Consider the following 144,179-nt stretch of genomic DNA (forward strand, 5'->3'; position numbering starts at 1 on the left):
GATGTGGGAGGGTAATATTTGAGTAATTGAAAGAAGAAAACACGCCGCTGTTGACTTACAAGATTCTAGCAGAATCCTCTATGAAGAAAGGGAGAATAGAGTCCGTCTCAGACAAGCTGATGGGGGAACCGATGCTCAGCACGTTTTCCTTGCAGGAAATGGTGAGCTTCTTCAGAAATAAGAAAATGACTAGATCAGATATAAACCCTAATTAACATGAAGAACAGATTCCCAGTGGTGGGATATCCAAGAAGAAATGAGGGACGGTGGGATACAGCACTGTTCGCTTCCTAATTGATTTTTTTTAAAAAGTTAACCTTTCAACTACTAAGCGACAACACAGCAGCCTTACCGTGTCGAGCTTTATCCTTTATAGTCTCTGCTACCTGTGGTCTACCACAGTCTAAAAGTGTGAAACAAAAACAAAATTCTCCGATAAATAATTGAATTAAAAAAAACTACACGCCCTTCTGAGGGATGCCATAAAATTTCATAGGCTCCTATTCTAACCCCCCTGGAATGTGGATTTTCCCTCTGTCTGGTGTGTCCACACCGTATACTCCTCCTGCCTGTTAGCATGAAGCATCCAGACCCTGTAGGTGTCCTGCCTACATGCCCCGCCGTATGCGTGATAGACCCACTAGTGTTCGGCATCTGTGTTCCATACGCTTCCTGCCCACTAGTCTTGCACCCACACTGTATATGTCACCTACTTGTCGCTCTGCCACACCCATGGTATATAGACTTACTCCTGCTAGTCACTCAACAGCCTTGATCACGAGATCAACAGCGACTGGTTGAAAGAATGCTTATCTAGGAAGCTAATGCTCTGTTAGGATGCCCAGGTTGTCAACAGGCTTCATCGGGTCTCACGGGCATTGTGTCACCTCACAGCCCTCCCAGGAAGAAAACATAAACAGGGAGCAATAAGAGACACATCACAGTCACACCTCTCCTGACACTGTTATAGCTGTTTGATCATTACTAATGCCATTACTCTTATACTATGGCTGTAACTTACAGCCCGTTGACTAATGAGTGACTACAGTTCAGCAGGCAGGGCCTACAGTCAAGCAAGGCTGGTAGAATCAAACATCCGATAGGCTACACATCACCCAAACCTTCAGTTATTAACCCAAACACCACTTTTCACCAAGGGCTAATTTTAGCGGACTAAAGAAGCAACATCCCGCTGCCAGTGAGGAAATGCATTTGGAAGGACTGCCTATTGCGCAAACAGCCGAAGAGGACCCAAGCCAGGCAGTTGTCCCTTTCCTTCCCAAGCCTGCTGATTGCCCCGAGTGCTCACACCCACCCCTGCCATACAGACCCCTGGGCTGGAATATACTATGTATACAGTAGGCGCTGAAACTTTTGTGACGCCGTCCTGTTCGGGTGCCACCGACCACAGATTGCGAAGCCCGACACTCTAGTTAAGGACATCACGGGTTTATTTCATCAAAATCACAACATGTCTTCACGATAGCAGCAACCCATCATGTTCCCTCCGCTGTAAACTACTCACACACAACCATTCTTCCTAATTTATGTGGGGTCCAAATTACACACAGATAATAAACGATGGCGGAAGCCAAAGTAGGTAGCCTATAAATAAACCGCGCGCTTTCACTCGCTGGAGATGGGAAGCCGAGACAGGTTTTCCTCTTGACTTTTTCTTGATATATCAGCTACATAAGAGCGAGTGTTACAAAAAGCCAGAAACTGAGACTCCCGTTGGGAATGAAGACAGTCCTGGCCTGCCTTTGCCTTAGTGGAAGCCCAGCCATGCGTGGGAGCGATACAGTGTTCTCACTATTGGGAGGAGCTCAGGAGGGCAGGTCGGACCCTAGGTCACTGGTGTCTGCTTTGAGGGATGGTGAGATGCTGAACAGTGACTACACACACACACACATTCTGTAGATGGGACTTGTCACCGAACACAGAGCCTCAACACGGCCTCAAGCCTGCATTGGCCAAAGGGGCTGCAGGAGGGTAAGTCATAGGGGCCCCTTGGGGTGGTTGATTTAAGTCCTGGCTTGGACGGAGCAAAGTCTGGTCCTATAGCCTTACAGCTTCTGGAAGAGATGGGTGCAGGGGGCTGTCACTTAGGGGCTGGGGTGTGTGGCTCAGTGTGGAGTGCTTGCCTAGCTGTGCCAGGCCCTGGCTCTATTTCATTAAAGTGGAGAAAAGAGAAGAAGAAAAAAATAAGCCAAAAAGACCAATAGAACTGAGTGGGAACGTATTCTCAAGCCAAGTAAATGTGGATAAGAAAGGATACTCAGGGGTATCTTGGGAAGTGAGGGTTTTCCAGTATCATGGCCTGACTGGCCATCTCAGCTGTACATGTCACAGATGCTTAGGTTCCTGTCACACTAGCTGGCCCTTCAAAGCCTGCTCCATAAATCTCTGTGGTCCCCACAAACATGAGGACCTTGCCCACATGCAGTTGTCACAGTGACTGCACTTCCTGGGGCTGAGTCTGATTCCGGTCATTCATGCTGCAGTGGCCACGCTGCCCATCAGTGGGGACTTGGTGTGGTCACTAATGGGAAGAAATCAGCCTCCTCAGTGTGGCTGCTCTGGTGTGTGAGGGACACGAGGCACATCTGACTGTCTGGGGCCTCATTGGCTCTTACACAGAGGTGGCGTGTCTAAGGGATGAAAAAGCAGACCCTAGGGGTAGCTATGGCCCAGAAAAACCAGGAGATGCAGGTGCAGGGGGATACCCATCATGGACGCTCAGCCCTGGAGGAGGCAGTGGACAGTAGAGAGATTCATGTTTTAAAAAGGCATTCTAAGGCTGATTTTAGGTCCAGCTTGCAGGGAATTGACGACCCAGTCAGTTCCTAGGCAGTGGCTCCTTTAGGCTGTCTTTGCAGAGCTCCACACACAAGTGAGTGGGTGAGTCCAGACAGGCAACGGCATGGACCCCAGAACTGACCGTCCAGCTAGAGTATGTGGTGGCTCAATTAGTGTCCCCTTACATGAAGATGTGCATTCCAATTGGTGCTGGCCTCATTCCCCGCCCCCATTAATTCGGCTACCTCTGTTGACCCTCTGGTCAGCCATAGGACCTTGAGGACCACCCAGGACTCGGGGTCTTCATCAAGACTGAGGCTATGACCTCCCATAGCTGCATCCTTACATCTCATTTATCACAGGCTTGCCAGTATGGCACACAGTAATGGGGGAGGTTCACACTTAGTGTCACTATGGGCTACATTGAGCTCTGATGTCCACAGATAACAGAAGTGCCTACCACACCAGGGACGGAGGGCCACACCATCAGTGACCACACCACCCTGAGTCAACTTGCAGTGCTAGGCAGGGCATTTTGCACAGTCTTAGGTAGGGGCCATTATCCCAGGCCGAGGCCGCAAAGAGGAGAGGGGCCCATGATGGAGGCAGGGTGTACACTTTTTTTTTTCTCTGCTTCAAGGAAGGCACTTGTTTTGAATGGCAGCCTCTCTGTTCACACAGCAGATAGGTCCACACGGTGGGTAGAATGGCTGCTCTTGTCCCACGGGCTTAACTTTGTAGATGTCGTGCCTGGCCGGGTCCCGTTGACCTACAAAACACAAAGTGAGGTGTGAGGACAGCTCCGTGAGGTAGAACTCATTCCATGTGAGTGTTGAAGATCTTGGACCTGGGGCCATGTGAGGACCCGGGGCCCCACTGCTGAGATACAAGGCTCTGAACACCCAACGAGTCCAGACCAGAGAGCCCTGTGCAGTTCCCTACCTCATGAAGCCCAGGGTCTTTGCTCATCACCAATCAGGCTTCGTCTTTGCTCTCACGGGCTGTTAATTCCCATGAAGAGGACAGACAATGGTCATTAGGCAAATGGCTGAGGTGGGAGTTTGACCATGAGTCAATGACACTTAGTGTCATCCAGGAAAGAAGTACTAGAGCAGTGGTTCTCAACCTGTGGGCCGCGACCCTTTTGAGGGTCTCCAATTAGATATCTTGTATATCAGATATTTACAAAATTACAGTTATGAAGTAACAATGAAAATTATTTTATGGTTGGGGAGGTTGCCACAACATGGGGAAGTGTATTAAAAGTTCCCTGCAATAGGGATGTTGTGAACCCCTGCTCTAGAGAAAATGGTTAATAGATGGGGGATAAATGGGCCACATTGCGAGCTCGGCCCTTCCAGGAGCCTGAAGAAGAGGGAGGCAAGCGGGCTCTGTTTAAACAATGGCTTGTAGCAGCGTGTGTCCTCCATTAAGCAGAGGCTATGTCCACCTGAGAAGCATGCTTAGCGCCATGTTGATGGCCGAGATTGCTGGTCCTCATAACAGCCATACTAACCAGAGCCCTGAGGATGGTGAGGGGACATTTGGAACATCTGGAACTGGTTTAGTGAAGCAAAGGGAAGGGACTCAGGAAGACATGTCACGTTGTACTCACGGTGTCTGAACTGCAGGGCTTCGTGTTCATGGTACGGGCAGAGCTGCTCGTGAGAGACCAGACCTTGGTCTTGTGCTTGAAGGCCGCTCTCACCTTCAAAGGCAGAAGGAAGAGCCTTAGAGGGAACACCAGGAGTTGACAGAGCAAACTCTCAGGGGTCATTGACAACAGTCTCTAGACCACTGGTTCTCAACCTTCCTAATGCTGTGACCCTTTAATACAGTTCCTCATGTTGTGGTGACCCCCAACTATAAAATTATTCTCATCGCAGGGCTAGAGATGGCTTAGCGGTTAAGAGCACTGACTGCTCTTCCAGAGGACCCAGGTTCAATTCCCAGCACCCACAGGGCAGCTCACACCCATATGTAACTCCATGCTCTGACACCCTCACACAGGCAAAACAAACACCTATGCACATAAAATAAAAAGAAAGAAATGTTTAAAAAATATTCTCACTGCTACATCATACCTGCAATTTTGCTATGATTATGAATCATATCATAAATATATGTGTCTTCTGATGGCCTTAGGGGACCTCTGTGAAGGGCTCATTTGACTCCCAAGGGGGTCACAACCCATAGGTTGAGAACCACTGTTCTAGAGACTTACTGTGATATGAGCCCCAAGCACCCAATATAAGGGTAGGACATCAAAGTTGATACCAATATCCACATCACAGTCAGCCCTCCCTAAGCAGGTTCTGACAAGAGATGTCCCCTAGACAACGCCACCCTTCTCCCTGTGCCCTTGTGGAAGTGGAGAGCTACTTGGAGCTGTCAGGGGACGGACTGGACATACCTCTGAGTTCAGGAGACAGTGGAAGAGGAAGATGAAGAGGCCCTGGGAAGGAAAGGGAGAGACAACATCAGAGCCACACAGTGACATCAAGTCCCTCCATCACACAAGCCTGAGGGTGGCATGTGCACAGCTCACTGTGGGGAGCTTGCTGTGACCTGGAACCTCAGGCCCACAGGGCCAGTGAAGGGGGATTTTGAGATGGCTCAATTCAGGAAGGGGCAAAGACCCTAACCATCACCCCAGCTTCCAAGCAGAGGACACCAGACTCTGTCCTAACTGGGCCTTGGTGTTCCCACCTGCCAGGGATGATGGGAGCTGACAGTGTTGCCTACCTATTGGCCTACAGGTTCTTCTTACCTGCAAGGAGTTGAGTACAGCAAACATGTATTGGAAGACCAGGGCCCGGTCACTGACAGCAAGCACCCCAAACACCCATGAGGTTCCCAGGATGGGCAGCAGTACAGCAACAGCCTTGGCTGTCAACCTGGAACAGAAGCCGTGACATTTATGTTGGCAGTGGGCAGGAAAACCAGACCATGAGAACCATAGGGTGCCAGGTCGGCTGTGAGAAAAAATGGCTCCGTGGGGGAAAGAGACCGGGTTGTCTGTGGACACTTGAGGGGAATAGCAGACCCTGTCTTCCATGGTGGTCTGCTGACACCAACTTGCTATCTCATGGCACGTTTATGTCTGAAGCCCCCAAAGAGCTCAGACAGGGACAGCGTTTGGTGTCACTTCTGTTTTGTTTGTTTGGTTGGTTGTTGTTGGTTGGTTAGTTGGTTGGGTTTTGTTTTTGTTTTTGTTTTGTTTGGCTTTTCAAGACAGTGTCTCTCTGTGTAGGACTTGCTTTGTAGACCAGGCTGGCCTCGAACTCACAGTGATCCACCTGCCTCTGCTTCCCAAATGTTGGGATTAAAGGCGTGCGCCACCACACCTGGCTGGGCACTTCTGCAGAGAGAGGCGCCTCCTGGCTGGGCTCTGGGAGTAGCGATGGGTAGAAGGTGGTAATGTGAACACAAATGTCGTGGGCACAGTGGCAGCCTTGATACTGCAGATGCCAGGCTAAGATAGGAGCAAAAACCTGGGCTGGGTATGAGAGCTGGGAACAGACTGGTGACCTTAGCCGCTGAAGGCCATAGGTCTGAGAGTAAGGTGAGGGAGAACAGGCCCCCTCACAGTCAGGCCACAGTGGGAAGCAGACAGACCTAGGCTCCCCCACCTCTCATGAAGATGAAAAAAATGCCCCTGACCCCTATGGACTTACTTCTTCATTCAGGCACGGCCTAGAAGGTTCCAGGGACAGAAAAAGCCCAAGAGAACTTCTTTCACTTGTCAAGTTAATTGACAGTGTTTAGAATAATTATCTCACTGAGTTGCTGTAGCCTGCTCATAGTTTTTGCTCCACACACTATTTTTAAAGTCCCATACAGGACGGCAGCAGCCTGACATCCCGGCTGCTTCTGCAAGAGCTCCCAAGGCACCTGTGAGGGGTTCCCCAGCCTTAATCCTTAATCCTTCCTCTATGGTCAAGAGGAACTCTGAATTTTGAGTCCATGACACTCACGTGAGTCGCACTCCATTAGGCACAAGGCCAGGGTCTTGTCACCATAGTCCCCTCCTACTCTGCTGTCCAGGAAGGAAGAGACCCTTTCGAAGAGGGCTTTGGCCACCGCCGTTCTGCCTCTCGGAGGGCAGTGTGGATTTGGTCATGAAGCCCACACAGAGGGGGGAGGCACAGTATGGAAACTGAGTCCAGGAATCCGTATCTCCATGGATGGGGCATCTTATAGGCTCAGGACAGGTTGCTGTGTCTCCTCCTGCCACATCCATTTGCCATTGGCAGGACCCAGTAGATCAACACCAGGGACCCAGGCAGCCCCAAGTGGCATGTCAGTCCCATGGAGGGTGGGGTATTTCCAAAGACACCCTTTCTCCCTTGGTGGCAGCCCAGAGTGTGTGGAATGTTCTGCTTGCTAGGATGCTCCCTCACACAGAACCCCATGAGGAGGATCCTGTTGCCCCCTTTCCACTGAAAAAGTAGTGAAGGGCAGAGGGGCCCGTTGCTGCACGAACTAGAAGTCAGATCTTCCTATATGGAGTGTTTATTTCCCTTCCCTCCGGATGTCTCTGATTCTGGTTGGAGAGGTCCCAGGAAGCACCTTCACATGGCCTCCGAGGCTGCTTTGTGACCTCAGATGGCATCATTGGGAGTACGTAATGGACTAAGGACCCAAACGAAAGGCTTGCCGTGTAGGCTCCGAGGATGTGGAATTAGCTGAAGACTGAATGGGGCTTGCCCTGAGAAGCACCATTATCTGTCCTTCCTGAAGCCTTCGAGAGCTACCCCCCCACCCCCGCCCCCTGCTGGGCAGCACAGTGGGATGTGGACAGTTGGGGTCAACTCACTTGAAGGCACCAGGGTCCCCATGTATCTTGTAGTTGTCGGTGCTGATATGAGAAATGACCCTTGTCACGGCAACCAGGATAACGATGTTGACCTGCAAGGGAGGAGAGAGACTGAGGGTAAGCCGTGAGGGGCCAGGCTTACCCACAGGATACAGGAATCTGCCCCCACTGTAGCTGTTCCTCGGCTGGCCAGCGGGGAACACAGCTGGGACAAATTCAAGCGTAGTCTCCAGGCTTTGAGGGAAACAGATGCCCCTTAAGCCTGCCCATCTATGCTGCTGAGAGAGACAAGGCAGGGACTCCTCTCTCATCCTACAAGTTCACAGCAGGAAGAGTGAGTGTGAGCACTGGGGTTAGATGAACCAGCTCAAAGCTCGTGTTGCACTTACTCACTTCGTTTGACAACACCACCGCCACCCCGGACATTCCCTATGGATCCTGGGAATCTCTGCTCCCCGCTGAGTAAGGAGGATTGGCTGGTACAAACTAGCCAGGAAAAGAGGGGATGGTCCCCATGTGTCCAGTCCTCTTACAGCAGCTGGCTCTCACACCCCCACACCTGTGTGTGATGTTTGAGAGTCGTAGCAGTAAGGGATGTCAGCTGTGCCCAGTACTGTTTGTGCTCTGGATGGAGACCTTGGCTCCCATGCTAAGCCAGCACTCAGGCTTCTCAGGCTCCAGCCCAGGTAATCCTTTACCTAGCAGCTCTCCTGGATCCTAAATATTAAGGGGGCAAATTGGGCTTAGCAGGGGGAATGACCCCCTAGTCTCTTTCTGCTTGAGGGGGCCCCCAGTGGGTTGTGAGAGCAGTGCTGTGGCCAGGGCTATTCCCTTAAATGTTAAAATCTTCAAGATTATCACCAGGCCAGCGACAGGCTTGTGACCTTAGAACTGACAGGGGCTTTCCCGTCAGGCCTCACAGGGAGGCTGCTAGCCCACCTAGCCTTATACACAGCCAGAGCTGGCAATGCCAGAGAAGCCTGCAGTCAAGACCCCACAGCTTGCGGCAACATGCCTGCATCAGCAGCCTAGGCGGCTGAGTCCCAAGCCGTTCTGAGACACGGCTCCCCCTTCATAGAATGCCTAATGGACACCCCTCCCCTGCATAGAATGCCTGATTTTGGGGGGGACTTGAGATGCTTTTCCCCTCTCTAGTTCCAGCTGGTACTTTTCCACTCCAGCCTTCTCCCTCTGCCTCCTCCCAGCTCCCATCAGTCATGCGGAGCCTTTTGTTAAAGGTTTTCAGCTGAGACAATTCTGGGTCTGTGCTACACGGTTCCCAGGAAAACGAGGCACTGTGGGTACTTCGCCTGCCCTGTCTAGACTCTCGTTTATGCCGCCGTCAGATGCGAACAAAGGCTTAACCGTCACTTTCCCTCTGTGCCTTGTTGCCCTGGGTAACAACAGAGTCTCCCAAGGTCGGGGATGATGGGAGAGGTTAATGCGTAGCCAGCTAGCACAGTGTCACGCAGTGTCCAGTAATTCGGCTGCCCTCCAGCCTTCCTAACAACAGAAAGAAAGCTGCAAGGGGCAAGAGGCAGTGGGAGCGATGGGCCGCTGGCTTGGACAGTGACAAGAAGCAGAACAAACTATGTGGGGTGACCGATTCAACGGGTGGGGGTGTCACCTCAGACCATGGCCACATCTGAGAGCCCTAAGCTGTGTGCCCCATATTCTACAGAGCACCCCCTCTGTCACAGACGGAGAGTGGAGATGGAGCAGCTCTAGGTCACAATGTTACAGACCCTTATGGACCTCCCAAAATTCAGTAGATTTTCTTTAGGGGAAAAAATAATAATAAATGCTTTTTCATTTGTATGCCTTTGGTTCATTTCCAGAGTACTGGGGTTTTTTTTTAACAACACAAACCTTGCAGTCCCCAGGATTTTGGGGGTGGGTGGGTAGAGTGAGCCACTCTCCCGCTGGCACGCTGCCAGCCTGCCCCTTTCACTTTGGGAATTTATGGCTTAGCTACCTCGCACACCTGCAAAAGCTGTTGGCTGATGATTAGAAGCAAATCGGTTATGCGCCAGTGGGCGAGAGATGTGGACCCTGTGGTTCTGTAGGTCGTACCTAGGGCACAGCAATGGTCCTTCTTCCTCTCTCAAATCCCGAGGCCCTGTGTCCCCTGGAGGAGACGCTCTTGGGGTGACCATGCAGCTGGAGGTATCCAGTCTGATCGGGGAAGCTAGTATGAAGCCTGCTACTCCCTTGGGGAGAATTGACACCGAGGGACAGAATAGTAGCTGTGGACAAAGATTGTCCATTGATTCAGATTTTTTTCATATATTCCTAAGATTCTTTTCTCTCAACCATGCCTGTTACAAATTTGAAAACTCAAATCGCCTAACTACCTTTTAATTTGGAGCAATTAAAAATGAAAAGGGAAATTACTTTAAATTCGTTTTCAGTGAGCATGTCCACAGTGTCCTTGGAGGGGTCACAAAGATTTTTTTTTTAACTAGGCTAGGTTCTAACAACTCAGGGATAGAGATGGGCCGGGGGAAGGGCCAGTGGGATGCTGCCTGTGGGAGCGATTCAGATACCTTGTGTGAGGTCAGAGGTCACACTGCCCTGTTCCTGACATGAGCATAGACACTGCAAAAGGTGATTCCATCCCAGACCTCCTCAGATCAAAGACCAGAGATTTAGCCCTGTAGTTCCAGGATTCCTCAGCCAGGATACCGACAGGGCAATCAACTTGTCGTGGAGTGTTCCACAAACAAGAAAATGTGACAGGCAATCGCTTCGGGATTTATTTTGACTGATCTAGCCAAGAAACACACAGTGTCCCAGCAGCAGCAAAGCTGCTCATATTGTCATCTGTCCCAACTTGCCACCATTTCTCTTTTTATAGGTTTGTGTGTTGCCAGGGAGCGGGGTGTATTTTTGCCCTTGACACAGCTTTGGTATTGTCTGGTTTCATTTGGAGGCCTAGGACCTGGTCCACCGTATCTGTAGCGACTTTTATCTAAGTCTCTGTGGTTTTGCATCTGTTGCTGAGCCGGGACCACCCTGTAGGCAGCGGCAGCGGGAGAACACGATCCTGAATCTGTGCAGTGAGGCAGGAGCCAGGGGCTTACAAACCACAAAATCTACAAGTTCACAGAAAGACCAAGCGGAGCGGGCCTGGCCCCTCGGCTCCACTCTGTTCACTGGGGCCCACGTCCTGGTGGGACTGGAAAGGCCTGTTTTGGTTGGGAAAGGTGGGTGAGGAAACCATCGGGGACTTGGCATCAATTTGCAGGATGGGGGCAAGCTACTAGGGGCAAACATCAAAGAGACAATTCCAAGCTGCGTTTGGGAAGAGAAGAATAGGGCTGCAACTTCAGGCGGCCAGACATAAAGGCCAGCACAGGCCAGGATGATGCAGGAAAAAGTCGTGGGGACTTCTAGAGGAGGAAGTAGAAATGGTAGGTGGGGCCTCTGGGGTTGGCCCAGGCTCTACTGTCAACTTAGGGTCATCTAGGAACTTATGGGAGGGAAACATGGGAATGTGCACAGGTGTTTTACAAGGAGAAAATTTTCCACATCTGCACACACATGATATATAAATATGGATCTCCTGGCCTGTTGCTCTGTCTATGATGTATCTCTGTAGCTGCACCTCTGTGCAGCCATGGATCTATGTGACTGTAGCTCTATATATCTGGGGAATCTATGTGCCTGTAACTCTGTGTCTGTAACTGTGAATCCATGGGCCTGTAGCTCTGTGTGTGTAACTATGAATCCATGGGCCTGTAGCTCTGTGCCTGTATTTGTGGCTCTATGCCTGTAGTTCTGTGTATCTAGGTATGTATGGACTTAGAGCTCTGTGGCTCTGTGGATCTACGGGCCTATAGCCTTGTGGATCTGTGAATCTATGGGCCTATAGCTCTGGGTAGCACGGGTCTAGGTACCTAAAGCTCTGTGTATAGCCTCGTGGATCTATAGCCTGTAGCTTTGCATCTGCATCTACATATTCATGTGTCTATACCTGGCTTCTTGGGGAAGACAAGGATTTTGAGTACACCAGGGTCTCTTCTCTTTCTCAGGCCTGGGGGCGTTGCCCTCCTTTCCTGGTTGGGACAGGCACAGACCAAGCCACTGTGGGGGCAAAGGCTGTAGTATCCCTTCTCTTCCTGAACTCTCTCATCTTGCTTGGGGCCAGCGGTGTCCAGGCTGTTTGGGCTGGCTGGCCTGCTTTCCCTTGTGAGCAAGCTTTCATTGCATAACCCTCATAACACCACTGCGTGCTGAGGTGATGCACTAAGCTGAGATCATGTGTATGGACTGTAACCATGCAGAGCTGTGGTCCCACACAGATGGCCAAAGAGATAGGGGACCAGGGGAACTGACCCGCTGAGCCTTTGGTTTCGGATGCCTGGCTTCCGGTGGCTTCCAGGGCGATAAAAGAATAATGTCCTTCATTCAAGCCCCTAGCCTATGGTGCTTTCTTGCAAGATCTTAAGCTGATGAAGCCCCGGGGACCTGCTGGTCCATTGGATACGGTTACATCAAGTTGGATGGCGGGTCCTGATGCTGACTTTTCTGCTCTTCTCTTTTAGCTCAAGGAAGCCCAGGAAGCCCGCAGGGGCCTGTTACTGCCCACAGCCTCTTCCTGCATCACCAGGCCAGCCCTCACTAGCACAGAAGGGGAAGTCACATGTTCTGACACACACATCCCACTTTCTAAAATGGCTTTACTTGAAAATTTTGTAAGCCAGCTGGGCACGGTCGCACAAGCTTTTAATCCCAGCACTCGGGAGGCAGAGGCACGTGGACCTCTTGAGTTTGCAGCCAGTGTAGTGTGTTTCAGGACAGCCAGGGCTATACGGAGAAACATGTCCTCCAAACACTGGACTTGGGAGGCGCTCTTGCAAAGAGCCTGAGGTCGGTTCCCTGCCTCTGCATCGGGTACCTCATAACTACCTGTAACTCCAGCTCCAGGGAATCCAACGCCTTTAGCCTCCTTGGGCACCTACACTTACACTCGGGTGCATAAATTTACACAAAGAAACACAACACACAAAATGAAAACTAGTAAGAGTAACTCTTTAAAACTGTGCTGGCCTCATGGAGTGCTTTAAGATGCAGATCAAGGCTAAGCAAGGGCCGTCCATCCCGCACCGTCCCTCAGGAAGCCGCCATTCGGGAGTACCCAAGCCACATTTTCTCATCCATTTCCCACTTGCAGGAGAATAAGTGCCCACAGAGAGCTTTTACACAAATGGGGTCAGGCCGAGCTTGACATCCAAAACTTGCTTCCTTTATCTGGAAGTGAGGCGGGAAACTCAGGGTGACTGAGAGCGTGGCTCAGGAAGGTACAAACCCCTCCATCATCTGAGGTGGTGGGGCACACAGAATGTCACCCTGTCTCTACCTCAGCACCCAGCCTAAGGCCTGGCAGCCAGCAGGACAGGTTACAGCATACCTTGAGACTGGGATTGGCCAACTTTTTTTTTTTTTTTGCCAAGGGCTGAGTAGTAAATACTTTCGCCTCAGAAGGCCGCAGTGTCTGCAGAAGAATGTCTGAGCACTGCAGCCTGAGCAGCTGCAGACACGTAGTAAATCAGGGGCTGTGCCCCAGAACCTGACCTCAGGCTAGGCATGGTCACATCTGCTCCTTTAGGCCAAGCCTGCCCTTTGCCACAGGAGCCATTAGAGCTGCAGTTCTCAACCTTCCTAATGCTGTGGCCCTTTAACACAGTTCCTCATGTGGTGGCAACACCCGGCCATAAAATTATTTTTGTTGCTACTTCAGGACTGTGATTTTGCAACTGTTATGAATCATTGATGTAAACATCTGTGTTTTCTGATGGTCTTAGCTCCCCCCACCCCCCACCCCCCTACCCCCCCAACATCCCCCCCACCCCCGTGAAAGGGTCATTTGACCTCCGAGGGGCTGGGACCTATAGTTTGAGAATCACTGTCTTAGAGAGTGCTCACACCTCCCTCTCAGCTTCTGCTATACCCGATGACCCAATGTTAGCCATTATTAGAGCATGCTGGGAGATTTTATAGGCTGTGACCTCTAAGCCCCTGCAGGGGAAGGTGACAGGGGAAGCTTTAAGCATCACACAGTGGGTGTAGCCATGGACTTCCGTCCCTGAGGTTAAGAATGGCTGACACCAGCCGGGCGTGGTGGCGCAAGCCTTTAATTCCAGCACTCGGGAGGCAGAGGCAGGCAGATTACTGTGAGTTTGAGGCCAGCCTGGTCTACAGAGATAGTCCGGGACAGCTAAGATAACATAGAGAAAATCAGTCTCAAAAAAAAAAAAAAAAAAAAAAAAAGAATGGCTGACACCCTGGGAAGGGAGCAGTGTACTTTAGGTAGCACAATCCCTGGGAATCACACCCAGGGCTTCATGAGCCTGGCACACACAAAGGGGTTAGGTTTCTGAATGCTGGGGATAAAATGATGTGGTCCCAGTAGCTTCATCTCCCGGCTGCCTCTAGCTAGAGGCACACAAAGAGCATCTACACACAGGGGCTCTTCCTGGCCCAAAAGATCCAGAGGGTCTGTGTATTGACGAAAGAGAAGAGACCAGACCTTCAACACAATCACTTCCCTTCTTGGTCCTGTTGCCCCAATGCCTTTGTGCTGATGGTACACCCTGAAAACAATTTGTAATAGCATTGGACTCTCCTGTAGGTCTGGGCACAGCCCAGCTCTGGCATGGAACACTTCATAGCACTCCATGTGGTGTCGTCTCTACACTGAGAGCTGCTAATGGGAAGAAAACCTGTGGTACCCAGAGCTCTCTGCAGACAGGCATCCCTGGAGGGAGCTTGGCTCCACCTCACCCCTAGTCTAGACCTTACAACTCTCCTTGGAGGTGATTCCAACACTAAACGGGCCCCTGTCCAGATCCTGTGACCCTCTCTGCTGGGTCACAGCTTCCAGTTCCTTTGAGGCTCCTTTTCCTAGGAGGCTATGCATGTTTGCCTAGGATAGCAGTGGTGTCCTGGGAGCCACCGATACAGGGGACTCACCTGTAAACATGGATCCTGGACCAACCCTAAGCCAGGGCCCAACTCAGCTAGTGACTTCAAAGCTGGCGTGGTTCCCCACCCCTACTGTACCCCAACCAAGAACAGAGGAAATTACTTCCGGGTCCCTGGGGCCTATGCGCCCCGCAAAGCAGAGTGTCCAGTGGGAAATGCAGCAGCGAGCTCAACAGAAGCATCTTAACTACATTGTTTGTGTGTATAGCAGGAGCCACATGCATAGTGACAGTGCCTGTTCTCCACACCCAAAAGTCACGGCAACAACAGGTCACTCTCTGCCCTCTGTAAACCCTCAGCCAAGAAGGTGCCGTTGTGCCCATTAGTATGAGGGCATCAGAGGAATTTCTATAAAGAATAATTAGCCATTTGGCATCGCTCTAGGCTTCCTTCGTAAATTGACTACCAGGGTCCTGCCTCAACCAGTGCCACCGAATGGGGGGGTAGTCACACAGATTCATAGTTGAGAAAAGGAGAGGGGAGAGGCGGGGCTATGATCTTTTTGAAGTGTGTGTATAGATAAAGTGGCTGTCAGATGTGGCCCAAAACTTCCCAGAGGTCACCCTATCCTTTATCCGGTGAGATGTGAAGTCTGACATCACTTGAGATGTGAGGACAGTTTTCTCCCTGCTGTCAAGGTGGGGTTGGGGCACCCCATCTTAGGGGTAGCAACCAGCCTACTGAAGGGGTTTCCTTTGGGATTGGTCAACAATGCTCCCCTGAGCCCAGTGAAGAACCTGCCAAGGGTAGGACCCCCAGAACTTCAGTTATGACTCAGTCCGGACAAGAAGCCCTGCCCAGGGTGTGTGTGTGTGTGTGTGTGTGTGTGTGTGTGTGTGTGTGTGTGTGTGTGTGTATGTGTGAATGTCCTAGACCCTATGACTACACCAAGTTTGCTCTGTGAACTCCACATCACTGCAGCCATAAGCATCAGTCAGCACACAGGCACTGAGGTCAGTGGGAGGATGTAGCTATGGTTACAAGAATTCTGTATGGGTCTGGCTGCTTACTAATCTTGGGGCACCTGCCATACAGAATAGCCATGGGGAAGACAAGGAGTTCCTCAGCCATGGGCAGGTGCCCCACTTGGAGCTGTGTGGCTGATACCTGTATCTATGCCCCTGACTGTCCCCTCTGTCACTTATCTTCACCAGATGAATCTTCACTTACCTGTGAGGTTCACAGGAGTCCCACTAACATGCCAGCGTTGGAGTATTGGGACGCTCTAAGAATTCAGTGGAGGTACACTGGGGGCTTATTGGGGTTACTCCAAACTCAGGGCCTCCCTGAGGCTATCGGTAGCCAAGGCTCAGAGTTTTAGACACACACACACACACACACACACACACACACACACACCTGGGACAGGGAGCAGGGAGAACAGTAAGGATAAAAATGATGTTGTAGTATCTTGGGGTACATCTCTAGGAAGCCCAGTACAGTCTAAACAGCCCTCCCCTGATCTGCTTAACTGCCCACAAAGTGGGAGGGGGACTTACCACAATGACCAGCAGAGCAGGGCCCACAAAGGCCCAAATGGCACCACTCCCCAGTGACAACCAGCAGCTGTAAAGAAAAGAGCGTTGCTTAAGCAGCCTTGTCTACCCTCTGCAGAGGTGCCCCCACCCCGAAGCCATAACAATGGCAGGGCCCCAGACGAGAGAAAGAATCCTTTAGCTCTAGGTGATGCTATGATGCCCACTCTTCATCCTGAAGTCACTCCTATGATGAGCATATGGGTCTCTTCCTTGGAGAGAATTTCCCAGAATTGATGTCCGGGTCAGCCATCTCTGATGACTCCAGCCAAAGCCAAGAGTGGATTCCCACTTTGTTACCAGAATAGAGAAAAAGCCACACCAGAAACCAGCTTTGAGTCTTTGCGTAACATGTCAAACTCTGGCCAGGAAGGAGCCTCGAGTGGGGCTTAGGGAGCTGGTTGGCTACCTGTCCATCTTCCCTGAGCCCGCTTCTCACTACACCCCCATGCAATCCTAGCATGAGTAAATCGCCCAGTGCATCCCAGGAATCGCTCTAACATGCTGGGGTAGAGTGACTAGGATGTGAGAGTCCACCTACTCTCAGAGACATGGCCCCTAACTCAGGGGAGATAGCCAGATCCCCCACAGGGTTCCATGTTCTCCCAGAGCTGGGGTGGAATCCAAGAGTGTCATCCTTCCGATCCTGGACACTTACACTCTTTCCTTATGACACTACTGGGGCCCACAGGGACAGCAGCGAAGAGTGGGGCCCAGAGCTGGGCGTGATGGCACACACCTGTAATCCCAGTACTCTGGAGGCAGAGGCAGGAGGATCGCTGTGAGTTCGAGGCCAGCCTGGTCTATAAAGGGAGTCCAGGACAGCCAGGGATAAAGCAGAGAAATCCTGTCTCTAAAAACAAAACAATAACAATAACAAAGTGTAGCCCAGGCCTCCCAGCCAAGCAAAGACTGTAAGACCCATCTCTGCCTATGCACTCCAGACCATGTTCATTTGCGTACTCTCATATTCCTTCAGTTGGATGCTGCACAATCGCTGAACACCCAAGAAAGGCCTGAAGGCCACACACATGGGCTTCACGGGTGACAAGAGCCATGCATCTTGGAGAAGCACATGGATTTAAAAATTCCCATCAGAAGGATCTGTGGGTAAAATCCCTCGCTGCCAGGCCTCCTAATGGCCTGAGTTAGAGCCCCAGGACCTGAGGTAGAAGGAGGGAACTGTCTTCTGACCTCCACATGGGTACCATGGCATGTGTGCACATGTGCATACACATGTACATACAAGCACATGTACACACACACACACACACACTGAATAAATAGATGTAAAAAAGAAAAAACATGGAATATTATAATACCCACATTATGGTTCCTTTTTTGTTCATTTGGGTTTTTTGTGGTTGTTGTTGTTTGGTTGGTTAGCTGGTTGGTTTGTTTTGTTTTGTTTTCCAGACAGGGTTTCTCTATGTAGCCCTGGCTGTCCTGGAACTCACTATCCTGACCAAGCTGGCCTCAAACTTAAAGATCTGCCTGCCTCTGCCTCTGCCTCTGCCTCTGCCTCTGCCTCTTACGTGCACTGCCACCACCACCCAGTTTACATTGCTGGTTCTAAGAGCATAATGGGACTGTTCTAGCTCCCGCTGCCCAGGCCTGAGGGAGCCAGCTGATGCCCACTCTGCAACTCAAGTAAATGTGAGCATCTTAGATCAACACTGTGGGACACCTTCCAGTGCCTTTCCCTACAGGAGGCCTGCTGATCACCAGGCATACTCAGGGGATGCAGGGTCACTTACCTGTCACTTGTCCCATAGCTGTCCATCGAGGAGGACACAGAGATGATGCAGATGAGGAGAGGGCACCCTGGGGAGAAATGTCACATGATGTGCTCTCATCCCCTTCTGCCCACAAATGGGTGTGCTCGGCTCATGGCTGGCATATGCACTGGGGACTACGGCTGAGCACTGGGCACAGCATATTGTTAGGCACAGGACCTCACACATGCTCGCACTCACACAGAACCTTCTTTTGGTTCTACATAGGAGCCTAGGGGTCAGCCATAGCCCAGGGCTTAGGGCAGGCTGACCCAAGGTGACGAGAGGGGAAGCTGGCTGTCTTGCTTAGGCCATGGTTCCTAGCTAGGTCAAGTTGACCCACAAGAAGCATGTGCGAGTGGTAGAGGACATTTTGTGTATGTGTGTTAACAGGGATGTGTGTCCTGGACATTCAGTAGGCGGAGACCCAGACCTCTGCTGAACACCCCACTCTCCACAGGTTGGCTCCCTAAGAGAGTCAGTCAGTCTACAGCCCCAGGAGAAGGGGACAGTCTAGGGCCAGGTCCACTAGACAATCAAATGTGCAATTCCCATGTCAACAAGTGTTTGGGTCCATAACTCTCCAGCCAGCCACTCTGTTCCACGTCTCTAGGCCCGGAGGCTGGCTCCTTCTTGGCATATGACCCATGACTGGCTCAGTGGACCATCAGTCCCCCTTAGCCACAGCAATTGATTCAAAGACGGACATGTGACCTGGATGAACCAATAAGACCCCAGCAGGGACTTACCCTGCTGGAGGAAAAAAATAGCTCTCTCCCCACAGGGTTGCCTAGAGGGTAGGGATGTTGGAGGGAGAGGTGGGGCTTGTGCAGCCACTTTGGCACCATGAGGAGTTAAAGAAAGCTCAGGGCATTGCCAGTGAGGACATCAAAAAAGAAAAAAAAGAAAGAAAGAAAAAATAGTGTTGTGGAAGCCCGCGGATCAAGACCCGAATTCCACCACCACGGACCTTTTTGGCTATATGGGCCACTAAGTTCCCTTTGTGCCTAAGCTGGATTTGTTTTACAAGTCAGACTTCTGGAGAAGTAGTGGAAGAGAGGTCTAAGAACAAACTAGAAAAACATTTAGGCCAGCAATTCCCATAGCATTCCATCTCCCTGCCAAGAAAGAACTCGGGGTCAAACTGCTCTGAGAGCCAAGCAGCCCAGAGCGAACTGACCGCTCCCTGCACTTTAAAAGTTCAGAGAATGTATATATATATATATATATATATATATATATATATATATATTCAGATGTGAGTCTCCACAAGGAGGAAGCTGCTCGGTGTTCCCTACCTCAGCTGTGGCATGAGGGTCTTACTCTGGAAGCATGGCTGTGCTTCCCCCTCCCCCCCCCCCGTCCCCCAACATTCTGCAAATGCTTCTGGCCACTTGAAATCTTGTACGGGATCTGACACCCTTTGTCTCCTCCACAGAGGGCAAAGAGCCAAAAGAACTGGCTCCATACTCTACCACAAGATCTCTCCAAGGAGGATGCTCAAGACATAGGACTTTAGAGCCATGGGTCTCAACCTGGGGGTTGTGACCCCTTTGGAGGTCAATCAACCCTCTTACAGGGGTGGCACAGCAGATAATCCTGCATGTCAGACATTTATATAACGATTTGTGACAGTAGCAAAATTACAGTTGCGAAGTAGCAACAAAATAATCTTATGGTGGGGGGAGGGTCACCACAACTTGGGGAACTGTATCAAAAAGTTGCAGCGGTAGGAAGGCTGAGGACCACTGTTCTAGAGGAAATTATTTCTCAGCTTCCACTGGCCTGTCTGAGAGAGCAGTCCAGTTTCACCATACAGCTCTCTAGCGCCCCCTATAGATGCCTCATGCCCCCAGTTCCCTTATCAGGATTGTGGTTTGGGGGTCTAGTGCCATCTTTTTAAGAAGTTTCCCACGGGTCCTTGCCTCTGAAGCAAGGACCAGTTTAAATCCAAGTGCACAGGACATCAGGGAGTCTCCGGAGGCAGATGGTCAGCACAGAAAACAACCCTTGCCGTGGACCCGGGTCACCCTCAGCCTCCGTGCAAATGCCACTGTATTAGGACAGCTGCTTCTTCATGGTGACTGGTGGGGATATTATCAAAGACCCTCTGTTCCCTTCCAACATCAAGAAGACACTAAGGTATGTGGTGACACGGAGCCCCCAAGTTCTGGAAGGCACATCTCTTATGTCAAGCTCTCACGGTCCGCCCAAGATGGCAACACTGCCTCCAACCCTTTGGATGATGGAAGTGAGGGCCGGTCCCAGGTTGTGACTTTATGTCATTGCATAATGACTGATGAGCAGATGGGACAGCAAGAGGGTGGAGAGACTTTTCGGAAGACAGTGAGGAGCAGAGAGATGGAAAGCCCCCCACCCATCCCACACACCAGACCTGCTGTGCAGCTTCAGGGTGCTGGTTGAACCTCTCTGGGCCTCCATGATCTTGTTTATGAAATGGAGACTGCCACAGTGCTCACATGGGGCTATTGCAAGGACCACAAAGCCCTCAGTGGGTGATGCTGAGCCCTGCCAGAACCAGCATCCTGGATACTCAGATTCCCCACCTATACCCACCGATGTCTCCCCTGAAACTGTCTTCCCCAAACCCCAGCAAACTGTGTCACTCTCCTGTGGGCTATCTGGGGTCCTTCTGGCCCTGTCAGCTTTCATATATTCTCTCTGGGTCAAGATGCATTCCACCTAAGGACACGGTGATCTTTTGGAGAGGGACCAGCCTGTTGCTGTCCTATAGCTTTGGCTTCCTAAGATCCTGGGGGGGCGGGGGGGCAGACTTATTTGGGAAACTACTGCTGTGGGGTGCTTGCCAGAACCAACAGAGGCCTTGGGCATCTCTCCTGGAAGTCGCTGAGGCCACCTTCCCGTGTTTGCTGTTCTTCCACCTGTGGCAAGTGTACGGTCTGAACCACGGAGGCTCTTGAGACTTTGTTCTGAGTGGCTGGCATAAGTGCTGTGTGCTTCTTATGGGCTTGGACCTGAATTGCCAGCGCTGGCTCCAGGTGGTGACCTCTCCACTCTGGGCTCTCTGGGCCCTTAACCTCTCACTGACACTGTTCCATGGTGGACAGGTCTTCCAAACATGCAGTCATTGCTTGGTGTCATTTGTCCTGGCTAGTTTTATGCCATCTTGACCCAAGCTGGAGTCATCAGAGAGGAGGGGAGCCTCCGATGAGAAAATGCCTTCATAAGATCTGGCTGTGGGGAATTTTCTAATTAGCAATTGACACAGGGGAGGGCCCAGCCCCATTGTGCGTGGTGCCATCCCTGGGCTGGTGGTCCTGGCTTCTTTCTATAAGAAAACAGGCTGAGCAAGCCATGGGGAGTAAGCCAGTAAGTAGCACCCCTCCTTAGCCTCTGCATCAGCTCCTGCCTCTGGGTTCCTGCCCTGCTTGAGTTCCTGCCCTCACTGCTTTTAATGGTGAACTGTTATATGGAACTGGGGGTTGGGGTGTGAACAAAACAACTTTCCTCTTCAAGTTGCTTTTTGATCATGGTGTTTCAGCCGCAGAAACTGTAATCATAACTAGAACAGCATCGAAATCCGACCGAAGGTAGGAAGCTCCTTATTACTGCAGCACTGCCTAGCCGACCCTGACTAAACCCCCACCATCACCCAGAGGCTGAGCTGGCTTCCTCGAAAATAAAAATGAAGAGGAAAGGCGGGCCTGGAACACACTTCAGTGGGGTCTCCCCTAGGCGATTAGGGACTTCACAGAAGACACCCAAGTTCAATAGAAACAATAAACCTCACTGCATCTCTCCACGCTGAGCTGGTAATCAAACTCCAGTCAGCTGCATCAAATTGCAGGCACCACAGTCCCTCATCTCCGCTGGGACACAACCCGGTTCCCTCACTTCTGCCAACAAACCTGTAACTGTCTCCACGCCTCCTCCCTACCTCAGCTTCGAAACAGCATTAGATTTCTAGAAGCTTCCATTATGATTACATGCAGGCTGAAGCACTAGCAGGGAGACACCCAAGGGGAAAAGGCAGTGTTTCCCGTGGTCTCTGCCTGCAGCGGGGTCTCCTGTGTCAGCTCCGGCTTCTTCTCCATTAGGGGCTGGGGGGTTAAAAGCCCTGCCGCCTGCAGACCAACCATTCTCAGGCCGGAAGCCAACACTGCCCTGGCAAGATGAAGGACACAGTTCACGGGCTCCTGACGAAATTAATTAAGGGCAGGCTGATGGGAAGATGGATGGAGGCTGCGGGGGTCAGAGCCGCCTGGCGCTCTATTTGTAGAGAGCTTTTATCGGGGCTGCAGACCGAGTTCTGAGAGGACCACGCATGTGGACACGAGAAAACGCGATCCCTGCCACATTGGGAAGCAGGATGCCCGGCCTCTTCCTTTTTCAAAGGGACTTTGCCGTTGTAGGTAATGTCCCTCAGTGTTTTAATATTGGCAAATAGCTCATTTTTCTTCAATACTAGCAGATCAAGTAAAATATTCCTTAAGGTTGGAGAGAGTGGATTATCACACACACACACACACACACACACACACACACATACACACACACTCATACACCCATCACACACCCACTCACATTCACTCCCACACACATCACACACTCATTCACATACTCATTTCACACCCACTCACACTCACTCACATATCCATCACATACCCTTTATCTCACACACACACACACACACACACACACACACACACTTATACATCCATCACACACACATAAGGCCATCACACACTCACAATCCATTCACACACCCACCACACGAGAACTCATGCCTTCATTCACACACTCATCGAATACTCACTCATCCACACACTCACACACTCACAGTCCACATACCCATCACACACTCACACACACTCACTCACAGTCCACTCACACACCCACTCACACCCCTGTCATATCCCACACTCTCTCAGTCCTGATCACCTGCTCCCCTCTAGCAAAATGACTACATCTCATGAAGAAACTAGTAAAAGCTGCACATAGCCACCCGTGTCAATTTCTAGATCTTTCCTAACAGAAGTCAGACGTCATAGAAAGGATCTCTCCTCCGACTTGGGCAATCAGGTAGACGGAAGGAGCGGGTCACACCTGAATCAGCCTCACTGAAGGGTTGGCGAGCAGTGGAGAGACCCAGCCTTGGCTCTGTCACACATTTACAAAAGCCCCCGTGTGATCACCTCCCCTGAGCAGTGAGCCGGAAGGATCCATGGGGACCGTGGGTCCCAGCTGCATGGCTTGCAGCAGTTGGAGGTAGCTGCCTACCCACATCCCCAGCTCTAGTGTCCCCAGGGAATCCCTAGGAAAGTGTCAAGTGTCAACGCCTCCACTCCAGCCTCAAATAAATGGCATTTGCCAACTCAGAGCACACGCGGTAAACACAGTTAATCTGCTGTTTGCATAATGAGGGCTGAGAAAATTAAACCTATTTGAAGGAAGGCGGAAGTGAGCAGCAGGTCTTTTGATGCCTGGCCCATGTTTTACAACAATTGCGAAAATGGTGGGTGCCCGATCCTCAGCACGACACTTGCAGGAAGCGGATCTGCTGTGCTGGTTGGGACTCCTTGGAATGGGCAAGGGTCAAAACAGCCAGCACGCCAAAAGCAGGATAAGCACGAGACACCATGGCCCAGTGAGACTACGGATGGTGATAAGGATCCAATTTTTGAAACTTTCCAAGTCCCTGTAAACTTCCCTAAGTGTGAGCAGCAGACAGAGATAAATGAATTCAGGAACATTCATGAAGTCATCCTAAGAGTAGGGAGGCCAGGGACACTTGTATAGTTTACCTGCTTACTGGCTGGTGACCCCAGTGAGGCTCAGCCGTTCCCATACCCCCAGCCAATGCCTGTAAGAGTATTCCTGGGGGGTCACAGAGCCAAAATCCCTAGTCCTCAGCTCTGCAGTGGAAAGCTCCATTCTACCAGCTGTTGACACGTGTGCTGCCTTCTAGCCTTCAATCCCAACCCTCAGCATGTCTATCTACACAGGTGTGGCAGCCCCCTGGGTCCTACCTCAGCTGACAACTTTGCAGATCAGAGGCCACTGTCCCTTCCCAGAGCCCAGAGACAAGCAACAGGACCCCAGGTGAGTGCTGTCCTCACCCTGTCCCTGCACTCTGATTCTCTGATAGGAAGTGTCATCCCAGGGCCAGCTTCAAGCAGTCCAGGTGACAGAACAGTGAGCCGGGTGGACAGGTAGCCACGGGAGGAAGAAGGCTCAGAGCTCTGAACTATGTCATCCAAAACATCAAAATCCTCAGCCAACTTTCTAAGTCATACAAGATGGCAGAACGTGTGGCCCACACAAAAGAAAAGGAGCTGAGAAAACTACCTGGGAGGGGTCAATGTCATTGAAGACACTGAATGAACTAACTAAAGCCACCAGCGGAGTGTATCAGTCTGCAGATGGGATTTTTTTTAAAGGAGAAAACGGGGATCAAATGGGCACTCTGGAACTGAAAAATTATAATCATTGAAATAAAAACTTCACTAAGAGGAGCCAGCAGGGGCCAAGCAGCAGGAGGAAGAATCAAGGCGGGCGGGGGGGGGGGGGGGGGGAGCAGGGATGGGACTCAAACACCGTGCAGGCTATGCTCCGCTCCGTGAAGATCAGAGGAAGTAGGAGCCAGCAGAGTCCCTGGAGAAACTCAGACACCATTAGACTTCTGGCAGGCACCAGAGAGTGTCAGAGAGGAAAGCGGAGCAAAGCAGGTGTCTGAAGACTGCTTCAACAGTTGATAAGGACCAGGGAAAATGCCAGAAGGCACAGGAGGGAGGCAGCCTGGACACGACTGAGTGCAAAGGCTGAAAGGAAGTGAAAATGCTGAATAACGTGGGAGAAAAGCAGCCCTTACGGTCCAGGACCTGACGGGATAAAGAACAGGACTTCAGGGCCAACAGCGGAGACAGAAGCAACGAGGGGACACCGAGTGCCCCTACGAAAAGCATCAGAATTCGGCACCAGCACCTCGTAAATGAAGGTGAGACAGACATTGCTGGATAAACAACTGACAGTGTGTGGTTAGAAGAAGGCCTGCTTCGCCAAACATAGAAAGGGAAGACAGTACTTCAGGATGAGAGCTAAGGGTGCGACAGGCATATACACCAGTGCAGGCACAAAGACATGTGTGCACACATACAGAAACAGTCACACGCGGAGACACGCCCCACACACATACTGATGTACACACACAGATGCATAGACACACATAGAAACCCAGACCTCCACACACACACCACCAATAAATAATGAAATTATAAGCAATGGTAGAGTTGAGCATCCTCCTTTTTTTTTCCTCTCTCTCTCTCTCTCAATTGAGTTAAAAAGCAATAATATCAAATGACATTTATAGAGCTGCATTATTAGGCCCATAACAAATAGAAATGTAATAAGCTTCAGAGGCACACCGGGGAAGGAGAAGTGACAAAGCTGTGTGGGAGCATGGTGACAAGGCCAGATGGCAATTCCGACTCACAGGGACAAACGCAGAGGACGGACATGGTGCGTCCAATGGCTAATAGGACAAACCCTGCAGATATACATCACCCCGTCTCCTTTCTCGGCTTCTTTTAGAAAGGTGAGGTTGATAAAGTAATAGTATAGCTCGTGGCCCTCCCCCACACAGATGTGATATGTGTAGCAATAACGGCAGAAAGAGGAATAAAGTAATAGAACCACTTAAAAGCAACGCTTCCGTGTCGCACTGTAATTTAGTAAGAACATAAAATAGATTTTAATATGCTGAAATGCATACAGTAAGCACGGGGGCAACCACTAGGAAAACAACCCAGAAAAATACAGTGAAAACTCATTAAGAGAATTAAAGTGCTTCACAGGAAAATACCCACTTAATTCGAAAGAAAGCAAAGGGGGAGAAATGGGAACAGACCAAGTGACGTCAATGCCTCACTACAAATACTGGGCAGAGCAAATAGAAGAAAGATCTAGGCCAAAACAGGGGACTTGGGTGTCACCTTGAACTAGCTAAGCCTGACACTGGTAGAACACACATTCTTCCCAAGACCATGGAACAAGAATACCCCATGAGACAAACCTTGATATGTTGGAATCACGCTGAGCATTCCCATCCCTGCCAATGCTACTCCATAGCCTGATTTCCCCTCCCCCCAGGCCATCTCCTCCTGGACCCATCCCACCATCACTTAATCCCATCCTATCATCACCTAGTCCCATCCCATCCCCACCTGGACCCATCCCATCCCCACCTGGACCCATCCCATCCCCACCTGGACCCATCCCATCCCCACCTGGACCCATCCCATCCCCACCTGGACCCATCCCATCCCCACCTGGACCCATCCCATCCCCATCTGGACCCATCCCATCCCCATCTGGACCCATCCTCTCTCCACCTGGACCCATCCCATCTCCATCTGGACCCATCCCACATCCACCTGACCCCATTCAATCTCCACCAGACCCGACCTCATCCTTCCCAGCCCACATTCACCTACTCTGCCTCATTGCCGCCGAGACCCCCTCCATCACGCCTGCCCCACCCCTACTACGTACCCCAGCCTATCCCATAATAGTAGAGGTGCTTGCTGTCCTCCGACCCGAAGACTTTTATCACCATGCTGTAGAGATGGAGTCCCTCCACCAGCATCCAGCCAAAGGCACTCAGAAAGAAATAGTGCAGGAGAACAGCCAGCACCTGGCACGGCACCTGGGAGCCAAGCAAAGATGCAGGGTGAGACCGCGGGGTGCACAGCGGCCGTGCTGAGTTTTTGCTTACTCCTATTTATTCCCTGGACACCGCTAGCCACATGGCCTCCTTTTCATCCTGAGGATCCAAAGCTCAGTTTCTCAGTCCAGAGTTCTTCTGTGACTCTGCCACTCTCCCATCCATACCCACTCCCACCACTGCGACTCAAGAAATCTCCTCCCCTGTCTTTCCTGAAGAGACAGACACCTGGGTGCAGAGGGACGGCTGCAGGATGAGGACCGGCACCTACTCACCGTGCCAGGCTCCACACGAAAGCTGATGAGCAGCAGGACCTGGGCCACCAAGACAGCGAAGGACAGGTTGGCGTGGATGTGGTAACGCTGGTTCCGAATGGTGCTGACAGAACTGAAGACAAGAGAGGCAAGTGTGAGTCCTGGAGCTCAGCCTCGATATTCTGTCCCCACTCTGGTCCCTTATCTACTTCTCTTTGAGAAGCCCTGGGTATCTCTATAGATCCTATCACACACACACACACACACACACACACACACACACACACACACACACATACACACACACCGCCACCGCCGCCATATTGTCACTCCCTGCTTGGACCCTCCGCAGCTCCCTGTTGCTCTTAGCTGGCACCCCAGCTCCTGTCATAGCCCCAGCCACCCTGCATAGCCTGAGCCTTTCCTGGCTTTCCAGCGTCTTTTCTAACTTCCCTGCACCCTCTTCTGTTTCACACCGTCCACCCTGGGCAGGGGGTTAGTGGGGGGAAATGGAGGATACCAATTGGAATTCTGAATTAGAACCTGCAGAAGGCACACCCCATGACATCATGGGCAACATCCAGGGCATCAGGGAGGGAGGGAGGGAGCCTCTTGGGTACAGAAAGACCTGTTTGCAGGACCTGCCAGTCTTTTATAGTCATTCCTGGCAGGGCTCTCTGCCTATAGGCCTGGATGCCAACCAGCAGGGAGAACTTCCTGGCCTCCCACCCCAAGATGCTCGCCTCTGCGCCGTCTCTTTGTGCATGACAGACTGCGCAAGAAAGCGTTTATTTAGTCTTTGGCTTTCTTGGTTATTGATGGGCCCCATCCAAAGGCATTTATGCATGACTTGGCCTCAAAGGCAGGCACCATATCTTGCTAATGAGGGGACAGTCAAGGATGCCTATGCTAGCTCCTCTTGCCTGGCTCAGATCACCCCAGAACTCCTCAAGTGTCCAGGTGGGGACTTTCCAGACCTTTCTGGTATGTCTAAAACCTGGCGAGCCTACTCTGAAGGCCCTGCTATTTCTCTCTGTCTTCCCTGCACCTGAGATACCAAAGGGAAAGTCACTGGAGAACAGTCGCATAGTCACATCTGTACCCCCACTAGGAGGGCTGAGATGCTCCCCTGGGGTCTTCAAAGCCAGAGAGACATATGGCCAGAGTGACAGGATGCATAGACATTTCCAGTAAATTGCTGGACCTCCTGGGAACACAAGGAGTGGGTGACTCACGACAGCACTGCAAAGGTGACCAGCGTGGCAGCCAGGCAGAGAACGGACAGAGAGCAGCCAACATAACTGATGGACGACAGCGCCACCTGGTGTCCGCGTGTGAGCTGCAGGAACAGAACAAGGTGTGGGAGGCTGGCCTTCGCCCTCATCCCGTGGATGGATGCACAGCTGATGCACAGCACCATAGTGCTGACACTGTGATGCTAACCACCAAGACCTGCCTCACAGGTACAGGGCTACACCACACTGGACTTCAGGGTTGGCATTTTCCATGCTCCAGGTTGCTATGCCATATTCTCCGGTCCCCCCCTCCCCCACTTAAGCTACTGACATGTTTTACCACCACACTCCTAGCTCAAGTCCCTTCAGCAAGGTCTGAATGGGTGCCTCTTCTGGCTGTGAAATGCAGGAAGTAACAGTGAAGGCTTGAGGCTGGGGGTGAGGGGTGGGAGTGGAGTGTCCAGTGGATTCACAGACATAAAGGACTCAAGCTAGAAAGGCCACACAAGCATGTTGGGTGAAAGAATATACTGACCTATAGAAGATCAGTGGCCTCTCTGGTCTTCAGTGTAAGAGCATTGCTAGCCCCCTAAATTGACAGTCACCCATGTGCTTGCCTTCACATGCAAGCCCTCGGGACCTTCTCGTAAGTGGACCCCCACGCGGTCACCTAGACTGACATCTGTTGCGACTGACCATCTTTCATGGCAAAACAAGACATATGCAAACAGAACGTGCATCCCACTGGAGCCTAGCAGCCTGTGCTTGACTGGTCCATCCATGCCCCGGCATCTGATACCCATCCTCGTTCTGTTGAAGCTGCTTCCTTCCCATCTTTGCCTCTAAGGGATGGTGTACCAGCTCTGATGGAGGCCAAGTTTCCTTCATGTACCTCTCTGGCGCTGGACAGGGTCCAGGTGCAGCCAGGCTTTGAGAGACACCATGGTTCACTGGGCAGCGCTAGCTTGGCAACTGTCCCTCATCTTAATCAGCTATAGCATTTGGTGACCACAGGCAAGAGCCTTGCTGGGGCTGAGCCCAGGCTGTCAGCATCCTGTTTCCCATGGAGACAGATACACAGTGCAGATACAGGTGGGCATGAGCTACCCAGCCGCTGTGGCAGGATGGAAATTCCCTTACCTCAGATGGGGTTAACCAGACACGGAGACAAAGCCTTCTTCAGCTCAAGTCACCTCATTAGAGAGTCAACTAAGGCGTCCAGGACTCGGACACTTCCCACCAGGACCCACGAGTCTCTTTATTTCCCATCAGCCATCTGGCTTACCAGGAAAACAAAGCATGCCTGCCCTTGACCGTGAACAAAATTCAGGGCTTTCATCAAAAGCCAGGAGGCTCCTCTGGGGTGATGAAGGGACTAAGAATGTCAGTCACAACAGGGAGCAACCTCCCTGGCTATGGGGCAGGACCTGGCATCCTGGGGGGAACTGAAGCCGCAGCTGTAGCAGTCACTCTCCCAAGAGACACCTGTGGCCCACAGAGGAAAAAAAAAAAAACTACTGGGCTCTTTGCTCATCTTCTGCATCGGCTGTCTGGAGCTAAGGTCAGCCAGGCAAGGATAGAGGTGGGGACCCCCAAGAACCAAAGATCCAGGGCTACATGTCACATAGGTTCTCAGAACTGAGTCCTTCATGAACACTTGCCACCAGGAGACAAGGACCCTCTTGCTAAGCTGGCCGGTGCTGACCCCAAAATACTGAGGGCAACAGTAACTGCTGGTAAAGGTCTCCCTGTTCCTCAGCTCATTGCAGAGATATGGCCAGGGTACTTGAAACAGTGGGGTGGATTTTTATCTTGTTTTGGTTTTTTTGTTGTTGTTGTGGGAGGGGGTTGGTATTTTGTTTTGCTTTGCTTTTGTTTGAGACAGGGTTTCTCTGTGTAGCCCTGGCTGTCCTGAAACTCACTCTGTAGACCAGGCTGGCCTTGAACTCACAAAGATCCACCTGCCTCTACCTCCCAAGTGTAGGGATTAAAGGCGTGTGCCACCACACCTGGCTCTAGTGGGGCGGGTTTTAACATTGAACTTTCTGGGCTTCGGGTCCAGCAAGAGGGACTTAGCCCACAGAACTCAAAGTGTAGTGGGGTGGGGGGGGGCATCTCCCCTTTGCCTGAAGTGGCTGGAGAGACAGCTACCACCAAAGTATGCCCCCATGCATGGAGGTCAGAATCCTGGGGTGACACAGCAGTGGACCACATGAACTTGGCTGGTCTGTTACGCACCCAGTTGGAACAATCTCCAAGACGCACAGATTCATTTGTTACAAGGGAGCAATCTTCGCCCTTTGTTCAGAGAACAAAGAGGTGCTTGCTGCAGGCTCAGGAGGCATGTCAGTGATGAAGGAAAAGCCTGTGCGCATGCAGGACCCAGGAGATGTGGGAGGAGACCCAGGAGACATGGGGGAGTGTTACCCAGGAGATGGGGGTGGGGGGAATGTTGGTTTGCTGTCTGTCCTGTGTGTATAATTTCAACAGAATCCATGAAGAATTCCTTAACTTCCTTATGCCTCTTCCATCTGCTCCTTGGACTCCTGTGGGGCTCCCTGCCCGGAAAGAAGCCAGAACCCAGGCTTCTGTACATCTCAACCTTCCAGCCAGAGCTCTCCGTGCTGGCCGTCCTCAGCCCTTTGCTTCCGTTTTGAACACTCTAGGATGGAGACTTCCCTCAGCCTCATCCATCCCACACCCCCTACCCCATGGAGCAAGACCTCCAATTCTGAAGGCGGCCTCCTCCTGAAATAGGATCCCAGAGGAGGCAGATACCTCCTCCATGCCCCCACAGAGAGCTCCTGTCCCCCAACAGCTTGAGAGCAGCTGATTCTTGCCGACTCCAGAATGACATCGGCAAAACGTCAGTGTCTCTATTCCAACTGTGGCACCCTAGGTCTATCTGTGAAGGAGGAGCGGATGTCAGAGAGTCAGAAGGCGGACCCCAGACTGAGGAACTAAGGTGGGGCTCCCCAGAGGTTACCTGGCAACCTTTTGTGCACTTCCCTTTCATCTCCTCTCCCCTTTCCTCCTGACCTTCCTAGGGGAAGTTTGCACAGTTAAACCTCCTAGGCTCACTTCCATGGCCCGGGGTTGGGGGAAGGGAGCCTGGGAGGGGGGACCCAGGAGCCTCCACAGAGCCTGAAGGGTCAGATGCCTGGCTGGGAGCAATCAACAGGGAGGCTGCTTGTGGGGAGAGGACGAGACGATGGGAGACACAGGATGGGGTCCTGGAACGAGTCTCCAGGGAGACTCTATTCTGAGACCTGTGCCTTCCCATAGATGACGATGGCATCCAGTGTTGTCCTCAGTCACCTTCCCCTCTATTACAGAGGCAAGGTCTTTTTTTTTTTTTAATTACTATGTATACAGTGCTCTTCCTGCCGGTACACCTGTAGGCCAGAAGAGAGCGTCAGATCATAGATGGTTATGAGCCACCATGTAGTTGCTGGGAATTGAACTCAGGACCTCTGGGAGAGCAGTCAGTGCCTTTAATCTCTGAGCCATCTCTCCAGCAGAGGCAAGGTCTTTTGCTGAAACCGGAGCCAATTCAGTTAGAGTTAGCCAGCTTCCTGCATGCCTGTTTAGTTTTTCTATGGGTGGCAAGGGACTCAAACTCTGGTCCCCCTTGAATGGTAGGTAAATGCTTTATCCGCTGAACCACCTCCAACGCTGACATTTAAATGTGCCTAGGCCTGCCCTTCCTCGTCCTCTCTCTATCCCAATCTGACATGAGCCCTCAAAACCAGGACATCCCTAAGATCTTCATGTTCAAAGCTCATTCTATGCCAGGCATGGAGTTTGGGGGTGGGGTCAGGGGGTGAAGGAGGGTTTAGAAGCTGAACCTTCAGCTGAGCGCTCCGGGTTAGAAACTCAAGGTTGTTGGGGTTGCGTTCTCAGGCTGGCTGGTGCCCACTCCTTCCTCCCTTCTGTTGTCTGCCATGGGTCCCCAGGTGCTAGCCGCGACCTGGGCTGCAGATGGCAGAGCCGAGGCTCAGCGGGGGCCCACGCAGCATACAGCGGGGAGGAAGCCTGTGTGTCCCAATAGCGGGCACGGCTGAGTGGAGAGGGTTGAGCACTGAAGACCCACAGCCTAGGACAGGGACACAAGTAAATTACTGCAGATTGGCTGGCATGCCTAGGCCAAATGTCTTCTAGGAGCCAGTCTGTGCCCACGCATCATACGCTCCTCCAAGCCTGGGACACACCCACGTGGCCCTGGCAACACTATGCTCCTGGGACCACAAGAGCAACTCACACAGCACTTCCACCAGCCACGTTGCTCCTGGCTTTTCCACCTACACACAGCACCCCCTCTTCAGGGCCCCCCTTCAGGGCTATATCTGACTGTCACTATCTTGGAGCCAGGCTGCAGATGGTGTAATGGCTGTGAGTTGAAAGGGGTGCTATGCCAGCGCCCCACATAACATACTCAACATCAGCCTCAGGATGGCATTGTGTGCCCTGGCTGTGCCTTTTCTTTCCCACCATGGCCAGATTTAGAAAAGAAAAAAACAAAGCAAAACAAAACATAACAAAAACCCTGGCGTTGGCTTCAGGGCAGGGTCCCTCTGAGTCAGTGACCACAAACTCGATGCCCTTGAAGTGCCTGGAGAGACTGCAGGAGGTCAGCTGAGGTTCCCACTCAGAGGCACATGTAGGACCACTCTGCCCAAAGACATCCTTCATCTGAGCCCCTTGGGATGGTCCCAGCATCCTTCCTCTATGAGCAAGAATGAAAAGTGTTGCTGTCTTCAGCGCAAACTGAAGGGGAACACCTACTGAGCTTTGTAGAAGGAAGGCGATGGGGACAAGCATGGTCTGGACCCATGACCCCTCTTCCTGCAGGGGCCTCGACCCATGACCCCTCTTCCTGCATGGGCCAGGTCATCTCCCTTCCCTTCAGTACTGTTTTCTGGTCCAATTTAGCTCAGTATGGCTGGGCCTTCTGCTTTTTTTTTTTTAATTAAACTTAATCAATTTAATTTTTATGCGTGCGTTTGTGTTAACATACATGTGGTGCTCACGCTTGAGTGCATGCATGCTCTTGCACATGTGCCCACATGCATGTGGAGGCGTGAGAATGATGTCAGAAATCTTCCTCCACCCCTCCTCCCGCCTTATTCGCTGAGGCACGGTCTGTCAATCAAACCCAGAGTTCTCCCATATGGTTAGTCTAGCTAGCCAGCTTGCGCTGGGAAATCCAAGCTCCAAGGTAGGAATTACAGGTGGGCCACCACCCGACGCAACAATTCTGTGTGTTTGTCCTCATGCTTGCAAGGCAGACCCTGCTCCCCTAGCCCTGTTTTGCCTCTTTGAGAAAGCAGTGATCGAGAACCTCAGATAAGGTATCTGAACGTGAAACCTTGATGGGATCACTGAGCCTTTCATATTTAAAATTCATGGACGGGAATGGGACCTGTTGTGTGTCCAGGGAGTCTCAGAGCACATCCTAGGGTCCCCTGGAGCATCATCCTGAGGTCTCCTGGGGCATTATCCTAGAGCATCCCACTAGCGTCGGTCCACCATCTAAGTTACTGCTCAGGTGTGCTTTGCTGTCTGTTGGGATGGCACAGAAAGGCCCCATTCACTCAAGCAGGAAGAGAGAAACCTCCAGAAGTGAGGCCCGAGGAAAAAACAGGAGTGGAGAGAGCCAGAAGAGACCTCAGAGAGTAAAAGAGATGAAAACCCCAATGGAACAAGAGTACCCAAGGGCAGATTTAAACCAAAGACCATGAGGTCAAACTTAGGTGTCCAGGAAGAAGCTGGCCTGGTGTCAAGGAGACGAGGAGGTTCGTACCACCTTCGGAGTTTTCTACTTGTGCCCCGGGCTTGGCCTCACTTGTGAGATCTGCCTTAATTTCGTTAATGTTCATGAGACCGTTCCTTTTAAACAGGGATAATTTTAAACCATTTTCAAATCAACCTTTCCTAGCAATGAATAGATGTGATTTTTCTCCCACGAAGACACCCACAGGCTGTCTAAATTTGGTGTCACCACTACTGACTGGTGACAGATTCATGATATAAATGAGTCTGGATTTCCTTCTAATTTTTTTTCCTCCTTCTGACTTTGTAGATTGGACCTCTCTTGGGACAAGTGCCAGGCATGATGGCCGCTCCCTGGGGAGCATGTGCTCCCTCCAGGGTAGACCAAAGACACAACAGAATAGCCCTCCATTCTGTGGTCCAGCATGTGGGAGACCCAGAGGAGGATGCTCTACCCTGATGTCATTTGAAATGTCCCCAGTGGTGTGAGCACTCCTATCTCCCACAATGAGCCTGGGAGTGCACCTACGTCATCCCTCAGAGTGGTCTTTGTGACACTCAGATTCCCATTCAGCACCCTCTCAACTGCCCACTAAGAAGTTACATCCAATGACAACACCACTCAATGGCAACACCACTGGCCAAGGTACCTTCCCTACTAGATCTTGGTATGTGCTTGTCAGAAGCCATCAGTTCATTTCCTGCAACTCTAAAGAGTCTTCCTAAGGTAGCTCGCAACATCCCGCTGATCTCACCTTTAGACTTATGGTCTTTGTCCCATGTTCCTTTATGCTCCCTTAACCAGCACTGGTTTCTGGTTTTTTGCTTGTCTGTTTGTTTTTTCGAGACAGAGTTTCTCTGTGTAGCCTTGGCTGTCCTGGACTAGCCTGGCCTTGAACTCACAGGAATCCACCTGCCTCTGCCTCGCAAGTGCTGGGATTAAAGGCATGGGCCAACACGGCCCCTCCCAGCATAGGTTTCTATGCAAAGCAACTGGAGTCGGATTCCCCAGCTTGCCCTTCAAAGATGTTAACAATGTATCCAGCCATCTCCCAAATATGAGATAACTTTGTAGACAGTCTAGGTCTGTTCCAAAGATGGCGCTGGGTCTCTGCTGTGACCTGAGGACCATGCTGCTGTCTATGTGGCGCTCACCTGCAGTGGGACCACTTGCATGAGGATGGCAAAGTTGGTGAGATGTGTGCAGTGGCACACCGAGTAGTTGATGTTTCCCTCTGTGAGTGCGCAGCCCTGGCTGGACCAGACGCCTTCCCCGGAGCTGAGGACACAATGAACAGGCACGATCAGTGGAAACAAAGACATCCCACAGCTCCACAGGCTCAACAATTCACTGGCTAAGCCTGATATCACGGCTCAAGTCATTCTCCGGTATTAAAACTGGGAAAAGGCTGGCGCTGGTGAGGCCACAGAAAGATCTCCTCCAGGATAGGGAGAGGCAGGGTCACTGCTTTGCTTGGTCCCCTGGGAAAGGACCTGGACCCCTCCCAGCCTGGGAAAAAAAATGTGTGTGGCCCAGAATCCAGCTTGGGAGACATGATGAATCAGGCATGACCTGAGAAAATGAATTACGGTTCTTAAGTTCATATCTCAGGGAGAGATAATGTGAAACACAAGGTGTATAAATAAGTAAGACAAACATAACTAAAATGTGACGCGTACAAATATGATATAATGTATGAATCTGCAGCTCCTGCTAACACTTTAGGAACCCTTTGGGGCTGGAAAGATGGCTCAGTGGTTAAAGTGACTTGCTGTGCAGCTATGAAGATCTGCATTAGATAGATTCCCAGCACCCATGTGAGAAGCTGGGTATGATCCTCTGTGTTCATGTAACCCCAGTGCTGTGGGCAAGTGAAGGCAGGGAGATTGCTGGGGATTGCTGGCTGTCTAGCCAAAAAGCCCAAGATTCAAGGAGAGACCCTGACTCAAAAAAAGAGTAAGGTAGAGGGGCATAGAGTGCACACGATGCCCTTTTCTGACTGTGGCATGTACATGGGCATGTGCACCGCCACCCCACCCCACTCCACACACACATGCACACACACACACACACACACACACACACACACACTATACACATGTACATGTTGTTGTCATTTAAATGTTTATATCATTTTGTGTATGTGTTGAGGGGGTAGGAATATCCACATGTGAATACAGGTGCCTGAAGAGACCAGAAAAGAGCATCAGATCTCCTGGAGTTATTTTTACAGGTGGCTGTCTACAGGGACTTGACATCAGGCCCTCTGCCAAATCAGTATGTGCCACCTCTGAGCCACCTCTCCAGCCTCTCCCCGCCAATTTTACTTTAAAAATAATCCTCAGCCAGTGTGTATCATTGCACATAAAAACAAAAACAGAAACCCCAACACACACACAAGCAAGAGGCAACGACTACCTGGTTCCCATGTGTGCACACATAAATGACTGCAAATTACTAAGGAAACTGACAACTCCTTCGCAGTGGCGTCCAAAATCCAGTGGAGGAGGTCAAGGGAGGAGGCTGGGGTCAAAAGGAATGTTTGCTTTTCTGTAATGTTCTTGCCTCTAATTGCTGCTCTAGCCATGATTTCTTACAGTGACACCCAGGGCCATTATGCTCTGACGCCAGCCAGTTAATCTTTGCCAGTGAGTGTGTTGGCCACTGTCGTTTTCTTGTGTCCTCTTCTCTGCCCCTTCAAATACCAGAAAAGTATCTTTGTCAGCAAAGACAAACCTGTGCCTCGGCTTGAGGCACGCGCCCCAGTCTACAGAGCTACAGAGCTGAAGAAGCTGCGAGGTTCTGGCTCTCTCTGGTTTGTATTCTGCTGTGCTGCCTATGTCCACTCTGGGGGGGGGCGTGGAGGTCACCCAGATCCCCATTGTGCACCCCTGACACTATCCATGGACAGAGACACCCAGTTACAGTAGTATTATAGTCTGTAGCTACTGCAAACGTCACTCTGCAGTGGAGAAGGGGGGTCGGGGGCTGCCGAGCATGTGGGAAAGGGGCCGCGGTGTAGGCACTGCATGCACCTGGTAACCAAGACGCAGGCAGCAGCGGGTAGCAAAGCCTGGGCCAATGGAATCATGTGGAGAGGGGCCAGACCCCGTCAATAACTACAGAATACAAAGGAGTCGTGGGCCCCTCCCCCACCCCACATTTGGCTCAAACTTTCTCAGACACTGGGGTGGGACCACCACACAGGTGATTGTGTCTCACACAGCTCCATCCTATGCCTACCTAATGCCGAGGTGCCACATTTCCGTTGGAGGTGACCCTGAGAATTAACAAGGGTGGACACAGTCAGCTCCAGCGAAGGGTTTGCGGGCAAACCGTGAGAGCCATGTCCCAAAACAGAACCCTGAAGGTGTGACTCTAGCCTAATCAGCCAGGGAAGCTGAGTTCTGACTGGTGTGTGTCACTCTGTATGGGCTGGGAGTCTGTTCCCAAGGGAGGTGGCGGGGACGTGAAGGCAAGCTTCCCAGCTGCGCACAAATAAATCTGCACAGAAGACAGCTGAGCAGTTTCAGATAGCATCAAAAATATGCGCAGCCTGTGACCTGGGACGTCCACGTCGAGGCAGAAATATGGCCCCTCAGCTACATAAATACAACATGATGTATATAAATACAGTAAAAAGAAGCAGATATCAATAGAGGCAGAGCACAGAAGAAAATGCTGTAGAAGGATTGAAAAAAAAAAGAAAGAAAGAAAGAAACCCATCAGATTAAACTATATTTCCTATGAGTGTAAGTGTATATGACACATAAATTATTACAAAACACATGCATAAACTCAGGGTAAGATGTAAAAAACAAAAGAGGTATTTGCCTTTTAAAATACTGTTCTGCCTTTAAAAATAAAAAGAACAGTATTTTCAAGCTCAGACGTGGTAGTGCATACACGCCTGTAACCTTAACACTTGGGAAGCTGAGGCAGGAGGCTTGCTATGAGTTAAAGTTATCTTGAGTTACACAGTGAACCTGAAGCCAGCCTGTAAAGTGAGACCCGTCAGACAATGAAAAAGAGGAACATGAATGTATGAGGGGCATAGAGTGGGATACAGTTCAGTGATAAAGCATGCTCCTGGCATGGGCAACTCTGGGGCCTGTCCTCAGTCCCACAGAAGTAAGTAAAAAAAAACAAAACACATATACATAAATTTTAAGCATTTATCAAGAGAGTAATTGTATAATTTCTTAACATATTAATATTTTCCAAAGAGTGACACATATAGTAGCTTGGCAAAGATGGCTGCTCGGCCAGTAAAGGCCTTTCCTGTCAGGCCTGAGAACCTAAGCTCAATCCATCTCAGGGAAACACAGGACGGAAGGAGAGAGCTGACCTGAGCTGTAGGCCTGTCCTCTGACTGCACTGCGCACGTCCATAGCATTCACAAGTACACCCACCCCACATGCACGCACAGAGATAAATATTCTCAAGAATTTAAAGAATAAACAATCAAGTTAGAAACGGGTGACCCCAAACCATAACTCTAGGGAAAGTCTCTTTCAAAAATGAAAGAGACAGAGGCAGAGGCAGAGGCAGAGGCAGAGGCAGAGGCAGAGGCAGAGGCAGAGGCAGAGGCAGAAGAATCGCTGTGAGTTCAAGGCCAGCCTGGTCTACAGAGAGAGTTCCAGGACAGTCAGGGCTACACAGAGAAACCTCTTTTAAAAAGAGAGAGAGAGAGAGAGAGAGAGAGAGAGAGAGAGAGAGAGAGAGAGAGAGAGAGAAGAGAAGAGAAGAGAAGAGGAGGGAAGGGAAGAGAAGAGAAGAGAAGAGAAGAGAAGAGAAGAGAAGAGAGGAGGAAAGAAAAAAAGAAAGAGAATTTGTTCTCAGGCAAACAATAACTGAATTTACTTCTGGCAGGCTTGCAGTACAGGAAGATTAAAGGAGCATTACACCAGATGGAAACATGGGTCTGCACAAAGACATAAAAATAGATAAGTGTAAATGTGTGTGGCATGGTCCTGGTCTTGTCTGTAACTGCTCTACAAGATAGCTAATTGTCTGGGGCAGAAAAAAAAACCTGTAGCAATCTACTGAAGGCAGTGATGACAACCTTACAAGCAACCGGCAGGAGGAACTACAGATGTATTAATTACATCTTAGATTGTTTTTAAAGTGATACAAGATCCAATATCCATTGCAGGTGGACACTGATGAACTGAACATGCTGTGAGCATAGGGCAACCACTACAACAAAACAAAACAAAACAAAACAAAAAAACACTAAAAGATACAAATTAAAAATCAGAGGTGGAAGTAATATAACAGTGAAAAAGGATCTTCAAGATCTAAATAAGGGCAGAAAGCAAGACCATGAGAAATAGGAACACACACACACACATGAGAGAGGGGGGGGGAGGGAGGGAGGGAGGGGGAGAGGGAGAGGGAGGGGGGGGAGGGAGAGATGCACACCCAGACAGACAGACAGACACACACACAGAGATGCACACACACAGAGACAGACAGACAGACAGGCACACACACAGATACAGACAGATACACACACACACACATACACACACACACACAGCAAATAAGACGATGTCGAGGAACACAGTGGACTTTTACCCAATCATGTCAACAAGAGCATGAAATGTTAAGTTGTCTGAACAAGCAAATGAAAGATGGTCTTAAAGCCTCACCTTTAGTAAAATAGGGTAAAAGACAGATGATGGGTGAAGACGCAGAACCAGATGATACTAATCCAAAGGGTAGAGGAGAGCTCTCGAGAGACACGGCTTGGGAATTAAGAGCACCCCAGTTCTGTTCCTAGCACCCACACTGGGAGGTTCACAACCACCTGTTAACTCCAGCTCCAGCGGATCCAATATCTCTGGCTTCTGTGGGCAGCTGCTCTCATGTGCACACACACACACACACACACACACACACGCACACACACACACACACACACCTACTTAAAAATAATTTTTTAAAAAAACTAATTTTAAAAGGAGCAGCAGAGTCACATCTAGATGAGATGCCATGGGTCTATGAATAACATGCATGGTCCAGGGTAAGGAAGGGTGTAACATGGATGCCAACGATTACGGCAGGCCTTCATCACTGGAGAATCCACTAGCATCCTCTCATGCTAGCTCTCAGAATGAACCCAGGGCCTCATGCACGCCAGGCAAGTTGTCTACCACTAAGCCACGTCCTCATCTCCTGATTGACTTTTTATTTTGAGACAGGGTCTCCCTGAGCTGCCTGGACTAGCCTTGAACTCACTCTGTAGCCTTGGCTGGCTTTGATCTTGCTATCTTCCTGCCTTACTGGCTTGTGTCTTTGAGCCCAGCTTCTCCTCACCCTTTCTTCCAGGACCCCTCGTGGATAGTAAATGCCATAGAAGCTTAAGTATTTATAGTGGTCTGAAGTTTGCACAGAACACCTCCACGCCCTCTTACACTGTGCCCAGATGACGTGGGAATGGCATGTGCGGACAGTTACACTGCAGAGGGAATAGTGGCAGAAAAGAAGTCTGCGCATGCTCATTACAGGTATAATTCTCCCCAACTCAAACATTTCAGGTCCCTAATTGGTTGACTATCTACCAAGAAACCCATGGGCCCTGCGGCCTGAGTGTGACTGGCAGGACAGGTTGGCAGAATACTAGCAGGGTTCCAGAAGACCTGTGCGTAACTGCCACTTAACGTGGCCTCGCTGACATTTATAGAACTCCCGCCTCAGATGCATTGTTCCCCAAGAGCATTATATTATGGGTTGTATCAACAATCTTAAGCACATTTTTTTTTCAAAAAAAACTGAGGCCGTAGAAAGTACCTTTTAAGATCATAAGCTATTTAATTATAAATCAACGGTGGAAAGGTCTCTTAGAAATTTTCCAACTGTTTGGAAATTAAGCAGCTCCCTTCAGAATGAAGGAAGAAGGGGCTGGTGAGATGGCTCAGCAGGTAAAGACACTTGCTGACAAGCTGGACAACCTGAGTTCCCTCCCTGGGACCCACATAGTAGAAAGAGAACTGACTCCTAGAGTTGCCCTTTGACCTCCAGGTGCATGGGCGTGCCTTTGAAGTTGATGGCGTTGGCCTAGATCTCAGTCACGTGATTGCACAGCTGTGTCCACTTATCAGCACTAAGAGACCTATGCTGTCAGGCTGAATTTTCCTGAATATATAGTAAGTAATCATTTGAAAAGTGGTCTGGCTGGATGCTTGTGGTGTGGCCGTCTGAGCTAAAGGGGATCCCACTGTGCGTGCACATCATTGTAGGCTGGGACCACATCATGGCTATTGTATGCAGTACTGGGAAAGCATTCTTTCTGGCACACTGACATCACTTCCTTTGGATGTGTACCAGCAGCGGGTCTGATTTCTTTTCCTGAGGAACCTCTGTACTGATTCCCACAATGGCTGCGCTGACTCACACTGCCTCCTCTCCCACTCCCCGGCCAGCATTGTTGTCTGGTGTCTGGTGTCTGGTGTACTTAGTTTCAGCTGTCAACCTGACACAACCCAGAGCCATCTGGGAAGAGGGAACCTCGGCTGAAGAACAGCCTCCTCCATCAGATTGGCCTATGGCCACAGTTGTGAAGCATCTCCCTAATTGCTAATGGATGCGAGCGGGCCCTTCCCACTGCGGGTGGTACCATCCCCTAGTCAGGTGGGCCTGGTTGGTACAAGAAAGGTTAAGTGAGCAAGCCATGGGGAGTAAGCAGTGTTCCTCCATGGTCTCGGCTTCAGTTCCATGTCATGGCAACCCTCCATGATGGACTCTAACATGTAAGCCAAATGAACCCTTTCCTTTCTCATGTTGTTTTTGGTCAACATTTTATCACAGCAACAGGAATCTAACGAGAATGCTGTCTCTTGTCCATTTTTTTTTTTTTAGTCAAATAGCTCATTTGGTAACAAGGAGTGAAATGTGTGTGTGTGTGTGTGTGTGTGTGTGTGTGTGTGTGTGTACAGGTACACATACATGTGTGGAGGCTAGAGATCAGCCTTGGGTGTCATCCCTCGGATACCATCCATCCTTTTATTTTTGGACAGGCTCTCTCACTGGCCCGGCGCTCACCAATTAGGCTAGAATGGCTGCCACCCAGCCCCAGGCATTCTCCTGTCTCTGACTCCCAGAACTAGGACTGCAAGCACATTTCCCCATGTCTGCCTTTTCACACGGGTTCTGGGGAATCAAACTCAGGGCCCCGTGCTAGCACAGCGAATATTTAACGGACTGAGCCACCTCTCCGGCGCCAGGAAGAAACTCATAAATCTTCTTTCATCTTGTGACTGACTGAACCGTGGTGGTCAAACAAAGGTCAGCGACACGAGAGTTCCCTCTCAGGTTTGATCTTTTGCAGAAACGGGAAGAGGCCAGGGTTACCCGACTAGCAATTATCCTCTAGACAAGAGTCCCGACTGCCGGGCAGCACCCAGCATCCCACTGGCTGTTATAATCTCCTTCTTGCATTATTGGAATCTGAGAGACGTCTCACTAATGTGTTCAATGGCTGTCAGGAGCAGCATCATTCCAGGGCTGTGAATGTGGCCCCCTTAACACTGGTTTACCCTTCTGGCTTTCCCAAGATTCCCTTGGACGCTACCGCCATCTCTCCGTGGCAGCTTGCTATAAAAACCAACAAACACTTCCTCCGATTCATCATCTCTAGAGCCAGCCCTGTGACTTGTTGCTTGGTCCTTTCTTCTTGAAGGTCATAGAAAAATGGTCCCCGGTCGGTCCCCCAGAAACTCTCCTGGCATTGCCTTAGGGTGTCAATGAGGTGCCCCCCCCCAAGCTGCAGGTGGCTGTGTAAAGCGAGTGAGTGAGGTGTGTTTACATGGGACTCGTGTGGGTACGGGTTCCCCCTCAATTGACTTCCACCTGGTGAATGGCTTCACGAAGGCTTCAGGAACACTGACTTGGGTCTGGGCTCTCAGCAGTCACCCCGTTGTCTGGCCAGGCTTAATCCTTTTTTTTTTTTTTTCACGGAGTTCATTCTGTCCAGCCTTGTTGCCTGGCACATTCTCCTCAGCTTTCAGGAGCTGCTGTAACTCCTTCTTCTTCAGTTGAACTCATCACCCACTTTAACCTGTGCTCCTTGCACTGCACCCATCACTCCTGAGGTCCCCACCCACAAATCTCATTGCATTTATAACAGCCATTCCTACTGCAATGGAGAGCTGTCCCCATGGGATCTTATTTGCACCTTCCCAATGATTGGGATGTTGGTTCGCTTTTCTTTGATTTCTGTATCTGCTGGCCATTTTGTTGTTGTTGTTGTTATTGTTGTTTTTGTTTTGTTTTTTGTTTTTCAAGACAGGGTTTCTCTGTGTAGTCTTGGCCGTCCTGGACTCGATTTGTAGTCCAGGCTGGCCTCGAACTCACAGCGATTTGCCGGCCTCTGCCTCCTGAGTGCTGGGATTAAAGGTGTGTGCCACCACGCCTGGCTCTTTTTACTTCCTCTTTTGGCAAATGACAGACCTAATTCTGTCACTTGTGACTTAGTCTGGGTATTTGGGTTTCTGGGTACCATTTCTGGACATTAACCTCAGCACTAAACATCAAACAGAGAAATGTTTTTATTAAATTTATTTGTTTGTTTACTTATTTGGGAGTTAGTGTATGTGCGCATGCAAACTCCAGAGGAGTTTGATCTTTCCTACCACCATGGGGGTCCTGGGGCTCAAAGTTGGATAATGAGACTTAGTGGCAGACACCTTTACCCACTGAGCCATCTTGCTGGACCTACACTAAGATTTTGATACCATAGCCAGTGGATGCTGTTTCCCGAAGCACCAAGGCCCAGCTTTCCCTCAAGACCTTCATGATAGAAGGCAGAGGGACAGTCCCATGTGGCCTCAGACCCTGATGGACTGGGTCTAAGGACTTTAAAAGAATTTTAAATCCGTGCAACCTCCCATCATACCCAATCAGGTCTTGCCTCGTGCATGCTCATGCAAACACGTTGGCTTTGTGAACAGGTGACAATGACCCTGCCCTGAGTGATGTGAGACCAGCCTGGGGTGGATACCTTGAGCCACTGGACATCTTGTTGCATTCTCATCTCCCCCACTTCCCCCTTTTGTCCCAGGTAGGCCCCCACACTGACAGTACCTGAAGTTAAGGAAGGCACAATACAGGAAGAGGCGGTTGCTCTCATTGGTGGCATCGATGTACTGCTTATCGGTCTGAAAGTAAAGGAAATAGAATATATCCGTGACACAGCAGGAGAAGCCAAGCATATGTCGTGGAGTGGGGACAGGGTCCCTCACAGGGGCTGAGACAATGGCTCAACCAGTTAAAAACCACTTGCTATGCAGGATGAGCTGTTGACCTGAGCTCAATCTCTACACCCAAATTAAAAACAAGATGGTTTGGTGGTACGCATCTGTAATCCCAGGACCCGTACGGCAAGATGGGTAATGAGGACAAGAGAGTTGGAAGGAAGGTATGGGCCAGCTAGCCTGGGTATGCTGCATAGCCTCAAAATAAGAGAGAGCCTGCTGCAACCAGGCAGAAGGCGAGACTTGAGTCCTGGAAGCTGCCTCGGGCCTTCACACACATGTCATGGCACACACATGTGCCTGCATCCATCTATGCACATTTTAAAGTGTTTTTTAATTAGTTCATTGTTTAAAAGAGTTTTATACTTCAAAATGTATGTGTACGTGTCTCTATGTGCGTCTGTGTATACATGCATGTGAGTGTGATGCCCACAGAGGTCAGAAGTGGGCACTAGATCCACCCCCCTGGAGTTAACAACAGTTGCCTCTGAGCCACCTGATATTGGGTGCTGGGAACCGAACTTGGGTCTGCTGCAAGAACAGCACATATTCTAAACGGTGGAGCCATCCCTCCAGCCCCATTAAAAAAAATATTTCCACCCCCCCCCAAAAAAAAGTCTCACATCCTGAACATCTGGGCGAGGGGGAGGCAGCCTGTGACAAAGCTGGAGAAGCAAAGAGACCAGCTAATTCTAAACCACGCCCCTCCACGGCTTCCCAGTATCCAGTGCTCTTATCAGCTCATGAACAGCCTGCACGGGTGAGTGAGGCAATTACAGAGTGCTTCTGAGTGTCTGAGTCTGAAGACGGAAGAGCTCTGAGGAGCGGCACGGGAGCCTGGAGTCAGGACCACTTGCCTCAGAATGGGACAGAGAGGGTTTTCGTATCATCCTTCTGCCCAGGTGCCACATGGCTACGAGACACTCAGAGGGAAAGTCTAACACAAAACGAACCCAGAGTGCTCCATGCCTGAATCCACACTTGGCATTAAACAGCTGCTGGGTACCCAGTGATGGAGATGTTGGAGGAGGCAGAACATGCAGAGGAGCCCATGGAGGGTAGATGCAGTAACACTGAGCAGGAAGTTAGAAGGACATCCCTGGTGACAGTTGGGCCTGGTGAGGGGTCCATCTCTACTGGAACAGGACCCATATTACATAGAAATATCTAAAAGGTACATTTCTGTGTCACCCCGGGTCACTTAGAAGTATTTTAGGCAAGCAGGTGGCCAAAGGAAGCCAGCTGCAGCCCCGCTATGCCACAAGAGACACAGGATTCAGGGAGCTGGCCAGACGACTGTCTTCTCCTGGGTGGCTTACTTCTGCCCCTTCCATTCCCAGAGACCAGAATTAATTCATCCTTCAAAGAAAAAGCACAGCTGGCCACTGTGCAAAAAAAAAGCCAATGTGTGTGGTCTGTAAGGGAGGGGTAGACTGGCTGTCTTAGGTCTGGGGCCAAGGTCACAGGTCTGACCAGGAAGTCCCTGCCCAGCTGGTCCTCAGGCTCTGATCTTTGGCTGGGAAAATTGACCTGCTTTAAAAGAAGAGGAAAAAGAGGAGGAGGAGGAGAAGGGGGAAGGGGAGGAGGGGGAAGAATAGGAAGAAGAAGAAGAAGGAGAAGGAGAAGGAGAAGTTGCCAGAGAGATTATAACATATGGGAATGTGGCTGTGCCAAAGAAAAGGTGAGTCACCTCACACAGCCCACATTCTACTTTCTGAGGACCGTGGGAGGCCAACAGCACATCTAACTCCCAGATTCCTGGGCTAGAGAGAAAAACTATTTCCTCGGGGCAGCAGGATGCTGGGCATCCAGAAGGGCCTGGCAGGGTCTCTATGATGGTACTAGCAGAGAATCCCCTGCACCATCCCACACAAGCCTAATTATTCCCCCAGATGCCCTGCTGTCTGCCCAGTGCTGCAGAGGAGGCTGCAGAATAGTTCCCATGATTCCTCCGGTCCCCTCCACCTCTGGAATGAGCTTCCGGATGGGATTAAGCAGCCAATTACTTGTCACCTGCTGTGTACAGCAAAGTGTGGGCTTCTGAACATGAAAGGGAGGGAAATATATCTGAGAAGTTCCCTTGACACCCCTTGTTCAGATACGTGTTTACTTTGTGTCTTAGGATGTGGCCTTGCTGATAAAGAAATTGGGAGACACTTCCTCATCACTGTCCCCCAAGCAGAAGGCAGATGGCACCATGGTCCTTAATTCTGACCCTCAGCAAGGCAGCATCACAGACCAAAGTAGCCACATCCCCAGCACAGAGCCAGACACAGGCAGAGCCTGGCTGATGTCCCAAGCTACCCTTGCTGCTTCTTCCCCTCCCATCAGCTTCTTCCTAGCAACCCAGGCCCAGCTCTGAATGGCAGAGGGCCCCATAAGACAGGCCTGATGGGGGCTTGAGAGATGGCTCAGAGGTTAAGAGCACTGTCTGCTCTTCCAGAGAACCTGAGTTCAGTTCCCAGCAACCACAGGGTGGCTCACAACCATCTAGAATGAGATCTGGTGCCCTCTTCTGGCCTGCAGGTATACACCATATGCATAATAAATAAATACATTTTTGTTGTTGTTTTTTTGTTTTTTTTAAAGACAGGCCTGATGTCCTCTGGCTTCAGAGAATCTTTGGATAGCTCTTCATAGCCCAGGAGAATCTTTGAATAGCCCTTCACAGCCCAGGAAAGCCCTATCCTGGAAGACTGGTGGAGCCTCTGAGTCAGCACCAAGAAGGGGCAGTTGGGTGGGTTCCCATCACAGGATCTGAGGGCAGGTGGGGGGGGGGGGGCAGAAGGGAATGGACAAGCTAGGCAACACCCTGCCTGTGCCTTGTACTCAACTGCCCTGCTTTCCCATACCCACCATCTACGTGTTTGTTGCCTGATTATTGGCTCTCTGGTCCTGCTGGTCCTAAGTGCCCCCAGTGCACTTATACTCTGGGGCATCAACTCTGTCCAGGCTTTGGGCTAACCAGGGAACACACACAGCCCCATACGTGCATTTGCATTTCTCCTTAGCAACAGATTATGTGTGGGTCTCCGCCTTCTTCTCACAGCACAAATCCAGTCCTATCACACGCTTAAGAACCTCATGGGCAAGATGGAACATAGACACCTGAGGGATGAAGGCCACCTTCCCTTCACAGCGCTGCTCTCTGCTTTAGCTGAGCCGACCCTGTCCACCTGTCCCATCTACCTACCTGTCCGTCCACCCATCCATCTACCTTCCTTACCCACCCATCTACCCATCCATTCTCCTTTTCCTCTACCCACCTACTACATCCTCATCACCAACCCCTCCCGTCCCATTTCCCCACTTCCTACTACCCCCACCTGACCATCTCCTACCTCTCCGCCTGCCTGTCCACTTCACTATTCCGTCTAACTCCCGTCCACTCACTCACTGGTTCATTCATCCATCTACCCATCCTATCTGTCCACACTCCCAACACCTCATCCCCACCCCCACCCCCACCTCAGCATCCTACCACATACCCCTCACCCTTGCTCACCCACCTACACATCATCCAGACTGCCCATACACACACACACACACACACACACACACACACACACACACACACACATCCCAAGCTGCCTGGGAGGGGTACCCCTTCTGGCCCTCCTGCAGAGCCCATCCTCCCAGAAGCCCCCAGGCTCCTCCAGGGACGTCATCCACTGTTATGTTTCCCCTCCCTCTTATCTCTGCACACTCTTGTGTCCACTAGATCCTACCATCCCCCAAGGTTTCCAAGCCCCAGAGCAGGCCCCTCCCTCACAAGTACCCCCATTCCACTCAGCGCCCATTACCAAATCTGTAAGTTGCATACCCAGAGCCCCATGAGAACTGGACAGTCCCCCTGCTCTCCATGGGTCCCCATGGGAACCCCAGCTATGCACTATTATATGCCCCAAACACAGCTACAGAGCTACGGAAGAATCGGAAGGGACCTTGGGTGTAGATTGGGATAATGGAATGAAAAGGGAGCAACCCTCCCCCATCCCCAGGCTCCCCTCACGTGACTCTAACAAACCCTTGCGGCATCTGATCAGTGTTCGTTTCCCAGTTCTTGCTAACAGAACCACTTTTGCTCAGGGTGACAGTGTGGCCCTAAGGCTGTCTATTCAGCACTTGCCACCATGTCCTATATTGCTGGGGACAGAAGGACAGTCTTGCCCAATTCACCAATGAACACTAACATTCACTCACGTTCTCATTCTATATCCACTCCTCACCTTGCTGGTACTTCTGCACACTCAGACCCGTCTCTTCCTCCTCGCCATAGATGCCAACCCAGTCTACTAAGGGACAGACCCACAGGATGGAGGTTGCTGGGCTATTTTCCCTCCCCGAGGCCTTTGTTCAAGGACGATGTGTGTTGATGGGTTTTGTTCTCAAGATGTCTAGTTAGACTTTCCCAAGATGCACTACCCTCCTTCTGATGTCTCTCTGCTACAATACAAGGTGAGATGAAGTAAAGCCTGGACCACTCACCTGCCCTGCCCATCCTCATCCTTCCTGCCCCTGGATTCTCCTGTGTTGAGCATCATGAAGATGTTCTTTATTAGACCTGAGCCACTCAAACTGTTCCCCTCCACCCCCATGCGAGCATGTGTGTGTGGGCAAGCATGTAGAAGTCTAAAGTCAATCTCAAGAGCTATCCATCTTGTTATAGTAGCTCACTAGCCCGAGGCTGACTGGCTGATGAGCCTCAGGGATTTGACTGACCCCTCAAGTCTGTGGAAATGATGATGCTGGCTTACAAGACTGTGACATCCCCGCCTCCTACAGCTGATTCTGTGGCTGGCGGTGGTGGGTCGTGATGACTGTGCACCCTCAAATATGCCCTATGAAAGCGCTGTTTCCATAGGAAAGGAGCTGGTGTGCTTGTATTTAGTGGGCTGCAGTGGTACCTATTTCTGAGCAGTGTGTGTGTGTGTGTGTGTGTGTGTGTGTGTGTGTGTGTGTGTGTGTGTGTGTATGTGTATGACTGGGTGAGTGGCCAGAGGCCAACCTCGGGTGTCATCCTCAGCTTTTGTCCACCTCATTCCTTTGAAGTAAAGATTCTCACTAGCCCGGAGCTCACTCAGTAGGCTAGGCGGTCTGGTCAGAGCTCAACAGGGACATGCCTGTTTCTACTGGAATGACAGGTAAGTGCCACTGCGCCATTTTCAAGTGGGTGCTGGGAATTGAACTCATTCTCCTCCTTGCTCGGCAAGCACTTTCCCCCTTGAGCTACTTCCCAGCTTTGTCCTTGTTTCTTATTCCCCCATCTGCTACTGTATTTTATAAGCTTATAAACATCACAGCTCAATCCCAGTTTCCCTGGGACGGATACACACACACACACACACACACACACACACACACACACACACACACACACACACACACACAGAGTTTAAGGAAATAGACAGCTTGCTTTTGAGATCCTCCTCCTGATGAAGGGCTCACAGTTAAAAAGTGCATGGAGACTCCCTTACGGACACAAGGAGGACGGTATAATGTCACTCACTAATTAACAAGGGACTAGCAAATATGACCGGCCCTGCCAGGGAACTGTCTCTCGTAGGTGAGGCTATCATAACTACTGAAACAAATTTGCTTAATAGCCACAAAAAACGTTCAGAACCAGCCGATATCCACAGGGAGGGAACCGAGGCGTCCGCGCCAGACAACATTTACACTTCAGTGGGAAGAATAAGGTCTTGAAGCCTCGTCAGTATTCAAGCTGCAGCGCTATGTAAGAGCGCAGGGGCCGGGGGAACAGAGCCAGGAGGAGCCAGACAAGGCCAGGTAAGGCTCAGATGAACATGCAGGGCATCCTTCCACGTCTAAGTCCTTCACAGTCGCTTCCTCCACAAATCAATTACACACACACACACACACACATACACACACACACACACACACTCACACACACACACACAAACACACTCACATATACACACACACACAAACACACTAACACATATACACACACATCTTCATACACACACATTCACACACACACTCATACGCCCGCTCAACTCATACACACACATTCACACACGCATTCATCCTCACACATCCTCATACACACATACACACCCATCCTCACACACTCATTCACACACACAGTCATACACACATGTACTCACACACTCACAAGCTCATTCACATACAGTCATACACTCACTCAAACATATACTCATACACACACGTGTGCGCACACATACACACACGCACACGCACACACACACACACACGCACACATACACACACACACTCACACATACCTTCAGAAACCAAATGACATCTCGACGGGTCAGAAATGGGATGGAAACCAGTGATGATGGGGAGCTGATGGTGTCAGAGCAGTTACCCACCCATCGTGACAATGTGGGAATCTTGCCCCCAGAAGCCCAAACACCAGGATGGTGTACAGCCATGATGAGCAGGAGCAGGTGGAGAAGGGAGGCTGCTGGAAAGGGGGCTCACTGACACCCCGTTTCTAGCAAGGACAATTTCCAGATGCTAGAGATGGAGAAAAGACATGGGCAGATTCCAGCTGAGTGCCTGGTGCAGAGAATCAAGTGACTAGCTGCCCAGAGGGCATGGCCCGAGACCTCACAGCACGCTCTACCTGTTCTCAGCACGGTGATGACCAAATGAGCAGTCAAGAAAGCTACAAAGAACTGGGAATGAACTACCCACCAGGCAACACAGCCTGAGGAACACCAGCCTGCAAACTGCTGACTTACAGTGCAGTGGGTAGGGTGCTCCGGAGACCCTGATCTCACTTGATGGGTAAAGCTGACTTAGCTGGCAGCAGATGGCATAACAAAATAATGCTCAGCCAAACCATACCAGTTCAACTCCAGAATGCTCTAGAAAATTGCTTACAGCAGCACTGCAGAAGTCCTGAGCCACTTTAGGATGAATGTGGGGGATTTGGAGGTGGAGATGGCTGAAAGGGGGGGGCTTCAGGGGATTCTGGGTAAGAGGCACATTCCTAGTCTTCCTAGGAGCGATAATCTGCAGCACAGATACAACGGACTTGAAATGTGTGTGGTTTCTGTTTGTTTTCTGCCTTTGGGTTTTTATGTCTTTGGGGGTACAGTTGAAGCAGCCCTAGGGCCTGCAGGTCTCCACAAAGGAGGGCTGTCCTAGCGAGAGTCACCAGGAACTAATGGTGCATGGAGATCAGTGTGCAAAAAGCACCAAGCTCATAGGGAACTGAAGAGGCACAAAGTGTTTTTTACTGGTACAAACTGCTACACCTGGTGGTGTTGGTGTGCAAGCACGGATGCTCCACAGAGCGGTGTGAGGAATTCCAGCAAAACTAGACCTAGGTGCCGTTGCCATGGCCCCAGACCTGGATGCGTGAATGGTGGTAAATACAGACTCATGGCTGCCCAAGATGCTCAGAGTAAGCGAAAGTTGAGGGACCAGTCCTTCACAAGATATTTACATCATCTCCTCAGATGTGGGGCTCAGGTAACATTGCAGAAGGGGGAGACCGAAAGTATGTAAGAACCAGAAGATAGGGTGCAGGTGTGAAATGCCACCCCATAGATTTGACAGCCATTGTGTGGTCATGAATTCACAAACACAGTCATCTGCACGGGGCCAGCACAGCCCAGTCTACAATCAGTCAGTGACGGGAGGGGAGGGCATGGCACCTTCCCTCTTACTGCTATTGACATAGCCTGGAAACTAGGGTGCAGGGGGCAGGGTGGTCACCATCTTCACTTATGTGCCCACTCAGCTCCAACAGATGTTTCCAAATCAGTGGTCATGGTTTAAGCTTAATGAGTCACAGAACAAATAGATACAAAAGCAAGAAAGAATTATTTAAGTAACTGTACAGATAGAATTGGACAGTAGAGATTTGGGAGAAGGTAAGGGAGTCGAGGTGGTCAATACCCATTTCATACATATGATATATGTGTACATATAATATACTGTCGTATATAAAATATATAACATATATTATATATAACACATATATGTATATATATATATGTATATATATAACAGTCAGATTTAATTAGTAGGAAAAGAAACATGTCAAAAACTGAACTCATTCCTACTTGTGACCTGTGGGTCCCCCTTCCCCCAAACTAAGTGCCACGCAGCAGCGAGACCCACTGTGGATAGTACACAGATACTCGCCTCCCACTGTGAGGTGGGTCTGGGCTCCATGTCCCCGGAAAAGGGTGATGTTTTATTTATCCACTCTAATGACCACTAAAAGTCAGAAAAGCAGCCCTATTTATGGGGTTACCATGGGGTTATGGCTGATTGCTTCTGGGACATCACCTGCCACTCCCAGGGCACAAAAACCACTTCAGGTCCTGTCCAAAGCACTGTGGTGCTCCGTGAAAAGGCTTTTACTTGAGAGGCACATTTCCCTTCTCAGCAGAGCACTTTAGCAGAATTAAACAGCCTGAACAAAGAAATACATCCAAAAAAAAAAAAGAAAAGAAAAAAAAAGAAAAGAAAGAAAGAAAGAGAAAAGAAAGAAAGAAAGAAAGAAAGAAAGAAAAACACTTATTGCTGGCAATGGCCCAGACAGTGGTGTGCCTAAATAAGCTCAGGTGAATGAAGGGTCAAGCCCCTTGGGGTTCCCTGGGCTCAGTCGGCATCAGCCACCCCGCTGGCCTCCTGGCGGAGCAGGTGTGATCCCAAAGAAAGCAGCCAGAAAAGGGGAAATGACTTGGGGGGCTATCACCCCGCTTTAACAAAGCCATGGCTTTGTCCATTGGGAAATGACCATACAGTCGGCAGCACCAGCCTCCAGCATGGTACAGCAGGGTACCAACCTTGCAATTCAAACTGTGCCCCGGACTGAAATGGAGGGGGGGGGGGAGAGAGACAGATGTCTCAGAGCCCTGCCCTGCTGTGTAATGCAATTCTGCCCCCACCCCACCCCTGACACTTAGACATCAGATACCTTCCTGTCCAGACACACAACTGGGAGGGATGAAAATGAGAGAGAAGACACCATCAGGACCCAAGAAGTGAAGAACAGAGAGCCTGGAAACTTGCAAGGATACAAGCTAACCGCGCCTCCTAGCTACAGTTGCCACCGAGGATGTCTTGATGGAGACTGTGCAGGTGATAATGGCGACTTCCACTGAGAAGATGTGGACATCTGCTCTCTATGAGCCACCAGTGGGCAGCAAGCCCGTTGTCCTGCTTGGGGCATGCCAAACCCCCAGCTTCCTGCACACAGTTCTGGAACCTCGTGTCTCGGACACATTTTCCAACACTCTGAAACGGGAACACATTTGCTCAGCTCCACAGGGACAAAGCCAGCTGAGGTAGAGCAGAGGCCATTTCCTTGACCACCCAGGGTGATACTCAGTGTGTGTGTTGGGGGTGGGGGGAAGCAGTCACCCTACTATTCAGGCTGAGTGCCCGGATCTGCACCTGGTAACAGCCCTCCTCGCTCCTCCTCCGGATTCCAGTCATGGGCCTGGCTATAGGTGCCTTTGGGACCCCTGCTAAATGGCACCATAGGACAACCAGTCCTGGTGGGAGCTTTGATTCTCTGTCCTCCTCCCATTTTAGCAAGGAAACCCCTATGAGGCTCCTCCCAGGATCGCCACCCCCACCCTACCCCTACCTCATCCCTGCAGCCACCCTGAATACCCTTCTGTCACCCCCAGGCAAACTGCACACAATCATCTTGCTCCTAATGGCTAGCCAGAGCCACCCACAGCCCCGTTAACTGTGCCTCATGGTAGCGGGTATCGGGGACCACTTCTGATCTACAAGGCCATTTGGTGTAGACTCGATACAGGCCAGAACACTACACTAAACACATTGTTCTGGGGGTGACAGTGAGAATGTGAGAGGGAAGCAGGCATTTGGGGAGACAAGTTTATCAATATGAAGCAAACATGGGCACTGGACATCTAAAGAAAGAGAGACCAGGTAGGTGGTGACATAAGGTCACATCTGGCATCAGGACCCCCATGGCCACACAGCCTGAGTCCTGTTGTTGGTACTTGGTGTGGCCATCCCACAGTCCTGGGCTCAAGCAGCACTAAAGGCTCCATCCAACAATGGGGGAAACTGAGGTCAGAGACCAAGGGAGTCGACCCCTGTCTGACAGAAGGTCTAGCTAAGGCACAGTGGCTCGCCTCTTCATCCTCACTTGTCCTCTCTGTGTGGCCTGTCTTCTTGTGCCTCTCCTCCTCCTCCTTTCTTCCCCACTTTTCCCCCTGAGCATGAGGAAAAGCCAGACCTGTCCTAAAGCTGGAACCCAGGACACAGAGAGGGCTGGGCCTGCCCTCAAACAAGGGACAGTCTCTCAGCAGACAAGCCTTTTAGGGGAACTATAAAAAGCAGCTGGCTCCACAACCTATGATCATCGTGGGACAAACTGCAGATCTGAATGTTGGCTGAGATGGAGCCTGGTGGGCCCCCACCCTGTCCATCTGAACCTCAAGGCATGCATGTCACCCGCCCATCCAACTGTCCCCGGAAGCCGTGTGTTCATACCACAGAGGTGGGCAGCCCTTGTGCACATCTGCAGCCCGAGTGTGTAGGGCCCACAGAAGACCAGCATTCCCACCGGCTTCACAATGGGCTGGGCAGAAATGAACTCTGGGGCAGGGGAGTTTGGACCCAGGACTGCCCGCCACCACACCTTCAGAGATGCCTCGCCTGGCTGAGCCCACATCCTTTCTTAGCATCCTACAGCAAGTGAGCAGGCTTTGTGGGTAACAGGTAGACATCTGTCCTCCCATGACCCAAACTAAGAGCACCTTTGATGACGTGTGATCCCACCCCAGCAACCGGATGTTTCCGTCTACATGGTCTCTTAGGTAAGAGGGACCCATCTGTGTGGGAGGCCAAGGAACTTTACATAGCAAAGCTGCAGGGAAAACCCAAGGGAGCTTAACCACCAGTCCCATCATGCTCTGTTTTTTAAAACGAACAAACAAACAAAACACACACACACACACACACACACACACACACACACACACACAAAAAAAAAAAAAAAAAAAAAAAAAACCTTGTCCCAGGGGTCAAACCCGTGTAAGTTTCCATTCTGTCATTCAGCAAACAAGCCAACCCCATCTGGAGGAGATCAGACAGCAGGCAGGGCTAGTCTGAAACCCTCAAGGCCATTCAAACACTTTACAGTTGAATGATGTCCCCTGCTCATCCCCGTGCCTGTCCCAGAAGCCCTTCTTGCTCACTTTGTCCTGAGTGCACCCCTGCGTCCGTGTGGCACCAATGTCCTCCTGTAGGGTGGACCTAATGTGACCAGCTCCACACACATAGCTGAACTTAGCGGCCCAGTGTCAAACCCCTGACCTCAGGGCAAGATTCTTTCCCTCTCTCCGGGAGGGAGCAAGGTGATGGAAGCCAGCAGACCTGCATCCCCGGCATACCCCGCTGTGTGCAGGGCAGAGGGATGCTCGCATATGCAGCATTTGCCTTGTGAGTGCGTGGTAAGAGGCAGTACGGTGCCCACCATTGCTGGCAAGCAGATTTCCACTTCCCCCAGGATCCTAAAGACTGGCTTCTACTCCCAGTTCTGAGTTTCTCGGCCAAGACAGAGTCCCAGCAAACTCCACCCCTCGGCTGCCACGTGGCTCTCACAGTTCTCTCCATGTTCCCTGTAGGGCTGCAGGAGGGGATCGCAGGTCCAGATGGCAATGTTTTGTTAAATATTCAGAGCTAACTTTGCAGGGGCTCTCGATGTTCCTGGGACAGCGAGGACATATGTCACCTTGTCTCTGCACCTAGACTGCCCTCTCTCCTGCCCCTCACCCTCCCTTTGCCCCCCCCCCCAGGCCAGCTGAGGCTCCAGCCAAAAGAGGGGAGCCCCGAATGGGCAGGGTGCAGACAGGGTTTTGAGCAGTGGGTGAGGGAAGGCCACGCTCTAGTCAGACACTCTAGGGAATGGAGGGCTGAACACGGTGGCTGGCTTGATCCCCTGTCTGACTGGTCCCATGTGAGGCCAAGTATGGCTCGGCATTAGCTTCACTTGTCACCAGTGGAATGGATTGAGAATCTGGCCCCTTAAATCCTGCCTGGAAGAGCAGCAAAACAAAAGGCTTTTCCCAAGCATGTGCACCTGGGGGGACCATGTGCACCCCTTGGCTCATGTGCTCCACCACAGTAGACCCATGGAAGACAGCTAGGGAAAAACCATGGGGTGGGTGTGTCTGCCAGAACAGGTCGAGAAACCTGTAAAGTGTTTGAAAGGCCTTGAGGGTTAGTAGGCCAACCCTGCATGCAGCCCGTTCTGTCCTTCCTGGTCCTTAAAGATGTGAGCAGTCAAAATAAACCTGCTTCCTCTAAGTTGCTTCTGCCAGGTGTCTGTTCACAGCAGTGAGAAAAATAACTAATAAAAGGTAGGAATCCTCCCTCTTAATACAGCAATACCTCATGATTCAGCTGTGGGATACTCGGCGACTTTCCCGTCTATAACCCCATAAGGCTAGCCTCTAATTGTCACTGCCTTGTTTGATGGTCACATGACCTGTGATGGGGGCAGGGTCTACTCCATACTGGAGAACTGGTCCCAGATGTGCATTTGCAGGGGGTGGGGGTGGGGTGTATGGATTACATCGTGACATAGCTGCTGAGAGCAAGCCACCACCAGAATGGTCACCATGTTGTCTCAGGTCCCCACAAGCATAAGAATCATCAGAGACATCTATTCAATGGTTTGAGTAACACACCCCAAGCTGATGGGACATGGGAACTATTGACTTGTACTCTACCCTTATCTGAAGGAATAATGTATACTTATCTTGTGTGTGACCTAAGATGCATAACCACACATCAAAGCTGTGACTCCAGATCATGTTCCTGGGGTGAGGGGGAGGGGTTAGCAGGAATAAGGAGGAAAAGGAAGGAAGAGTGGGGAGCTGGTTAAAGGAGGAGGAGGAGGAGGAAGAAAATGAGGAGGGGAAGGAAGCAGGAAGAGAGAAGAGGAAGAAGAGGAAGATGCTATCAGTACAGCAGAGACAGATGACAGATGTGCTGAGAGGCTCATGTGCCTGTCCAGTGGCCCATCCCACCCACCTACTCTAGACTGCCAGGAGAGCACAGCAGATGGGACTCAGCCACCTCTGCAGGAAAAAAAGTCACTGCATCTCCTCACCCAGGCACCAATCCGCTGGAAGTGCTTGGCAAGGCAAACCCTTCAGGTCATATCCCCCAGGTGGAAACTGGAGCCCAACACAGTGGACCAGTGGCACGGTGTAGGCATGGCCCCTTGTCAGGCCCTGCCATGTCAGTGGAATATATAAAGCCAGATGTGCATGTAGTGCCTTGGGCCTCTAAGCCAGGCACGGCGGTTGGTGTGCAACAATACTCAGAAAGTAGAGGCAGGAGAATTGCTACAAGTTTAAGACTAGACTGGGCTACCTAGCAAGTATGAGATTTCAGATCAGTCTAGACTCTAAAAGGAGAGCAAACACCAAGACCAACCAGCCAAATAAAGAAATCAAATAGACATCTGCTAACAAGTCACTATTTTAAAACAGAGAGGAAGGCAGGGCCTCTGGGGCAGAGCCCTGGCTTGAAGCAAGTAGTCAAAGTGAGGCTGTTTGCAGGAGGTGCCAAAAGGGTGGCAAGAAGGGGCTTTGGGCAGGGGAGCTTTTTATGATCTGGCCCCCACCCTGTCAGAATCACCAGGCTGGTGGCCCCTCCTCACCGTCTCCCAGAGAGGAGCTGGAAGCATACAGGAAGTGCTCCTGCCTGACAGCTCCAGTTGCTCCCGCCTTCATGAGGACCTAATCCGGCAAGGTGGGTCTGGCCCTATGGTTTGTGAACACAGGCCACGTTACACAGAACACCTCGAGGATTCCACCCCGGCCGGTCCTGCAATTTCCCAGCATCTTGCATTCTTATAGTTTTGGTTGTGAGCCTCGTCTGTAACGGCTGAGCCATCTCTCCAGCCCAGCATCTTGCACTCCTGCACAGCCTTGGCAGCTTTCCTGAAGCGTCTCCGAGAAGTAAACAAACATAAATCTCCAGGATTTCTGCACCATGGGGCCAGTGCTTGCCCCCAGGTCTCGGCTTGAGCACCGTTCCTGCGTGTATGTGTGCATGTATGCGCATGTGCTGAGATATTTAACCATCAGCCAGTGTTACGTGCACAGTCAGCAATTAGAAGATGGTGTGGGTACTCCCAAAGCTAGAAGGTGCAGCTCACACTTGTCTTTTTCTAATCCCACGATCAAGGCCAGTTCACCTGTCACCCTCAACACTCAGATGTATTCTTGTCCTAGGAGAGTCCATCACCTCTGCTCCCTTAGGGGGGTTTGCTAATGGTAAAGGGGTTCACATTACTGGACCACTTTGGTGACTGACCCCAGGGGACTACACCTGCCTCATCCACTCCAGAATGCAAATATTCAATTTTTGCCCCTGGCACTGGCCTCTGTGCAGGAAGAAAAAGAACACGCCTGCTGGATAGACGTGGTGTTGCCGCCGGCAGCCTGGTTCCTCTCTGGAGGAGAAGAGGCCCTGAGCCGCCAAATGCAAGAGTGGGCACCCATTGCTGGGTGACAGACAGGTGATGAACAGGGCTGGGGGAGGTTGGAGGAATCCTGACAGTGTGATTGGTTAAACCTACCCAGCACCTACAGGTGGTTTGTCATTGCCACAATGAAGCCAGGTCATCTACAGTGCTAGTCACTGGAACCATTGGCAAAGACTCAGTGACTTACCTCTGCATCTTCACGTGTTCTAAAAGCCGGGACAGAACCCGCAGTGTGTAGTGCTGGGACTGTTAGCATACTGCCCCCAAGTCTGCTTAGCAACCTATGATGTCAGTACCTGCCTGCCACTAGGTGGGCCCCTGCCCAGGATTGTAAAAAGGGTAACTCATCTCCTCTCTCTCTCTGTCTCTCTGTCTCTCTGTCTCTCTCTCTCTCTCTCTCTCTCTCTCTCTTCCTCCTCTTCTTCTCTCTTGCTGTCTCTACCTCTCTCTCTCTCTCTCTCTCTCTCTCTCTCTCTCTCTCTCTCTGTGTGTGTGTGTGTGTGTGTGTGTGTGTGTCTGTCTGTCTGTCTGTCTGTCTGTCTGTGTGTCTGTCTGTCTGTCTGTCTGTGTGTCTCTCTGTCTGTCTGTCTGTCTGTCTATCTGTCTTTCTCTGTGTGTGTGTGTGTGTCTGTCTGTCTGTCTGTCTGTCTGTCTGTCTGTCTGTCTCTCTCTCTCTCTCTCTCTCTCTCTCTCTCTCTCTCTCTCTCTCTCTCTCTCCTCTCTGGGTGCCCTTCCCACATCCCTACTCTCCCATGCTCATATAAGAAACTTCTCCATATAATAGCTGTTGCCTGGCATCTTATAGTTCATATTTAACAGATTCCACTCACTTAATTACAAGACCCACAGCTCCTGAGTGACTTGTGGCTCTGGCGATCCAGGCGCCTGCTGTAGGAATCTGGCAAAAAAGAGAGTGCACCTGAGCAGGGTCACACTCCACAGACAGTAAGTCATCCTTAAAATTCAAATTTGGGACTGGAGAGCTGGCTCCACCACTAAAGATGCTTGCTGCTAAGCCTAACAATTTCAGTTCGATCCCCAGGACCCACTTGATGGAAAGAAACAGCTCCAGCAAAAGCTGTCCTCTGACATCCACAGGAGTGTCATGACACAAAGAATGCCCTCCTCCCCATAAATAAATAAAATCGGAATCCATTTTTGCAAAATAAATAAATAAATAAATAAGCCAGGTAAACAAGGAGCACGCCCGACCCTTGACGGTGCCCAACATCCCCCTGGAGTGATTTCTGTGTGATTAAATCTCGCAGAGACCAGTGTGTTTTTGTGGAGACGCTGAAAATAATTAGCCCAGGAAACAAACCTCGCCTACATTGTGATTCCCACCACGTAACCCTCTGCACGCATTAGACATCTGTGGAGCTAGACCCAGACCTAGGGAAGTGGGCGGGGTTTTCTCCTTTTGTTTTGACCCTCATTGGCATTGTTAGAATTTGGTTTTCTCTGTGGCTGAACAATCGCGCTGTCTCAGCCTCTGCCTCCTGCCGCTTCTCCATTGTCCCATCTTAGAAGCAGTCAGTGAACATCCTCTGTGGGGCTGGTGACTACCCCTGAGCCAGCGTCTAGGCACAGCAGAGAGGATCTTGCTTGGTGGGGGAAGTAGTGGGCATCTTATGCCTAGGCTGAGTGTGCAGAAAGAGGGTGCGGCTTGAGTTCAGTTGTGTTCAGAGGCCAGGGCTGCGTTCCAGCTCAGAGATGTGAGTCTCCCCTGTTGAACGCCATGCTTTGAGTTTGATACCCTTCCCCCCACCCCTACGCCCAGGCTGACTACAGTAGCAGCTCCTACTGTGTGCCTAGTAGCTCCTACTGTGTGCCGTATGCCATGCCTGGCACGACACACATATACAGATGCATAGATCAGGACTCACAGGGACATCACTAGCACATGGAGAACGTAGGTGCCCTAAGGAAGAGACATGGTGGGCAAGCCTCCTCAGCTCCATGACAGGGATGAGAGTCAGCAGAGCCTAGACACAAGGAGAGCAGGAAGGAGCCTCACATGTAAAAAGCAAGATTGGGGGTGGGGTGCTGGAGAGATGGCTCAGAGGTTAAGAGCACTGACTGCTCTTCCAGAGGTCCTGAGTTCAATTCCCAGCAACTACATGGTGGCTCACAACCATCTATAATGAGATCTGATGCCCTCTTCTAGCCTGCAGACATACACGCAGGCAGAATGCTGTATACATATAAGTAAATCTTTAGGAAAAAAAAAAAAAAGCAAGATGGTCAGGGAGGTGGGATGGATGAGAGCTGTCCACGCTGCGGCTAGGCCCCGGAAGGTCTTGTCCTCACCCAGCCTGGATGTTAGGGGAGCTGGCGGACAGAGGTGACTGAATCTACCTCTTCCAGAACCTTGTTCTATTATGGGAGAAAGGATGACAAAGCTATTGCAGGGTCTCAAGGACAATGAGAAGGCGCCACAGCAACTGGCACAGAACACCACTGTACTTAGTCAAGGTGAGGCCCAGGAGTGGAAACACGGGGCCCAGGCACAGTTTGGGGTGGTCAAGGCTAATTAGTGAAGGAAGGAGCCATTGTCCTGGGAGCTCATGTGGCGTGGCTGGACTCACCCTGACCAGCTGTGTGCGTGTGTGCCTCAGGGTCAGAGAGCTGTGTGTGAAGTCTTCTCTCATTCATTTGTTCAGTCAACAAACATTGGCAGAGACTCTCGAGGTTGCAATCTTCCTTTCATCCTTTCCTACCCCACCCACCCACCCCCCTACCTGTCCCTGTCCCATGGAAACCGCGTTCTACCAGAGAAGAAAGATCAAAACAAAACAAAACAAAACAAAACAAAACCGATGCAAATAGGTTTGTGCCCACCCCCATGACGGTAATAAAGGTAGCAGGTGCGATCGGGTGCAGTTGGGGTTCATGGCTAGTTCTTGGAGGATGGTTGGGCTGTGGGAAGATGTAGCCACACAGGGGCCAATGTTACATTCTAGAGGAAGAATGCAAGTACAGGTCCTGACCTGTGTGAGGAAGAGCCAGGAGGAAGCTGTGGTGGCCGAAGGCTGAAAATGAGGAAGGCATGGGGAAAGGTTTAAAGCACATGGGTGACAGTTTTAGAGCACTTTGAAGATTATTAATGTGTGTGTGTGTGTGTGTGTGTGTGTGTGTGTGTGTGAATATGTGTGCATGAGGTTTTGCCTGTATGTGCACCACATGCATGCAGTGCCTAAAGGGCCAGAAGAGGGCATCAGAGCCCCCTGGAACTGGATGGTTGACAGATGCCATGTGGGTGCTGGGAACTGAACCCTGGTCTTCTGCAAAAGCAACAAGTATTCTTAACCAACTGACCTCTCTCTCTCCAGCCACATTTTGAATAGTCCTCTGTGTATTGAGTTAAAAGTTCGAGCAAGCCCAGAAGAGAGGAGCAGCTAGGAGGCTGTGGCTGTTTTTATCAGAGTGATGGCAGAGACCAAGACAAGGCTAAATGAGGGGGGAACAGGACAACGCAGCTGGACGTCTGGCCTTTTTCTCTTAGGCAGTAGTTTTAGCAGCTTTAGCTTTAGCTTTAGGGTCGCCCCGGCTGGGAGACAGAGCAAGCCACGCACACTGATGCCCAGGCACTCCCTGTGCCTGGCTCTCTACCTCCTCCAGTACTCAAGTGACACAGCAACTGTGGAAATGGGCCCAGGGAAGTTGCAGCTGAAAGGTTCTGACTGGACACTCCCTGTTCACAGTCTCAGAGACCACTGCGTCCCCACCCTGCAATTAGTCTCTGTGGTCACCAGTCAGCTCTGGCAAAAGGGGATGTACATTCCTTCTGCACCGAGAGCTGCCCATCCAGACACCCATTAGGAATGAAAAGTCCGTGATTCCCTGACTGGCATCCGAAGAGAAAGACATGAACGATCCCACACTGCACTTCACCACACTTTCCTCCCATCTGTATGCAAGTGGGAAGCCAGGTGTGCACAAGTCTACCAGTCCCGTTCTACAACACACTTGAGACACACAAGACAAAAGGCAAGCCATGTAGTGACACCTGCTAATGACTTGCCCACTAGAGGCCCCAGATGGCCACTCAGGCAGCTATGAACCTCAGAGCTATCTCATAGTGCTTTGACCCTACGGAGGCTTTGGGGACCAATGCTGGAGATGTCTTGGTTTAACAGAGGTGGACACCGCACAGATATGAGTTGCTAAAATAAGAAATGTTGGTGAAGTCATGGTCTCTCAGCTGGAGCCAGAGTTGAGGGAGGCCCTGGGACCCTGGGGGTACAAACCATTTATAAGCCGTGGATGCACTTGCTGCTGCCTCTGGGCTGTGGGCTCAGTTTGTATTACTACAACTCTTGCAAAAAGAAGCATAAGGGCCATACGAGTTGCCCGGCCCAAGAGTCAGAGTACCCATTTGCTTTGGGCTTTGTTGAGATGTCAGGTGGCAATTACAAGGAATGCGTGGCAAAGCGAAACTGCTCACCTCATGGCCAGGGATCAAGAGAAAGAGGAGGGGAACAAGATCGTATTATCCCTTTCAGGGGCAAGCCCCCAATGACCTAAAGACCCTAGTCCCACCATTGCCCACCATCTCCCAATACACAGGGGGGCAAACCTAAAATGGACCTCGGAGAGCCAAAGATTCACAGGAAAGCCAGGTCCAATGAAAACACCCCTTTTGGAGGACATAAGCCACCACCAATAAGAAGGGACCCTGTTTGGAGGAAGACAGGCTGTTTTCGACATAAAAGGCGGCATATCGTTGGTGGGAGGTTTGAACAAGACCACCTCAGAGTGAGCTACAAACTCCACCAGTGTGTAGAATTTCCAAAGTTGGTATCAGGATGCATCAGCGTGCGCGCGCGCGCACACACACACACACACACACACACACACACACACACACACCACTACTCACAACAACGACAACAACCTCAGCCACCACATGGGTGAGGAAGAAAGAAGATTCTCTGAAAAGGACTGCCTGCCTAAGGTTTCCACACCCCAATCCTAAGGTGAGGGTAGGGGGGCTGTCTCCATATGGCAAGGGCTCTATGTCAATGCCCTCCAACCAAAGGTCTTGAGATGCAAGACCAACGCCTGGCTCACTCAGGCAGTCCCTAGTCATCATGAAGTCCTTGTGGGAGGGAGGTTGCAGGGTCGCAACTGGAGAGGGGGGAGAGAGGGATAGACAGCCAGGGAATGGCTGGTCTGTAAATGGTTTGAAGGGAGCGTTAGAGCTGAGGGTATCTGTAGAAGCTGGGAAGGCAAGAAAGGAAGTTGCCCTTCTGGGCCGCTAACACCTGGAGTTTAGCACAAGGAGACTGATTTTGTACATCAGGCCGCCAGGACTCTCAGATAATAAAGCTATGTTGTTCCAAGCCACTGAGTTTATGTGGATTTGTCACAGCAGTTGTGGGGAGTGGGGACGTCTTTCTAGAGGAAACGGTTGACACCCTGGACGATACAGAACTCTTTAACTTGCACAAGGCAAAAAATTGTCAAAGATAAAACACAGCTACGGCGGATTGCAGCAGGCAACGAGCTATCTGTAAGATGAAGAGGGATTTTAGAAGTCAGTAATGAAGCAAACAACATATTCCTCTCCTACCCACCCCCACCCCATCCCAAATCAAGGCAAGAGTGCATGATCTGAAAGAAAAATGCAGATGGCCGAGTCACTCAGGGAAGGGCGCTCAGCATTGCCAGCAATCAAAGGAACTCAAAGAGAAACAAGCAGATGTAAGTTTGTGCCCATCAGACTTTAGAGCTAAGTGGGAAGCGGGCTAACAAGCCCCGGTGGTGACAGCAGTGATCTTAGAATTCTTCTGAAGGCTCTTCTGCAGTGAACATCAGTCGTTAAGATGTAGATTCCGCCATCAACGGCCCAGGCGAAGCGTGAGGGGTTCGCACGGCTTTAGCATAAAGCCACTGAGGTTAGGGAGGTAGAAACAGCCAGTTTGATGGATAGGGAAGGTAGCTCAGCAGCCTAAGGGGGGAGGTTTATCTTGCTAACAGGTGGAGCCCAGTCAATTGGGCGTGAATGTGGGGGACCTGATCACGTGCAGACACAATTAGACAGCGAGTGCAGAACTTAATGGAAGCGAGCGGGAAATGCTTCAGGCGGCCCCGGAGATTCTCTGGGACCTCCCGTCCGATGAGGTTTCTTGACCAGGACACCGAGGGGCATGAAGCTCGAGTCGGGAGCTTGATAAATGGGCTTGCATGAAAATTTAAAGCCAGCCACTCATCAGCAGACACCCTGAGAGCAAAAAGGCCAGACGCAGCCAAGGAGGGAGACTGCAGTACAAATGCCTCACATTCAAGAAAGGCCAGGAACTGAAAATCGATAAGGAAACAAAAGCAGAATCTAGATGGAAAATAGGGTATATATATATATATATATATATATATATAGAGAGAGAGAGAGAGAGAGAGAGAGAGAGAGAGAGAGAGAGAATGCCTGATAAACACATAAAAAGGTCACCATAGAAAAAAATAAATAAATGGAAAGCAGAGTGAGGCAACATAGCCCCCTGGATGACCAGCCTGGAGAAAATTGCTCGCTTCCCAAACATGATAGACAAGTTCACGAGGCTGTGGGATGATGGTGCCTACTTTGGGAAATGGGATTCGTCATTGCTGCTGTTCATCAATGACACACACACACATACACACTTGCCCCGGGACCAGCATCTACACTCCCAGGCTCGTGCCCAAACAGGCATGAATACACACCAGGAAGGTCTGGAAGGTTCTGGCATGTTCCCTGCACAGGTCACGCTGGGATGGGTCTGTGCATGGAACGGGCATTGAGACACTGGCTGCATTGGGCCACTTGTGTTGAGGTAACCTCATAGGCATGTCGGCTCTGTGAGGAATGTGGCACTTGTGAGGACAGGTCGCTTCTTAGGAAGGTGTTAGCTTCCCTGACCCATGCTCTTCAGATGGGAGTGAGGGAGTTGGCCCTGAATTATCCTAACCCCCACAACTCACGTTCTGAGCCCAAGCTCACCAGCCTACTGTCTCCCTCTGAACATAAACACATACTTGGCTTAAGCATCACAAGCAAATTAGAAATGACAAAAATCTGTGGCAGTTTAAGCAAACAATTCTACTTCTAAGACGTTAGCATAGAGAGAGACCTGAGTGGGCACAGGGCAGTTCATCATAGCATTGTCTGTTAGGCTTGAGGCTGGGAAAAGCCAGATGCCACAGTGGGAGGCAGGGAGTGGGCTGTGAAGCAACCACAGAAGTGATCAGGGAGTTTATGGCCATTGGCTTGGACACTCAGACAGATTGAACCAAACACTGGGAAAGGTGGCATGGCTGCCCTCACCTTGTTTACACAACTCTGTATGTGTGTCCTTGTGTCCACAGAGCCCCGTTGGGGGCCCATCAGAGCTCGGACATTCATTGTAGATGGATTTTTTTTAAAAAGGAGCCACAGCACAGCACAGTATACAGCAGGAGGCTACCAGGTGCACAGAACACCACAACAAAAGAAGAAAACGCATCATTTACATTAGAAGAAGACCTTTTTCTTTCTTCCCATGGGGCCAACAAGATGGCTTAGTGGGTAAAGGTGCTTGCCTTCAAACCTGCTGACCTAAGTTCGAGACTCACATGGTGGAAAGAGAGAACTCACTCCCACAATTTGTCCTCTGGCTTCTGTACACATGCCATGGCACATGAGCGTGCGCGCGCGCGCACACACACACACACACACACACACACACACACACACACACACACACAAATAAATAAATAAAATAATTTTAATTTTTTTGTCTTTTGTTTTTGATTTTTCGAGGCAGGGTTTCTCTGTGTAACAGCTCTAGCTGTCTTGGAACTCTCTCTGTAGACCTTGAACTCACAGAAATCCTTCCTGCCTCTGCCTCCCAAGTGCTGGGATTAAAGGCGTGTGCTACCACTGCCCAGCTAATAATTTTAATTATTAAAAAAGACCTTTTTTCTTTTCATTCACAACAGATCGTAGCAAAAATAATAGCTGTAAACCACTGGTTTTCAATGTTGTCCTTTAAGAAACAGATCTAAATGCTTAATGATCTAAAGTGGAAAATAATCCAAACGCACCCCAGGAGCTAAAGGACAAGATGCCCACACAATGGAATATTATATAGCAGTGGTTACAATCTAACTGTTTCTACAGCAGTGACAGATGGAATTCTCAACTGGAACTCTCCCAGGGCATTCCTGGCAACGTCTGGAATTTGGTTGTCACGGCTGGAGTCTCCGTTCCAGGCACTGAGTGAACAGAGGCCACAGATGTCGCAGGGTGCCCTCCAGCTAGCTTATCAACAGTGTTCCACAAACCCCCACACCTCGGCAGCATCTCACTGAGTCAAGAGGCCACAGCTGTTTTAGCAGACAGGTCAGTTGCTATGGAGATAGCCAACATCTGGATCCCGTGCCTGCCTGAGTGTGCCATGCAGGACCTATCCTCCGGCTCCACGGGGACACTAGACTTGGAGAACTGTCACGTGAGCCACTCGACTTTGGCATCTACTTCTCGAACATTATCAATTGCGGTGTCCTAGGAGGCTGGGTTGATAATGTGCTACTTTGCATGAAGATGGACTCCCAGGACCAAAATAGCACTCCAAGAGCAGTCACGGCTTCCGGCACTCTTAGAGGGGACCATACAATAAAGCAGCCAGCCTCAGGGATGGAGCCCAGAAAGGTGGTGCAGTGGCCTGAGATGTAGCCTAGCAGACATTCCTGAGATCCAGCCAATCCATAGGTATATCAAGCCTGGGCAGGCCATCTGCCTGCGAAGGGGCAGCTCCTAACACTGGCTTGACTCGGCTCACTTCTCATCCGCAGCCTGAGGATCCTGGGTGGTGGGCAGGACCCAGTCCACTCACAGGGACACTGCCTTAGGTTCCAGGGCCTTTAAGCAGGTTTGCTACGATATGGGCTGAGGGAAGGGAGTACACTGTACCCACCCTTCACCCCTAGAACTCACCAGGTTCCTCTCAGTGTACTACGCAAGAGGAAGCTTCCCCTGAGGAAATGTCCTCATCACATTGTCCTGTAGGCAAGTCTGTAAGACATTGTCTTGAGTAATGATTGATGGGGGGGGGGGCAGGGCAAGTGCTGTGGGCGGTGCCACCCCTGGGCAGGTAGCCAAGGGGGTGAGAAGAAAAGTAACTGACCATGCTTGACCACCAAGCTCAGAAGCAGTGTCCCTGCTGGGCCTCTTTTCCAGTTCCCGCCTTGACTTCCCTTGGTGAACAGGACACGCACACCAAATTAACACTTTCCTCCCCAGCTTGCTTCTGGTCACAGCGTTTATCACAGCAATAGACAGCAAACCTGCACAGGTACCAACACGCTTAAGACTCTGGCCGGGCATGGTGGCGCACGCCTTTAATCCCAGCACTCGGGAGACAGAGGCAGGAGGATCGCTGTGAGTTTGAGGCCAGCCTGGTCTACAAAGGGAGTCCAGGACAGCCAGGGCTACACAGAGAGACCCTGTCTCGAAAAACCAGGGGGCTGGAGAGATGGCTCAGGGGTTAAGAGCATTGGTCCTGAGTTCAGTTCCCAGCAACCACGTGGTGGCTCACAACCATCTGTAATGAGATCTGGTGCCCTCTTCTGACCTGTAGGCACACATGCAGGCAGGAGACTGTATACATAATAAATAAATCTTTAAAAAAAAAAAGATTCAGGGGTGCCCACACCAAGCATACTGCATGACAAGAAAAGAGAGAGCCCCTCAGCCTGGAACCCCAACCTTAGCCTGTATGTGCTTTGATGTGTTGGAAGACAGTGCTGTGACCCCTGTTCCATGCTTTGTGGACACAGCTGGGGGAGACCGTGAGTGCTGAAGATTGCCCCTCCCCCAGCTCCCTCAGTTCATTTCCGTCAGCCCCAGAGAGGATGGCGCAGGATTTTGCTTCTTGCAGCTGCAGCTGCAGCATCCCTCCTACACATCCTCAGGGAGACAGCATGAACCTTCAACCAACCAACCAAACAAACAAGCTAAGGCAAACAAACAAACAAAACCCCTTACAAAACAAAAATAAACCAAAACTCTTAAGACTGTCTTTAATTACCTTTCTCTTCTGGTAGGATAAAAATTCCCCCTCGCTCTCTCTTTAGGCGCAATCCCTCAGTGGAGCTCTTTGTTAAAAATAACCCCAGCAACCGGCCATTAAGCCGGGCATGTGCCTTAGCCTACCCTTCCGGTTCTATTTTTCTCTGGTTTGCAAATTGGCACCTCCCCAGAACTTCACAGAAGACAAAAGTGGAGCCTTCTACAAGACTGCCACCAACAGCACCCGGAGGGTGGGACCTGTGGTAATCCTACTGAAAGGGAAGGCTGTCCCCTCCTCTCAGGCTGGTTCCCCTGGCTGTGGCCTGCAAGCCTTCAGATAGGCTTATGTAGGCTCACGTGGGTATGTGTGTGTGTGTGTGTGTGTGTGTGTGTGTGTGTGTGTGTGTGTGTGTTGTGTGTGTGTGTGCGCGCGTGTGCGCTCGCGCGCGTGCGTAGGTTAAAGGATAACTTGTAGAAGTCACTTCTGTCCTTCCACCGTGTGACTCCCAGGCATTGAATTCAGGTTGTCGGGTTTGGTGGCAGAAGCCCAGTATCTCCTATCTGACTCACTGGCGCTACCACTACCTTCTGAAGTAGACTCAGCACTTGAGACAGTCCAGACTCCTCCTACCTTTCAGAGAGAAGCCTGTACAGCCCCACTTAGGTCAGTCTGCAACTCTTCCCCAGCTCCTTTGATCTGAGTCGTCCCTGTCCCCTGCTCCTGCCCCACCCCCATCTCCTCCACAGCACCAGTAAGTGAGCCTGGAGGCAGGCAGGCATCCCACCCTCCCACTGCCTTCTCCTGAACATTCCAGTGAGGGGGACAGCCACCTACACCTGCTTCCTGCTCCTACATTCCAGTCAGGGTGTGCTGGGCAGGGCGGAACATCTGCACGGTGAGTTCTAGTTTTTACTGCTGCTGAGGTGCCTGGGGCACCTTAGTGGGATAATCAGTCTTCAAGACTATGTTAGTCTGTCCTTGACCACTGCTTATAAAGCTACATCTTCAGAAGCGAGTCACACACACACACACACACACACACACACACACACACACACGCACGCACGCACGCACGCACGCGCATAGGAGACCACAAGAGAGATGAAATGAAAGTGGAAGGGGGAGGGCTACAGGCTGTCACTGTCACCCTACCTGGATGACAGCCTGAGAGACTTCTGTCTTTTCTCTTTGTCTCTCTCCCCCACCCTCTCAATCCCGATTCCTCTCTCTTTCTCTCTGTCTGTCTGTCTGTCTGTCTGTCTGTCTGTCTCTCTCTCTCTCTCTCTCTCTCTCTCTCTCTCTCTCTCTCTCTCCACCATCCCCATGGCATGAGTAGTGGGCACCAGAAGGGGAAGGCAAGATGGAGGAGTCCGTTAAAAGAGAGGTGTCTGTTTGCAGATAAATTTCCAGAGCACTGGGCAGACCCAAGATTCTCAGAGGGCTCTGTTGAAATACTGGGAGCCCTAGAAGCCAGGTTAGGGAGCAGGGCCAAGCAGCAGCGTACCACCAGACCTGTCGGAGACACTTTGAAGACAAACACGGGGGAGAAGCGCAGGATGGGCTCCCTTCACAAAGGAGAGAGGAAATGACACCAGGACAAGGATGGAAACGTCCTGGGTTTCTTAGCTCCAGCCAGTCTTGAGAGTATGCAGGCCCACTGTGCACAGGTGTGTTCTCCTTGGTGTGTGCATAGCCCTGGCGCCGAGCCAGCTTATCTGCCCTCTGCTCTCAGTGGTCCTCATCCATCCTCCTGTCTCCAGAGAGCATCCCTGACTATGTTTTCCAACATGCCTCCACCTGGCTTCTCAACATCTGCTGTCACGTGTGAGCTCCCTCTCCAGGAGCTTTACCTGAAACACTGGGGTTCCCAAGATCTCAGGGACACCGCCCCTACCGTGCATGCTCAATGTCACCCCCAAGACGCTAGGTGCCTGCTACAAGCCTTTGAGGGATGCACCGGAAGACAGTGAGTATGAACACATCTGCACAAGCATCTTAGGGACAACAGTGCATCAGCTCCCATCTCAGCCATCCTGGGCTTCAGGAGGAGCTACATAAAGATGAGAGAACCTCAGTGTAAATGAAGGCATCGGGACAAACAGCTCATCCCTCCGAGCCCAAAGCACAGAGGTGTCACTCTCAAGCTCCGTAGCAACTCAGCTCTGCATTGTGCTTACACCGTCATGCCGGCTAAGTGACACTTGGGACAGCTGTCCCTCTACTCCAAACAAAATGTTGCCACAAGCCAGAGGCATACCCATAAGAGCTGCGCTCACCTCCGAGAGCCACAGCGGGGGACCCCAGAGGCCTCTTCACTCAATGTCAGCCCTTGTTGTGTGTCATCGGCGAGGCTCGCCACATGGTCCAATAACAAAATTACAAGGAGATGGCCTCTGGGGAGCAAAATGTGCTCCTTACCCAATGTTTGGCCCTTGTAAGGCTCTTCCCTCAACGCCACAGGTGCGCAAACCAGAGTCAGCGAGGGGCATGCCTTCCACTCACCAGTTTGTGCCTGAGATGGACAGTGATCAGAGGAGAGCCAGACAGGTTCTGGGACAGTGTGGGCGGTGGGGACACATCCAGGGAGATCAGGTGGCTGGCGACAGACAGCAGGCAGTCTCTGCAGTTCACAGCCTCCGGAATCCTTGGAAATCAGTGGAAAGGGGTTACAAATGGGGCTCGAGGGAGGGTGTGAAGGAAGCTAGGCAAAGACTTTGAAGCAAGTGTCCAGAGACCAACATTTTTCTTTCCTTTTCTTTATTCTTTTTTGGTTTTGTTTTGTTTTTTATTTTGTTTTTGTTTTTAGAGACAGGGTTTTTCTGTGTAGCCTTGGCTGTCCTGGATTTGTTTTGTAGACCAGGCTGACCTCGAACTCACAAAACTCCGCCTGCCTCTGCCTCCCCGAGTGCTGCTGATTAAAGGCGTGAGTCACCCCATCTGGAACTGTCCCCTGTGGGTAAGCATCTTAATTCTGTCCCTTGGTTCTACCGTCTTGGAAGTGTGACAACCTCTCGGGAGGTGAGATAGGGCAGGACCTCAAAATACACCAGAGAATGCAGAAGAACAGGTCTTTGACCCCAGGCTTGGAAATCTCAGCGCGTTTTCCTGCCCGACTACGTAACCTCAGGCACGCAATCATCCTGTCTGAGCTACACAAACATGTGGTCGGTACTTGTGCGGTAGGGTCTACCGTCTCATCGCCTCCTGTCCATCCCTTTCTTCATGAAGGTGCCTCGGTTTCCTCAGCTTATTCAGCGGGCCACTCTTCCTCCACTCAGCCACACACTCAGAGCTGTGAGTCCTTGGCTGTGCAGCAAGCCCTCCCCATCTAGGGCTGTGTTGGGCAGTGCAGCACATTGCTCAACCACGTGACAGCTCGGGGATGAGGTCACGCCCCAGGAACTTGCCATGGAATAAAGTGAATAAGGGAGGGAGGGCTGGGACAGAGTGTCGATTCCCTCTGCTGGATGTCAGCCCTCAAGGACAAGGTCTCCCCGCCTTAAAACTGTAAGGTGACTGCTTGGCAGAGAAGGGAGATGACCCTGAGGAGAGCCTAGAGATGGGATCTGGTAACATCAGAAGGACAGCTGGACAGCTGGACCACACTGCCCCGGATGCCAGATGCCTGCGGGATGTTCAGCTTACACTATCCAAGTCCTCATTTGCTTGAAACCATTCAGACTAGTCTGGGCATGGTGGCGCACGCCTTTAAATCCCAGCACTCGGGAGGCAGAGGTAGGCAGATCACTGTGAATTCGGGGCCAGCCTGGTCTACAAAGTGAGTTCAGGACAGCCAAGGCTAACACAGAGAGACCCTGTCTCGAAAAAAAAAAAAAAAGAACAAAAACAAACAAACAAACAAACAAAAACCACCATTCAGACTAGATTTCTCTGCCTCTCCTGTTCCTGAGTTCTGACGTTGATGTGCCTGCTATTCACAGCCAAGGCCGGGGTAGGGACAGTACAGTGAGACACCTGGTGTGCAGGAGTTAGGCTTGTGGTCTGGCTTAACATGGGAGTGACCCCGGGTGAGTTTAATTATGTACCTGAGCTTCCTGCTCTCCTCATACCAACTGTGCAGGAAGGAAGGAGGGGGAGAAATAGAGAAAAGGGAGAAATCTTCCCAAGGGAGGCAATTATAAAGGCAGGTCTGCTGCCTACCCATTCTACAGATGTGGAAACTGAGGCTCAGAGAGCTTCATTCACGGGTCCCAGGTCACTGTGAGCCCAAGGGCCGCTGACGAGGTCGTCTCTAGCCTGTGCCTCTGAGCATAGCTGACCTGTCTGCCCCCCAGAGCCTGCTGGATCCCACTTCTCAGACTTCCCTGGTCTTCTCCAAAGGGCCAGAAGCCCATCCTGGCTTGAACAACAGGGAAGCCGCAGGTGCTGGGAGCCAGCATTTTCTAACAGAAAGCCATCCGAGTGTGTGGCAGTGTGGGTGTAAGTGCAGTTGGCCATCCAGGAGACAAGCATATACACTGCCCCTGCACCCCCCCACCACCACCACCCTCACCCACACACCACTGTACAACACTCACTTTGTGCTGGCTGGGGGGATGTTGTTCAGGTAATAGTGCATGGAGTGGTAGAGAAGGCCGACAATCGTGGTCCAAGCTGAGGACAAAACAGAGGTCAGACGCCCACCAACACTCCAGTTGTAAGCAGGAGGTGTGCAGGACCACTGCACACTGCGGGGCTGAAGGCAGTGACTCGGGGTGGGGGTGGGGTGTGGGGAGAAGAATGCGCCACAGAACAATGAGATTTACAGCTGCATGGAAGCTGTGCTGGTCCACGGAGCGCTTGGCTGAGACAATGACCTCCTGCCTTGTCCTTTGTGCCCACTCCAGACTCAGGTGCGGATGCCTGCCCAGGATACTGTAGAACCTCAGGGGCAAGGGACACTTCATAGGCTGCCAGTTGCCTGGCAATGAGTATGTCTCAGTCAGTCTGCGTGGGGGGGTATGGGGGGGGAGTACGCTGATACTCAATGGAAGTCTGAAGGCTGCCGCAGACACCCAGATGGCTGCAATGTGTCCCTGGCCCCTTGTTAGAGTGAGAACCGACACACTCAGCGTTTCTTTCACGCCACCCGCGTGATGACACTCGGCCATCAGCGGCTGATTTCGTGAGTTCTCCCTGCTGTCAACTCAGGGCCCGTTACATGCCAGGCACAACAATGCATACACACTTTGCCTTGTAAGTTCCGAAACCATATCATGAGGCAGGCATTGCTACTGTCCTGGCACAGATATGGTCAGCAACTCGCCCAAGGCCACACAGCCAGCGGTGGGCTAAGCTGGGGTTCTAAGCAGAGTTCGGGACCACTGACAAATACGTGTAGAGAACATGGCCTCGGGCCATCCTGGAAATCTGGGCTGTAATATATCCTACAGTGGAACCTGGGTGGATAAAGCAGCTAGGGGATGCCTGTCTCCCGAGAGCAAGATACAGAATCTTTGCCGGAGGAAATACAAGCCTTGGGTACATCTTCTCAAGACCAAAAGATGGATCTTTGGCAGGCCTGGGTCTCTCTCCAGGCCCTCTGAAGAACCACAGCAATTCTAACTGTGAGCGGACACAAAAGAGAGGGATCTGCATAGAAGATGCCAGCCAATACGGCCAGAATCGCCTGGCCTCGACAGTGCCCCTGGGCTACTCCAGGTGCCCTTGGTTACTCGCTCATAATGAGGCTTGATTTGGTCCTGTCCTGAGACAGTTTCTGGCTCCCGTATACAGACACACCTATCCATGCCTATGTTGAACAAGGAGGGGAGGTGCCCGATCTACTCAGAGTCAACTAACCAGGAGCTGAACAGATTTGGGGACACGCAATACCCTGTGTGATGGGCCAGACTCACAGGAACATAAATTTCTAGAACCCCACTCCCAGTCCCTGCTAAATCTACAGTGTGTTATTGTAGAATGTGATGGTGATGCATGCTTTGCCTCAGAGCCTTATCTGGGTGCATCCAACACCCCCACCACCCCCACCCTGTGGGAGCAGCTCCATCAAGGAAGGACAGCCACCCCCAGGCTACTCCACCTGAGGGCCTGGGAAACGGCATCCGCTCACCTTGGCTGTGAAGGGCCTCTCTCGGAATCTCAATGTAGCTGTGCCCATGGGCTGGGAATCTATAGTGGGGGATGCTCAGTCCTGTCGGAAGGACCTTGGCTATGGAGAAATCTGAAAGAGAAGTGGACGCAATGAATGGGGTCAGCTGACCCACTGGCTGCAGGCAACAGGCGGAAGACCCTGTGTGTCACTCTTTCTTAAACTGAACTGACCCCTAGGAAAGAGGAATCGCTTCTAGAAAGGATGATCCAGAACACACATGACATGCACACGTGCACATACATACATGTGAATGTCCACACACACACACACATGAGGTCAGGTGGGGATTTCTGCGTGCGCATGTGTGCATGCATGTGTTCGTGTGTGCATATGTATATGTGTGTAGGGAGTAGCTTGGCAGACAGGCAGCCCCAAAAGCTGCCTCTGGGGGCAGATGAGCTCCTAGACCTTTATAGGATGTTGTGTGATACCACTGCACTGAAGCATCCTCAGACAGATACTCAAGACAAAGAAGGTCTATGGGGACCTGACACATCCAAGGAAAGCCAGGCTGCTTCCTTAGCGATGCTCCGTTCTAGCATTCACTCAGACTCCTCTTCCAATGGCCCTCTTCACCCACCTACGTCTCCAAGGCAGAGAACATCCCACTGGCTACTTAAGGACCCAGAGACTCAAGGCAGCTAGGAGTCTGGATTCCATCTGAGCCCAGATGACTGCCATGGGACACCTATAGCTCCCACATTACGGCGACTGCTTACGCGATCCTGTGTGAGTACCGCGACCCAGCCCTTCTGATCTAATCCTAACACGTTTCCCTTCAAAAATGGGATTTTGCACAAGGCACTGAGCTCAGAAAATGGTGGTTTGTCTCAGCTGTTGTGTGAGCCGCAGGCAGTGTGAAGGCCAGTGGCCTGTACATCCAACATTCTTTCTCCCACGACCCCAACTGCCTCCCAATCTGATAACGGCTACCTGCCATGGAGGAAGAGCCTGCGAGGGTGACATGGGGTTCTCTGGGCCGCAGGTTGGATGATATGTGGCCCATGACGGTGTCAATGGTCTCGACCAGGCCCAGCACCATGGTGTTGTCCTGCAAGTAACACAGACATGAAACTCTGAGGACCACCACCCTCAGCGTCACCAGATGGGCACATCAAGAACTTAGACCTTCACTTCCCCCATGACGGCTGTAAGAGAGAGAAAGTCACCCAACTGCCCCAGTTCAAAGCCTAGGAGGTAACCGTGCACCTGATGAGCTCACGGAGGGAGCACGGACACAAGTCAAAGCTCACCCAATGTCATAGCAGTAACTCCTGAAGGACCAGACAGCATAGAAACCTGTTTACAATTCTGTTTAAAGGCCCCAAAGACCTGGGCAAGTCTTAGGTCTGCACATGTTGGGTCTTATGGCTAATGGCCCCGAGTGCTCTGAGCCATGAGGACACCAGCAACTCTTTTCCACTCTCAATGAAGTGGTAGCCTCTTTAGAGGTAGCAGCCCCCAAATCCCCTCTCATCTCCTTGACTTCCCATCCAATAGCCCTCTTTATCTATTCTGCATCTTTAAGGCAGAAAGGACACCACTGGATTCTACCCATGGGAAGACAGGTCCCTCTTAGTTGCACAGCCTTCTGCTGCTAATTTGGGACCTGGGTTCATGTCAGGGTTTGTGTCCACCTTGGCCTGACTGTCTTGGACCTCGGATACCACAGCAAGGAAGAACAGTTGTCTCAAACCTCTCCCCTGTCCCTTTCTGCCTGGCCCAGTTCTGACTCCATCCCCTTCCATCCTTTCTCAGACAGCATCTGTCGCCACTGAGCTCCCGGCACCCTCTCACTAACACTCCAGGAGGACCTACTGAGGCGGAACCAGATGCACAGGCCAATTTTAGACGTTGTCTCTTAGGCCTGTGGTCTGATTCCAATCAGAACGTCTGTGTCTTTGGCACACGGTTCTGTGGGGAGCAGCGATTCGTGCCTGCCATTCTCTTCAGTGCTCATAAGCTTGCCTAAGCCTGGATCGTTTCGTAATTATTCACATTTTGCAGCAGATTTGCATATTTTTACATTCAAAGAAAGTTCATTGAAATCAATGAAGAGAATCTGCCGGCCTGAGGCCTCCACTGGCTGCCGTCCCTCTGCTGGCTGCCCCCGCTGGCTATCTTCCCGCGTATCAGACTGCAGCGTGTACACAAAGTCGCTAAGAGACGTATTCCTGCAGGTTCTTGAAAAGAGAATGTGTTTCTGTGTGAGCCTGGGTCACTCTTACGTGCTTGACCCCCTCTCCCTCCCGTTTGCCAATGTTATGCAATCTCATTTGACGTGGAACTGTTCAATAGAGGGCTCAGAAGGGTGAGCACTTCAGCGTGTTGGTAGGATCAGGCCCCTCCTGAGCACTTGGGGCCCTCATGTTCCCCTCCCTCATTGCAACCCCTGGAAGCCATGTGTAGCACAGAAACTGAGCAGAACTGAGGTCCCCAAGTCACTGCATCAACTCTGAATAGCTGAGTGCTGAGTGCCCATTCATTGTGCTGAGTCACTGTGAGATGGGGGTCTGTTGTTATTGCAGCATGGCCTATACTGACCTGACTAACATGGTGCTCAGAATAAAGAGTGCCTTGGAAAATGTTCTTTTTTCCCCCCTTTTCCCCCATTTTGTGTGGGTATGCGGTATGCATGTATGTGCATGTTTTTGCAGGTGTGGGTATGTATGCGCACGTGTGCATGTGTGCGTGTGGGGCCCGGGGTTCAGGTTGAGAATCAGCCTAAATCACTCTTCCACCTTATTCATCGAGGCAGAGTCTCTCAATCAAACCTAGAGTTCACTGATATGGCTAGCCATCTTGCTTTGGGATCCCCTATCCCTGCCTTCCCAGGTTGGGATTAAGGGGCAGGGGGCCCTGCCACGCCCATGCAGCATTTGTGTGGTTGCCTGGGAACTGAACTCTAGTCTGCATGCGTCTGAGCTCTCTCTGTCTCTGTCTCTGTCTCTGTCTCTGTCTCTCTCTCTCTCTCTCTCTCTCTCTCTCTCTCTCTCTCTCTCTCTCTCTCCAACCCCATTTTGGCAAAAGTTCTAGGAAACACAGGTTCCACCAGATGTCTGTAAAATATATGTGCGTGAGTGGGCTCTGGACCAGACTGTGGGGTTGTGTGAGGTGGCTTCCCGTCACGCTCTGCCTGAAGATCTGGGGTGACTCTTATCTTAGGTATTTTTTATCATCTGCCGTCGCCACAACTATTCATCCACTGTTCTCATGTTTTAAAGAAGTAATATCAATAAGATGGTTGGAAATCAAAGAAACGCACTCCATTCTGCTTCCTGAATTCTGAGTGCAGGGGGACAAAAGCCTTTCATTTTCTCTTTAATCAAGAAGCACACTTCTGAGCTCTGCCGTCTCGCACTCAACCCGCTGATCTTAAAATGCCAAATATGGCTCTTAACGACTATTCAAGAATGTGGAATAAAAAAAAAATACATTGTGTGAAATGACAAGCAAAGGGCAGCCTTCCGGAAGGGCTGCTCCTTTTCCCACAGCCAGAGGCAGAGGCACAGAACTGAGGGTCCTGGGGTCCCCCAGCAGACCAGAAGACACTACACCATGGGTACATTGGGTACATTTAGTGTCCGAGGAAAATGAACTTCAGTGTCTAGGACCATCAGGACCGAGAAAGGTTTTATTTTTCTTTGAGATTGTTAGGGCCCTAGGATGCCACTGCAGGAAGAGAACCACAACCCAGTATATATATGCCGAAGGTCAGAGCATCCTTCACTTACCTCTGATACATGGGTCCAGCTGGGCAGCAGAAGCACCTCGCCCACGGTTCTTAAGAAGGTCTAAAGATAAAAGGGAAGGACACTGCTTAACATAGCCCCTCGTGCCTCACGTCTGAGCCTATTAGACTCCTCCTGAATCTTTCCCCATCTCCCCAGCCGGTAATCGGTGTACTGCACAGTGGCAGCTTCTCTGCATACGTATGTTTACATGTGTGTTGGCACACTTTTGTGTTGGTGCACTAGGGAGTGCACTATGTGCATGTGAAGGCTGAGGCTGATGTCAGTAACCATCCTTGACTGTTCCTCCACCTTATCCGTTGAGGTAGGATTTCTCAACTAATCCCTGAGCTGTCCAATACGGCTAAATTTGCCCTAGTCCCCGCCCCTCCTTACTGCACAACATTTCAATTATCTCAATTTTCATTTCAACTCCTGCTACAGATACCACACTCAAACTTGGAGGCTGACTCACTCGCCTGTTTCCCCTTCCTAACGACCCTTTAATACAGTTCCTCCTATTTGGGTGACCTCCCTCAACCATAAAATTATTTTTGTTACTGCTTCATAACTGTAATTTTGCTACTGTTATGAATCATAGCGTAAATATTTTTGGAGGTAAACACTTGCCGAAGGGGTCGAGACCCGCAGGTTGAGGACCACGAAGCGTCTACAAGGTCAACAGAATCCTGCTCCTCCTCGTCAAAGACACTGAGTATGTACAGAATGCATCATCAAAGCCTCCTTCTCCCATTCATCTTCATCCCACAGCTGTTTATTAATAACTCTCTAAAGCACAGGGGCTTAACTAATGACCCAAGATGCTCCTGCTTTATCTCGTTGAGCAGAGGATGGGCAAGCATTGCCTTTTATTCCCTTTCCTCCTCCTTCTCCCTCCTCCTTCCCCCTTTTCTTCTCCTTTTCCTCCTCCTCCCCCTTCTTCTCCTCCTCTCATACCCTCTCCTCCTCTCACTCCTCCTCCCCACCTCTTTCGCCTTCTCTTCCTCCTTCTCTTCTTCCTCCATCTCCTCTTCCTCCTCCTCTTCCATAAAGCCTCGGATAGCCCTGCTTGGCCTCAAACTTGCTGTACATAGAATGATGGAGACCAAGGTTGACCTTGAACTTCTCTTCCCTCTGCCTCCCAAGTGCTTGGGTTACAAGTGTGCACCGCCACGCCTGGGTTGTGCAGTGCTGGGGCTCACATCCAGGGCTTCTTGTCTGTTGGGTAAACACTCTCCCAACTGGGCCACATCCCCAAGAGTTTTTTAAGCCACAAAATAAAGGCTTCCCGGTCGTCAGAATAGACCCTGAACTCTTCCACGGAGTGCAGAAGCAGGCTAGACTGTACATAAGTGAATAGCCATATATCCCTAAAAGTTTACTACAGAAACGGGCCGTGCATGGATCACACTTGGCCTGAGAGTCACGGAGCAACAGAGCAGTTATAAGAACAGACATGAACAAACCACTTCAATTCAGATTTCTTTTTCTTTTTTTAAAAAAAATTATTTATTTTTATTTTATGTACATTGATGTTTTGACTGCATATATGTCTATGTGGGGGTGTCAGATCCCCTGGAACAGAGTTACAGACAGTTGTGAGCTGCCATGTGGGTGCTGGGAAATGAACCCAGGTCCTTGGGAAAAGTAGTCAGTGCTCTTTTGGGGGGTGGGGGGGTGGTCTCATGATGAAGACTCAAAATCTCCTGCTTCAGTTTTCCAAGTACTGGGATTACAGGTGTGTGCTACCACATATGGCTTTATTTTTCCAACTGGCTGCTTATATGGGGGGGGGGGAATGTTAAAGCAATTAAATAGTATATTTTATTTACTTAATTCAAGACATAAAAATATTTCAACATGCAGCCCATATAGATTTTCTTGTTGTGGTTGACTGTCAGATATTTTACAGTTCTTGTTTCGAGGCTGACGACTCCAGTGTGAATCTTGCACATACGTCACTAGTCCCTATACATGAACTCTACAGATCTACCCTCAATAACACACATGGCTGAGAGCCGTCACTCGCACAGTCTAGAAAGTGGCTGTGCTGTGTCATCACCAATGATTAAGAGCCAGGACACTATGGAAAGCTGCACAATGACTGCCTGGAAATGTTTCCTGTTGAGAAATGCTGGGAGCCATTCTGTATAGTTTGTTCCAGGGCACCAGGGTCAGCCCAGGCCATGTAGAGGTCTCAAACAGATGACCACTGAGATCAGTCAGTCTTGACATGGCTTTCATGTGATCTGGACACATTTCCTTTTAAAACTCCAGCCATGTTTTCAAGGCTTAGGGCTGCCCTTGTTAAATCAGAAGAGATGGAGCTAAAGGTTAAAACCAAGAGGCTCTGAGGAGCTGCCTGCTGCTCTCCACAGGACAACTGTCTGCCTGGTGGTCCTGCCCATTGCGTCCATTACTTGGCTTGTTGACCCCCAAAGGCATCTGGATTTGTGATCTCTGACTCTGTGAGGTTTAGCAGAGGGGTAAAAAGGCAGTAACAGGCAAAGAGCAAAGCCACTAAGCTTAGGAAACATCTCCCATGTGGCCTGCATTGAAGCCTGCATCCAATGTGCCATCTTATAAAGGACATGGAATCACCTCAGCCATAGATATCCATTTCACTTCATCCCCACCAGCCATCTTGTGGCTCCACACTGGGCCTACTGACCTCGCCTAGACCAATGACAAGCCGAGGGGAGCAGAATTGGTATGGCAGACTGGCCAGTCATAAAAGAGAGAGCTTGGTTGGGCAGAATCGATTGCGTGGCATGTAGGCTACTTGGTGGGTCCTTTTTTTTCTTCCACCCTTCTCCATCCTTTCTCCACCCTTTCAACCACCTAACACTAGATAGGAGAGAGAAAAAGGATAGAGAGGAAAGGAAAGAGATCTTTGAATGAAATCAGGGGTCAGAAAGGGAGTAGCATTGTCATTAGACTACTTTCTGCTGATTAGGGGCTTCGAGTTCCTGGGGGTGAGTCTGACCTTTGCCATCAGAATTATCTAATTTCTTCTTGTTATTGTTTCTTCTTTGCACATGACTACTAAACAAGTCACAACTCAAAACAACCAACCAACAATACACCCTGCCTCTCAGGGACTTAGCATTTATATATCCTCTGAAAAGTCTCCAGAATTCCAGACATCACACAATCACAGAAACTATCTGTAGCTGGCAAAAATCACGCCCCCGCAAGAGCACGAGACAAATCATAGTCAGCTGCTGTGGGCAATCTGAAGCAGCCCCATATCCCACACCTGGGACTAAAATGAAAACATATTCTTATAACATTTCTCTCTCTCTCTCTCTCTCTCTCTCTCTCTCTCTCTCTCTCTCTCTTTCTCTCTCTCTCTCTCTCTCTCTCTCTCTCTCTCTCTCTCTCTCTCTCTCTCTCTCTTTCTCTGTGTGTGTGTGTGTGTGTGTGTGTATGTGTAAGAAACCAAAATTCCAAAATTGTCACTATGGAGTTACACTCTCCATTTCCACAGGAAGAGGAGCTGAGATTGGGTAGGAAATCCCTAAATTTGGGCAATCTTGTAGGTCACCAGTGGGGGATTGTATGGGATGCACCAGAGCAGGCTTGGTTTAAAGTAAGTGCCATTAAATCTCTCTTTTGCTCCTGTGACAGCCACCCACCCTCCTCATCCTCAACATATCCAGACATACAGGCAAAGGGCTAGGTGTTGTTGAAGGGACTCAGTGACCGGATCCATTGGATACCATGATCCCAGAACACAATACCCTCACACTAACAGATCAGTGGTCAGCGTGCATAAAAGAGAGTCACATAGCAGGCCCATCCAGCCACTGTCAAAGCCAAAGACTCAGACACCATGGTCCACACCTGCTCTAGGCTGAAGATTTATTACCACCATGCAGATACCAGCTCAGGACCCAGGCAGCATGACTTCTCTACAGCTCCCGGGAAAGTGAGCATTGAAGGGTCAGAAGTGTGGCTACTCAGCTACTAAGAGCTCAGGGGCTAATCCCTCAACCTCTTGAAAGTCATGGTAGTTCCTGGTGATGTGAAATTCTAGAACTTGTGTGTTCTAAGAGATGACGGCATCTCAGATGCCCACCCTAATCAAGAAAGCCCTGGAGTGGCTACCTCCAGCCACTCCAGGGAGCTTCTGGTCACTATACTCCAGGTTTGTGTGCCTTCCCTGGGTGTATGCCTTCAGCACCAGAACCCGAAGAAACTAGAACCTTTGGAAAGAAATGACCCTACACCAGAAACCAAAGTGTACAGGGATCCACTTGGTCCCCTGAGACTATCACCTCCATGTCTCAGAATAGCCAGGAAGCCAGCAACATTAGTTCCCTAACCAGGAGTACACAGTTGTAACCTCCAGCACCAAGGTGGGCCTAGTAGCCAGACTCCACACTCCCTGATCATAGCCTTGGCCTGGATTCTCAAGAATGGTCTACTTCAAACACCCTTCTCCCTTCATACCAGCCACGAACTCCAGCTCAAGAAAACCATACAGCCATGAGATACCTCAAGCCCTCCCCCTACCCGGAGACTGTTAGAGGGAGTGAAGAAAGGGAGCCTCCTGACTTTAATAACCTAAGTGCCACGCTCACAGAGTACTCTGGGTGACTTTAGGAGGTTACACTATGCATAGTCATCTGTGACCTCTGGCTCCATCTGCCAACATCCCCCACTCCACCTCTCCCTTATTGCCAAGGAGACGTCAGACTTGAGAGCATGAGTCACAAGCCCAATTGGTTCTGGAGGCCAGTGGGTACGCAGATGGACCAGAGTGGTTGTTAGATGCTGGGGGAGTGAAATGAGTATCCAATTTCCAGCTCAAGGAGGCTTCGCTGAGCAGCATAGAGCTGGCCAGAAAAGCTCTACCTGCCTGTTTACATGAAGCCTAAACTGTGTTAGGCCAGGCTCTTCTTGCTTTTGTTTTATTTGGTGTGTGTGTGTGTGTGTGTGTGTGTGTGTGTGTGTGTGTGTGTATGTGTGTGTGTATGCCAGATGTTTGTAGGTGCCCATGGAAGCCAGAGGAGGGTGTTACACTCCATAGATCCGGAATTAGGGATGGCTGTGAGCCACCTAACACAGGTGCTAGGAACCGAAGCAGCAAGTGTTCTTAACTGTTGAGTCATCTCACCAGCCACAGAGCTAGATCTTTCACACTTGCTAATCCATGGTCCAGCCATGCATCATCTGTCCCATCCCGCCAGCCGGAGGCACCAGGAGCTGTACCTCTGTGAAGTTCAGTGCAGTTTCCTCTGAGAGGGATTTGTTGGGCAAGCTGAGGGACACGTTTTGAAGGTATCGCAGCACGGTCTCAGGTCTCTGGAAGCACCGCCTCTCCTCCGTCAGGTTGGTGATGATGGGATGGTAGGCATCTGTGGGCATCTGAAAGATGGTGGCCAAATGACTTCCTGTTAGGAACTCAAATCAGACCATTCTGTAGAAGCTCAGGGTGACCTCTGGCCCTGGGCCCATAAGGGCAGTGCCAAGACTGGTCCCCACACATGGGTGCCTCTATGAAGGGTTTGGAGAATTTGTGTGCCCATCATCACAACCACCTTGCGACACAAGGACTGTTAAAGATGAACTTAGCCACCAAGAGGCAGGCAGAGTCAGTAAGTGGGAAACAAGGACCTGAACCCAAGAGGACTAGAGTCTAGTTACTCGCTGTCAGAGTGCCTGAGCGAGGGACATTCTTTAGACACAAAAATTAAATTCAAGCAGCCACGTTCTGTACGAATGGACCCATTCCTCTGATGTCAGGAGAAAAGGCACCAAAGGAAGCTGAGAAGAGATGGGTTTCAACCACCCAGGGGTCACTTGGCTCCCAAGAATTTCCTTTCTTCCTAGCGTTCCAAGGAACAAAACCCAAGGGGATCCTATTTCCAACCACTCGGGCACCAAGAATTACCCCTCCCCCCCAAAAAAATGGCTTCCCTTCCTTTATTATTTCATTCTGGACATGACTCTGGCCCTGCTGGCACATGGCACAAGTCAACACTGCCACAAGATGGGGGGTGGGGGTGAGGGGGGGCGGGTTACGCTTTGAATGTGAAGTACCATTTGAAGGGCCTCCTGTGACTAAAAACTTTTGCCTCTAGCTGGTGACACTACTAAGAGGTGATTGGATCATGGCAGGGTGCTGACTTCATCAATGGATTAAACCCATCGATGAGTTTGTGTGCTGTAGTACAGGCAACAGATGGTGGGGTCAAGGTGAAGAGAGGAGACTGGGCCATTGAGGGATATTTTACCCTCAAACTCTCCTTCCCCCCCCCCCCCCCCCCCGCCTCTCTTCTCACCCCCTGGCCTCTCTTCTCACTCCCACTCACACTTCCTGGTTGCTTTCAAGCACAGAGGAAGCACCCTCCTTCCCTTGGCTCTCCATCCCAATTCTGCCTTGTCTCAGGCCCTCAGCAACGCACCCAGCACACAATGGACTGAAAACCCTTCTCCCTTGGGTTGTCTTTTCAGATATTTTGGTCCCAGCTATGAAAAGTGACTCACACATGGGGCAAAGGGAAAAGGCCCCTGCTCACCACGGTGTGTGCTGTGGGCATTGCTGGCGATGTTGAAGATAGCAGAGCGTGTTTACCTGAAAGGAAAAAAAGAAAAAAAAAAGCAATGCCTTAATGAGGGCTAAAGTCACCCTTTGTCATCCCCATGGAGGTCTGTCCTTATTCAGAATTTACCAGCTTGAGGCACCCCACAGAGGCACAGGATGTTTTGAGTATGGATGGTGCTGGGAAGATAAAGGGCTCATAAATCAGCCTAAAATGTAGATTATATGGATTTTTCCCAGCAGAAATTATTTTTCCATTTATATTGTAAATTGCTTCTGAACACCGTTCGTGCAAGCCATCACATAAAAGGATGATTTTATGCAGGGTCTCAGGAATTTCAAACAAAGGAAGAGTGAGAAATAGCCTTCACTGGCACCCAGACTCATTACAGATAAGACACAGGATTCTTAATCACTGGGTGTTATGGTTTGAATCAGAAGCGTCTCCCATACTCGAACATTAGGTCCCCAGCTGGTGGCACTATTTTTTGGAAGGTTCTAGAAACTCTGGGAGGCACAGGCTAGCTAGAGAAGCTGGGGACACTAGGGACAGGCCCCCTGAGGGTGTATTCATTCCTGCACACTTCCTGTACTGTGAGCAGATGCCCTCTTCTGCTATGATGTCCCTCCCACTCAAATGCATGGAACCCGCTGGCCAACAGGTGAACCCTCTGAAATCATGAGCCAATATAAACCAATCCCACTAAAGGAAGTAGGGTTGTTTTTTTTGTTGTTGTTGTTTTTTTTTTTGGTCCGGTGTTTTGTTACAACCTAAAAGAAACTGATACACTAGGCTAAGGTAGACTGGACGCCATCCCAAAAGTGGTAGAGGAGATAGAACTTCTGCTACGAGGAGTTCCCGTTACTCTCTCTGCAGACGATCGTGGTTGATGACCAGCCGTTCCCTGTGACAAGACGTTCAAGGTCAAAGAAGAAGCCTCCTCCACTTGTTGTTTTCTGCCTAGGCTTTACTGACTATTTCTAATTCTATTGTTTTCTGGTGAGAACACAGATTTCACTTTGATACTTGACCTCATTTTTGGGAAATGTCTCTCTCGAAGTTACTTTGGGTGACCTGAGGAAATGACATCATCACCCTGGCTGGCTTGAGAGTGATGGGGCCCCTTGGGCCTGGGTGGGGTGGGGTGGCTGGTGATGTAAAGCTGGACCCCAAAACCACTCTGTTCTCCAAGATCCAGTGACATTCACCGCTCGGGTGCCAAGAAGTTACAGGACAGCCATGCCGTGTGTTTGTGTCACATCTTGTCAAACTCCCACTGTCTCGTGCCCAGCTGGGAGATCGGGGCAACAGAAATGAAGGTGTCCTTACGTACCATCGGAGTGGTCATGTGAGACTGAGTTGAGAAGCGACACTCTGCCGGGCCCTTGGTCGGGCTCAGTCCCCGAGTGACCCTTCCGATGGTGTCGTCTGGCAAGTGATACTTATTCCTAGATTTCACAGATGTGTGTACTAAGGTCTCCCAATGCAGATCTGGTCCTTTCTTTTCTCTGCCCCTGCATGGGAGCTGCTCCCCACTTGAGTGGCAGGGTCCGGGGAACCTTGCTAGAGGAAGGCTCTGTATTTCTATGCGTCCCTAGCTTTTGTATACAACATCTAGAACAGATGAACCACAGAAACAAGAAATAGATCAACGGCTGCTGTAGGCTGGCAGAAGTTGGGACAGGCAGCAACGTGGACGTCCCTTGAGGATGCTAAACTACTTGAAAACTATATAGAGACTGGTTTCATGCCTGTGAATTTGCTAAATACTACCAAACTGCTTACCTTATTATTTTCATTTTTGTGTGTGCAGAGGTCAGAAGCAGAGGTCAGCCTCGGTGTCATTGCTAAGAAGCTGTCTGTCTACCGGTTTGGGGGGGGGTTGTTGTTGTTTTGTTTTGTTTTTAGCTAGGACCCGGGGCTCACTGGTGAGGTGAAATTGGCTTTACAGTCAGGCCCAAGAGATCTTTCTGTCTCTTCCCCCCTCGTGCTGGGCTGATAAGCACACTCTACCATGCCCTGCCTTTTTAATCTGGGACCTGGGATTTGAACTCAGGTCCTCATGCTTGATTTGTTTTTTGTTTTGTTTTGTTTTGTTTTTGTTTTTCGAGACAGGGTCTCTCTGTGTATCCTTGACTGTCCTGGACTCGCTTTGTGGACCAGGCTGACCTCGAACTCACAGCGATCCGCCTGCCTCTGCCTCCCGAGTGCTGGGATTAAAGATGTGTGCCACCACCACCCGGCTGGTCCTCACGCTTGAGAGACAAGCATTTTACCTACTGAGCTATCATTCTAGAAGTATTTTTTTTAATGATCCACTTTAAACATTTACACAGATGTCATCATATGAAAGTTATCAAAGCTTTTTAAAAGTCCCATGGCAAAGTGAAGAATCAAACCACATCCACCTGCCTACAGGCCCCATCCCCCACCCCCGCTCTGAGCAACCACCTATAACGGAGCATGGAGAAGGTACTTTGGAGTCTGGGGGCCCAGCAGAGGATGTGGGCATGAAAGGAATTTGTTAAGGACCTGATATTTGCCACCAAAACCTCTGTCATCAGCCCCGGCATACCCTGTGGAGCCTGCGAGTATCGGGGAATATTAATCTCAGCGTGTCTCCTGTGAACTGTTTGCTCATTTATCTTGGGGAACAGGTGTTCGGAAACATGAATATACTTATATGGTTCATTAAGACACATCTCACATCTGCCATGACGAGAACTTGAGAGCTGAAAGGGTGCGGAGGAGCCCAGCGCTGGGTTTCTCTAGATGCGGGCGGACCCAGATCCACCCCTAGCTGCCCACCCGGTGCACTGACCAACGGCAGCTGTGAAGTACATCTTGATCTCATCGGGAGTCAGCGCACGTTCCCAGATGATGAACTCATCGAAAGCTCCATTCTCGTAGCGCTTGGCCTGGTCCTGCTCAGACCCTATCACCAGGTTGACGCGGGGATCCCCGTAGGCGTGAGACACTTTCCCGCTCGGGTCCGAGGTGCTCAGAGTCCCGTTGACGTAGACTTTCAAGCCTTCCTTGGATTTCCACGTGAACAGGACATGAGTCCAGTAAGGACCTGGAAGAGAGGGAAGGGTGCATCCTGAACAGAGCAGATGAGTGCTGCAGAAGCTTCCCAAGGCTTTCAGCACATCCCTCTTTCATGTGATGCTTGGTCACCCTTGACCTTAGTGAATCCAACGATGGATCATAACATAAGCTGACTCCCCCTAGTCATTGGGAGCACATGACCTTTGCCCCCACCCTCTTAAGCCCCCAAAACAGCTCAAGAAGATCCTCTATTGTTTTCACACAAGAGTCACAAATTTAAACATCTACAATCAAAGGTAATAAAAGACTTGCTGAAAAGGCCAGACCCAAACACCAACCAATCAGACCACAGTCCTGGCTGAAACCCTCAGTACGGTCAAGAACAAAGCAAGGACATCCACTGTCACAGTTCTTGGCAGCCCCCACTATTACAGTAAGAAGAGGAGAAAGGCACATAGGTTGAGAAAGGACAAAACAAAATTACCTTTGTTATCAATGATAAAAGCAACTCCTAAAATGCACATGATAATCATGTGTGATTGGTGGGTAAAAGGCTAAGAGACAAAAGTCAAATTGTCTTCCAGCCTGACAATAGTGAACATATGGAATGTGTGTATAGGTATACACACTCACAGAGTCATGAGCATCTGTGTGTGCATACACACACACACACACACACTCACAGAGTCATGAGCATCTGTGTGTGCATACACACACACATACACACACACATACACACTCACAGAGTCATGAGCATCTGTGTGTGCATACACACACACACACACACACACACACACACACACCTGAGGAAAGAATTAAATGTCGAGAGAGAGAGAGAGAGATCCCATGTTCATAGACAGGAAAACTTGGTGTTGTTAAGGTATTAATCTATCCCAGTCTGACCTGTAGACAGGATGCAATTCAAATCAACCCAAATCCTAGCACATTATCATTTGGAGAGCCACCATTTGAGTTTAAAGTCTTCACAGAAAGACAAATACCAAGAAAAGTCACATATTAAAGGGGGAAAAAAAACCAGAGTTGGATGGCCAACATGGCCTCCTCCGAGGCTAAAAGTGGCCTGCCCAGCTGTGGCCTGTGGGATGCGCGCAGTCACCTGCAACTGAAAATAGCCATGAGTGTGCAGCAACGCAAAATTGTTAATATACATAAAACATTGTGAGATCCTTTTTGCAATTCAGTAGCACAGTTCTCAAGCATGGAGCTTTGCAGGTAGTGATGCTGTTTTACAGTGACCAGAGTCACTTCCCAGTTTTTGTCAGTAAGTGAAGCCAAGAGGTGTTAGGGGGACAAGCAGATAGATCAGAGGGACAGTCCAGAGAGCCCAAAGGTGAAGCAATACAGACATCATCTGCTGGTACCTGACAGGAGCACAGCCCACACAGTGGAACAAGTACAGTCTCTGCAACCAAGGATGCAGGGAAAGCCAGAGACCCAGGTGCAAAAAATAACAATAAACAAACCCAGACACTATCCCGATTGCCCAAACTAATTCAAAGTGGGCGGTAGATAGAAATACCAAACCCAAATCTTCACAGCTCCCAGTATATAAAAGGAAGAATCTAGAATGACCCCAAGCTTGATCCTCACTTTAAAAAAAAAAGTTTGTTTGTTTTACTTTATGTGTATGGGTGTTGTCTTAGTCAGGCTTATTATTGCTGTGATGAAACACCATGAGCAAAGCAAGTTGGGGAGAAAAGGGTTTATTTGGCTTACACTTCAGCATCAGAGAACACCAAGGCAAGAACTCAAACAGGGCAGGAATCTGGAGACAGGAGCTGACACAGAGGCCATGGAGGGGTTCTGCTCGCTGGCTTGCTCCTCGGAGGCTTGCTCAGTCTGGTTTTTATAGAATCTAGGACCACCAGTCCATGGATGGCACAATCTGTAATGGGCTGTGCCCTTCCCTATCAATCACTAATTAAGAAAATGCCCTACAGAGCCGGAGAGATGGCTCAGTGGTTAAGAGCACTCACTGCCTGCTCCTCCAGAGGTACTGAGTTCAATTCCCAGCAACCACACAGTGTCTCACAACCATCTATAATGTAATCTGATGCCCTGTTCTGGACTGTGGGTGTACATGCAGGCAGAGCTCTGTATACCTAATAATAAAAGAAAAGAAAATGCCCTACAAGCTTGCTTACAGTCCAGCTTTATGGAGACATTTTCTCAATTGAGGCTCCCTCCTCTCTGGTGATTCTAGCTCGTGTCCAGTTGACATAAAACTAGCCAATACAGGTATCTTGCCTGTATGTATGTATGTCTGGTGTACCATATGTATGTGGTACCCATGGAAGTCAAAGAGAGGGTCAAAGCCCCTAGAACTGAACTTAGAGACAGTGGTAAACTGCCATGTAGATGCTGGGAATTGAACCCAGGTTGCCTGGAAGAGCAGCCAGTGCTCTTAACAACCAAGCCATCTCTCCAGACTATATATATATATATTCATCAAAAGTGTGATCCAGGAGAGAATACCCAATAAGCTGGCCTCCATTAAAACTGAAAATTTCTGCTTTGTGAAAGAACTTGAAGACAGAATGAAAAGGCCAGCCACAGGCTGGGGAAAATATCTGCAGGGGACACTGTTACACGAAACGTGCGAAGAGCTCTCAAAACTCACAGTAAGCAAGCAAACAAACTCCCCACTTAGAGATAAGTAAAAGGCCAACGCTCAGACAGCCCCCCTCCAGCATAGAGAATGCATGACACCAGGAATAGTCTCCAACATCCTGAAAAATAAGCACACAGTAGTGCAGCTCATCCCTGAAGCACGGAGCTGAGATGGGATGCTGCTTGCAGGGAGGTTGGCCAAGCATCAGTGTGGTCCATTACATGGTGCGGGGATAGGGTGCTGGTAAGGGGAGGTTGGTTATGTGCCGAGGTGGGAGGTCCCTGGGAGCCCTCTGTTCCTTATTCTCAACTTTACTATGAGTTTTATTTTATTTTATTTTATTTTATTTTATTTTATTTTATTTTATTTTATTTTATTTGAGACTGTTGAGGACAATGGTATGGCCATGCCAGACTAATGTCCACACGGCCGTTCTGCAGAGCCAAAGGAGAGGCAGAAGAGAACGTGGTTTCACAGAGGACAGGCCTCTGTGCTGACTAGGCTGTGTAGGAAGGTGGCAGCTCCCACCTAGGAGGCAGCTCCCCTTCCCCCTCCGGCCACTGCAAGATGAAGGTGGGGCCGCCATTCTCTTTTCTTTCCAAGTAAGTTGGAAGATCTGAGCTTTGACATGAAATCACAGCTGCTGGTCACAACTCATTCAAAACGTCGTTGAGTATCTAAGCAGTCACAGGGTAGGGGCCACCAAACCATCCAAGGGCCTGACCTGACATAGCATATATGACATTAGCCGACATGGGATGACACGATGGTTATGGCCAGTCTCCTGGCTGCAGGAGAAACAGCCTTAGGAAACCTTGGGGTCCCTCCTCTTGTCAATGGGAAGACCAACCCACAAAAGGGCCTCCTCTGTTTTGCAAGCCTTGGTGTGAGACATCCTCCTGGGGTTGTCAGGGAAGGACCAGGACAGCCTCTCTAAAAGACACAGTGCCCTGCCCGCCGGTCATCGTGGACTGCCAATAGTTACGTCAGAGCTTCCTGCTGGGGAATTGCGCAACGCTTTAGTGATTTTTGACGCTCTGAAGAACACTTGGATCCTAAGCAGGGCCAAAGCGTTATTGCACTTGACTTTGAAAGTGAGAATAACAAAGCCTTCCAGCGGAAGAAATGAGGAGCAGATGACAGAGGACATGTTTACAAGTCCCTCGGCATCCCTGGCTTGGAAAACAGCACGTGTTCAGTTTCAAGGAACCTGCTAGAGGCCCGATGCTTGCCACAGGCCCAAGGCCCACGGGGATGAGCTGGAGCCTAGGAAGCCTTGACCACAAGTGGTCCTCACTGAGGGCCATCGCAGAGGTTCAGGTGGAGTCTTATGAAGTAGGAAGGCAAAAGTGTTTCCAGCCTTGAGGGTGGGAAGGAATCGGGAGGTTCAGTTTAAGCAAGTTCAACACCGACAGAGCAAACCCAAGTTTGCTCCCAGGTTTCTGCAGCCCAGTTTTCAAGGCTCCTTTGATCCGTCAGCTGTCTGTCTCCGGTGAGTAATAACCTTATTCCTTATGTTACAAATGAGGAAATGGAAGTGCCAAGTCGTGGAATATGATACCAGGCCCATAAAGCTACAAGGGACAGAGTTAGGACCTGGCTGGGCAGTTTAAACCGTTAAGCTGGGCCACCTCCTTCAGATGGGCCAGAAATGGACCCTGAGCTGCTTCAAAGACGCTGTCTGCTTCTAGAGCCGTGATTCTCAACCTTCCTAAGGCTGCAACCCTGTAATACAGTTTTCCATGTTGTGGGGATCCGCCCACCCACAAAATTATTATTTCGTTGTTACTTCATCTGTAACCTTGCCACAGTTATGAATTATAATATAAATATTTAATATACACAATAACTGGTATGTAACACCCCCCCCAAAGGGGGGCTCCACCCACAGGTTGAGAACCGCTCTTCTAGAGACTTACTATGGAGGACCTCAGCCTCTGCCCTGGCTATTATCTGTCCAGGTCCTCCCTTGCGTGCCACATGAAACCGCTCTGTGGCCTTGATCCCCTCCAGTATCTTGTATCTATCCTCGATGCCGCCTGATTTCAGGTGCCCACCCTCCAGCTCAGCTAATGAACCCCATACCACAGACCATCAGAGCTACTCCACTTACTCTGAATCTCAGGCCCTTGGCACCCCAGTCTCCTCTCGCTGGTTCTAAAGGCGCATCCTTCCCTGAGACCACACAGTGCCCCAACCTCTCCTCCTGCCCCGCTGCCTGCTCCCTGATGACAGCCTGTTATCCCCGCAGAGCTTTTTGCACAGTGCCATGAGCATCTTCAGGGCCGTATCACTGAATGGTGATGGGAAATCCTGGGTTTAGCCACGGTCTACCTTCTGCATACAGATTCCACTGAGCCCCAGTCAATGATGGGCACCTGCCATGTCATCTCTATTATGCAGAAAACCAGCCTCACATAGGCACAGGGCACCAGCAATCATCCAGTGAGCTCACAGTCAGGCTACCATCTGGCCTTGGACCTCAGCATGAGGTCACCTTGTGACGGTAGCCTCCTTGCTCTCCCGGCACCCTTCTCAAGCTGCTGTCAGGAAGGAGCCCCGTGCCACAAAGACTCCTTCAGTGTCCCATGATTACTGAGGGGGAACGGAAGCTCCAGTGGGTATTTCACACTCACCCGGAGGGTTGAAGGTGGCCTTCCATGTCATGGAGTTATCTCGTGTGTACAGCTCCACCGAGCCCTTTCCATCACTAGAGCAGACTTTGAACCCATCAGAGACGACCTGCCCCCCATATGCATAGGGGGCTGGTCGGGACTGCTCCCCTTGAGTCTTCCAGAAAAATGAAAATGTCACTCCTGAAGAGAGAAACATGCATTCATAAGTTGGTGCTTCAGAGGCACGAAATGCCACAGCAATATCCAGTGAGGACCAGGTACACTCCCAAGAGCAAGATATGAGCTGCCATCTCCTTGCAAAGAAATGCACACAGCTTTGCTCCCAGGACATGGAAGAAAAACCCTGAGACCACTGGGTTAGTGACCAATAGAGGTCAAATGCAGACCCAAGCTTTCTGCCTCTGCAAGTGTGTGCAAATGTAAACCACTTTGTAGGTCTCCACCCCACCTACTCCCCCAGATCCTGACAGTGATTTTACAAAGGAAGGAACTGTGTCGTTCCATCTGGTTACACATGGCCTCCGGAATGCCCTCCCACATCCGTAAATACACTTCCACACTGCCATTTTTATGGCTCTGCTCTCGGCGTCATATCCTAAACAACCCCGTTTCTGAGTCATATGGTTTGCTTCAAAGTTTTGAAGGAACATTCTAAACGGAACTTGAAGCTAATTTTTTTTGGACATATCTTAAATTGTATATATTTCAGAATATGTTCCCCCAGGGAGCGTTCTTGTGAAAGAAGAAGCTGATTTTTCAAGGTTCATAATGTCTTGGCTGCTAACTGCTCATGGGTGAAGGTGTGAGGTAGACAGAGGAAAGAGCAGCTACTGGGCTCTGCAGATGCCCAATATGGGTAAGTGTGACAGTTTTAATTATCAATTTAACACAATCTAAAATCACCTAGGAAAAGAGTCTCAATGGAGGGCTGTCTAGATCAGGTTGGTCTGTGGGCATGCCGGCAAGAAATTGTCTCGATTGCTTTAATTGGTGTGAGAAGACCAGCCAGCCCACTGTGGGCAGCACTATTCCCTAGGTTTGGGTTCTGGACTCTAAAAGAGTGGAGAAAATTAGCTGATAACAGTGCATGCATACATTCATTCTCTCTCCGCTCTTGACTATGGACATTATAATCCCCAAACTACGGATGATAACCTGGAATTTTGAGCTAAAATACAAAAATAAGAACTTTTCCCCCTAAGTTGCTTTTTGTCAGCATAGTTTAATCACAGTAAGTTTGAAGCCCACCCCATAATGGGGGGAGGGTGTTGCCCCATGTGGAATATATGGCCTGTGCTATAAACATCACTGTGGATGAGCTGGGTCACAGATGCAGAGAAAATACAGCCAACCAGCCAGGCTCTGAACGGCCAAGAGGGTCTAGCGTGCAAACAAGTGGGTCTGGGCCCACCAAGGCACAGACCTAGATGGGGCTCCCATGGGTAACATACCTCCCTGAGATTATCCTGTAGCTTTCCTGTGCCCACTTCCCTTCCCAGACCTGTACAGTGTGTGTGTGTGTGTGTGTGTGTGTGTGTGTGTGTGTGTGTGTGTGAGATATGGTAAGCTAGCCACCCACTGAACTCTGTGTGTAAAAAAAGGAATAAAGCAATTGCCTAGCTCCACCCACCTGGCCAGGGATGTGAGAGTATCAGTGAGCCAGCCTGTCCTCCCCTCAGGGCTAATCACAATGGGCCACCATGGATCATGCTACAAGGGGGAGGAGGGAGAGAGGGACAGGGACATTTGCCCTGGCCTCATTTATATAAATGACACCAAATTCACTTTAGCTGTTATCACCAAATGAGGTCATACACAGAGGCTTAGAAGGCACCTGTCTCTGGTGTGTAAATTAGTGTCTCGTTGCCAGCCATCTTTGCTGCAAGGCCTCATGGGCTGGCCACGTTTGAGTCTTTTCAAGGTCTTGCGACAAGCGTGCTCTGGTACTGAAGTCCCCATATGACTAACACGAGCATAGGGAATGTGGCACAAGTTTTCTAGCCCTGGCTTGGAATTTCTCCATTTTAATTTTTCTATCCAAAAGGAATCTCAAGCTTCTGAACGCTCCCAAGAAATGATGAGTGAACAACAAATGTGTGGGATGACAGATTTTGAACTGCCCTGCTCTGGTTGAGTCCTCAGCATATACGTGTTGATGTGACATGCAGGAGCTGTAAGAAGGCATAATTGCTCTGTGTGGGTCAGAAATGAAAATCAAGCTCCAGGAGATGGCTCAGCGGTTAAAGCATTTGCCAGGCAAGTGTGACTTCTCTATAAACCCACGCGAATGCCTGGCCATGGCAGCCTGGCTGTGCTTCCATCCTCAGAGCGCTGAGACACCACAGCAAGCTGACTAGCAAAACAAACCATATCCATAAGCTCTGGGTTTGATTGAGAGTCCCTGCCTCAAGAAATAAAGCGGAAGAGCCCCTGAAGACAGTTCCTAAAACCAACCTCGGGCCTCCACATGCCCATGCACATACATGTAAACATGCACACGTACATACCCGTGCATGAAAAATGGAAAAAGTAAATAAAAGCCAGTCAAGTGTGGTACTGCAGGTCTGTCATCTCAGGTATGTGGGAGGCTGAGGCAGGAGGATCATAAGCTCAAGGCTGGCCTGAGCTACCTAGTAAGTTCAAAACAATCCTAGGCAACTTAGTGGCATCCCATCTCTCAATAAAAAGTAAAAGGAAAGTGGAAGATGCAGATCAATGGTAGAGCACTTGCCCAGTGTGCTGGCCATGGGATTAAAAAATTAAATATCTATCTATCTATTTAATATATCTATCTTTCTATCCAGTATATATGTATATATACATATATGTATTATATAGATATACTAGATAGATAGATCTATATCTATCTATATAGATATCTATCTCTATATCTAGCTAACTAGCTAATATATCTACAGATATATAGGTAGCATATGACTCTATATATCTAATATATGTATAGATATATAGATAGATATAGATAGGAAGATAGATATATTATCTATGTATCTATAGATATATTAGGTAGATACATATAGAAAGGATTTCTTTTTTATTTGAGACCAGGTCTCTCGTTATAGCCCTGGCTGTTCTGAAACTCACTGACCTAAAATTCACAGAGATCCACCTGCCTCTGCCTCCCAAGTGCTGTAACTAAATGTACGTGGCACCCTGCCTGGCTCAAAATTATGTTTTATATTTTAGGAAGAACCTCCAAACACTAGGAGGGTCCCAGACCTCCCTGGGTCCTTGGGAGCTCTGGGTAGAATCCAGGTCCAAGGGGCAAGCATCCTTTAAAGGTCTGGGAGATCTCAGCCACAAGGATAGAATGATACTGAGAGGCAGCACAGAGGCTGGAGGGTGTGGCTGAGGTCCAGGCTGCCCCTGTGTGGAAGAGGAGACTTAGAGCTCTCCCTCCCATCCTTCCTCCATCAGGCTCAGGTGGCACCCTGCCCCTGCCCCTCCCCCATCCACCTCACTGCATTCAGAAACAACCAGTTTCATATGGAAATGAACAAGGCACACTGTGAAGTTTTTCTTGTGAAATGTAGCCCCAGCCGGATTCATGGAAGTCATTTCTCCACTGCACCCCCCACACACACACCCCACCCAAAAAAAAAATGCTGCTTTAAAAAAAAATCCTTTCACTCAACTCTGCCAAATGCGCCTCTGCCCAGGAAGAGAAATAAAAATAAAAAATTCAATACGGTGTTAGGTAATAAGAGTAAAAATTAAAAATTCAGTATAGTGTTGAACCGGGACAAGGAGAAAGTGGGCCGTGAACTCTGCCAGCAAAGCCACTCATCTTAGCTCAGTCAGCCTGCAAAGTAATGACTCCTGTCTGTAGAAACCCTCGGTGAAATACCAGTCTGTGTCTCCATGGTGTGGAAAGATTCACAATGGGCCCCCAAGAGGACCTGTCAGAAATCTCAGATCATCAACCCAGAGAAGGAAGTCTGAAGGGAAGAGAAATAGGCACAGCACAGCACACTGGCTGCATATTTTGCTTCTGTTAACATCAGTAAATCCTAATCTTTCTGTGGGCCCCTTGTCAGGGAGGTGCTGAGTTAGACAGAAGCATCCATGAGGCAGCCAGGCCAGCTGCTCCTGCTCAGTAAATGGTAAATGCACTGTGAGTGTTGCCTTGTACTGGCGGCTATAAAGGTCTCAGAGAGCCAGGGATGGTACAGACGGAGTCACCCACAGTGCCAGACACTAGAAAGGAGATGGGACAGTATGCCACCAGCAATTGCCAAGTCCTAGGGAGGAGCTGTCACACAGGGAAAGAAGGTCTGAGGCAGAGGCATTTGCCAAGCAAAGGGAGTGTGGAAGAGAGGCCCAGGTAGGTAGACGGCCAGGTCTCCAGAGAGGCCCTTTCTGCTCTGAGCTTCCCCACATGGGTGCTCTATGAGGTAAAGGAGGCATGAATGGCAGGAGAGCAGCCAGCTCCCTGAGGCTCGGATCCTGGCTTCAGTATGTGTCTCTGTTGGTAGAGCATTGCCCTTGCACACATGAAGGCCTGAGTTTGATCTTAGCGCTGCATAAAGCCAGGTGCAGGATGTGTTCCTGTAATTCTTGTCTTGAAAGAAAGGGAAGTGGAGAGAGAGAGAGAGAGAGAGAGAGAGAGAGAGAGAGAGAGAGAGACCAGCCTGATGTGTTTTGATGGTCATTTGAACTAGGGACCAGCAAATACCAAGGGTCTGACCTTAAAATTGTTCCACAGTTTCTCACAACGCTAAAAAAATTTTTAAAAAAATTTTTTAAAAAGCCTATCCTGTGATCTAATTATACCACTCCTGGGCATAGACTCATGGAACTCCGCATCCTATCACAGAGGCATTTGCACATCCACATTCATGGCTCCTCTAGACACAATAGCCAGAAAATAGAGCCATCCTAGATGCCCATCAGCTGCTGAACGGATAATGACTAGGTGGTACCTTGATACAACGGGATTTTATTCAGCTTTTAAAAAAGAATGAAATCATGAAATTTGCATGAGAATGGGTGGAACTGGAAAAATATTATACGAAGTGAGGTCACCCCGGTGTAGAAAGACATAATGTCTCATGCTCTTTCTCAAACGCAGAACCCAGCTTTGAATTTTTAGATTTGTGGGTTTAATTTGGAGTTGTCTGTAGAGAAGCCAGAAAGGGCCCAAGAGAAGGGGAGGGAAAGAGGCGTACAGATACAGGAGGATAGGAGAACACGTGGGCTATGAAAGCTGAGGTGGGGAATACTGGGGGTTAAAGGGTTAAGCAGGAATGGGAGCAAGGGGGCATCGGGGAGGAAGAAATTAGGAGTGAGTTAACAAAAACTAAGTTACTTGTGAAAAATACTTAGGGAAAGTCACTACTTTTGTATGCTAATTAAAATATATAATTTAAAAAAAGGAATTTAAACAGAAGTTCCCTGTATTAGGTGAACAGTGATGCGCTAGGAAGGTTTGGGTTAAGTGAAAAATCTCGTGTCAGACATAGACACCTCCCTGTGAGTTAATTATTGGCCAGGGAGGCCCCAGAGACCTCTGACACGACACAGGTTCTTCTCTTTGCTCTTGGTTTCCCACCATCATAACTAGATGGTAAGACCCTATGGCTAAAGACGCCACCACGTAACATTGGTTGCAGGACAGAGAGAAATCAAGCTAGGACTGACCTGGAAACTTTCCTACTGACGGCTTAATATTCACAGTGCTGGGAAGTGTTATGCACTGCCCGACCCACGAGGCAAGATATACCACCTGCCCAGTGGTATAACAGTGTTAGGAGGTAACCAACCAGCTTCTAATTGGATTTGAGGCCTGGTACTGTAAACTTGGTCAGCAGCCTACAGCTGGGGAAGTCATAGACCTTACAAGGGAACTTACTATCATTGCTTTGATAAATGGACACGCAATCAAACTGCTTTCTGAATACTTATCTTTATACCCATAGATCAGTCCGGCTGTCAGCCTTGGTCAGAGAGAAGCTTGTTTTGTGCAGTGGGCAGTGGCTACTGCAGAGATTCATTACTGTTCAAAGCGCTAAGAATAATAAGTGACTCTCGAGTGCTCATCTCTAAATAGGACATCTGTGTCAACCCTTCCAAGGCTTAGGGAACATCACAGAAGGAGAGGGCGGAAAGACTGTAAGAGCTGGAGGGTGGGGCGGTGTGCTGTGAAATGCTGTCTTCTGGACGTGGCCTGACTGCCGTAACTCACAAGCTCACAGCAGCTATGGTTACCTTCTCAAGGTCAAGTCAGTCAAATATCCCAAAACAAATTGGGGGAGGGGCTCATGAGGTCCCAGCCCTAGCTATGGTGCTATTGGCAGTTATGACTACTGAGGGAGAAGTGAGTTTTCTTCAGGGGTATGGCCTCTGGCAGGTTGCCCATACTTTCGTAGATGGCCCTATGCCCTTGCACGTGCAAGCAGCACCAATTGGTTTTGAAGAAGAAGAGGAAAAGGATATGACCCTGGCTTGGATGGCAGAGGACAATGTCCCCCCAAAAGAATTAAAATGTGGCCCAGCTACATCTGTAGGAAGTCCAGACTCCAAGGGGAGAGGTGGGATCTGCCTTCTCTTTGCCACACTTGTCATGAGTCCCAGGCGTAGGTCACAGGCTGGAGCAGGTCCATGCATCATCCAGCCACCCTCAATGAGTGCATAAAAAGTGAACTCGGTTTGAGGGTTAACAGGCACACCCTGCTCTGCCAGGCCTGACCTGTCATCAACATCCCAGAACCAGAAATAACACTGTGAGAGCCACACCATCAATTTCCTTCCCACAAGTACCGGGGCCCCAACCCAACTCAAGTGACAGATATCTCAGAAGCTATGCTTTAAAGTAGGGTGCTCCCCGCTCCTCCACAAAGTGACATATTTTGGTCTCCTGGCTCTGTAAGGCAATGCCTGCATCCCTTCCCTCCTCCCTCTCTCCATCTTGGATGTGACATTTGCACACACACTGCAGTTAGATTAGAACTCTGTTCTCTTCAGCTGGGGACATAATTCAGTAGGTAAGGGCACTCACTGCACAAGCCCGAGGACCCAAGTTCATATGTCTGAAACCCACATTAAAAAAAAAAAAAAGAAAAGCGAAGCATTGTAATGTGCACCTATAAGCCCAATGTTATGGTCATTGAGAGAGACTCCATGTCAGGGAAATAAGGCAGAGATGATAGAACAGGACCACCGATGCGTCTCTGGAGCATGAGCATGTACACACACACACACACACACACACAGAGAGAGAGAGAGAGAGAGAGAGAGAGAGAGAGAGATATTTTATTCACATGTGTCGCTAGCAGGGTGGCATGCATCCCCGCCCCAACTCACCCTCAGGTCCACACTGGGCCGGGTTGCTAATGCAGGAGGATTTGTAGCTTCCATAGTAGAGGAACGTCACGCCTTTCTCCTCCTTGAGGTAAATGCCTTTGTTGACCTTCCCTTCCATGATATCTAGGAAACAGACACGTCAGTCACCCAATTGCCACTGGAAGACTACAGACACGTCCGACCTCCCAGTAACACACGAGGGAGTGCCCAGTGTCATCCTCCTTCATAATGCCTTTATGCTGTCACACATTGTTTCCTGATAGTAATCGCATTCGCTAATATTTAATTATTGATAGAGTGTGAATGATTCATAAGTTTAAGTGTTAGGGAATAAATTATTACCTTCTATTAACGTCAGGTCAGCATAACCTATATTTTAACCTAACAATATTGTAATTGACATATTTGCCAACTGTTCAACCCTAAGTGTCACTCACACTCCCGCTGGTAGGGACCCTCCCACTCTGCCTCACTCTCAGGGACTTCTGGGTGGAACAGACTCGCTGGTTAAGTGGGAAGCCATTGGTGTGGTCTGCTCTTACCAGGTATTCACTGTAGCATCCCGGTCTCCCATGTGTGCAGCTTCAGCTTTTAGAGCCATATGCAGACCCAGGAGGAACCACAGCCCCATTTGGAAAGTCCCAGAAGGGCCTGTCAACAGCAACCCCGGGGGAGCCACAAGCCCTGGTCTCCAGCACGGCTCATTCAGCTATCTTGTCTTGTCATGTGCCATGGCTGTTATGCCCCACGGCAAAAGTAAGTTGTGTGCTTTACAGCTGGATCAATTGAAGGTTGTAAAAACTACTGGTGATGGGCTCTTGCTATGAACCAAAATGGACATGCGCAAAGACTGCCAACAACCTGTGTAGGAATAGGGAAGTGATGGTGCATGGCCTTCTGGCTACTGGCCAAGGATGCATTCAGGATCTGGGAATTCTGCTCGCACATATCACTGGCTATATGCAGCACTCCCTGTCCTGTGGACCTCCTCCCAAGGGCCCCCGTGTTTAAACTCTCTGGTTCTGCTTATCCCATTGTTTGCCATGAGAGAGCTATATCTCACTTCACTAAATGGATAACTAGCCACTAGATAATTGAATGAGACTGCACGGGCCCAAGAGCCAGACTGCTTGCTTAGTAAAAATCATATAGAAGAGCCAAACAGCCCACAGTGGAGAGAGAAATCAGGTGACGGGTTAAGAAAAGACAGAGAGAGGTGCACAGCATCTGAACAGGCTCCCTTACACCCATCAGATACTCGCCTCCACCTCTGCGGTCCCTTCAGCTCCAAGCTCAAGGGAATCACAGGCCCTGGGTGTAACCCACAAATCATCTCACTCAGGTGGGCGTGTCTTCTAAAAACAGCTCCTAATGAGTTCCCAGCAGAAATGCTGGTGGCATATTTGCGAGACCAGTTTTGGGATGAGTTTTAAAAATCAACTCGCAGTTTCCATGAACCCGGCAGGGTTACCCCACCGCCTTAGCACCACTCCACAGAGAAAACACTAGGTTCCAAAAATCCGATTTCTGCTAAGCATGGTGGTTGTGCACCTGGGATCCTAGCCCTGGGGAGGCAGGAGGAGCAGGACTTTAGGTTCCATCCTTGGCTACATAGAAAACTTGAGGCAAGCCCGGGCTACATATATACCTTGTCCTCAAAAGGGGGCGGGGTGGGGATACAGTTTCAATGTTTAGAAAAGATCCGGGCTCTGTTTGTTTTTGCTTCTGAGATCAAGCGACTGATTCAGAAGAGCTTGGCACTGTGGAAGAGCCTCCGCCCCTTCCAGGCACGGCTCTCAGAGAGGCTTCCTAAAGCCAGAAGCCTGTGTGGCTTTTCCCAACACCCTGGCTCTCCCTTGACTTCCACCACACTTGTACCTAGCCAGCCACCCACTCCTTTACCAGCCAAGAGAGTCCTACGGAACCAGATTACACACGAGCTCTTAACTTCACTGGGATCCAAACGTGACTGGCCCAAGCCCCGGTGCTCACCTACAGTCGCAGAGAAGTTGAAGTAGGCAGAGTCATTGGTAAAGACAAAGGTAGCATTGTGGGAGGGAGGCACAGTGAGGTTGAGGGTTCGCAACGCTGGGTGAAATGACAAGAGAGAGGACAACACATGAGTGACGTGAGGCACAAACGGGGGGGGGGGGGAACAGCACATCTCTCACCCCAGCACACAGCGGAAGGGCTCCTCCGGCCCCGCCTCCCCTTCCCACAATCCCACATCTTCAGCGGACTCCATAGCCAGCTCCAATAGCCCCCTGAGTCCGGTCACTGCTGCCGTTGGCCACAATCTAGTAGATAAAAATTTCTGGCTCCCGCTCCGAGGCGGATGCTTAAGTTGAGAGATGGTAGAGTTGAACTCAGCCGTTTGTGAAGCGGTGGAAACAAAGGGAACAATGGCTGTGATATGAAGAGCCAACGAGAGAGAAACACTGTGGAAAACATCTGCATGAGATGGCAACGGACGAGACAACAGAGGGTTCGGCCACACATAAAAGGGCTGTGCGTCCAGGAAGTGGCATCCAGAGCCATCCAGCTGTCCCCAGCCTTGAGAGGTGCTGAGAGACCCCCCAGACTGTCTCTCCGTCCTGGGGAGCTGCTCTCAGAATGACACACACCTGTTCAGCAACACAGACTGCAGAGGGGGCTCCAACAGGAAGCTACAGTGCCAGCGCCACATTGCAGTGTGGGGACAGACATGGAGGCATACTCAGATCCCGCCATGTGTCTGAGTGGTTACAGGACTTCAGAACACCCACAAAGTGCTGACTTCATCGGTAGCAGGAGGTGAGCTCAGATGGGGAGGAAGGGGTCCCAAGCAATGTTCTTCCACTCGGTCAGGTGCCTCTTAGGGAGGCGGGACTTCAAAATAAAGACTTGCAGAAAAGAAATTTAGAGTTTGACAAAGGCCAATGGTCTGTTTTCCCCTGAGCCAACGCACCAGCTGGCACAGGGTACTTGTCATCCTTACTACAGCAGAGCGGAGAAAATTCTTGGCTGCCATACAGTCTGCAGGGGCCACCAGCATCCAACCATATGGGAGGCCCCATGAGGTATGGAGGAGGAGGAGTAAAGTTAGACCAAGCCTTTTGCAGAGGCCCCACCCACCACCCACTCCAAGCCCTCAGCTGGTGCTTCTAGAATCAAGAGATTTTGTTGTGGTGGTGATAGTGGTTTACTTTCAACTTTTCAATTTTTTTTTTTCGATACAGGATTTCTCTGTGTAGCCTTGGCTATCCTAGACTCGCTTTGTAGACCAGGCTGACCTTGAACTCAGAGAGATACACCTGCCTCTGCCTCCCGAGTGCTGGGATTAAAGGCGTGCGCTACCACGCCTGGAAAAAATATTTTTATTTATTTTGGGTTTGGGGGGTTGTTTGTTTGTTTGTTTGTTTGGAGACAGGGTCTCTCTGTGTAGCCTTGGCTGTCCTGGACTTGCTTTCTAGACCAGGCTGGCCTCAAATTCACAGCGACCCGCCTGCCTCTGCCTCCCCATATTTTGGGTTTTTTAAAATATGCATTTATCTATTGTATGCGCTAGCATGTGCTCGGACACACACACAGTTTGTATGACACAGCATGCATGTGGATGTCAGAGGACAACTTGAGGAGAGTGTCTTTCCCCTTCTGACATGTGGGCCCTGGAGGTTGAACTTTTCTGGCTGCCAGGGTTAACAAGTGCCTTTATCCACTGAGCCATATTGCTAGCTCTTTTTCCCCCCTCTGGAGAATGGGGCTTGTGTCTGCCATAGGTCACATATTGTGGTAAGAGGATACTCTGCAAGATTCACCTTTTTTTTTTTTTTTTTTTTTTAACCATGTAGGTCCCGGGAATCGAACTTAAGTCATGAAGCTTGGCAGCAAGCACCTTTATTCACTGAGCTCTCTCACCAGCTTCCGGGCTTCAACATTTTAGAGAGACCTTTTAGAATCTTCTGCAAAGGTTTCCCACTACACTTAAGTCATATCAATGAGGACAGACGTCAGGGATCGGGGTGGACATCATGACCACCATCAGTGTTTTAAATGTACTGCATGGGAACTTGTATATACAAAACAATGACAGCGTGTGTGTGTGTGTGTGTGTGTGTGTGTGTGTGTGTGTGTGTGTTTCCATATTTGACATTCTTAAGAGCATCACGTGTATCAACATAAAGAGGAAGACCTCCAAAAATCATTCTGAATCAATGTTTGTTTGTTTGTTTGTTTGTTTTTAAGGAGTTCTTGCTGGAATGGGCATGTTCACAGCTGTCACGGGCTTCGCCAAAATCATCGTCTAAGTTCATTGAGACAGAGACCCTGATGCCTCCTGTGGACCTTGGTGTCAGGGAGATCATCTTAAGGATGCTAGCACATGTGTGGATAGAGTGGTTGGTAGACAGGGGACCCTTTGCTCTGTGACCTTAAAGCAAGACAGTGTGTCGCAGATCATGGTGATCCACAGCTCCTGCCTCATATCAGCTCGTTGTGGCAAATGGGCTCTGTCTACCTGCAAACACATACCCAGACCCACACTGTAGCAGAAGGTTCTGTGTTAATTAAGGTTTAGGAAAACCCTGCCCTCCTAGCACCAATACATATAAATGGTCTCATAAAAGCACTTTGCAAGCCAGTTAGTACTGTCTCACGCCTTTAATCCCAGCACTCAGGAGGCAGAGGCAGGGGGATTCTCTGCAAGTTCAAGGCCAGCCTGGTCTACAAAGCGAGTTCAGGACAGTCAGGGCTACACAGAGAAACCCTGTCTTGAGAAAAAAAACAAAAATCAACAACAACAAAAACAAAAAACAAAAAAAACAAAACCTCCAAAACCACTTGGCAGTAAGCATCAGTGAGTCCCTCCTCTCCATCAACCTAGGGGGCATCTAGAGACTCTCTCCCTCTCTCCAGGTGCCCCAGCCCCTGCGGGGGAGCTGTCCCCACACCCACAGTCATTCTCACCACCCTTGTCTACCTCCAGTTGTGTCCTGAAGCTCAAGGATGCCGTCCACATCTTCCAACGGCCAGTAATGAGAAGCAGAAGCCAAGACCGCAAACCCTGCAGAGAAAGGACCAAAAACTTTACATCACAATCAGGGAGGAAGGAACTGGAGATGGGTGCTGTGACCTGAGCACTCGGAGATTGAAGAAGAGTGAAACTGTCATGATGACCACAGAGCTGGCTGAAAAGGCATTAAGAAAATTCGATACACACTCCTGGTTAAACAAAAACCACCGCTCTAAATTAGAAATCAATGGCTAGTTTCTTAATTGGATATAGCAGGGCAAATAGGAAGGGACACCTCCTAACTCAAGAAAACAAAAGCCCAGTGTCTATTGGTATAAGGCTGGGAGCTGCCCATTAGTGTAGGGGAGAGGTAGAAATGCCCATTATTTCGATGTTACCTGGAGTGGCTTTAGAGGTGACATCTAATATAATTGGACCACTGAATGCAACAAGGTTTAAAATGACTTTACAGGAGGTAGATGCTAACCTCAATGTCGCGCCAGGCACCACAGAGGCGCTTGACAAACACTCCCCCGGGGTCTTCTAACAGTAACCAGCAAGCTAGCAGCACAGCCTTCCCTTATTTGTAAAGAAGGGACGTGAAACTCCCGCTGGAGGGCTGGGGAGAACGGTTCAGTTGGCAAACGGTTTGCCACACACGTGTGAGTACCTGAGTTCTGTCTCCCAGATCCACATAAAACCAGGTGTGAAAGTAAATGCTTGGTAGATTGGGGTGGTAATCTCAATGCTGGGGAGGCACAGAAGGGAATCCTGGGAGCTCACAGGCCAGCCAATTAGCCGGAACGTGAGCTTCAGGTTCAGGAAGAGACCCTGTCTCAAAAAACAGTGAAGACACCCAAAGTCCTCCATGAGAGTGCATACACACAAGCACACATGCACACATACCCCCCAATACATACATACATATACATATACATATGCATATACATATACAAGAAAAGCCATAGCTAAGAATAAATAAGAGGACCAGGAGAGGGTATGGGTAGGGGACTGGGCCAAGTACTAGACTATGCAAAGCTGAAGATGGCAAAGGTCTTGAGAGGAGCTGAGGACAAGCATGGGGTTATAGTGAGTAGATATCCGGGACCATGCATACGGGCAGGTGTTCAGTGGGAGGAGAAGCTATGGGTGGCCTTTGCCTTATGATAAAAGTGGTGTTTTAAATAAAAGATTTATTTACCACAGGTATCAAAGTCAGTTAAGAGCCTGGAGGAAAAAAGATCCAGTCTCACTGGTAGCTTCAGATGGTTCACCTGAGCTAACGGCTGCGGAGGATGGTGCATAGCTTCCCTTTCAGTTTGGGAGGCAGAAACGGGGATCTCTGTGTTCGAGGCCAGCCTTCTCTGAGGAGGAGGAGGAGGAGGAGGAGGAGGAGGAGGAGGAGGAAGAGGAGGAGGAGATAAGGAGATATCCGGCATGGTGGCGCATGCCATTAATCCCAGCACTCTGGAGGAGGAGGCAGGAGAATCCCTGTAAGTTTTAGGCCACCCTGGTCTACAGAAGAAGTTCCAGGGCATCCAGCGAGACCTACACAGTGAAACCCTGTCTCAAAAAACAAACAAACAAACAAACACACAAACCAAAAAGGAGAGCCGGGTACGGTGACCTGTGCCTTGCACCTGAATGTAGTTAAGGCTTAGAGAGTTCTCTCTGCCTTTGATGACAGCATTTAGAAGTAGGCATCGGTGAGCCACCCAGCGCTCTCTCATCACCATCACCCGAGCTCCGACATGTCCTTTCCTCCTTCTTGGGAGGTGGAAGGAGTAGGAGCTCAGAGCCAGCCTGCATGACGTGGTGAGTTAGTTCTATGTCAACCTGGACTGAATGAGACCATGAGTCAAATAAAGAGATAAATAAGTAGGAGCCTTCTGGGGTTTTACATTTTGCCAGTTTTACAAACTGCCGTCCAGGAAATAAACTGAACCGAACTGTGAGGCAATGCTCACAAAGTGTATGTGGCAGGAAAACATTGGTTTCTTTTTTTAAGATGTATTCCATTTACTGTGTTAATAAAATTCCCGTGGGCTAGGCGTATGGTTCGGTGATGGAGGGTTCAGCTAATATACATGAGGGCCCGGGTTCAATCCTAAGACAGCAGAGAAAGGAGGGAAGGCAGGAGGGGTGGAAAGAAGGAGAAAAAAAGGAAGGAAGGAAGGAAGGAAGGAAGGAAGAAAACATGGAAGAAAAGAGGAAAGGAGAAAGATCAAGAAGTATTCAAAAGAGGGAGAAAGGAAGAAAGGAAAGGAGAAAGAGGGAAAAACCTATTAAGGAAAAGGAATCAACAGAGAGCTCGGGCACAGTAAGACAGCTGAAGGGAAAATAAAGGCAAATCAGCTTTTTTATTATAGAGCTTCTCGCTCCCCCAACCTTGCTCATGGGCCGCAGGTTTGTAAGGACTACAGCGGACAGCCAGCCAGACTTCTCTCGTTGGAATGGCATCCGAGAGGCCAGCTGTGTAAAGGCGGTCAGCTCTGACAGGGGTTCAGAGGGAGCCAGCATCAGTTGGCCCTTTCCAGAGGACAATTTGGCTGAGTCCCTGCAGAGGTTAAGGGCACTCTCTGGTGAAGTAACTCCACTCCTAGGAATTTATCCTCAAGAGGCTCTCAAATGTACGATCAAAGACCTGTATACAAAGGTTTTATTTGTTATGGAATGTTCCCACAGGATCCAAAACCAGAGAGCGGCCTGGTTGCTCATCCATGGAGAGATGGCTAAATGATCAGGGTGTATGTGAAGCACGCTGGTGTGCAGCCTAAACAGTGATAGAGAGTGACACGCATGGGTCGACACAGGGTGGCGTTTTAAAGCTTGCTGGTAGAACGCTTGCCTAGCATTCAAAAATCCCTGGGCTCCATGCCCAGCAACACACACATACACACACACACACACACACACACACACACACACACACACACTTGTGGTTTTGTTTGTTGACAATGGGTCGGCTCCCTCATTAGCCCAAGCTGTCCTCAAACCTGTCATGCTCCTGTGTCTACCTCCCAAGTACGAGAATTACTGATGTGTGCAGTAATGGCACACATTTGGTCATACAAACGTGTGACTGACTCTCCACCGTAGTTCTTACAAGCCTGGGACACATGAGCAAGGTTGGGAGAGTGAGACATTCTACGACAGACTAACAATGCTCTTTAGCTGGTATCAGAACAACAGCGTGCCAGGTTGGCAAGATGGGTCAGCAAGTAAAAGGGCTTTCTAGGCAAGCCTGACCATCAAAGTTCAATCCCACAGTGGAAGGAGAAAATTGACTCCTTCAAGACACACACGCACACACACATGCACACGCGCACACACACACACATGCACACGCGCGCACACACACACATGCGCACACATACACACACATGCACACGCATACACACACACACACACATGCACACATACACACAGTTAATTCATGATTTCTACCAAATCATAGCTAGACAGGCATAGGAAGCTCTGATATTCTGTTGCACAGGAGACTGACTAGAAAGAGCAGCCACATTCCATGAATCAGAGAGTCAGCCTAACTCGCAGGAAGCCGAGGCCTGAGGATCATGGGTTTGAGGCCAGCCTGGGCTGCATAGCCAAACCTTGTCTCAGAAAAACAAAAGAAACAGAAAAGCCCCCAAGAAAGGAGTTTTGCCATGAAAAGTGATAAATGTCTATGACAACGGACATCCAACCCGGTCTCGCACTGTGTGCCCACACCTAGAGGAGACCTTTAATATTACAGGCTCTGTGTTTTGGTGAACCAACTACAAATAAATCAGATCAGTGAGATGGCTCGGTGAATAAATGTGTGCCACCAGGTCTGGCAGCCTGAGTTTGCTTGCTGGATTCACAAGGCAGAAGGAGGGAACCAGGCCCTGCAAACTGTCTTCTGACCTGCACTTACGCACTGTGGTGCATCCATGGGCACACACCAATAAATAAATGTAAAAGCAAAGCTACTGATTACAAACAATAAGGTGTAATAGTACAGATCTTGGTCCCAGCCCTACGGAAGGTAAGACAGGAGGTCAGTGAGTTCAAGGCCAACTTAGTCTACAAAGAAAGACTCTGTCTCGCTGGGCAGTGGTGGCGCTCGCCTTTAATCCCAGCACTTGGGAGGCAGAGGCAGGCGGATCGCTGTGAGTTCGAGGCCAGCCTGGTCTACAAAGAGAGTCCAGACCAGTCAAGGCTACACAGAGAAACCCTGTCTCAAAAAATAAAAATAAAAATAAAAAATCTGTCTCACAACACTAAAATAGATTTTTAAAAAGTCAAGGTGAGATAGCTAGGCGTGGTGGCACACACCTTTAATCCCAGCACTTAGGTGGATCTCTGTGAGTTCGAGGCCAGCTTGATCTACACAGTGAGTTCCAGGACAGCCAGGGCTATGTGGAGAGATCTTGTCTAAAAAAAAAAAAAAGGAGGAGGAAGAAGAGGAGGAGGAGAAGGAAGGGAAAGGAAGGAAGGGGAAAGGGGGGGAGAAGGGGGGGGGAGAGAGAGAGAGATGAGTTGCATTGTCAGAAGTTCCTGTTCTCCAAATATCCGACCTGTCTTTCTTGGCAAAACACTGTTAAGTCCCACCTTCAAAATGACAGTGGCCCCAGACATAGTCTTGGGACCTTATTCAAATTACACTCAGGGATGACAGCTAAAGTACTCCACCATGATGGGTGCCAACCACCGCATCTCTTGAAGTTCAGAGTGCTGGCTCCGTTTGCCGGTTTCTGTCTTTATTACTTTACACACTGCTGCGATAAAAATGCCCTGACAGAAGCATTTCTGGGAAGGGTTGCTTTGGGCTCAATCTGAGGCTGCAGTTTGTCGTGGTGGAGCATGAGACAGCCGGCCACATTTTGTCCACAGTCAGAAAGGAGCGAGAAGTGAAGGCTGGCCTTCGGCTCGTGCCCTCCTTTTCAGTTAGTCTCGGATCTCAATCCGTAGGATGGTGCTGCCCGGATGTAGGGCAGCTGTTCCAGTGAGCTCTACCATCATGGCATAGTCTGTCGTCATCTGAGAGAAAAGCCTCAATTGATGAACTGCCTAGAACAGATTGGCCATGGGATGGTAGCATCTTTTTGTTTGTTAGTTTGTTTTGTTTTTCAAGACAGGGCTTCTCTGTGTAGCCCTGACTGTCCTGGACTCGCTTTGTGGACCAGGCTGGCCTCAAACTCACAGCGATCCACCTGCCTCTGCCTCCCGAGTGCTGGGATTAAAGGTGTGCGCCACCACCGACCCTGCTGGGTGGTAGCATCTTAACTGCTAATTGGTGTGGGAGGGCCCAGCTCACCGTGGGCAGCACCACGCACACTGACCTATAAATTAAAGCTAGCTGAACATGAAGGAAAGAACAAGCCAGGAACCAGCCTCCCTGATTCCCCCACCACCCCCTTTGGTCACTGACTTCCCTCAGTGATGCACTCTGACCAGATTAACCCTTTCCTCCCTTGCATTGGTTTTGGCCAGAGTGTTCTATTCCAGCCATGGAGATCAAACTGCGGGAGTGAGTTTCCCTACCTCAACTAGCCTCTTCCAGATAATTCTCCATGGGCATACCCAGAGGCATGCTTCCTAAATGATTCGGAATCCTCTCAAGTTGGCGATAATTAACCTTCACGGTTTTTCCCCACACACAACTCCCAAATGCAAGCCAACAACAACAAAAGTCCTCTGCCGGGGCCTGAGGAAATTAACCAGGACCTATCTCCCACAGGCAGCCAGGAAGCAGTGCCAGGCAGTCTCCGGCTGTGAGATGCCGGAACTCGGAAAGGGCAAAAATCCAAAGTCCTAAATATTTGTTAAGCCCCAGGAACTGAGACTATACAGTTTTTTAAAAAACTCTCCTAGGCTAGTTAGTCAATCATGTGGGGAAAAAAAATCGAAAGCAGCAAGAACTCCGAATACACCGAGAGCAGCTGTTGGGTCTTCGGAATCCACCTCGGCATGGAAAGCCACTTGGACACAGCGTCCCTCCCATCATCTCTAATGAACAAGGCTACAGCCAGTTCCGGACAGAAAGGCAGACCGGTGAAGATATGGAGACCCTCCTCCCCACCCTCCCTCCCTCCCCCCACCCTCCCTCCCTCCCCCACCCCCTCAAAAAAAACCAAGCCCAGGCAATGGAGACCCCCCCCCGCCGACCCTCCCTCCACCCCACCCCCCCAAAAAAACCAAGCCCAGGCAAAGGAAATGGGACGAGAGGCTTGAACTACATACAGTCACCGTAATTTTGACATGAACCCCGAGACAGGACGAAGCACCCACACTGTCCCCGGTGTCTTCTGACTACAATATGAATCTGTCTGCACAGGGAAGTCTGGGACAAGGCTGCTCTGAGGGGAAGGAGCGTGGGGCCAGGCAAGTCCCGGGAAGGATGGCATCCCAGGCACTTAAGAAGCTAGATGGCTGGACCCAAGAACCAGGACAGAAACCAGATCAGTCTACAGCAAGCGGTGCCCAGCCTCGGAGCAGGAGAGTACAAGCCGGCATTGGCCGGCCAGCTTCTCTGTCCCAAGAACGGAGAAGTGTCACACTATGTGAAGGTTCATCTGGAATCACCAGGGCTCAAGGGTTTTGTTGTTGTTGTTGTTGTTTGTTTGTTTGTTTGTTTGATACAATGTAGCTCTCTCTCTCTTTGCAGCAGATGGAGATCATTACCGATAACTCCAGCTAGTCCAAATGCAGGAACCCAATGATCATGGGGTGCCCAGTCCTGGTTGGCTTATCCACGATACAACTCCCACACTTAAGGCTAAGGGAACAAACATCTCAGAAGAGAAAAGTGGGAACTATCTATAGGGCCAGAGGACCAGCGAATCTGCTGTGAGACTGCATCTCCTGGAAACGAGTGACAGGGTAGCTTCAACCATGATTCCTTAATAATATGGCTGCATGAGCAAGACCTGAGCAGGGGCAACAACGATAGATGTGCCAACACAGAAGGGGGGCAATCTCACAGCGCCCCAACCCTAGACAAAGAACTGCAGCCGACCAAGGAATGCTGAGAGTGGGAGAATTGTTCCTTTCCCGAGACGAGCTCCCTGGTTCATTTCTGTTTTATTAAGGCAAGGCCTCCCTTTGTGGACCAGGCTGGCTGTGGACTCCACATCCTCTTGCCTCCTCTGCCTTTGCCTCTCAGTGCAGCTATGATAGGCGTTAGCCATTGTGCTGACTCAGGTGTCCCACTTTTGAAAGATAAGTCAGAACTACAGATGTTTTAAATTGGATTTTGAAATTCCCCCCCCAAATGCTAATATTGCCAGGAGTTTTCATTATTATTAAAATCGTGTGGTGTTAATAAGACGGACTAGACTCAGCCCACAGGTCCCTAAACACCCTACAGGGTGGGATAACCCACGGCCCTCAACATTTCGTAAGAGCACGGCAGGCTCATTCTTTGGGGGGGGGGGGGAGAGGGGGCAGAGGGAGGAGAGCAGGGACAATCTAGAGCTGTTTCCAAATCACAAAGGTGACAAGTCCATCGCAGTTAGTCACATGGCTACCTCGGACTCCCCTGGGGAGGGCGGGTAAGTAAGTCAGGAAGTAACAGGACTTCAAGGACTGAAAATAATAGGGTGGAGAAGGCAGAAAGAAGAGAAGGGAGAGGAGAAAGAAAGGAACAAAGATGAGAGAGAGAGAGAGAGAGAGAGAGAGAGAGAGCAGATAGACAGACAGGTAGATGGAAGTAAGGAGAGAGTGAGAGAACAGAATAAAAGGAAGGCGTATGGGAAAGGATTTTAGTCTACACCATAATTAGAAGGCAGTTCTGCAGAATTCATTTTTCATGTGTATTCGATGTATCATCAGCCCAGTATCAATTCGATTTGAGGAGAGAGATGGAAGGGAGAGAGAGAGAGAGAGAGAGAGAGAGAGAGAGAGAGAGAGAGAGAGAGAGAGAGAGGGAGGGAGAGAGAGAAGATGAACACCGCAACTACTCCAATCCTCCATGTCTCTGATCTTTCCCCTTCCCAACCCGGCTCCTAAGTGGTCAGGGGCCTCCCTTAGGGGCCGCTCCGGGACTCTGCTACCAGGACACCACTGAAGCCTCTCTCCGGGAGGAAAATTTGGTCTCTGTCTGCCATCTGCCGCTGGCCTTGGACACGCAAAGCCCGTTTCCCTGAAGGACGTTGCCTGCTGTCCCCATTGTCCGCAAGACCGGTCCCCCACGTTTTTCACAGCTGCCTCTTTGTACTCTGGGTCTCTGTTCCCCTTACAAAGTCTCCTGACTCCAGCATCTTGTTCTATTTTCCCTTGCTGGTGACCCAGGACGGTGTAACAGCCTGATCTTTGAAGGGCGGGGGAGGGGGAGGGGCGTGTGTCCATCTCTTCTGTGTCCTGTGTCTGCTGGGATCAAATCACAACCTTTCTGTGTGTGCTCGCGTGCATGTGCAATTCAGGTTCTTGCTTTTGCCGCCTCCCATTTTAAACGTTAGCAATTAAAAGCATAACTATATAGGTAGAATGACTGACAGAGAATAAAAACAACTAAACAGGATATAATTAGACATAAACATAGAACGACCACAGAATATAATTATACACATAAAATATATTTATAAAACCGGCATCCCCCAGAAAAATCTCTACTTGCTAGATTTCCGCGTATTTGATGGGCAACGAACATTGTTCCTTTTTAATCCGTTGTGAAAGGACATGGGTTTGATTCCCAGCACCTACATGGCAGCTCAGCACCATCTATGGCTCCAGTCCCAGGGGATCTGATACCATCTTCTGACCTCCACTGGATCCATGCGTGCATGCCGTGCGCACACTCACACATAAGCAAAACATGCGTACACATAAAATCTTCTTTTAAAAAAACCATTGTGAATACATATTGGTTTTGGCTGGCCCTGAAAAGATGGAGAATGACATTGCTGGTGTGACCTGGTGGTTGCAGAAGTTGCTATGTAAATACACGGAATAAAAATGACCGTCACTGCCTGCTTTGCATGCTGAGTAGAGCCTTGAAGCCTGGGCTGGACTGGATTCAGCAGTCCCAATGGCCTGGAAGGAAACTAGGTAACAACATAGCTTGCTATTTTTCTCAAGTTTCCAGTCCCTCATTACAAACATCGTCTATAAAAGGCCATGTTTATAAACTTTTACAAAGTGGCCTGCAATCTTGTCGAATGCCATTTATGGGTCTGTATCCACCAACCCCGGAGCTTCCTAGGTCATCCTGCGGAGCAGAGGGCTGCGAAGTCAGGACCTGAGGTGTGAGGGTGGTCTCAGATAAGTGTGTAGGGGGTTCAATCTCCTCTCTGTATCCCCCCTTTCCACTCCTAGTTTCCCTATCAAGTGGACCCTTGAGCTAAATAGTCACTAAGGTCTCTTCCACAGCTATTATAATTCTGCCACGGTGACAGCCCACGGTCACAGTCACAGGAGAAACCAGGGAAGGTGTCAGCACTCCAAAGGGCCTCTTATCACTTTGAGATCTCTAAAACTACCAGCGCGCTTACACCACAAACACAAGAGTCCAGATGCTGTGTGGTGACCCAGCTCAGTACAGACAGCTAAGCATAGGCAGCTGAAAAGGCAGGTGACCTCAACTGGGATGACAATGCTGTCTTTTCCCAGGCAGGGCATGGAAGATGGTTGGTGCCTGTTTTCTGAGCCCTGCCTTGGGTAGAAGACACAGGATTGGAGCCAGGATGAGGCAGTAAAACAGCTTAGCAGCAGCCCCCCCATCAGCACCTCACACACCTGTGCGTAGAGGGGGGGTGGGGGGGACAGCAGTGGGGGGGGTGTGCATGGAGAAGGCAGGAGTCTGTTGCCTGGCAGCTGTGGACAGGCGACACTGGGGAGGAGAACCCAGGGGCTGGTTCGATGTGCTTCTTTAGGCAACCCGAGGCCACTCCCTTCCTTGACAAGTGACAGCCAGCCCTGACTCCCACTCCCCACGTCTGGACACTCCCTTGGTTCACATGTCAGCTCCGTGCCCATCTAGGCCTCTCATGGGTGTGTGTGTGGGGGGGGGGGTGGCCTGTCAGGGATTGGGTTTTCCTAAAGTTTTCCTCAGGGGTTTCTTGAGCTTTGGATGTAGAAGGAGAAAATCCAAGGAGGCCTTGCAGGGAGCGCTGAATATTACAGAAAACAAGCGTAGCCGAAATCTGAAGTGTAAGGAAAGACAAAAAAAAAAAAAGGGAGGGGCGGTGAGGAAGTCAAGTGAAGAGGATGAAAGAAAAATAGAAAGGAGAAAGGAAGGAGGGAATGTGAAAGAAAAGAAAAGGAAAGCTATGGGAGGAGGCAGAGGGGGAGGAGGGGAGAGCAAGAAGGAAGCCTACAAACGGGAGGCGGGAGCAGGAGGGAGAAGAAAAAAGAAACTACTAGGAATGGAACAGGGACCTGAAGAAAGCCCTCTTGAGCTAGACACAGGGATGAGAGAGGCACCTACGCTCCCCAGACACTATGAGCCTTCATCTTCTTCACCCTCTTATTCTGTGGTACACATAAGCTCACCCGACTGAGTGGCTGCCAGGCCTCTGTGGAGGGTACCCAACCAGGAGAGACTTTGTTTTTATCAGACGTCAGGTCAGGAGTGAGATGTCTATACAACACAAAGCTGACCTGGCACCCCTGAGTCTTATAAAGCGCAGGTCGCTAGCTCAAGTGTGAGCATGTGTAAGTATGTGCAGATGTGTGTGGACGTCTGTGGACGTCGTCTGTGGACGTCTGTGGATGTGGGTAGAAACTAAGTCAAAGACCAAATGCTAGAAAAGACCCTTGAAGCTTTCTTTTCTCAGACCGGCAGTATGCACGGTTCTGGGTCTGACTAACTGATGATGTCTATTGGTTTGGGCAGCCCCACCCACCCCCGTCTCAGCAGGGGCAGGCTTCCTTCCCTAACACAGCTTCATGTATGTTCTCCAGATCACATCCCCTCAGCTGCCCTTCAACATGCTTGCCATGTCAGTGTGGGAGCACTGATGAGGCAGGACCCCCCCCCTTTAGAGGCAGGCTGGTCCAATGTATCAGTTCTGCGGGAACCCCAATCTCCTGAGCTCTGAGTCACTGGCTTCTTTACCCTGACCCACCAGGCTTTCCCAGAAATGGGCCACAATTCTTGTCCTTTTGACTGGAACTTTCAGCAAGAACCCCAGCCCCAGAGGACTCTCCACGAGCAGGCTCCAAGCCCCTTCCTGTCCGTCCCCACTTTAGATGCGCGACCCTCCTGTCTGTAACACGGTCGTGATCTGTCCTTCCAAGCAAGCATCACTCTTGTGCTTCTAAAAAACAGAGTCGCAATGGCCAAAGACAAATGTCCCAACGGTGAGCCGCCGCCCCCCTGACACACACTGAGCATGCCCAGCACAAGAGCTAGGTGATGCTCCGTGGTATCTTGGACACTTAGGAAGGCAGCCCACAGTACCATGAGGCTGGAGGGACCAGGGAGAGTTCCCATGGTGGAGGCCCAAAGTAGGCACAAGCGCAAAGTTGAAAGAGCAAGACATTCTGCCTGAAGGGCGCATCTCCTTAATTAGAACGCAACGCCTGACCTGAGCAAGAGGCAGCTGGTACAGAGACTGGCTCCCTCGCCTCCAGTCCTAGGGCACTGGTCACACCAGGGCTGTTGTCTCAAAGGACAGTGTATGTTCTAGGGAGTGAGGATCCTAACAGGGGGTTAAAACAAATAGCTTCTGGTACACACACACACACACACACACACACACACACACACACACACACACACACACACCCTCCCCAAAAGACAAGGAGAAAAGGAGCCAGCCAGCCATCAGAAAGGGAGGGGCCTTACCTGGATGTTCCTGGGCTCTAGGCTGAGTGCCACACACCTGCAAGCAGAGACCAAAGGGTAAGTGTGGGGTCATTCTCACGCAGATGTGTATCCCAGGTGCCTGCGGTCCCGGGGTGTTACCTGGAAACTGCAGAAAGACCAGAATAGCCAGACCCAAGGGCAAGACGGCGCCAGCAGATCCTTCATGGTGAGAACCAGGCAGTGGGATCCCCCAACAGCCTACAGAGGACCTCTCTACCTCCTGCTTCCTGGGGACAGAGGCATCTTCCTCACGGGTTTCTGGCCACAAAGTCTGTCCCCTAAAGTCTGTGGTGTATAGTCCCTGAAAGCAGTTGGGGTGATTCTCTCTTCCAATCTGGAGTCTTCAGGGACCCGAAGGCTACAGCGCTGAGTTGGGGAGGAACTCCTCCTTGGCTCCACCAGGGTTCCCAAGCCTCTGGTTGTGGCTGGGCAGGCCAGGGCCTCCGGGTGCCTGCAAGCTCAGGAGTCTGTGTCCTCCTGGGCCTGGGCCTGGGCCTGGTGGGCACTTGCTTCCTGTCTCAAGTCTCAAGTCAGAGCTCAGAGCTCAGCCCCGTAGCGTGGAGCTTGGTGATGTCTGTGCCGCCTCCCTCTGCAGCTGAGCTCCGCCACACCTCGTTGGCCCAGAGTCCAGGCCGTGGCTTTGGGTGGAGAGCCAGAGTGATGTCAGCGGGCCTCAAACTTTGTTCTCCTCTATTTATATCCGTCCCACTCTGGCCTTTCCTGGGTCCTAACACTAGTCTGTTAGGGAAATGCTGAGTGCTTTCCTGGATTTTCCTATCAAAAGGTGGCCGGACAGGCCTGGGGCTGTAGGGGTGTAGGGGTGAAAGTGTGAGATGTAAGAGACTATGTGTGTAAGCATGGGGGAAGTTGTGAGGGTGAGAGTGTGTGTGAGTGTAGTGGTGAGAGTGTAAGTGTGTGGGGTAAGAAGGTGTGTGGGGTGAGAAAGTGTGTGTAAGTGTATGTGTGAGAGTATCGGGCGTGCAAGCGTGCGTGAGCATTGAGGGATAGTGTATGGGGTACGGGAAGTTAAAACAGGCTTAGTGAAGAATGAAGGATGGGGTGAATGTGGAAGAGTGTCGCAGTGTGTGGGTAGGTGTGAGCAAGTGTGTGAGGGTGTGCGTGTGGGCAGACGTGGGTCTCAGGAGTATATATAGGGTGCGGGTGAGTGCGGGTCTACCTATGTTAAGATATTTTCCACTTTGTGCTTCCATAGTCACCATGTGCTTTTAAGTGTGGATGTGCACAAGTGTGTGTGTGTGTGTGTGTGTGTGTGTGTGTGTGTGTGTGTGTGTGGTCCTGTAGATGTGGGAGGGGGTGAGAATGTAGGCATGTGATGGGTGTGTGTGTGTGTGTGTGTGTGTGTGTGTGTGTATGTGTGTGTGTGTATATGTGTGTGTGTGTGTGTGTGAGTGTGGTCCTGTAGATGTGGAAAGGGGTGAGAATGTAGGCATGTGATGGGTGTGTGTGTGTGTGTGTGTGTGTGTGTGTGTGTGGCCATGGAGGCATGCAAGGTATGCATGGGTGTGGGTGTTGTGTGTATGTTTTGTGTGAGTGTGGGTGTGTGTGGGTATGAGCGTAGATGTGTATAGGCGTGAGTGGGTGTGAGGGTATACATAATGAGGGTATATTCTCATTAGTACCCTCAAAATCTCATTAGCATTAATAAGTACATGGGGGCCAGGGAGTTGGCTCAGTAATTTAAAAGCACTTATGGTTATTACAGAGGGCCCGGGCTCAGTTCCCAGCACGCGCATCGAGCAGCTCACAAAAGTGTCTGTAACTCCGATCCTAGGAGATCCAACACCCTCTTTTGGACTACTCGGGCACCGATACACATGTGGAAGACACAAATTCATGTAACCTCAGACACGCACACAAAAATAAAATTAAATCTTCTAAAAAATATTAATAAGCACAAGTGTAGGTATGGATGCATGTCGGTGGTTGGGGGTGACTCGGTGCCACCATGAATATGTATGTGTTGCAGGCTTATTCCCATTGGCACCCCCAAAATCTCTAGCAATATTAGTAAACACAGATGTGGATCGAACTGGGGACTCTGCTAAGGTCGGGGTCTTGTTGGAACACAGCAGAACAGTGGTTATGCACGCACAAGAAAGGAAAGGCCTCCCCCTGCCCCATCCAAAGCTAGCCATGCTTTCTCTTCGACCCACCCTTGCAGAATTCAAGGACACCCCCTGATTTGGACACCATTCTTTATCAGACCACCTCACCTTAGCACACTGAAGCACCTAACCAAGTCTGACTTTCTATTAGCTGTGCCTCAGATCGGCCAAGGTCAAGACTTGATCCACCTCGCTCCAAATGTTCAAACACACACACATGCACACATGCATGTACACACGCATGTACACATGCATTCACACATGCACACGTGCACACACGCATGTACACATGCATTCACACATGCACACGTGCACACACACACACGCATGCACACACGCATTCACACTCGCGCACACACATACACACACACACACGCATGCACACATGCACAGTTGCCACCCCCACAGAGTATGTCCAGTAGCACCTCCACAAGGCACATAGCTCCCTCACCCCAGCTCTCCCCACTTGAGTGCGTTTGGACAGAGGTCTCTCTCTTGAATCTCTCTGCAGCCTAGAAGGCAGCATTGAGTGTCCGGGAGACAGAGACTAACATATAAGGCCCTTAACTCAGGGCTTGGGAGAGAGGTTACACACTCAATAAATGTTCCGATTACTACGATAAAGCAGAAAATAACACCCAATAAACTCGGGCTATCATTGTCATCTCAATTGCCCTGACTTTAAATGGGAATTGAGAGCCCTGAGTCCAGCATGCTTCCTAAAGAGGACGGGAAGAAGGCGGCCAGCCCCTTTTTGGGGAAAGGGGGAAGGGACGTCAAAACGCAAAGTGATTGCAGTAACTCTTGCCTGCTCTGACAACCTCTCCTATTATCTAGTCACCTCACTACGGAGGGTTCCAGATGGTTCCGTAGATAGCCCTCCTCCCAGAGCCAGAGAAACTGGACTCTGACCTCCAGGCTGTTTGTAATAATGATCTTTAGCTTGGTGCTTTGGTGCTGTTCCGAGAGGGGAGGAGGTGGGGCGGAGGGGCGGGGCCAGAGGGGGTGGGGGGGCAGAAGGGGCAGGGGGGGGGCAGAAGGGGCAGGGGGCTGGGGACAGAAGGGGGGGCGGGGGCGGAAGGGATTTATAACTTTCTTCTCGTTTCAGCCTTCTATCCCCTCCCCGAGAAGAAGAGCCCCATCTGAACTGTAGGATTAAACAGATCGCTGAATTTCAAAAGCTGAGAATAAAACCAGGAGTTTCTCTTAGTAAAAAATTGTCCTTGGATAAAGGGAGACACCTGAGTCAATGACAACAGCAAAAACTGGCTGGAAAATACGTTTAGCAGGACCATCTGCCAGGTGCTGGAGCCTAACTACTAGGTCCGAGCCATGGGAGACTCACCTGTCACTGCACTTCAGCCCCCTCCCACGCTTTCTCGATGCTGGGTTTGAAATGTCAACTACAGAGAAACTTTCAAAGCTAATTTGGCAACTGAAAGGCGGGGTGTTGTCTGATGTGGTATCATACACCTTTATTCCCAGCCACAGAGAGGCAACAGCAAACTGATCGCTAGCCTGGTCTGTAAAGAGTTCTCCGTGACTCGGGGACAACAGAGTGAGATCTGCTCTCGAAAGAGAAGGGAGAAAAATTGAGTGTCACAAGCTGCTGTTTCCATGGGGATAGTTGCATCCCCACAGATCCATGAACTTTACCCCACACTGTTGGGGGGATGTTTCAATCTATGTACACATCATAGAAGGATTAAACAAGCTAATTCATCTGCCCATCTCTATATCATTTTCTATCATAATTCTATGATGAAAATTTGGAAGGATATGTCATATTATTTTTAGTGTGTGTGTGTGTGTGTGAGAGAGAGAGAGAGAGAGAGAGAGAGAGAGAGAGAGAGAGAGAGGAGGGGGATGTGTGAGATGACAACTTGTGGATCCCAGAGATGAAAGTCAGGTTGTCAGGCTTGGCGGCAAGCACCTTTACCTACTGAGCCATCTCGCTGACCCAGCACGTTATTTACTACAGTCAGAACACAATGCACAGATGGCAAATGGCTCCTCCCCCAGCCTCCTGAGAGTTTGTACCCAGGACCAACACACCCCTTCCCAGACTTGCCACTTCTGGCCTTCCGCTCACTATGTGGTTCCTCTAAAACTGACGTCCTGAGACACCATAGCCAAGCGATCACGTTGCGTTTGTCTGTGACTTGCTTTATTCACTTAACATAATTTTGAATATGGATCTGGGGTGACGAGAGGGCCTGCCATCCAATAACCACGTCCTTTTGTGAGCCTCACTCCGTCACTCCCTTGGGTGGCTCCCAAGTCTCACCCCAACAGGTGGCTGGCAGCCCCTTCCCTGCTGTTTTTCACTCACGGACATTAATCAACTACCTGACATCCATTTTATCTCCAACATTCATTTCAGTGATTGCCATGCTCTTCCGGCTGAAATGGGTGTGCGGCGGAGCTACGTGCTCAGCCCGGGACATGGCCAAATATCTGACATCCAATATTCAAACAGTACCTTTAGAATGAATACATGCCCCGCTAACTTAAAGGATGAGTGAGGAAATTTTGTGGTTTAGTAAAAAAAAATCCATCAGATTTTATTGAGTGAATGGTAATTAAATACATAAAATAGGCCTTACGATTTGATGAGCCCCCCTCCCCCACTCAATAAATGTTGACAGGATTGCTGCAAAGGAGGGCTCACTGGTGATGGGTGAACTACACAAGAGCCTGCCTGGGCATCCTACAGGGATTGGTCTGGAATGGGGGAGGAACTCAGCAGAGAAGTTTCTTTGCTGAGCCCCTGTATCCCAGAGTGCACTACCCATCCCCTGTCACACACCTTCCACTAGTGCATACAAACACACACATGCACAAAGAGAGACACAGAGCACACACACACACACACACACAGAGAGACACACACAGACATGAACACACATATAGCTACTTTCGGGGCTGGGGTGTGTGTGGAGCTCAGCTGTAGACTGTCTTCCATGCACAGGACCCTCGGTTTCATCACCGAACAACCTCCCAGAAGAGAATAAAGGTTACTGCCTATAATGGTTAGTATTCATTGGCAGCTTGATTGGATTTGAGATCACCGAGGAGACACAGTTTTGCATATGGCTAGAGGGGCAGGGGGTGGGAGCATTGAGAGGCGTAGCTATGAGGATTCACCCTAAATGTGGGCAGCCCCATCCCATGGGCTGGAATCTCTGGACTGAATGGAAGAGACTGGGTGAAGAAACCAGCTGAGCACCAGCATACATTGATCTCTGCCTCCTGACTACAGCTGGAGTGTGGCCTGCTGCCATGTCCCTGCTGCCACAGCTTGACCCCATGCCTTCACTGCCTTGAACTCTTCCTTTGTTCCTTTGCTCTTTAGGTTGCTCAGGTCACGTGTTTTGTCACGGCAGAGACACCCAAAGTGAGAAAGGTGACTAATACACTCTCCTTTCAGCAAGTGGTGGCCACTGGCCTGTGGACAATAAGACATGGACGGAAGTAAAGGACCCCGAGGGCGTACATTTTCTTTGCTCTTTCAGAGTCTTCGGACTGGCCCATTCGCCGGCTTGAAGGTGGAGGCCGTGAGTGGATATGGAACAGCGTTCTGCAGGTTTGATGAGGATGGAAACTCTCCCTCCCAGGATGGAGGAAAGCATAAAGATTCCAGCAAGAGCCGGGCGTGGTGGCGCACGCCTTTAATCCCAGCACTCGGGAGGCAGAGGCAGGCGGATCGCTGTGAGTTCGAGGCCAGCCTGGTCTACAGAGCGAGTCCAGGACAGCCAAGGCTACACAGAGAAACCCTGTCTCAAAAGACCAAAAAAAAAAAAAAAAAAAAAGATTCCAGCAAGAGAAGCCCCGCCCATGTCTGCCTTCTTCTTGGCTTTTCTTGACCTCACTGGAGAGGGTAGGGGAGGAAACACCCAACCTGTCAGCCATAGTTAGACAGACAGACAGACCGCAGGAGGAGAGAAGAGACTTTAGCGGTGGCTCAGAGGCAGCTGAGCATGGGGCAGAGAGAGCTCAGCAGAGACCCCTAAGAGTTTCACAAGGAATACGGATTTCCCCCAAAGCCATACGTGAGATGTTTGCCCCACTTTCCCTCTCCTTTCCATGGTCCCTAGCAGATGCCCACGGGGAAGGATGACTGAGGCAGATGACAGAAAAAACCACAACACATACCCAGGAAGGTGATCGCCACTGGATAGGCTGCCAGCCCTGCCCTGACTTTTCTTCTTGGACCAAAGCTCTTACCTTGTTGGACAGCCGGCTTACACCAGGTGGCAGGAGGGCTTTGCGGGACACCAAGAAAGGCTGGACCCAAGACTCAGAGCATCTGGGCTCTCTTTCTGCTGAAGATAGGCAGAGTGGCTGAGAAAACCTACTAGTGACACAGAGGGATGTGACATGTGACACCTGCAGTGTTAGGGGACTCTCCATAACAATGGAGCCAGACTCAGGGCAATACCCACTGGGCTAGATGGCCTTAATGCATATGAGAGGGCGTGCTCGGGTACAAACAGGCACACATGTGCTTATTCTAATGGTCCAGCAGGAACGTGACCCACGCCCAGCACAAACACTGTGTATCAATCTCTGCAGACTTCCCAAGCTGCCCAGAATCATTCTAATATTAGGACACAGACAAAAGCAAGGAGAAAAAAGGAAAAGGAAAAAAAAAAAGCCTGCTGTCAAGAAACAAGACAATCAAAACCGAGAGATAGAAAACGTTGAGTGATGGGGATGCATGCACTAAACTCTGGCAATATTCGCCACCTAGCCAGACTTCTGCAGACATAGAGAGGATGCCAAGAACCGTGGGAAGTGCTGGCCCCCAAATTGGATGACCCGCAGAGCTCATGGCTCAGGCAAAGGAAGGGCCACGACCTTGACAGAGGTCTATTAAAAAATCAACCTAACCAAAGCACAAAATGAAAGAGTAGCTCTTAAAACTGCATGAAAGAGAAGAAGCAAATGTCAAATCCTCTAATAGGGGTAGAATTGAAATTCTAGAACTGGGGGGGGGGAGGGGTGGGGAGAGAGAGAAAGAGAGAGAGAGAGCGCGCAAAGGAAGCTGGGAGATTGGGAGGTGAAAGAATAAAGGAAGTAAATGAAAGATAGCTAACCAGGCTTGGGAAATGCAGACAAGGTAAATACAAGAGAGGCAGAGACAGAGAGGCAGACAGAGATACAGAAAGAGATAGAGAGACAGAGATACAGAAAGAGACAGAGGCAGAGAGATCGTGGAGGCGGCAGGAAAAGTACACATCACACACAGAGGAAGGACACAGAGTAACATGATCAACATTTATACCAGCTAAAGGACAATGCAGTGAGAATAACTAAATACTGAGGGCCGTGAGTGTAGCACAGTGGTTAGAGCTGTATGTCCCAGTGCCTGGACTGCATGCACTTCTATACCGAAAATGGAAAAGAGTAGGGGAGGGGAGAGGAAGAAAGAAAGAGAAAGGAAAGGAACAGAAGGGGAAAAATAGATGTATATTTTAAAAGAAAAAGAGTGAGATGCTTTTCCCATGGCAGTGCCTGGCTAGGGGAGAAGGGGAGCCTGAGGTGCGCGCTGGCTTTCTTTGGGTTCTGGAGGAAGAAGAGGGCGCCGATAATGCCTTGCTAGCCTGCAAGCACTGGGTTTCACACCTTAAAATAGTGGGTTTTATTGTATGTGAATTATGCCTCCATAAAGCAGAAAGAGAAATAAACAGCTCAAACAGAAACGGAAAGAATTCAATAGCAGGAGAGCAGAAGGGGAAGAAATGCAACCTGTTCCCTTTATCGGAACCACGGGATACCAGACAGAAACTCCATCCATGCCGGGAAAGGAAATGGCTTAATGCAAGTATGTGGAAAGGGGCGCGCGCGCGCACACACACACACACACACACACACACACACACACACACACACACATTTTTACATTTAAGTGGGATTGGTTTGGTTGGTTTTTGAGGCAGAGTTTCTTGTGTGGGCCTGGCTATCCTAGAACTCTCTCTCTCTCTCTCTCTCTCTCTCTCTCTCTCTCTCTCTCTCTCTCTCTCTCTCTAGACCAGGCTGGCTTCTAACTCACAAAGAATCACCTGCCTCTGCCTCCTGAGCGCCGGGATCAAAGGCGTGCGTCGCCAGCGTCCAGCTTTTTAGGTGGGATTTTTGTGTGTATATGTTATTGTTTTTGTTGTTGTTGTTGTTGTTGTTGTTGTTGTTGTTGTTGTTTTTCCTCAGCTAGAGTCTCTTGTAGGCCAGGCAGATAACTCTCTGTGCAGCTAAGAATGACGTTGAACTTCTCATCCTCCTGCCTTCCGCCTCCAGAGTGCTGGAATTACAAGCGAGAGCTACCACACCCAGGATATTCCAAGCTGGGGATTGAACTCAGGACTTTGTGCATCCTAGACAAGCCCTCCACCAACTGAGCCATGTCCCCAGCGCTTGTTTGACTGACTGGGTGAAGAAGAGGGGCTGGATTGCTGTGGGCTGAAGGACAAAAAAGGAAGATTCAGGAAATATAGTCTAAATTAAGACCGTGGAGGGAGGAGGGGAGGAGACAGTGGCAAAGGGTTCATCTCTGGGTCCTGTCTTTGGAAAGTGACGTGGGAGTAATTAGAGAGATGCCTCCAGTGGCCACTGCCGAGAGAAACAGACGACAGGTCTTAGGACAGCCATGGGGGGGGGGGGACAGACATAAAGTTAGAGATAATAAGTCAATAACAACAAGGCAAAAATTCTGAGTTAATCCAAGAACAGATGGAGGAAAGGATGAGGGAGGAGAGAATAAAAGACAGATGGGATGGAAGATGATAACTGGCAAAGGGCAGGTTTTTATCCCAGTCAGAGCAGGAGTGAGGATAAAAAACAGATCCCCAGAGTGGGGAAGACAGGAAGTGCTGACTGTCAGCCGTCTGTGAGGAACTGGTAAGGATAAACGTGGAGTGAGGTTACAGGGAGAGGGTGAGAAAAGGCCGCATGACACAAACACTAGACAGGAAAAACTGGCAGAGGGGCGGGGTCTATTTTGCTGGAGAGATGGCTCAAAGGTTAAGAACAGGTTCTGCACCATTAGAGGACCAGAGTTTGCTTCCCAGCACCCACACCAGAAGGTGTGGGGAGAATTGCCTGTGAGAGAATAGCTCTAGGGGATATCAAACACACACACACACACACACAATAGATGGATGGATGGATGGATGGACAGATAGACACACACACAAGATAAATGATGATGATAGATAGATAGATAGATAGATAGATAGATAGATAGATGGATGATAGGATAGATAGGTAGATAGATAGATAGACAGACAGACAGACAGATAGAATGTCTCAGGACTGTAACAATAGACACACAATGATGACAGTACATAAGTTGTAGAATGGTGGAAAGGTGAGTCCAGCAAGGTCACCATGACAGGAAAAACCAAATCGGTTTTGATATACTAGCAATTCAGGATTGGGAATTAAAATTTATTTATTTATTTTTATTTATGTATTTATTTATTTATGTATTTGTTTATTTATTTATTTATTTATTTATTGGGACAAGATCTCACATAGCCCTGAATAGCTTTGAATTCACTAGATAGCCAAGGATGACCTTGAACTTCTGATTCTCCTGCCTCCGCCTCCTAAGGGCTGAGATGGCAGGCATGTGCCACCGTGTTTGCTTTATGTGGTGCTGAGGAACCCAGGGTCTTGTCCTTGCTAGGCAAGCACTCTTCAAACTAAGCTTCATTCCTAGTCCCCAAATTCAAAAAATTTTTTAAAATCTCGTTTATAAGAGAACCAAAGAAATACAATTTTTTATTTTATATGCATGAGTGCTTTGCCTGTGTGTGGAGCATGTGTGTGTGTGTGTGTGTGTGTGTGTGTGTGTACATATATATATATGCATACACACACACACATGCCTGGTGCCCATGGAGGCCAGAGAAGAGCATCAGATCCCCTGGGACTAGAGTCAGGGTAGTTGTGACCATCATGTAGGTGTTGGAAATTGAACCCTGTTCTTCTGCAAGAGCAGCAGTGATCTTAACCACTGAGCCATTTCTCCAGCCCCTACTTAGGAATATTTCTGGAGTATTGAGCCTATTTTGTATCTTTTTATGTTGGTGACACCATAGGATAGTCTCACCGATGCTTTCTGGAGTGGAGAGACGTTTGTTTGTTTATTGGTTTTGGTTTGTTTTTTGTTTTTGTTTTTCAAGACACGGTTTCTCTGTGTAGCTTTGGCTGGCCTGGACCAGGCAGGCCTCCAACTTACAGAAAATCCTCCTGACTCTGCCTCCCTGAGTGCTGGGACTACAGGTGTGCACCTCCGCATTCGGCTTATTGCTTCTGCTTTTTGGTTTTTGTTTTGTTTTGTGTTTTGTTTTATTGAGACAGGGTCTTACCATGTAGCCCAAGTTGACCTCAAGCTCATTATATAGCGCTTGAAGCTCTCCTGCTTCCCCTCCCGAAGTGCTGGGATTTCAGGCAGGTGTGTAGCACCCTGAGTGCAAGGGAGATTTTTTTATTAATTGTGTCATGCCTAAATAAACCCATGTAAAACAAAAGTTCCATAAGCTAAGAAAGGCACAACCAAAGGTGAAGAGAGTGTGAGTGTTTGGTGATCCTGGACTGGAAGCCTGCCTATCCCCTTTGTGTGGCAAAGCCTGTGGTAGGGCTCTATTGGATGTATTTGGAAGTGATCTCCAACTGAGTAGGACAGGCTGAGCCAGCCTTTCATGGATCGTGCCATCTTAATCTCAGCGGCTTCTCCCTCTGCAGAAAGCGGGTTTCCGATCACATGGTTTACACCACAGTGAAGCATCTCCCTGTGGTTTCACCTTTTTTTTTTACCTGCTTGTGACTGAGACCTAAAAACTCAAGATGCTAAAAGATGGGTACCCTGAGGTACCAAGGACTCAGCCCCTCCATCATACCAGTACTGTATCAGTCACCAGCCTTGCGCTTGGCATTTGGAGTAAGGGGAGTGGTAATCAATTATATTGCACCTTTGGAAAACCGTGCCTGTACAGAGAGCAGTGATTAATTAACACCTTGGAGGCATCTCTGACTGACAAGGCTGGCCTAGGTGCAAACCTTCAAAGACAGAATGGCACATCGGGGGGTTTATTCAGCAGAGAGCCTACACCAGCGTGAGCTCTAACACGGAACCTCATGAAGCCTGCAGCCAGAAATAAAAGAAAGGTATCAGCTTTGAAAATCAATCTCACGATTCCACGATGCATGAGCTATCATCACTTAAAACGGTGACAGCAAAAGAATCTTTTTTACAGTTTTCCTTTCGCCCTCCTCCTCCTTCGAGACTGACAGCCAGGAGCCAGGGAGATGCCCCCCAACAGTTAAAGGTACCTGCTGCAAAGCTTGATGCCCAACATTTGATACCTAGGACCCCCACACGCGTGGTAGATGAAGAGAAGCAACTCCCACAAGTTGTCCTCTGACTTCAGTGTGTGTGTCATCACACACACACACACACACACACACACACACACACACACTAAATGTAATTTTTTTAAATTAAAGATAGAAAAGAGTTCTGAAACCAGCCTGTTCAAAAGGGAACCAAATATATGTTTATTCCAGTAATAGAAGTCCCAAGGACAAAATGGCCCCATTCTGAGCTTATTCAGTAGCATCCGGAATATTTTCTCTCTCTCTCTCCCTCTCTCTCTCTCTCTCTCTCTCTCTCTCTCTCTCTCTCTCTCTCTTTCTCTCTCTCCCTCTCTCTCTCTCTCTCTCTCTTTCTCTCTCTCTCCCCTGTCTATCTGTCTGTCTGTTTCTGTCTCTTCTTCCTTCCTCATTCTCTATTGAGCTAAGATGGCTATCATAAGATGGCCACAGAAGAGCCTTTCTATCCCATTACATCAGCAGCAAGTGTCCACTGCCTCTCACTGGGTTGTGCATCCATCTCTGGACTGACCTCCGTGGTTGGAGGGTGTGATGAGCTGGTTGATGAAAGCACCGAGTTGGACTCTGTGTTCCAGACCTGAGTCCAAGGCTAGAGCAACAGGTAGGCTTTAGGGACAGAAAGAAGCTGTGATGTGACTGGTGATATCCCAAGTGGTTCGAATTAGACTTTCATTTCTCACCCACCCGGTAATTGTGGTACAAAGCGCCTGGTGAAAGGACACAGTATGACATGGTGCTTCCATGCAGAGGCATATATTAAACATTCAGGTTACAAAATGTCCCATCACTTGTCACCACCTCGGTTCGTGAAGAACTGAGAAGGTAAAAACCTTCATGGGGGGTGACGACAGGAGCCAGACTCCTCTGGACGTCAAGTTATGCATGAAATGTGAGCCAAACCAAAAATTACGTGCAGCTGCCACTAAGAGGAGGGGGCTGTGCTCTCCTGGTAGATCGGCTTGTGGCTTAGGACAGAAATCAAAGCCTGGATCCACAGCATGTAGGGACCAGCCGGGATCCACTCTTAGATGCTAAGCTATGGCCTCTACGTCTCAGCTTAGCTGGCCATACCTCTGTTCTTCTGGCCCTTGAACTTGAGACACCGGAATCACGTATACAGACTGACCTCCCAGAGAACCTCCAGCGGGGCCAACCCTTCTTCGTCTTTCCCTCTCGCTTTCTTCCCACTCACATTGCCCCATGACACAGATACCATAGCACCACCTATGTCCTCTACCTGTGTAAGACACATGGTGCTCCTGAAAACAAACCAAAGCAAGCACGGGTTAGGATCTTGTTCTTATAGCTGCCTGGGGTTAAATTTGACTCCTTGGGCCTCGGTGTCTCCATTCACAACACAAGGGTGATTTCAGTCCCTTTCGCAATACACCAGGAATAAATGTTAATACGGCGTCAAGTCTATACCAACAGTGCCTAGCACACGGTAAGTGCTGCACAATTTCAGCAAGTCCATTTATGACAGTGGAGACCGTACACTAGAGAAAGAGAAAGAGCTGGCACTCTTGGTTTTGTTGTTGTTTGTTTGTTTGGTTGGTTGGTTGGTTTGGTTTTTTGAGACAGGGTTTCTCTATGTAGCCTTGACTGTCCTGGACTCACTTTGCAGACCAGGCTGGCCTCGAACTCACAGTGATCTGCCTGCCTCTGCCTCCTGAGTGCTGGGATTAAAGGCGTGTGCCACCACTCCCAGCAGAGCTGGCACTCTTAAAGCATGCCACAGGCCCAGATGGTACAGTGCCTCTTCCTAGACTATTCAAATCACAGGACGCATGCGGAGCCAGGAGGAGTACATTAGGAGGGCATAGTATCTTGTCTCGCTCATGTCGCTAGCCCGGAAGGTTGTGACGCTCACATCGTTGTGGGTTCCCTGCGCCTCTTAGAATGAGACCAGCCTGATTCTAAACCAAGCCTGAGGGGAAAAGCATTGAGAGGACAGCACTGATGACCCTGCTCAAATCCCTGAAACCCACTGTTTGTTTCTAAGCCAGTCAATAAGTTTCCTTTTCTGTCCAACTCTATTTGAAAGTAATTGTTTTTGAAATTAGTTATTCTACCTTCAAGGGAGACGCTTTGAGCCAGGACTAGCAGGCCCTATACCTCCAAACCCCGGCCTCTACGTTACCCCCTGTGCTGACATTCTTTTTTTTTTTTCCCCTTGAGACAAACTTTCTCTGTGTAGCCTTGGCTGTCCTGGACTCGCTTTGTAGACCAGGCTGGCCTTAGCTCACAGCGATCTGCCTACCTCTGCCTCCCGAGTGCTGGGCCTATGCTGGGATTCTAAGGACAGGCACCTACACTTGACAAAGTGACTCCCAGAGCTCTACCTCTGACGGTTCAGCCTGTTCCCCTCTGCGTAGAAAAGCACCGTCCACCAAAGCTTGCCTTATATAGAGGTGCTCCGGGCAGCATGTGTAAATATAACTACAAATTAGAGCTTTCACGTTAATAATTGCTGTTTCTATCCCTATCAACATCTGCATGCTGGCACCCATGAGCAAACTGCTCTGCACCTCCACTGGACAGCTTCCCAGCCCTCTCTCTTGCCCTACTGCTCACCTTCCAGACACCGGCCGGGGAAGGGGGGAGGGTCGGCAGAATTTAAACCATAGCTCATCACTTTTCCCTTTTCACCATGGTTCATGTCAAGTTTTCCGAGCTGTCTGCCCCCCTTCCTACGACCCAAGCAGTCCCCATCTTAGTACCTCCAACTTATGCCTATGGAGTGAACACTTGTGTGACCCACCCTGGCTGACTCCTAAATGAAAGCCCTAGACCTTAATGTGATGACCTAGGTGGGTAGGGCTAGGGCCTAAGGATGAAAGCCTTGTAAAGGGTATTCGTGTCCCTCTTAAGAAGAAGCAGGAGGGAGGTGTCTCCTTCCTCATTGGAAGAAGCGGTGAGACTGACAACTATCACTGTATCCACCGCGGCAAGAGACAGCCCCACCGGAACCAGCCGACGTGGCCCCTAGGACTGTGAGAAACACTTGTCCACTGTCTGAGCCTCCAGCTCACAGCAGCCCAGCCTGACTGAGCCATTTGCTTGGCTCCAAAGACCCCGTGTTCTGTCCCAGTTCCCACCCTGGCTCCCACCTGAAGGCATCTGGGTTCTGGTCCCACGGCTGCTTCCTCCAAGGGAACCGGTCCCAGCTAAGAACACTCAAAGCCATCAGAGCAGCGGCCACGGTGAGGGCACTCAGGTGAACAGCGTGGGTCTCCCAGAGGACAAACGTGGAGGACACAGAAGGATCTCTGAGAGTCCAGGGGAAAGCAAAGGCTTCTGGGATTTGGGTCCAGTCGGCTTGGTCCCTTATGTGTCCACGGCAGAATCCTCGGAATCTGTACAAACAACATTTCTCACTCTCTGCATGGTAAGCCGACAGGAAAAAGAGCTGAGAGTCCAGTGGGAAAGTCAGAACCGAAAAGGGCTGTGAATGAAACTTTGAAGAATGTTTCTTGTGCTTGTGGATACACCGACAGGGGCGAAGCAATTTGAACAGCTGAGAGAGCTGGGGACACCAAGCCTGCAAAGCCGCAGGGCCGAGAAAGTGTAAGGTTGACGTCATCGCTGTCCGGAATGGGGGAGGAGCTTCTTAGATCTGCGGAGCCAGAGTGTAAGGTTGATGTCATCGTTATCCTGAAGTGGGGGAAGAGCCAAGCATCTCTGAAGAAATGATGGCTGTCACTTTTAGATGTATGAGAGGTGATTCATATTTGAATCTGTGGTCCAAGTCAAGAAGAGCTGGGCAAGCCCATCAGCCCAGAAAGCCAAACAAAACAGGGAGGGGCTTTATTTCCTACTTATTTGTTTGGTTATTTATTTATTTTTTAATGACAGGGTTTCTCTGTGTAGCCTTGGCCGTCCTGGAACTCACTCTGTAGACCAGGCTGGCTTGAACTCAGAGATCCACCTGCCTCTGCCTCCTGAGTAAAGGTGTGAGCCGTCATGTCTGGCAGTTTCTTCTGTTATCTATGGTTTCTCTCTTTAGTCTCTCCCTCCCTCCTCCTTTTTTGTTCCCCTCCCTCTTCTCTCTCTCTCCTTCTGCTTCCCTCCTCTTCTTCCTACCCTTCCACCTTCCCTCCCCCTTTTCCTTACACACTCCTCCATCTCTCTCTCTCTCCCCCATCCGTCCTGTCTCCTGCCCCCACCATCCCCACCACGAGCTGGGACGGCAACTCAGGCGCAGTGACCAAGGAGCCTGTTCCCATGTCATTCTCTGGAGGAAGGGAAATGACAGATGACCAATCGATGGGAGGCGGATAATCTACTGGCTCTGATTCTCTACAGAATGCTGACTAACACAGACTCTGATAGGACCAGGAGGCAGAAAATTACCCAGGGACTTAGCAGAAAGCAACAATGCAAGCGGTCATCTGGATCTAATTGGCATTTATGGAGCGCCTCACCCACCTCACAGCATGATCCACATCCTTCTCAAATGCGTAGGAAACAGTCACCAAGATAGAGCATTATCTCTCACGCCAGGAAACTAAATCTAATCGATATTAAAGAAGTGAAACCTTATCAGATATGCTCTCTGGACACTGAACTTGAGCCATAAATCAAAACAGGGAAAAAAAACTGGTAAGCCCCACTCTCTAGGTAATTAAACAAATATTCTTAGGTGGCCTGTGAGCTCAGAAGCAACCCTGGAGACAAATCAGGAAATATTTTGAACTGAACGAAATGGAAAGCTATTATGTCACACTGTGTGGGGAGCAGCCAAAGCTGTGAGCAGAGGAAAATATATAGCATTGAACGCTCTTCTTAGAAAAGAAGAAACCAAGCTGGGCATGGTGCCACACACCTTTAATCCCAGCACTTGGGAGGCAGAGGCAGGTGGATCGCTGTGAGTTCGAGGCCAGCCTGGTCTATAAAGGGAGTCCAGGACATCCAGGAAAAGAAGGAGGAAGAAGAAAGGGAGGAGAAGGAGAGGAAGAAGAAGAAGAAGAAGAAGAAGAAGAAGAAGAAGAAGAAGAAGAAGAAGAAGAAGAAGAAGAAACCTCCCAATCTAGACTTCCATAACAAATTTAGAGCCAAGAACAAGTATGCTTATTAAAAGCCATATTTCAGGTCAGAGGTTTTATGTAAGTTAGGGTTTCCCTACAGCCTCCCTGCTCAGAAATGTCCAGAGACAGGTAATTACACACAGATAAGATGGCTACAGACTCTTCCTACTATAGGCCTAATCACTTCTGAATATCACCATCTTCATATTTTCCAACCACATGGAGTTACCTCACTCACCACCCACCGAACACGTGCCTGCCCCTCACACGTGAGCACTGAGTTCATGAGGCTCTAGTTGGGGGTTTCCTGGTCAACTTCCTCTTTTTGAAAAGGGTGTGTTGAGATAGTGTCTCATGTAGCCGAGGGTGACCTTGAAGTCACTAATGAGCTTCCTATGCCTGCTCCTGAGTGCTCTGGTAGCAAGCAGCTCATCTTTCTGTTAAAGTCACACTCTAGACAATCTTAGGCTAGAATGCCTCCTTCCTAAATGTATATTAATTCCTCATACTGGCATTTTTGTTTTGTTTTAGTTTGTTTTGCTTTGTTTTTCAAGACAGGGTTTCTCTGTCTAGGCTTGGTTATCCTGGACTCAATTTGTAGACCTGGCCTCAAACTCACAGAGCTCCTCCTGCCTCTGCCTCTGCCTCCCTGAGTGCTGGGATTATACTCCTGTGCCACCGCACCCAGCGCACCTCATATTGTCTTTGGGTTTCTATTGCTACGAGGAAACACCATGACCAAAAGCAAATTGCAGAGGAAAGGGCTTGTTGTAATTCCTGTTCATATCTTCCAAGCTCCTACAAAACAGCCCACTGAGCTCAATGTCCAATGGTTTTACTAGGCCCAAAGTTCCAAAGTCGGGACAGGAACTAAAGCAGGGCAGGAACCTGGAGGCAGGAGCTGATGCAGAGGCCATAGAGGAATGCTGCTTACTGGCTTGCTCCCTATGGCTTGCTCAGACTGCTTTCTTATGGAACCCAGGACCACCAGCCAAGGGATGGCACCACCCATAATGGGCTGGGCCCTCCCCCCATTGATCACTGAGACAATGCCTTACAGCTGGATCTCACAAGGCATTTCCTCAGCTGAGGCTCCTTCCTCTCTGATAACTCCAGCTTGTGTCAAGTTGGCACACAAAACCAGGCAGCACAACACCCTGTTTCCTAGGTCTCTCCTGGGAATTTGCTTTGCCCTGATGATTCTGAGGCAGGCATTGATGTCTCATGGTGTGGTCCATTTTTGTCTCCCATAACTCCTGAGAATGCATAGGGCCCTTCAGAAACCTCAGCAGAGTAAAAAATGACTCAGGAGGCTGAAGGAGGAAAAATGACAAGCTCAAGGCCAACCTGGGCTACATAGGAAGACCTTGTTTAAACACACACACACACACACACACACACACACAGGAACTAGCAGAAATCAAAGAGCCTGAGGAGATCTGACCTAGGCCCTCTACATCTATGTTATGGCTGAATAGCTTGGTGTTCTTGTGAGACTAACAGCAGGGGCAGTGGCTGTCTCTTTTGCCCACTTGTGGGAGCCTTTTACTCCTACTTGTTCAGTCTTGATGTGATGATGGTTGTGCCTGGTCTTATTGTAGTTTGCTATTTCATGTTAGATTGATGTCCCTGGAAAGACTGGTTTTTTTTTAGGGACCCAGGGGGGTTGGGGGAAGAGGGGAGGTGGGGGAAAGTGGCTGGGTAAGGGACGGGAGGGGAAATTGTGATGGGGCTGTAACATATGAAAAGAAAAATATAAGTAAAAACAAATAAAAATAAAAGAGAACTTGCTCCTTCCGAGGGTCCCTCTTTCTTAGTGCTCTGCTTAGTCACTGCTCAGTGGTATGTCGAGATAAAAGGTACCTTCCTACCACTGAGTCCTCCAAACCAGTGTTAACCTCCCAGACCTCAGCACGGTCACCCGCCACCAACCAATGGGGTGCTATTTGACTAGTGGAAAGGGCAAGGGAGGAAGGAAGTGAAGTGAAATCCCAGAAGCCCCCCCCCCCCAACACACACACACACCCTCCCTGTGCAGTCTGGAGATGGGTACCTCATCAGACTACACTCTCTACTGTTCATTTTGGGTTTGTTTGTTTTTTTAAGATTTATTTATTTATGTATATAAGCACTCTATTGCATGTTATGCCTGAATGACAGAAGAGATCATCAGATAGAAAAAGGCATCAGATTCCATTATAGATGGTTGTGAGCCACCATGGGGTTGGTGGGAATTGGACTCAGTACCTTTGGATGAGCAGCCAGTGCTCTTAACCGCTGAGCCATCTCTCCAGCCCTGTTCACTTGCTTTAAAGACAATCAATCATCAGTGGCATCCTGTACAAAAAAGAAAGAAGTGATCCCCCACCTCCCGGAAGTTTGACTAATAAATGCTGCCAGAAGATCGGCTGCCTTAAGCCCTTAGCACTCAGGAAGAGAGCCTTATACACCTCCCAGCCTCCAAATGTCCTTCCTAGTTGCCTTCACCCCCTGTAAATCTGACAGCCCGCTAAAGCTCCCCAAGGGAGCTAGGTACTTCACACTGGGCTGTTCTGGGATGGAGTGGCAGAGGCACCTCCCACTTAATGGCTCTGGAGCTCACTTTAGAAACTAAGTGAAGAGGCCATAAGCAGGATCCTGCTGCTAGGGTTTGTCTCGGGGTGTGGTTTGAGGATCTGCATCCCACATAGAGTGCCTATAGACTTGGGGGAGGAGGAGGAGAAGCCATAGCTCCTGAAAGGATGGGCAATGCTCATTGCTGCCTTGGAAACCCGGCATGACGTCTGGGGGGAAGTGTGTGATCAGGGGGCATGGGAAGGGAGGGACAGTGAGGGTGGGGTTTTTAGTATCCCCACCCCAAGAATAAAATCGTGTCTAACCAGACCCCCCTGGGGTAGTCCGTGCTACGCCTTGCTCTGACCCTGACATTTGGGTGACTTTGAGCTGCACTTCAGGAAGATCTAACTCAGTGAGGAATATTGGAAACTCCAAGCTGCCATGCCATGAACTCATCCTTCAGCCTGAACGGTAATTCCAGAGGGCTCCTTGTCACCCAGGAAAAATACACTATTTGTGCAGTGACCGAGGGCCATGCCTCCTGAGTCTCGACCCCAGAGTGAGCTAGTTAATCGCTGTCAATCATGTTAATAGGTAGCATCTGGGCAATCCCTTTGCTGGCTTAGTTCTATGGTGCAGCAACGATGCTTTATTTTCTTGGTACCCATGCTCAGAGATTATTCTTGGACAAGGCAAATGCCGAGTGAAAATTATCAATGTAGAAAATAGAAGTCTGTAATCTATCTCGGTTTGTGTGTTAAACTGGGGAACAGCGTAGCCTTAGGAGGGCATTTTGACTTCTGCTCTAAATCACATCTTATATGTGGAGTCAGGGAGACCAGCCAAAGCCTCTGTGAGGACGTGGGACCCCACTCTACGTACCTGCAATTCCAGAAGATCTCTCTAAATCAAGAACAGAATAAAAATGACTCAGAGGAGTAGATAGCATTGGGATGGATGGATGGATGGAAGGATAGTATGTATGTGTGTCTGTCTGTCTGTCTGTGTGTGTGTGTCTGTCTGTCTGTCTGCCCACCTGCCTGTGTCTGTGTGCATGTGAAATGTTGGGTGTGTCTATGTATGCATGTGTGATGTATGCATGGGAGAGTATGTTTATGTCTATGTGTGTGGGTACGTGTAGGTGGGGTATCTGTGTGTGTGTGTGTGTGTATGTGTGTGTGTGTGTGTGTGTGTGTGTGTAGAGAGAGAGAGAGAGAGAGAGAGAGAGAGAGAGAGAGAGAGAGAGAGAGAGAGAGAGAGAGAGAAGAGAACAATGAACTATTGATTACAAGCCAGCAAAGTAAATTGGCGGGTATTGTACCCAGGGACACACGTCTCCTTCAGACCCACAGAAGCAGCCAATGGATAAATGGGGCAAAATTGCCTTACTCATGGCCCTTCCTTGAGAATTATCACTGTGCCCATAACCAATCTTGTTTTGCTTTCAATAGGAAAAATAGCCTTGAAGCCACGTGACTGCCAAGCTGAGTGCCAGGCGGAGGCATGGGAATGATGAAGTTCTACCTCGTTCTGGAAAGTAAGCCAGTAGGCAGAGTTTGAGTGGCATCCCACGTGGCTCTGGGGCGTTTGGTCTGTGGAATCATGAGTGGATGTCCAGCCGTATACACTGCACTGTGGAGAGGAGTCCCCACGGGAGAGGAAGAGCCTGGCACACCTCCCATGCAGCCATGTAATCTTTAGACACACCACATCCTCCTCTTTATTGTCACCACCATGCTAGTCTCCTTCTTCATTGCCAAGGCCAAAGATCACATGACAGGGTCTGTACTGTTGAAACAGGAAGTGAGACTGAGCCTCCCTGAGTGCCTGGATTACAGGTATGTGCCACCACTCCCAGCTAGGAAGGAATTCTTAAAACAGAGTCTCTCACTAAGTGACCCAGACAGGCCTTGAACTTATAATCTTCGTCCCTCAGGCACCCCCCCTCCCCCCCCACACACACCCATACCTGGGATTACGGGTCAGTGTCCCCAGCCCTAGCCTCCAAGGCAAAGTTTTTTTACCATGACATCATACACCCTACACATCCAAGCATTCCAGAAAAAAAAACTGCAAAAAAAGAAATGTGCATTTGCAAAGTTTTCTGTTGCCTTGGTGTTGGAGTTTAGCATGCCAAACACACAAAGCCACACACAGCCTGGGCTCCCTTTCCACTCTGTTCCCACAGAGGTGTCTCAGACACACACACACACACACACACACACACACACACACACACACACACTGTTTGCATTCTCATGGGTTATTTTTTTAACTTTCTTTTTGTGAAGTGTTTTCGCCAGCAACAATCCAAAGGCAATGGAAGCCTTCCCAAGCTCAAAGCATCCTCCTCTCAAGAAAATGCATGGTTCTTTAGCCCCCCCAAAATAAGACCCTCATATTCCATCCTGCCTAGGTCCCCTCTCCAATATCCCTGCTCCCTCTCCACGATCCCAAGGCATGGAAATCTGTGGCTGATGCACCCGGTGGTGTGTTCATTAAGCGGAGGGGGGCGGGTGGAGTGTGGCTCCCGTTTGCTTCGCTGATAAAATTCTGAGGTGCTTTTCAAAGAATTTCAAAATGACAGTCTGCACGGAATGAAGAAACAGAATCAATGCACAGTGGGCGTTTGAGGGGTTTGCAGGACTTTCAACCTCTGTTCTCTCTGAGGGGAGAAGTTGATGAGGTAGGGCAGCAAGCTGCGAGCTCCTGGCAGGAATTCAAGGGCGACGAACGCAGACACGGAAACATAGATGCATCAAGGAGGCAGCCAAACGTCTCCATATGTCGCTTTTCCAGTACATTTGAGTTAAGATGGCTGTGGAGTATGTGGCCAAGTAGGTTACACTAGGGCCGCACAGGAAAGAGGGGCATTGTTTTCTCGCATGGGACCAAAGCCAGGTGTTCACCAACGCATGTGCGCAGGTAAGTGAACGTGGCGCAGACACACGCATAACGGTTTAAGCTGAGGGTGAAATGTGACTGGATTGGGTATTTCGAGAAAGGCTGGAATAAATAGTGACAGGAAGCAGAGTTGGGGAAAGAGGAAAAAGATGCTGAAGAGGGAAGCAAGGGTGGCAGGGGCTGACATCGAGGCCCTATGGCTGTGACTCTATAGGACATTGGTTCTCAACCTGTGGGTCTTGACCTCTTTGGAGGTCAAACAATCATTTCACAGGGGTCATCTAAGACCATCAGGAAACACAGATGTTTACATTACGATTCATAACAGTAGGGAAATTTCAGTTATGAAATAGCAATGAAGATAACTTTACGGTGGGGGTCACCACATCATGAGGAGCTGTATTAAAGGGTCACAGTATTAGCAAGGTTGAGGACCACTGCTGTGGGAGCAAAGGGAGATGAATAGGTTCCTGGGAGGAAATACCAATGATAACCAGCTGCAGGTTCAACTGGATCCAGGGACTTGGTTACTGTCACATTGCTCAGCTCAGCCTCACTAAGGAAAAGATGCCTGAAGCCCCAGGTCCAAGCCTCTTCTCTGCCTACAATGATTTATTAGGACAATGTTCTGATAACACCACAGAGAATTTGAGATCATTTTCACTTCTCTTATCAAGAAATGAGATAGAGAAAAATAGTCTTTTGGGGTTTTTTTGTTTTGTTTTGGTTTGGTTTGGGTTTTTGGGGTTTTGGTTTTTTTTGGCTTTTTGGGGTTTTTTTGGTTTGATTGTTTGTTTTGTTTTGTTTTGTTTTGTTTTGTTTTTTAGAAATGAGCCCAGTAGCGTATGTGCCATGCATTTTGCGCTGCCCAGCTGTCCCTTGTTAGAACTAGCCATTAGTCAGCCAGGAACATTGAGTGGTGGAGGCTCTGTGAGGTTGCCACAAGGGACATGGATAAAAGTGGTGATATTATGCCCAGAGACTTCCCAGCCTTCCGAGAAACATGAAATGACAGATAGGAGCAGAGGAAAAGACACAAGGAAGCCTGGTAGCCACAGCCTAGGACAGCTGGGGCCTGCACTCAGCCCAGCTCTGTAACTAAGTCAGCTGAGGGGCAGGGGTGGAGACCTGAGCAGTGGCAGAGGGGACACTGGACCCTTCTGTGGGGACACTGAGCATCCCTGGGGGGTGGGACTCCTCTCTCTCTCTCTCTCTCTCTCTCTCTCTCTCTCTCTCTCTCTCCTTCCCTGCTTCCCTCCTCTTCACTTTCTTTCCATCCCTCTCTCTTTGCCTCTGTTTCTGGCCTTTCCTCCCTTCCTCTCTCTCTTTCTTCCTATCTCTCTCTTCAGCCTTCTGCCCAGAAGAACTAGGAACTCTATTTCACTAGATTTCCAAAGAAATTTGTGTGTGTGCGCGCGCACGCGCGCAATGCCTAAGAGATCCTAATCTTGTGGAGAACCTTTGATTTGACAACATTGCAAATTCAAATGTTCAGAAAATATGTAAGCAGAAAAAAGGAAAACAACAACAACAACAAGGCCCCAGGGTCCAGTTTTCAATTCCTGTAAATATGTTGGTCACAAAAGAAGTCTGCAAAGGGGATTCAGAAACACAATAACAAGTGGGTTTGGTTAAAAATTGCCTTAGTGCATTTGGGATGTGATCACAAAATACCGTGGGCTAGCTAGCTTATGAACTGCAGAGAGTTGTTGTTCACAGTCCTGGAGCTGGAAGTTCGAGAGCATTGGCTTGCAAACTGTTACGATTTGTTTGAGTCCCCCCACTGAAGGCATTGGAAGGTTGTGGCAACTCTGGGCCTTGGGGGTCTACTGGGCTCTCTGGAGTGTTAGGTAGAACCCAGCCCTGCTTCCTGACCCACCAAGATCTGAACAAGCCTGCCTGCAAGTGTCAACCTCCGTGCTTTCTCCACCATAACGGACTGAGCCCATAAAACTGTGAGCCAACATAAGCAGCACCTCCCCTGAGTTGCTCCCATCAGGTATTTTTTTACCATGGCAACGAGGAAAGTCATGAACACACTGGTTCATAAACGGTGAGCTCTTGATGGGTCCCAGCTAAGCACCAGGACAGCCTCGCCCTTTCCTCTCCTTGGTAGGTAAGTCTTGTTTAGGTGAAGAGGGTTGAGCCACCACCTCAAAGAGATCTCGGGACCTTGTCACCCACCTCCCATAATCTCGCTAAGTGATACGGAACAGTGTTCTAAACCCCTGCCCCCTCCCTCGCCCAAAACACTTGTTTCGGACAAGGAAAACAAAACTTAGCAAAAGAGCCTTTCTCCATTTAGCATCCCTGATAATTTTGCATTCCTGGGTGGTGTTAAATGTTGCTTAGATTTATAATAGGAAGCAATTACCAGACAAATGCACCGTCTTCAGCTAATACAACCCCCTTCAAAATGTGATGTTTCTGAAGAAACAGATAAAAGCCAGGCTGAAGTGATCACATTTGGGGAGGCAATTCCTTTTATATCTCTGTAAAAGTGATTACAGACAAATTTCCTTTGCCAAAAAAGCCAACGCCTAGTGCATATGTACTTTATTTTCTTGGCATCCCTCGGCCCCTTAATTTTTTTGCAATTAGAGAAAATATTTGATGATAATAACATCTCTCACTTGAGTCAGATAAATTCCCTTCCCTCCCTCTGGGCTCCTCCCACCCCAGCCAGCTTCCTCCCTGTCCCCCCCCCCCGCCTCCCGAAATCCATTCTCCACAGAAGAAATGCACCTCACTTCTCCTGCTCTTGAGTCCCCTCCACCAAATGGTATAGCTCCGTTCCACCCATCTCTTGCCCACGCACAGCAGTCTGTTTCCGTCCCAGGCCAGAACCCAGTGGTCCTTATCCCGGGTGGTAAATGGGATGTGGAATGTGCACAAGGGCTTTGGGGATAGAGAAGACTGACAGGCAGGGGCAGAGCTGAGCAGGAAAGCTTCTCTAGGGTGTTGAGGAGGCCCTGTGTGCCAACCTGGGCCTGCAAGGAAAGAAAGGGGAGGGAGAGAGGAGAGGTGAAGACAGGAAAGGAAAAGGAGAGAGAAGGAGGGAGGGCAAGCAGCCGTAGCCAGCCCTCTGACGCCTGTTTACTGAGCTTGGTCATCGGTGAAATGGAAAGAGACGCACTTAATAAATCAGGGCGTTTTCCGTGAGATGCGATTCCATGAGATGCTTTTGTAAAGGGTCTGATGAGGGACAGCTGCTTGCCCTCCTCCCCTCCACACTTAGGAGAGGACCGTAGTTCCAAGTCCCACCCATCTGTGTCATGTCTCAGAGCAGATGCTGATGGGGTTTTACCTGCCCATGACAGGGCATTTTCGCCATATCATCATCATCATCATCATCATCATCATCATCATCATCATCATCATCCTCTCTCTCTCTCTCTCTCTCTCTCTCTCTCTCTCTCTCTCTCTCTCTCTCCCTGATACCCCCCCACCCCAAGCAAGAGTCTCCTAACAGCAAAAGCACCGGGTACCTCTCAGTTCCTCGTACTTCTCACACCCCCTAGCATCCCTCACAGTGACAAGGTGTTTCCAGGAATATGAGTAAATGGGGTGTGATCACCCACCCCACCCGATGCAGTTGGGGGCCAGGGATTTTACAGCCCATGAGGTCATTTTGTGTGTGTCTGTGTGTGCGGCTTCCCCCGCCCGGCATCTGAGGACTCAGGTTCAATTATTAAGTAAGTGGTCCTGAGTCTCAAAACGAACACACATAGGCGACCGTCCATCCACTCTCTGGGAACACCTAACCCTTAGTTGAAAATTGTACAGTGGGCATGGCTCCCTCGACCTTGGCTTCTTGAGGCTTTGGCACTATGTTATACATGGTTAAGAGACAATAGGTCACTGTGAGCCAAATGGGGCAGAAGCCTCACTTCCCACCCAGAGTGTCAAGAATGAACCCTTGACATCGCTTTTTTAGCGTCTGCCTTCCTCCCTGGGACTGAGTCCCAGATAAGCAGCAGACAGTCCGTCTTCACACAAACAGGACCTCCACAGTCTAGGCTCTCCCTGCTTCTCAGTTGGCTCTGGTAGCCATGCCTGACCCTCCAGCCCTCACAATTCTGCAGACCCCAACATCTTTCCAGAGACTTCCCTTTGGCCTGAGCGAGCCAGGCTATGTCTTGCACTTGTAGCCTAGAATCCTGAGTAATACAGCTGATATCAGGGCAAAAATATGTTTACACATGCTTGGGTGTTCTCAGCCAAGTTAGCCACCCCCCACCTCCCCAGCTAGATGTGGTGTGAGAGCCAGGCAGCCACACCCTTGGCTCCCGCTCCGCGGACACGTCTTCATGAACTTACAATGCTCAACCCACTAGTCCCGGTCACATCCACTGGATCCCGAGGGCTGAGGCAAACACGAACAGCCTCGGGTCCCCCAAGCTGTGTGATAAAGCATAACTCTTCCCAGAATCTGGGTGGGTGACTTTCAGCAAAGACTAAAGGGATGTGGTTTGTTACCGCTCCTCAAGCCTGGTATGGTGCCACCAGCACCAAAATACACAGCATTTGGGATACTTTCCCTCCATAGGCTGATATGTCTGTGGATCCCAGGGAATCTAGCTCTGCAGTAGGGAGGGCAGGGCTGCCTGCTGTAAATTATAACACACACACACACACACACACACACACACACACGCATGCACACTTACATACACACACTAATGCATGCACAC

The 144,179-nt window shown here is 49.9% G+C and overlaps 1 protein-coding gene across 2 annotated transcripts; it reads right to left on the bottom strand.

Annotated features, from left to right (window-relative positions):
* Window positions 1-1,433: 1,433 nt before the first annotated feature.
* Window positions 1,434-118,132, bottom strand: ADGRD1 (adhesion G protein-coupled receptor D1). Of its 2 annotated transcripts, XM_084761994.1 has the most exons (26): window positions 117,579-118,132; window positions 117,459-117,495; window positions 105,656-105,739; window positions 102,691-102,786; window positions 100,699-100,821; window positions 93,379-93,558; window positions 87,884-88,138; window positions 85,039-85,094; window positions 83,729-83,884; window positions 78,515-78,574; window positions 75,714-75,831; window positions 74,739-74,849; window positions 73,204-73,279; window positions 71,168-71,309; window positions 43,968-44,041; window positions 35,036-35,159; window positions 28,109-28,212; window positions 26,895-27,006; window positions 26,448-26,601; window positions 17,898-17,964; window positions 16,105-16,171; window positions 7,619-7,710; window positions 5,570-5,696; window positions 5,213-5,254; window positions 4,415-4,507; window positions 1,434-3,568 (listed from the first exon to the last, which is right to left on the bottom strand). In XM_084761994.1, exons 1-26 carry the CDS (start codon window positions 117,642-117,644, stop codon window positions 3,473-3,475), a joined length of 2,712 nt encoding a protein of 903 aa, XP_084618120.1. In that variant the 5' UTR covers window positions 117,645-118,132; the 3' UTR covers window positions 1,434-3,472. The 2 variants fall into 2 exon arrangements, with proteins under 2 accessions (XP_084618120.1, XP_084618121.1); XM_084761995.1 differs by lacking the exon at window positions 102,691-102,786.
* Window positions 118,133-144,179: the final 26,047 nt, after the last annotated feature.

Source organism: Acomys minous (assembly GCF_964271855.1).
Source record: "Acomys minous genome assembly, chromosome: 16".
Classification (NCBI taxonomy): Eukaryota; Metazoa; Chordata; class Mammalia; order Rodentia; family Muridae; genus Acomys; species Acomys minous.

Coding starts and splice junctions, on each gene's coding strand:
- ADGRD1 (XM_084761994.1), bottom strand. CDS start 117,644: ATGAAGGATCTGCTGGCGCCGTCTTGCCCTTGGGTCTGGCTATTCTGG. Junction 74,850..75,713: donor AGGCTCTTCCTCCATGGCAG/GTAGCCGTTATC, acceptor CTTCTCTTTCAG/ATTTCTCCATAGCCAAGGTC. Junction 28,213..35,035: donor TGCAAGTGGTCCCACTGCAG/GTGAGCGCCACA, acceptor CTGTTCCTGCAG/CTCACACGCGGACACCAGGT.